General features: G+C 42.1%; 3 protein-coding genes across 9 annotated transcripts; 1 reads left to right on the forward strand and 2 right to left on the reverse strand.

Moving 5' to 3' along the window:
• Window positions 1-9,944: 9,944 nt before the first annotated feature.
• si:dkey-183c6.8 (protein O-GlcNAcase) lies at window positions 9,945-58,327 on the reverse strand. Its single transcript, XM_038995310.1, has 18 exons — window positions 58,288-58,327; window positions 49,288-49,339; window positions 47,050-47,147; window positions 46,690-46,820; window positions 46,427-46,598; window positions 41,809-41,907; window positions 16,439-16,553; window positions 16,114-16,268; window positions 14,598-14,684; window positions 13,828-14,285; window positions 13,041-13,215; window positions 12,806-12,862; window positions 12,543-12,628; window positions 11,204-11,308; window positions 10,982-11,073; window positions 10,518-10,701; window positions 10,153-10,312; window positions 9,945-9,964 (listed from the first exon to the last, which is right to left on the reverse strand). The coding sequence occupies exons 1-18, from the start codon at window positions 58,325-58,327 to the stop codon at window positions 9,945-9,947; spliced, it is 2,286 nt and encodes a 761-aa protein (XP_038851238.1).
• Window positions 58,328-59,486: 1,159 nt separating this feature from the next.
• On the forward strand, window positions 59,487-62,239 carry ccdc166 (coiled-coil domain containing 166). The gene is made up of 9 exons (XM_038995311.1): window positions 59,487-59,596; window positions 59,719-59,772; window positions 60,471-60,525; window positions 60,882-61,026; window positions 61,103-61,182; window positions 61,443-61,564; window positions 61,638-61,692; window positions 61,805-61,891; window positions 62,042-62,239. The coding sequence occupies exons 1-9, from the start codon at window positions 59,487-59,489 to the stop codon at window positions 62,237-62,239; spliced, it is 906 nt and encodes a 301-aa protein (XP_038851239.1).
• Window positions 62,240-95,140: 32,901 nt separating this feature from the next.
• Window positions 95,141-116,893, reverse strand: LOC120049825 (polyadenylate-binding protein-interacting protein 2B-like). Of its 7 annotated transcripts, none has more exons than XM_038996277.1 (5): window positions 116,141-116,268; window positions 108,909-109,066; window positions 105,080-105,256; window positions 103,177-103,319; window positions 95,141-96,531 (listed from the first exon to the last, which is right to left on the reverse strand). In XM_038996277.1, the coding sequence occupies exons 1-5, from the start codon at window positions 116,145-116,147 to the stop codon at window positions 96,516-96,518; spliced, it is 501 nt and encodes a 166-aa protein (XP_038852205.1). In that variant the 5' UTR covers window positions 116,148-116,268; the 3' UTR covers window positions 95,141-96,515. The 7 variants fall into 7 exon arrangements, with proteins under 7 accessions (XP_038852205.1, XP_038852204.1, XP_038852207.1 ...); XM_038996276.1 differs by having other exon boundaries at window positions 103,177-103,324; window positions 116,141-116,267; XM_038996275.1 differs by lacking the exons at window positions 95,141-96,531; window positions 116,141-116,268 and adding exons at window positions 100,352-102,012; window positions 116,682-116,893 and having other exon boundaries at window positions 103,177-103,324.
• Window positions 116,894-144,179: the final 27,286 nt, after the last annotated feature.

The following is a 144,179-nucleotide window of genomic DNA, read 5'->3' on the forward strand; positions in this document are numbered from 1 at the left end:
CGGCCAGGTATTTCATTTATAAACAGTAGTTTTTATGATTACTGGGCGCTCTTCTGAGTATGGTCTAGTGCTTTCCTATAGCAATTCTATTAGATTCCAGGTATTCCCAAACTGGGGGTACGCGCAATGCCGTCGGGGGTTTTCTTCACATTTTCAAACAGTCCATTTATATTTTCCAACGAGGCTATACATTTGGGTGAGGTTTTTTTCTTGCCTGAGTAGCCTCGTTTCACTGTCAAAAATAAAATGAAACCATCTAGAGTTCAGCAACATAACAACAACGTAAAATACAGGTAGCCTAGTCAAATAATTAATATCCAATCGCATTAACCGTTACTCTCTCGCGGGAATTCCACTAACGGTCCATATGTACCAAATGTAGCTGTACTGATGGCGCAAAAGCCATGATAGGGAGACATAGTGGAGTGGTAACGCGCGTGCAAGCAGCTGCTCCCAACGCGCCACTTGGGTACACTGCAGCATCCACCGAGAGGCTCTTGCTGCCAAGGGAATGCCTGACAGCTTGAAATATGTTTTGGACACTACAGTGAAGATGGTTAACTTTGTTAAAGCAAGGTCCCTGAACTCTCGTGTATTTTCTGCACTATGCAATGATATGGGCAGCGACTAGGTTTTACAACATACAAAAGTGCGCTGGTTATCAAGGGGCAAAGTAATGACACATTTTTTGAATTGAGAGACAAGCTTGAAGTTTTCTTTACTGACCATAATTTTCACTTATCTGACCGCATGCATGATGACGAGTTTCTCACACAACTGGCCTATCTGGGTGATGTTTTTTCTCGCCTGAATGATCTGAATCTAGGATTACAGGGACTCTCCGCATCTATATTAAATGTGCGGGACAAAACTGAGGCTATGATTAAGAAGTTGGAGCTCTTCTCTGTCTGCATTAACTTCTTGACGCTAGGGGTCAGATTTTAATTTTAAATAATGTTCCCAAGGTAAACGGACTATTTCTCAGGTCCAGATCGTAGAATATGCATATAATTTACAGATTAGGATAGAAAACACTCCAACGCTTCCAAAACGGTCTGTGAGTATAACAAAACTGATTCTGCAGGCGAAAACCTGAGGAAATCTAACCCGGACGTGATTTTTATTTTTTATCTGCGTTTCCTTGCCCGTCTTTCTTCCATTTAAAGGGGTATCAACCAGATTCCTTTTCCAATGGCTTCCTCAGGCTGTAACCAGGCTTTAGACATAGTTTCAGGCTTTTATTTTGAAAAATGAGCGAGATTTTTCAAAACTAGTCAGGTGTGCTTTGATTAGTTCCTGCGCGTGAGAGGGCTAGTTCTCCATTTTCTTTCTCTCTTTTATTGAATAGGTTACGGTCCGGTTTAAATATTATCGATTATGTTTGTTAAAAACAACCTGAGGATTGATTATAAAAAACATTTGACATGTTTCTACGAACATTACGGATAATTTTTGGAATTTTTGTCGAACGGAACGAGGCTTTGGTTTTCTGAACATAACGCGCAACCCAAATGGCTTTTTTTTTGTTATAAAAGTAATATTTATCGAACAAAAATAACATTTATTGTGTAACTGGGAGTCTCGTGAGTGCAAACATCCGAAGATTCTCAAAGGTAAGCGATTCATTTTATTGCTTTTCTGACTTTCGTGACCATGCTAATTTGGGGCTAGCTGTTCTAGCATTGATTGATACACTCACAAAAGCTTGGATTGCTTTTGCTGCAAAGCACATTTTCAAAATCTGGCACGATAGGTGGATTAACTTCTTCAGGCTGCAAGCCCGACACCGGGCTTAATATGACAACAGCCACTGCAAGTGCAGGGCGCGAAATTCAAAATCTATTTTTGTAAAATATTTAACTTTCACACATTAACAAGTCCAATACAGCATTTGAAAGATAAACATCTTGTCAATCCAGCCAACATGTCCGATTTTTTTAATGTTTTACAGAGAAAACACCACATATATTTATGTTAGCTCACCACCAAATAAAAAAGAGGACAGACATTTTTCACAGCACAAGTAGGATGAAGTAGCATGCACAAGCCAACCTAACTAACCTAAAACCAACCTAAATAACCTAGAAAAAACTACCTCAGATGACAGTCCTATAACATGTTACACAATAAATCTATGTTTTGTTCAAAAAAAATGCATATTTTAGCTATAAATCAGTTTTACATTACTGCTACCATCATAGCTACAGTAAGAAATCGCACGGGAGTAGCCAGAGAAAATACAGACACCAACGTCAACTACCTTATTACACATCAGAAAACATTTCAGAGAAATATATGGTGGATAGCTAATGAAAGAGAAAGATCTTGTGAATACAGACAATATTTCAGATTCTTTAAATGTTTTACAGCGAAAACACCACATATATTCATGTTAGCTCACCACCAAATACAAAAAGAGAGACAGATATTTTTCACAGCACCGGTAGCATGCAGCTAGCATGCAGCTAGCATGCAAAGCCAACCTAACTAACCTAGAACTAACCTAAATAACCTAGAAAAAACTCCCTCAGATGACAGTCCTATAACATGTTACACAATAAATCTATGTTTTGTTCGAAAAAGTTGAATATTTTAGCTATAAATCAGTTTTACATTACTGCTACCATCTTAGCCACCATCATAGCTACAGTCAGAAATCGCACGGCAGTAGCCAGAGAAAACAGACACCAACGTCAACTACTAATTTCACATCAGAAAAGATTTCAGAAAAATATATGGTGGATAGCTAATGAAAGAGAAAGATCTTGTGAATACAGACAATATTTCCGATTTCTGAAGTGTTTTACAGCGAAAACACAATATATCGTTATATTAGCTTACTACAATAGCTAACACACAGCAGCATTGATTCTAGTCAAACGCTAGCGATAGCACAGTTCGACAGATATATGAAAAAGCATCCCAAATTGGGTCCTTATCTTTGTTGATTTTCCATCAGAATGTTCTCCAAAGGGTCCTTTGTTCAGAACCGTGTTCATTTGGACCTAGAACGAACGATGTCCCTGTTGAATTAGCATGACACACTGGCCATGCCGTGCTAACCTCTCCGTCTTGACAAAATTCTTGCGTCGCATCACGTCTAAAGTCCAGAATAAATTTCAATAATATAATTAAAGTATATTGAAAAAACATACTTTAGGATGATTTTGTGACATGTATCAAAGAAAATCGAAGCTGGAGGTCATATTCACCTATAACGAGTGTTTTCCAGGAGCGCAGTCCAGTTCCTACTTCGCGCCCAGAAAAAAAAATTAAGTGCGCACTTATCACTCAAAGATGTTCTTTTCAGTCCCTGACAGAGATAATCAAGTCATTTTTTCTCTCACTTCCGCATGACAACCAGGGGAAGATGTGTGACGTGTTTGTACAGTCCTAAGTGCCAAGGCCTTTTATAGAGAGTATCTTGAAGAGAGACATAGCTTCTTGGAAATGTCACTTTTTACAGAAAATGGGCTGTAAAAAGAGTTATGTTTCACTTAGAGAAATAATTAAACCTGTTTTAGAAACTAGAAGGTGTTTTCTATCCAAAGGTAATAAATAATATGCATATTGTACGAGCAAGAATTGAGTACGAGGCCGTTTGAAATGGCCACCTCTTTCCACTGCTTATACTTACTGCTGATTTTTGAGCCATAAGAGGTTAACAACAAGCTAAGCTGTGTTTTGGTATATTTCTCTTGTGATTGCATGAGTATAAATATTTTTAGTAATATTTTGCGCCCTGCAATTCAGCGGTTGTTTAGGAAAATGATCCCGCTAAAGGGATCCGTAGCGCAGAGAGGTTAACTTCTACTTCATCACAATCCCGGATCCGGGAGCACCCCCATCAGTAAAAAAGCTGACTAGCATAGCGTCACAAGTAAATACTAGCATCTAAATATCATTAAATCACAAGTCCAAGACACCAGATGAAAGATACACATCTTGTGAATCCAGCCATCATTTCTGATTTTTAAAATGTTTTACAGGGAAGACACAATATGTAAATCTATTAGCTAACCACGATAGCAAAAGACACAACTTTTTTTTCCCACCATTTTTTTCCTGCATAGGTAGCTATCACAATTTCGACCAAATAAAGATATAAATAGCCACTAACCAAGAAACAACTTAATCAGATGACAGTCTGATAACATATTTATTGTATAGGATATGTTTTGTTAGAAAAATTTGCATATTTCAGGTATAAATCATAGTTTACCATTGCAGCCACCATCACAACTCTCACCAAAGCAACTAGAATAACTACAGAGACCATCGTGTATTACCTAAATACTCATCATAAAACATTTCTGAAAAATACACAGCGTACAGCAAATGAAAGACAAAGATCTTGTGAATCCAGCCAATATTTCAGATTTTTTAAGTGTTTTACAGCGAAAACACAATATAGCATTATATTAGCTTACTACAATAGCCAACCACACAACAGCATTGATTCAGGCCAACAATAGCGATAACGAATAAACCAGCAAAAGATATTAATTTTTTCACTAACCTTCTCAAAACTTCTTCAGATGACAGTCCTATAACATCATATTACACAATACATATAGAGTTTGTTCGAAAATGTGCATATTTAGCGGCACAAATCGTGGTTATACAATGAGAAAAGTAGCCAAACTGCCAACAATATGTCGGGAGAAATCTTGGGAGAGGCACCTAGTCTAATCAGTAACTAATCCTAAACTTGACTAAAAAATACAGGTTGGACAGCAAATGAAAGATACATTAGTTCTTAATGCAATCGCTGTGTTAGATTTTTAAAATTAACGTTACTACGACATACGTTAACTTCTAGTTCCTCCCAAACCCGGATCCGGGAGCACCCCCGTCAGTAAAAAAGCTGACCAGCATAGCCTAGCATAGCGTCAAGTAAATACTAGCATCTAAATATCATTAAATCACAAGTCCAAGACACCAGATGAAAGATACACATCTTGTGAATCCAGCCATCATTTCTGATTTTTAAAATGTTTTACAGGGAAGACACAATATGTAAATCTATTAGCTAACCACGTTGGCAAAAGACACCACCTTTTTACTCCACCATTTTTTTACTCCATCAGTAGCTATCACAAATTCGACCAAATAAAGATATAAATAGCCACTAACCAAGAAACAACTTCATCAGATGACAGTCTGATAACATATTTATTGTATAGCATATGTTTTGTTAGAAAAATGTGCATATTTCAGGTATAAATCATAGTTTACCATTGCAGCCACCATCACAACTCTCACCAAAGCAACTAGAATAACTACAGAGACCATCGTGTATTACCTAATTACTCATCATAAAACATTTCTTAAAAATACACAGCGTACAGCAAATGAAAGACACAGATCTTGTGAATCCAGCCAATATTTCAGATTTTCTAAGTGTTTTACAGCGAAAACAGAATATAGCATTATATTAGCTTACCACAATAGCCAGAAACACAACACCATTTACCAGCAGCAAAGGTTAGCGATCGTAACAAACAGGCAAAAGATATAATTTTTGACTAACCTTGATATTCTTCATCAGATGACAGTCCTGTAACATCATATTACACAATGCATATAGGGTTTGTTCGAAAATGTGCATATTTAGCGGCACAAATCGTGGTTATACAATGTGATTAGTGGCCAAAACTTCAAGCAATCTGTCCGGCGCCATCTTGGAGAGGCACCTATTCTAATCGATAAGTAATCATAAACTTGACAAAAAAAATACAGGTTGGACAGCAAATGAAAGATACATTAGTTCTTAATGCAACCGCTGTGTTAGATTTTTAAAATTAACGTTACTGCGCAATACAGCGTGCGCTAAAGCGAGACCGCACCATAATTCATGGCGGAATTATTATTTGACATTTGTCAACATAAGTACGAATTAACAGCATAAAGACTGCTTACTATTTGCTGAGCTTCCATCAGAATCTTGGGCAAGGTGTCCTTTCTCCAGAACAATCGTCTTTTGGTTGAAAGATGTCCTCTTCTCCTGTAGAAATAGCAGCTAACGATAGCCACCCACTGGAGAGGTGTCCAACTCGTGAAAGCGCGTCACAAAGAAATCCCAGAAAATCGCAATAAACTGATATAAACTGCTATAAGTCGGTTTAAATTAACTACCTTATGATGTCTTTAACACCTATAACGAATAAAAACATGACCGGAGATATAGAACTGCTAAAACGAAAGCTTTTGCAGGACGCCATTGTGATGTCCCTCTTGCGCCAGGCGCCCCGTTGAAAAGAACGGTACTTCCGTTCCATGAGCTTTTATAGTCCCCCAGATGGTGCAATCCACTCCATTCAAATTCTCACCGCTTACTGACATCTAGAGGAAGGCGTATGCAGTGCATGTAGCCCCATAGCTTACATGGGGACTTATAAACTGACCTCAGAACAGGGACCTCGATTTCAGAAATCTCACTGCCTGACAGGAAATGTGCTGCAGAATGAGTTCTGTTTCACTCAGAGAAATAATTCAAACGGTTTTAGAAACTAGAGAGTGTTTTCTATCCAATAGTAATAATAATATGCATATTGTACGAGCAAGAATTGAGTACGAGGCAGTTTAATTTGGGAACGAAATTATTACAAAGTGCAAATAGCACCCCCTATTGACAAAAGGTTAACCTTTTCTCAATAGGGGGTGCTGTTGGCACTAAATCTGAAATCGATGCTCTGTTCTAGGGCCTGCCTATAAATGTCCTTGATATTTATTAGTATAGATGCACTTCATACGTCTTCCACTAGATGTCGACAGGCAGTGAGAGAAGAAATGGAGTGTATAACTTGATCTGGGGTCGAATAAAAGCTCTCGGCATGACGTGTCACCAGTTTCCTGTTTTCTGGAGAGCGCGTGAAGGGACCTGGTTTTGCCTTCTGAAAAGCTGCCGTTATAGACGACTAATATCTCCGGCTTTGATTTTATTTGATACATGTGACAATATCATCGTAAAGTATGTTTTTTCAATATAGTTTTATTAGATTATTGAAATTTATTCGGGACGTTAGGCGTGTTGCGTTGTGTGCCTTTGTTCAGGAAGGAGAGCTTCGCGCCACTTTGCTAGCTTTCCGTGCTAATTGACTGGAGAAGAGGACATTCTAAATCCAAACAACGATTGTTCCCGACAAAGGACCCCTTGTACAACATTCTGATGAAAGATCATCAAAAGTAGGACCCATTTTATGATGCTATTTCATATATCTGTCGAACATGTGAAATAGTCGTTTGCGCCCAGATTTTGGGTACTCTCTCGCTATAACTAAGCTGGATGTCGTAATGAAGTTATTTTTAGAATTCTAACACGGAGATTGCATTAAGAACTAGTGTATATATCATTTCCTATACAACATGTATTTTCTAGTAACGTTTATGAATAGTTATTTGGTCAGAATAGTTGAGTGTCATAAAAATATCCGCACATTCTGGGAAAAAGATGCTACGTTAGCACAATGTATAACCACTGATTTCAGCTCTAAATATGCACATTTTCGAACAAAACATAAGTGTATGTATAACCTGATGTTATAGGACTGTCATCTGATGAAGGTTTATGAAGGTTAGTGAAAATTAATATCTTTTGCTGGTTTATTCCCTATCGCTAACGTGCCTATTGCTATCGCTAACGTGCCTTGATGAATGAATGCGGTAGTGTGGTAGGCTATTGTAGTAAGCTAATATAATGCTATATTGTGTTTTCGCTGTAAAACACTTAAAAAATCGGAAATATTGGCTGGATTCACAAGATGTTTGTCTTTCATTTGCTGTACACCATCGATTTTTCAGAAATGTTTTATGATGAGTATTTAGGTATTTGACGTTGGTGTCTGTAATTACTCTGGCTGCTTCGGTTCTATTTCTGACGGTAGCTGTGATGGTAGCTGCAATGTAAAACTGATTTATACCTCAAATATGCACATTTTTCGAACAAAACATAGATTTATTGTATAACATGTTATAAGACTGTCTGATGAAGTTGTTTCTTGGTTAGTTAGGTTGGCTTTGTGCATGCTACCTGTGCTGTGAAAAATGTCTGTCCTTTTTTCTATTTGGTGGTGAGCTAACATAAATATATGTGGTGTTTTCGCTGTAAAACATTTTAAAAATCGGACATGTTGACTGGATTCACAAGATGTGTATCTTTCATTTGCTGTATTGGACTTGTTAATGTGTGAAAGTTAAATATTTCTAAAAAATATATTTTGAATTTCGCGCTCTGCCTTTTCAGTGGAATGTGGGAGGAGTTCCGCTAGCGGAACGCTGGTGCCAGACAGGTTAAACAATTTATTGGCAATGCTACCAAATACTAATTGAGTATTTGTAAACTTCTGACCCACTAGGAATGAGATGAAAGAAATAAAAGCTGAAATAAATCATTCTCTCCACTATTATTCTGACATTTCACATTCTTAAAATAAAGTGGTGATCCTAACTGACCTAAGACAGGGAATTTTTACTAGGATTAAATGCCAGGAATTGTGAAAAACTGTGTTTAAATGTATTTGGCTAAGGTGTATGTAAACTTCTGACTTCAACTGTGTATACTGTATCCTTCACTATCTATTCTTTACTATTATTGCATCTTAGCCACTCTGTCACTGCTCATCCACATATTTTATACTTATATATTCCTTTACTAGATTGTGTGTATTAGGTTTTGTTGTGTTATTTGTTAGATATTAGGTTTTGTTGTGAAATGGTTAGATATTACCTGTTAGATACTGCTGCACTGTCAGATCTAGAAGCATAAGCATTTCGCTACACTCTCAATAACATCTGCTAACCATGTGTATGTGACCAATAAAATTTGATTTGATTTGAAAAACGTAGCTAGCCAGCATTTATTTGTTTTTGAGCATCTGATGATCTAAGATGGTGAGTGATGAACATGAATTTCTCTGGTCCCTACTGTTGCAGTCATGATGCAAGTGGCACTTTGCTGTCAAATATTCCCAAATGTTTCTAGTTTGACCAGCTGTTTTCAGCAACTAGTATTTTTTTTTACATTTGGCAGTCATATTGGCAGTTTTGCTAGCAACAAACTATTTAGCTAGCTTCTAGCATAGTGTTTGATATGCAATGTGATCTCCTCATCATGAACAGTGTTGAGTGTCCTGACGAGAATTTAAAAAAATTATAGCTATGCCAGGCAAAATCAAGCATCATCAGCTCATTGTTATGGATGTATCCAAATTAATGTCAATAGAAAACAGCTTAAACAAACTCAAATGCAGCTACTTCGCTTTAATTCTGGCTGTAGAGGTGACTGTGTTAGCCGTAGCTAGTTGGCTAGCTAGGAGGCAAGGGACAAGAACGTTTCCACCAAGCATGGCAACAGAACATATAGAACGAACAACTGGGTTGCGACCATAAATATCAAAAGACTGGGTCGCTTCTCTAGCAACCAAAATATGAAGTAGTATGAATTATCTTTTAAAAATGTAAATATCAACACAAAATGTTTATTTCTACCCCTAAATGTGTGCTTCAGTATTATTTTCTTTGCCAACTGTGGTATAAGCGGGACAAACGCCTCCGTTATGCACATTACCTTGGAAAAATTTACTCCGCAAAGGGACTCGCTGACCTTGTGCCGCTACGTCGTCCATTATTTCGTCCATTATTTCCAAGGTAATGTACAGAATATGTCTGCATTTATCCCTTACATAAGTGAATTTGAACTGATAACACCTTCAAATAGGGGGACTAGATACATAAAGTGCTTTCATTTCTAAATAGTCAAACAGATTTGTATGAAAATATCCTAAAATAAAAAGGTGCTAATATGAAACATTTGATCTCAAATCCAAAATGCTGGAGTATAGAGCCAAATTATAAGTTTTAGCTTCACTGTGCAAATATATACGTGGGGGAGTTTATAACCAATAAATAATTTCATAAATCCTTGTAACTTTTTATACCTGGGCCTAAACCATCGAGGCAATGTCTGCATGCACCACACACATCACACTCACCCACACACGTGCACCTGCACACCACACACACACACACATACACACACCCCCCGTGGGCTTTCAGTGCAGTAAATAAAGCTGTCAGCAGGCAGCGGTTCACACTGACGTCCACTTACACACACCACACTCACTCAACCCATCGCCACACACACACTCTCACCATTGGCTTTAAGTGCAGTGAGGAGTGCGGTTAGCAGGCAGCGGGTCACACTGACGTCCACCAGGTCAGGCAAAGCGTCCAGGCGGAGCTGGGAGGGAAAGTGGTAGAGAAGAGAGTCTGGGTATTCCCCTTGGTCCTCCTCTATCTGCTGCAACACCTCCTACAGGACAGGAGGGGAACTGGATTTAGATAATACATAAGAAAGAGGGATGGGGATGGGGTGGAGAGCGGGATGGAGTGAGAGATGGATTGAGTGAAGGGGAGAGGGATAGAGAGCGGGATGGGGGAGAGTGAGTGTGTGTGTGTGTGTGTTATGTGTGTGTTCTTACCTGCATGTGTGTGTGTGTGTGTTTGTTTGTTCTAACCTGTGAGTTGGCATGTCCGGTGCGAGGTGGGTATTTATCTCTCATGGCGGGCATCCAGCAGGACTGGCAGCGCTTGGCGAAGGAACGAACATCTACGACACCCAACACACACCCACACACACCCAGCTCATCCTCCAGCACCATGCTGTACTCAGGACACAAAGCCAAGCAGGGCCCCAGACACCTGCAGGGACACACACACATAGGCACAACATGCATATAAATACACAGGCACACAAACTGTTGATCATTTGTCCTCAAGCTCGCACACTCAGAGACACATACCCCTTTCACACTATTCTGCCGACCTGAACCATGCATAACAAAGCCAGCTCAGTACAGCTTTGTTCAACTCATAACATAGGAACACACACACACACACACACACACACACACACACACACACACACACACACACACACACACACACACACACACACACACACACACACACACACACACACCTGTCTCCAATGAGGTCAGGATGTGCTGGGCTGGAATCAGGGCTCCCCTGGGCTCTCTGTTGAAGCTGGCGCACCATACAATACAGCTCCACCTAGGGGACAGGAGGTATAATACAATAATATATAACAAAAATAATGTATACACACAGAAAGTAACCATACAATACAGAGTCAGTCAGCTGACAGAACGACGTGTGTGTGTGTGTGAAAATGTCCTCTCACCTTGTCCTTGTTGTGGTAGGGTCGTATGTTGTAGAGTCGTGAGGTGGGGAAGAGAGGAGGAGGGTGGCTGAACAGTTCACTGTTACTGCCTATAGGGAGAAGCATCTGTAGGACAGACAGAAAATGTCAAACAAGCTGGTGAAAGTAAGCAAGACACAATATATGAAAAAAAAAAAGTATTTTAAATTAATATATTTTCTTATACATGCGCTTACATTAAACAACATAACACACACAGACTGGACTTTTTGCAAACTGGAAACCAGTTGTGCCAGGAAAATAACCTCTCACCCAACAGCAACAAAACTAAGGAGTGAATCGTGGACTTCGGGAAACAGCAGAAGGAGCACCCCCCATCCACATCAACGGGACCACAGCATAGAAGGTGGAAAGCGTCAAGTTCCTCGGCATACACATCACTGACAAACTGAAATAGTCCACCCACACAGATAGTGTGGTGAAAAAGGCTGAATCACAACCGGCTGTGATTGAGAGTCCCATAGGGCGGCGCATAATTGTCCCAGCGTCACCCGGTTTTGCCGGTGTAGGCCTCATTGTAAATATGAATTTGTTCTTAATGATTTGCCTACTTAAATAAAGGTTAAAAAAATGTATAAAATAAAACAGGAGGCTGAAGAATTTTGGCTTGGAACCTAAAACCCTCAAACTTTTACAGATGCACAATTGAGAGCATCCTGTCGGGCTGTATCACCGCCTGGTACGGCAACTGCAACACACGCAACCGCAGGGCTCTCCAGAGGGTGGTGCGGTCTGCCTAACACATCACCGGGGGCAAGCTACCTGCCCTCCGGGACACCTACAGCACCCGATGTCACAGGAAGGCCAAAAAGATCATCAAGGACAACAACCACCCGAGCCACTGCCTGTTCAACCTGCTATCATCCAGAAGGCGAGGTCAGTACAGGCGCATCAAAGCTGGGACCGAGAGACTGAAAAACAGCTTCTATCTCAAGGCCATCAGAATGTTAAATAGCCATCACTAGCACATTAGAGGCTGCTGCCCTATATACATAGTCTTGAAATCAATGGCCACTTTAATAATGTTTACATATTTTGCATTAGTCATCTCATATGTATATACTGTATCCTATTTCACTATATCTTAGTCTATGCCGCTCTGACATTGCTCATCCAAATATTTATATATTCTTAATTCCATTCCTTTACATTGTGTGTATTGTTAGATATTACTTGTTAGATATTACTGCACTGTTGGAGCTAGAAACACAAGCATTTTGCTACACCCACAATAACATCTGCTAAACACGTTCATGTGACATAAGATTTGTTTGACACATACACACACACACTGTCCTACCTGCAACTCTCCGGACACTCCCCCTTTGAACACCCAGGGTTCTGACTCCACCCCCAGTAACTCTGCCCCCGTGGTCGTCCCGCACCCTATCAGAGATGAGAACCCGCCTGTCAATCACACAACATTTAAGGAAGACCATGCCCAATTTCATAACGACCCAATGAGGGATCAGGGTTGAAGGATCAGGGGTCAGAGACAGTGGAGGGGTCAGGGGTTGGGGTTGAGGGATCAGGGTTGAGGGGTCAGGGGTCACCTCTACTCACAGTGGAAGCAGTTCCTCCAGGAACCCAACGGAGAGCTGTCACTCAACACACGCCCATCTTAGACAGAAAGAGAAAGAGGGGGGAGGACAGATAAAGGGAGAGGTGGAGAGAAAGAAGAGTATAGTAAATCTTACAGTGTATGCTTTATCCAAGTTGAAATGTTTTTTCTGTCCTTAGCCCCTCTCTCTCTCTCTCTCTCTCGATCTCCTTCTCCCTCCCTCCCCCCTCTACTCACCGAGCCAGCAGATGAAGGCCTTGGCCACCAGTGCAGTGTTTCTGAGGTCCCATACGTAAGGGTAAAGGTCATACAGCACGGCCTTGCTCACTCCACTCACTACACTACTGTGCAGCGCTGCAATCTCCTCACACACACCTAGGAACCCGGCCGCTCGGCCACGCCACTCCTCCGCCTGCAACACACGCACTGACACATGAATGCACACACAAGCATGAAGGCGCACACACACACACACAAGCATGCAGACACACACACGCATGCGCACACACATTACCTCGTACCCTTGCACATCGACTCGGTACTGGTATACCGTGTATATAGCCATGTTATCGTTACTCATAGTGTATTTATTCCCAGTTATTATCTTTCTATTATTTTCTATTTTTCTCTCTGCATTGTTGGGAACGCCCCTTCAGTAAGCATCACTGTTAGTCTACACCTGTTGTTTGCGATGCATGTGACGCATAATTATGCGATGCATAATTATTATTATTTTTTAAATAATTTTTTTAACTAGGCAAGTCAGTTAAGAAGTAAGTTCTTATTTACAACGACGCTGGGCCAATTGTGCGCCGCCCTATGGGACTCCCAATCACGGCCAGTTGTTATACAGCCTGGATTCGAACCAGGGTGTCTGTAGTGACGCCTCTAGCACTGAGATGCAGTACCTTAGACCGCTGTGCCACAAATGCAATATATATTTTTTTACATATTGTACATACACACACATACATACAGTTGAGATGCCATCACAGATACAGTAAATGGGCACACACAAACAGACCTTCTGCGGCGGCCCCTTCTTGTCGTTAGCGCTGACCAGGTGGCAGTGTTCTTTGAGCCAGGTGAGGTCCTGTAACAGTCTCTGGGCTGACGGGCCGTGCTCATGGGGAAGGTAGTGGAGACCTACCAGCAGCCGGATTTGGGACTCGCTTAGAGGAGCCTTCCCAACACACAGCACCCCCCCTGGACCCATTGGCTGGCCTGGCCCTTGTTGGAACTGGTTGTTGTGGAGTTTCTTCTCTCTCTCCTCTCCGTCTCCTGCCTCACTCCTTCCTTCTTTCTCCCCCCTCCACACCCCTTCCTCTCCCTCAGGGCTGGAGGGGGGAGGGCTGTCCCCCTGCGGAGGTTCTCTAGGGGGTTTGGGGCGACCTTCTTTGGTGGTGGGGTGACAGTTTTCACTCTCTAGGGTCCTCGACTTTTGACCCGATGACCTCTGGTCTGCCTGTCTGCTCTGGCGACCTGTGGAGAAGTCACACATATAGAACTAGAATGAGTAGAACTTTAGAATTTGAATGATTCAAATTATAAAACTAGAATGAGTAGAATTATAGAATTACAATAAGAATAATTAAAATGAGAATTATAGAATTAGAATGAGTAGATTGATAGAATTAGAATTGACACAGATCTGAATCCACATCAACATCAGGATGAACAGTTGAGATCAAGCTTCTGTGTCTTTTCAGTACCTGACACACACACACACACACACACACACACACACACACACACACACACACACACACACACACACACACACACACACACTACCTGGCTGCAGTGGTTGGCTGAGCTCTCCCATCCAGTCGTGCAGTGCAGTAGACAGCGCCATCTCTGGACAGTACTGGTACTCCTCATCTACACACATACATGTACACACACCATGGTTAGGAACACAGAAAACCATGGTGAAGAATACACCACTCACACCATTGTTAGAAACACATACACACACACACACACTATGGTGAGAAATACACATTCACTCACACAAAACAACAAACACTAATGGATCACTAGTCACTTTCATAATGCCACTTAAATAATGTTTACATATCTTGCATTACTCATCTCATATGTATATACTGTATCTTATACCATATATTGCATCTTTCCTATGCTGCTCGGTCATTGCTCATCCATATATGATGATACACAAATCCTTTACTTAGATTTGTGTGTATTAGGTAGTTGTTGTGGAATTGTTAGATTACTTGTTAGATATTGCTGCACTGTCGGAACTAGAATCACAAGGATTTCGCTACACTGCTAACCATTTTGATTTGATATGACACACATGGTTTGTCAAAATGTATGTGAAAAGTAGTTCAGTCAGAACTTGAGTAAAATGTATATATGATGATGTCATACTATTCTTTGCAAAGCAAATATAATGAGCCAGTCAGATCATTTATCACACTGGCCTCACCCCCAACCTTCTATCGTAACCCTGGTGATAGCAGTTAACCTCCATGTAACCATGGTGATAGTGGTTACCCCTAGGGGTGTGGAGGCACTGAGTGTTCTGATTCTCAGCCCACTCACACGCTCCAGTCCTCTCTTTATCTCTCACTCCTTCTTTCCCTCTCCCTCTCTCTCCCTCTCTCCCTCCCACTCCCTCCATTGTCTCATTATCCGTTCTCTTTCTCCGTTACTGTCCATAACTCTTCTATGCTTCCTTTCTGACCTCACTCGCTTCATGTCTTCTTTTCTACACCCCTTACTTGTCTTTTTGATCTCATGCTTTTGAGCTTAATTTCTCTTTCCTCTCTTGAATGCCTCCGTCTTTCCTTCCCTCTCCCTTCCCTCTCTCTCCCTAATCCCTCTATGATGTTGTCACTGTGGATAACGTCAGTCTAAGGGTCTACTGCTCTGATAGTGTCAGTGGACCCTGTGTGTGTGTGTGTTTATCTATAACACCCTGTCGCTTATCTGTCCAAAAATATTTAGTTGACATCAACCCTCCTCCTCTCTCGCATCTATCCTTCCTCCCTGCCTCCTACCTCACTCATCCACTATCCATCCCTCTCCCTCCTCTCGCCCCCCTCCCTTCCTCCCCCCAATCCCTCTATGATGTTGTCACTGTGGATAACGCTAGTCTAAGGGTCTGCTGCTCTGACAGTGTCAGTGTACCCAGTGTGTGTGTGTGTGTGTTTTTTTTTCTTTAACACCCTGTCTGTCCAAAATTATCCTTCCTCCCTGCCTCCTCCCTCCCTCACCCACTATCATCCCTCTCCCTCCTTCCCCCTCCTCTCTTCCCTCTCCCTTCCCTCACCCCTTTTCTTACCCTTCTTCTCCTCCCTCCCAGTGCGGTACCAAGTCCCCAGCGTGTGCAGGGGTATGTAGTTGGCCTCGAACTCGCAGTTGGGGTTAAGCAGCAAGCCCCGGAGTTGGGTGGCAAGCTGGGGGTAGCGACCCTTGAAGGGACCCAGGAAGAGACGTCTGGAATCAGAATCATAATAAGAGTCAACCTTATTCACCAAGTACATTTGCATGCACCAATAATTTGATCTGGTGAAATGGTGCTGACAATGTCTTACAATAAACAAAATATACCGACAAAATATCGAAGACCTTATATTATCTTCTCATCTCAATTTATCTTATCCTACCTGGAGTCGTAGTCATTTGCGTGCAGGTTGTCCCACACCAGAGGAGGGCGCTGTAGGACAGACTGTACTTCAGACAGACCCTCTACACTCAGCTCTCTAGAGATTACCTTACTACCTGAGGGGAGAGAAGCAAAATGACATATATTATATATTATAATATATATTACATATACAGCCAGGTCCATAATTAGTGGCACCCTTGATAAAGATTAGCAAAAAAGATGATACAATAAATAATACAAATAGTGAGCTATATTCTATGCCCCCCAAAATTGGTAAACAATAAAAAGTTATATTTTTTATAAAAAAGATGGTCAAAAGTATTGACACCTCAGTTTCAATACATTTCAGTACCTTTCAATACCCCACCTTGCGAGGATAATGGCACTTTTTCTAAAATGTTTTTTGAGATTGGAGAACACACTGTGAGCGATCTAAGAGGTCAGACACACCGAAAAATCTCACTGCTGATAGGTACTTAGCACAGTAGGAGGCCGTTCCTTCTCTTGTTAGAACAAAAGACGTACTGTGCTGCGTACCAACCTGGTACCGACGAACCTGTCGTTTCTACTTGCAGAATCGCAATGCTCGTCAGTGGCGGATAAATTGACTTTGAGCCAATCAAAGAGCAAAAACCTCCACGTGAGAGAGTCGACAGGAGTGACAACAAAAAGGGGAAAAAAGGACACTTTTCTCAGTGTAATCCCACCAATTTCATCAGAAGGATAGGTAGTTAATGAACACCCCCAAAGTATAGATATACTGTAGAACAGCTAATGTAATGAAGCAGAGCCAGACGGAATACCTGCCTAGCACAGGGATGCGAGTGCATCATTGCACCTAATTGAGTGGTTTTGCACACCCGTGACCCATTATTTGCTCTTATGATTCAGAGGCATATTAAAACACTGAAACTGGAAATGCATTTCTCTCAGTAACATATTCAAACAACAAAGAAAATCTTTCTATTTCAAGCCCAGATTGAAGTAGAATTCATTTAACTGTGATCAATCCATGATAAGGACATGCGCATTAATAAATTGAGGGAACACATTTTTATATTGAGGGCCTGGTTTTTATATTGGGGGAATACATTTTTATATTGAGGGAAAAAAGGGAACAGAAGAAAAATAACGAAGGAATGGATTAGCCTGGCCTGTTTTTTTTCTCTCACCGACGGGGCTCCGTACAATTGCTAAAACTAAAACAATAAATCTGCATAATACATATATTTTTTCTAGAGCAAGTCTTTACATCTAGCTAAGGATTTTAGTGCTTGAAGAAGGATTTTTTTGTCAGGTGTGATAAATGTGCACTAGTTCATTAGTTAGCTAGCAAGCCACACTTCAAATGAAACGAATGGGGTGGCAAATCCAGCACAATGCACACAACCAGTTTGCTTGCTAGCTAATGTTAGCATCGCCATTTGCCAGTTAGCACAACATAGCTAGCTAGGACCGACAACTGCTTCATTCAAAAACAAATGATCGTTCCTGTATATTTCCCCTCAAGCAGACACAGTGATGGCTCTCAAGGAACTACACTGTAAATGCTAACTGAAAACTGTATATCCTGAGGCTGCATTTATTGTAGCTGGAGACTTTAATAAAGAAAATCGGAGGGAAAAAAATGCTACCAAAATTGTATCAATATCTCCTGTGCTAATCGCTCATCAAGCACTCTTGACCATTGCTACACCCGCTTCCGGGATGGCTACAAGGCAAATCAGATCATGCCTCCCTTTTCCTCCTCCCCTCCTATAAGCAGAAGCTTAACCTTTTCACGTGAATTCCAAATATCTCTAACCGTCGCCCCTGCGTGAGTTTTTTCATGCGCGTGATGTCAGAATGCTCTCACTGTTCCAAAATGTGATTGTTACGCAACAGGACAGTTACCCGCGCTGCCTTCAAACCAAGGTACACTGCCTGCTAACTATCAATAGGCTATGTTTCAACTTGTCAATTTCAAATGATTTTCGAACAAGTTTTATTTTCTAACGACAGTTTGAATTGAGGTGTGTTCCACCTCCTCGTTAATTCGCATAAGTAGCCCATTTCACTCTTGCGACAATTTATGTTTGAGGCTTTACTGAGCGGACAAACTTCTCTCTTCAACGTGAGCCCAAGCACTTCGCCAGTGTTTCCCCAGATCAAGTATGAAGACATTACGCATCTCTAGTCAGAACAGGCCTTGCACAAACATTTTCCCCCAGCATATTTTCTGGCTGGTGCCCGCAATGCCTTCTCAGTTTTTTGTCTTACAAATTGGACTTTGGACATGTGTGCGTTCCTATCAAAGTAAGTGGCTTATTTTCTGTATATCGTGTTGTCGTTTCTGCTGTAGCACACCATATGTATATATGGATCATAATGTATTTACTGTTTTATTAACATGTTTTCTAGTTTTGGTGACAAATCATGCATTCCGATTCTTGCATAGATTGTAATGGAGACATATGACGTGTGCAAAATACTTGAATGTTGTACTGATTAGAATGAGCTAATGCTAAGCTATTTGCCGGATATGTGTGGCACCATGTTTGTTGACATACAATGCATTGTGTTTGTCACGTTAGCGTCTGTCAGACCAAAGATGTTATAACAAGGGATAGTTCACTCGTCTGACTTATGGTGCTTTCAAGACAACTGTGAACTCGGGAAAAAATACTAGGTAAAATCATGACGTCAATGATCTTCAGGTCGGAAAGTCGGAGCTCTAGAAAGAGGCCAGAGTTCCCGAGTTGGAATTCCGAATTGGATAACCGTTTCTCCCCCTACGGTTAGGCTAGGCAGTAGGCTTGTATTTGATGTGATGATCTGTAAGGTGAAAACATTTGATTTGCTTTGTGATTTGTCAAAAACGGTAACAACAATGGTGTTTAGACGTGTTTGTTGTGTTATACGTTCTGTTGCTACTGTTCCAAATCCCGTATTTGAGATCGTACGCTGCAGGGACCACTCAACAATGATCACAAATATGTGATTGTACGCATCAAAGGGTTAAACAGCAGGTACCCATGGTAAGGACTGTTCGAAGTTGGTCTGACCAATTGGAATCTATGCTTCAAGATTGTTTTGATCACGCGGACTGGGATATGTTCCGGTTTGCCTCTGGGAATAGTAAACTGAAAGCGCGAACCACCACATTTAACCACAGCTAGGTGACTGGGAGCATGGACGTCGTGTACAGTACAAACAGCCCAGCTATGCCCTCCGTAATGCAATCAAACAGGCAAAATGACAGTACAGGGACAAAGTGTAGTCGCAATTCAACAACTTAGACATGAAAAGTATGTGGCAGGGACTCCAGACAATCACAGATTATAAAGGGAAAGCCAGTCACATTGAAGACATCATCCCCTTGGTCCCGGACAAGCTAAACGCCTTCTACGCCTACTTCAAAGAAAACAGTGGCCCCAACGCAGGCCACTGCCGCTCATGAGGACTGTGAGCTCTCGTTCTCCATGACCAATGTGAGTAAGATATTTAAACATGTTAGTCCTCGCAATGCTGCTGGCCCAGACGGCATCCCAAGCCATGTCCTCAAAGCTTGTGCAGACCAGCTGGCTGGCTGGAGTGTTCAAACATATTCAATCTTTTTTGATTATGGACATATTCAATCTCTCCCTATACCAGTCCGTTGTCCCCACTTGCTTAGTATTTATATTTAGGCAGCGATTACTCTTCCCGGGGTCCAAACAGGAAACAAAACACAACAAATAAAATACATAATACAATATATAATACAGTGCAAAACAAAATGTATAAAAATGTCTCTCCACAGACCCCGTCGTGCCATAAGGTGTTCTTTTATCTGTTTTTTGAATCTGGTTTATTGCTAGCTTGAGTTACCTGGGGTGGCAGAGAGTTCCATGTAGTCATGGCTCTATTTAATACTGTGCGTTTCCCAGCCTCTGTTCTGGACCTGGGGACTGTGAAGAGACCTCTGGCTGCATGTCTTGTGTGGTACTGATGAGTGTCCGGACTGTGTGCCAACTGCTTGAACAGACAGTTTGGTACCTTTAACCTATCAACACCTCGCACACAAGACCAATAGTGATGCAGTCAATCTCTCCTCAACTTTGAGCCAGGAGAGATTGACATGCATACCACTGACATTCACCCTCCGTGTACATCTAAGTGCAATACGTGATGCTCTGTTCTGGACCAACGGCAATTTTACTATGTCCTTCTTTGCCGCACATGACCACACAACTGGACAGTAGTCCATGTGTGACAAAACTAGGTCCTGTAGGACATGCCTGGTTGATTTAGATGTTAAGAAAGCAGAGCAAAGCCTTATCATGGACAGACCTCTTCCCATTTTAGCAACCATTGAGTCTATATGTTTTGACCATGGTAGCTTGCTATCTAGGGTTACACTCAGGAGTTTAGTCTCCTCAACTTGCTCAATAGCCACGGGTCAGTGGAAGGTCATTAGTAAAAACAGAAAACAATAATGGGCCAAGCCGGCTGCCCTGCGGTACACCCCACTCAACCGAATTTGCAATAGAGAAGCTTTTTTCAAAAAGTTTTCCAAGCACCGGCAAGAGGCTGTTTGGTTGGCTGTTTGAACTATTAAAGGGTGCTTTGCTATTCTTGGGTAGCGCAATGACCTTTGCCTTCCCCCAGGCCTGAGGTCACACACTGTATTCTAGGCTTAAATTGAAGATGTGGCAAAAAGGAGTCGCAATGTATTCCACTACCAACTTCAGAAATGTACCATCCAGATTGTCGGTACTAGGTGGCTTGTAAGTATTTATAGATAACAATTTCTTCACGTCTTCCACACCAACTTCGCAGAACTCAAAACTACAGTGCTTGTATATCATTATTTTGTTCGTTTTGCATGAATATGAAGGCTCAGCTTTTTTTGCTTGCATGTCATGCTTAAGTCCGCAAATCTTGTCAACAAATAAAGTTATTAAAGTGGTTGGCAATATCAAAGGGTTTTGTTATGAACAAGTCTGCCTCAATGGAAGACGGAGCCAAGTTCGCTTATTTGCTTAGAATTTAATTTAAGGTACTCCAAAGCTTTTTACTATCATTCTTTATATAATTTCTTTGTTCCATAGAATACTTTCTTCTTCTTTTTGTTTAGTTACAATGCCATCAGAAATTATTCATACCCTTTGACTTACAGCGCAAAAGTATTCAGATCCCTTCCCCTTTTCCACATTTTGTTGTGTTACAGCCATTTTTCAACATGAAAGTTGAAAAGAGTCCCATAGGCATAGTGAGGGTTTGGCCGGGGGGGGGCTTAACTTGGCTCAACGTACTCTAGCGACTCCTTGTGGTAGGCCGGGCGCCTGCAGGCTGACTTGGTCGTCAGTTGAATGATGTTTCGTCCGACACATTGGTGCAGCTGGCTTCCGGGTTAAGTGGGCGTGTGTTAAGAAGCGCAGTTTGGCGGGGGATGTTTTGGAGGACGCATGACTCAACCTTCGCCTCTCCCAAGCCTGTTGGGGAGTTGCAGCGATGAGACAGGATTGCAATTGGACATCACAAAATTGGGTAAAAAAATTAATAAAAACTAGTTTTATAATTTTTTTTAAAAAGGTTGCCACGTTTATGAGAAATTAAATACAGAAATCGAATTTACATAAGTATTCACACCTGAGTCAATACTTTGCAGAAGCACCTTTGGCATCGATTACAGCTGTGACTCTTTCTGGTTAAATCTCAAAGAGCTTTCCACACTTGGTTTGTGCAACATTTGCCAATTATTATTTTCAAATTCTTCAAGCTATGTCAAATGAGTTTTTAACCATTGCTAGACAACCATTTTCAGGTCTTGCCATAGATTTTTAAGTAGATTTAAGTCAAAACTAACTCGGCCACACAGGAACATTCACCGTCTTCTTGGTATGCAACTCCAGTGTATATTTGGCCTTGTGTTTTAGGTTATTGTCCTAGTGTCTAGTGCAAAGCAGACTGAACCAGTTCTTCCTCTAGGATTTTGCCTGTACTTAGTTCCATTTCTTTTTTATCCTGAAAAACTCCCCAGTCCTTAACGATTACAAGCATACCCATAACATGATGCAGCCACTACTATGCTTGAAAATATGGAGAGTGCTAGTCAGTAACATGTTGTATTGGATTAGCCCCAAACATAACACTTTATATTCACAACAAAAAGTGAATTGCTTTGTCACATTGTTTTGCAGTTTTACTTTAGTGCCTTGTTACAAATAGGATGCATATTTTGGAATAATTGTATTTTCTACAGGCTTCCTTCTTTTCACTCAATTAGGTTAGTATTGTGGAGTAACTACAATGTTGTTGATCCATCCTCAGTTTTCTCCTATCACAGCCATTAAACCCGATGGTGAAATCCCTGAGCGGTTTCCTTCCTCTCCGGCAACTGAGTTAGGAAGGACACCTGTATCGTTGTAGTGACTGGTGTATTGATACACCATCCAATGTGTAATTAATAACCACCATGCTCAAAGGGATATTCAATATCTGCTTTTTTATTTTTACCCATCTACCAATAGGTGCCCTTCTTTGCGAGACATTGGAAAACCTCCCTGGTCTTTGTGGTTTAATCAGTGTTTCAAATTCACTGCTCGACTTAAGGACCTTACAGATAATTGTATGTGTTGGGTACAGAGATAAGGTAGTCATTCAAAATCATGTGAAACACTATTATTGCACAGTTTGAGTCCATGCATCTTATTTTTTTTACTTAATCAAATGTTTACTCCTGAACTTAAGGCTTGCCATAACACAGGAGTTGAATACTTATTGACTCAAGATATTTCAGCTTTTCATTTTTTATTTAATTACATTTGTAAAAACCTTCTGAAGACACTGTATATTTTTTCAATTTACTGTATGTTTGCCAGTCTGCTGTGTTGTCAGACTTATTTGCTATTCCCTTTGCCTCATTCCTCTCAGCCATACAGTTTTAAAATTCTTCATCTATGCATGGGGATTTGGCAGTTCTAACAGTCCGTTTCTTGATGGGCACATGCCTATAAGTAACCAGAAGAACCAATTTCCTAAATACTTCAATTGTGGCGTCAGGTTGTTCCTCATTACACACATCAGACCAACAAATATTTTTCACAACTTTGACATCGCAAAACCTCTTGTATGATCGCTTATACACCACTTCAGGTCCAGACTTTGGAACTTAGTTTTTTCTAGATATGGCTATTATATTATGAATCACTATCCGATGGGTCTGGATAGTGCTTTAGGGAAGATTTTGGTCGCATTAGTAAAGATGTGGTCAATACACGTGGATGATTTAGTTCCAGTTCTGTTTGTAAATACCCTGGTATGTTGACTGATAACCTGAACCAGATTGCAAGTATTATTTACAGCTTGAAGCTTATTTTTGAGTGGACAACTTGGTGACAACCGGTCACCCAGACAATATACCTCTCTGTTGATATCACATACATTATCGAGTATTTCACACATAGTCCAAATACTGACGTTTAGCATTCAGTGGTCTATAGCAACTTCCTATGAGAATAGGCTTTAGGGGAGGCAGATTAACCTGTAGACATCTGACATGAGATCCTCTCTCAGCCTAACACGGAACCTAAACCGGCTGCGCACGTGCGCCATCGTGCATACATTTATTTTGTCCCCCTACACCAAACACGATCACGACACACAAATTAAAATATCAAAAACTCTGAACCAATTATATTCATTTTTGGGACAGGTCGAAAAGCATTAAACATGTATGGCAATTTAGCTATCTAGCTTGCACTTGCTAGCTAATTTGTCCTATTTAGCTAGCTTGCTGTTGATAGCTAATTTGTCCTGGGATATAAACATCGAGTTGTTATTTTACCTGAAATGCACAAAATAGTTTAATCTTGGCTTCATCAGACCAGACAATCTTGTTTCTCATGGTCTGAGAGTCCTTTAGAGTCCATAACTCCAAGCGGGCTGTCATGTGCCTTTTACTGTGGAGTGGCGCCATCTGGCCACTCTACCATAAAGGCCTGATTGGTGGAGTGCTGCAGAGATGGTTGTCCTTCTGGAAGGTTCTCCCATCTCCACAGAGGAACACTGGAGCCCTGTCAGAGTGACCATCGGGTTCTTGGTCACCTCCCTGACCAAGGCCCTTCTCCCCCGATTGTTCAATTTCTTTAACCTCATGGCTTGGTGCTGACATGCACTGTCAACTGTGGGACCTTATATAGACAGGTGTGTGCCTTTCCAAATCATGTCCAATCAATTGAATTTACCACAGGTGGACTCCAATCAAGTTGTAGAAACATCTAAAGGATAATCAATTGAAACAGGATGCACCTGAGCTCAATTTTTCGAGTATCATAGCAAAGGGTCTGAATACCTCTGTAAATAAGGTTCTGCTTTAATTTTTTCTAAACTGACAAAATATATATATTTTTAACTGTATTTACTTTGTCATTATGGGGTATTGTGTGTAGATTGATGATGATTTTTTTTATTGAATCCATTTTAGAATAGGGCTGAAAAAGCTGTGGGGTCTGAATACTTTCTGAATGCACTGTATTAATATGGGATTTTTTTGGTATATTTCTGGTTTCCTTGTTTGTTTTTAGTACCCTTCGGAGAGGCTGATCCAAGGTAAACATGTGTGATAGAAAAATTACCCGATTTGTTTGATATTAATAATTAGCTATTAATACAAATAGGAGGATATTTCTGTCCTGTTACACCGTACCTAAACCGGCCGCGCGCCATCGTGAGCAAATTGATTTTGTCCCCCTACACCAAACGCGATCAAGACACGCAGGTTAAAATACCAAAACAAACTCCGAAACAATTATATTAATTTGGGGACAGGTAGCATTAAACATCTATGGCAATTTAGCTAGCTAGCTTGCAGTTGCTAGCTAATTTGTCCTATTTAGGTAGCTTGCTGTTGCTAGCTAATTTGTCCTGGGATATAAATGTTGAGTTGTTATTTTAACTGAAATGCACAAGGTCCTCTACTCCGACAATTAATCCACACATAAAACGGTCAACCGAATCGTTTCTAGTCATCTCTCCTCCTTCCAGGCTTTTTCTTCTTTGGACTTATATGGCGATTGGCAACTAACTTTCATAAAAGGTCTATTACCACCACCAACCTCCGTTCGTCTTTCAGTCACCCACGTGGGTATAACCAATGAGGAGATGGCACGTGGGTATCTGCTTCAATAAACCAATGAGGAGATGGGAGAGGCAGGACTTGCAGCGCGATCAGCGTCAGAAATAGAACTGACTTCTATTTTAGCCCTCAGGCAACGCAGACGCTCGTGGGTGCAATAATTGAATAACATGTAAGTCTAAATGTATTTTGCAGCGCACGCGACGCGAGCGGTGTAGTCAGCATGCTAGTGTCTGTGTTTTTATGGTCTCCACTCTAGTTCCCTGCAGCTAATCTGGGCGTATGGTCATAAGAGATGGCTTGAGCTGACAAATGAGTTAAAGACTGCATTACATAGACAAGATGTGGAGGGTGTAACCGAGATAGAGATAGCCAGGAGGAGTTTAGAACAATTCCTCATTGTCTCTAAATTATCCTTGCATCTGGGAAACTAAACCAGGGTGGGGTTAAGACAACCCACGTGCAGATAACAACATGATGAACCCAGAGTGGCTTATGATGCTCCTTGGTCTGCATGAGGGGGGTTGAACCAACCATGACTGAGCATTGTTAGTGTCAGCTATATATAGTACTCTACATTTGTGTAAAGGTTTGGTTACTCGGTCCAACACTCAAGGGTGGGAGGTGGGGTGGGTCGACCAGCCTCATTATTGCAATAATTAAATCGATATTAAATAAAGATGATTGTTTGAAGAAATGACCAAATCTTTTTCGGTCCTGAATTTCCACGACACGTCAGTGACATTTACATTTGAGCCAATGGTACTGAGTGGGCTGCTCACATTGGACCTCTTCCTAAGGCAGATAGTTTCAGTGCAAACAGTGGAATTAAATTATATGGGCATATGATTATTGCTGACAATACCATTTGAGCTCACAGTTAAAATAACATAGATTAGGTTACTTACATTTACTGCAGTTCCAATTCTCCAGGATATAATATGATTTCCATGTCCTCTGCTGCTTATTATGACAGGGAGGACTGGAGCGCTACCAAACCCAGACAGTTAGTCTCTTGAGCAGTTCGCTATGTTGATGTTAAAATCTGGGAACCCCTTCGTTTAGGATGAATCCTGACTCTTTTAAAATAGTGTTGGTTGCCCCCACAGCAAGTCAATGGAGTGTTTATGGACATATTCAGTATTTTTGGTTAATGGACATATTCAATCTCTCCCTATCCTAGTCTGTTTTCCTCACTTGCTTCGTTGTACACCACTATTCCTGTACCCAAGAAAGCAAAGACAACGGAAGTGCTTTGAGAGACTAGTTAAGGATCAAATCATTGCCACCCTAGCCCAGACCCACTACAATTTGAGGTGGGTCTGATCCTCAACATAGGGGCCCCACAATGATGCATAGTCAGCCCCCCTGTACTCCCTGTTCACCCATGAATGTATGGCAACGCACATCTCCAACTCAATCATCAAGTTTGCAGACAACACAAAAGTGGTAGGCCTGATTACGAAAAACGATGAGACAGCCTACAGGGAGGAGGTGAGGGCCCTGGCAGAACGGTGCCAGGAAAATATCCTCCCCTTCAACGTCAACAAAACGAAATAACTGATTGTGGACCTCAGGAGAGAGCAGAGAGAGCACGCTCCACCCACATTGATGAGGCCGCAGTGGAGAGGTGAAACGCTTCAAGTTCCTTGGTGTGCACATCACAGACAACCTGAAATGGTCCATCCACACATTGTGGTGAAGAAGGTGCAACAGTGCCTCTTCAACCTCAAGAGGCTTAAGAAATTTGGCTTGACCCCTAAGACCCTCAAAAAGTTCTACTTATCCACCATTGAGAGCATTCTGTCAGGCTGTATCACCGCCTGGTACACAGGGTGGTGCGGTCAGCCCAAAGAATCACCAGGGGTACACTGCCTGCCCTCCAGGACATCTACAGCACCCGGTGTCACAGGAAGGCCAAGAAGATGATCAAGGACCTCAGTCACCCGAGCCACGGCCTGTTCACCCTGCTACCATCTAGAAAGCGGAGACAGTACAGATGCATCAAAGCTGGGTAGAAAAGACTGAAAAACATGTACAGTACATAATCATTGAACACTGGTATCTTCAGTAATGTTTATATACTGTTTAACCCACTTTATATGTATATTCTGTATTCTAGTCAAGGCTCATCCTAGACAACTACCACTGTACACACCTTTTCTATTCATATGCTGTCCATACTGTTGTCATGACGTTGGCCTGGGGGTAGGTTTATGACAGTCATAAATACCTCTTTCCCCCCTCCCCCGTTCCTCTTCCCTACTGATGTGACATAAGAAAACCCCTTGGTTAACATAGAGATTCTGGGAACATCAGAAGTTGGGGGAAATGAACTATATTCTGGTAATCCGATCAACTGAACATATGCGGTGGTACAGAAGGTATATTATGTCAGTTCGGTTGCCCTCTGACACATTCTCATCAATGATAGAATGACAAACTCTACTGTGGAAAGTCTAAACGTCAGAGGTATCGGATTCACATGGAATTGTTGTTTAATTCAAATGTTTGAATATGAAATTATTTGTGAAGAGATGAAATGTAATATTAGCTTCCAAATGAGAGATTTGGGTTTTCATAAGTTTGGCCTCTGCTCAACCAGTGGCCCGCCCCTGTGAAGAGACATGGGTTACAAACTTTTCAGACACACCCCTCTCCCTCCACTATAAAAGCCATTGACAAAAATATAACTTCCTGTTCCGGGGACACTAGGATGACGATCCGATGTCAGAATGGTTCAGATAATAACTACAGAACTAAGCCAACATCAGCATGGACTTTGGTTGTAAATGGTAGGAACTTTGAACTCGTATTCACTACAGAAGTGATACCTCCTAGCCGTTGAGTTAGCAACAGCTGCTACAAACGCAGGTTAGGAAGGACAGTCAGAGTATCCCGTCTACTCCACAACGACGTTACCACATATCCAGTGACCACCAGAGACATTCTTCAAAGGACAGAGGACTCGGGTTGGCGATATGGTCTTCATCTACCACCAACCTACTGAAGCGCAGCTCAGAGTAAATATTTATTGCATTTTCCTTTTTCAAATGGGCGGTAATTTAGAATGCATAAGATACTGTATTTACGATAGCACAGCTCGCCTATGTTCCAGTCTCCCGCTCTTTCACTAAAATCCCGCCCCTTTTCTTTGTGTAACAAGCTGTCATATATATTCCACCCGCTAGGGACGTTTGCCTTTATGACGGCAATTTGTGATCAAGTTATGATTTAATTGTGTATGTGTGATTCTGTGTGATTAGTTAGGTATTTAGTAAATAAATAATTAAACCCAATTTTGTATTGCTGATTCAACTTGTTAGCCAGGATTCTTGCAGATAACCAAGGATTTACAACTTTCAGATGAGACTGAATAAAATAACGATTAATGTGACTGCTATGGATGTAAAATATTACTAAATCTTTAATAGTTTATTCGGAAGATAACAGCTCTATAAATATTATTTCGTGGTGTCTCTAGTTAATTACATTTACATGATTAGTTCAATCAGGTAATATTAATTACGGAGAAATTATTTTATAGAATAGCATGTCATAGCAATTAATCTGGCATAGCCAAAGACACGACCCTGTCTATACACACAATCATATACAGTTGAAGTCGGAAGTTTATATACACTCTGGCCAAATACATTTAAACTCAGTTTTTCACAATTCCTGACATTTAGTCCTAGTAACAATTCCCTGTCTTAGGTCAGTTAGCATCACCACTTTATTTTAAGAATGTGAAATGTCAGAATAATAGTAGAGAGAATGATTTATTTCAGCTTTTATTTCTATCATCACATTCCCAGTTGGTCAGAAGTTTACATACACTCAATTAGTATTTGGTAGCATTGCCTTTAAATTGTTGAACTTGGGTCAAACAAGTTGGGTAGCCTTCCACAAGCTTCCCACAATAAGTTGGGTGAATTTTGTCCCATTCCTCCTGACAGAGCTGGGGTAACTGAGTCAGGTTTGTAGGCCTCCCTGCTAGCAAACACTTTTTCAGTTCTGCCCACAAATTTTCTATAGGATTGAGGTCAGGGCTTTGTGATGGCCACTCCAATACCTTGACTTTGTTGTCCTTAAGCCATTTGCCACAACTTTGGAAGTATGCTTGGGGTCATTGTCCATTTGGAAGACCCATTTGCGACCAAGCTTTAACTTCCTGACTGATGTCTTGAGATGTTGCTTCAATATATCCACATAATTTTCCTCCCTCATGATGCCATCTATTTTGGGAAGTGCACCAGTCCCTCCTGCAGCATAGCACCCCCACAACATGATGCTGCCACCCCCGTGCTTCACGGTTGGGATGGTGTTCCTCGGCTTGCAAGCCTCCCCTTTATCCTCTAAACATAACGACGGGCATTATGGCCAAACAGTTCTATTTTTGTTTCATCAGACCGGAGGACATTTCTCCAAAAAGTACAATTTTTGTCCTCATGTGCAGTTGCAAACCGTAGTCTGGCTTTTTTATGGCAGTTTTGGAGCAGTGGCTTCTTCCTTGCTGAGCGGCCTTTCAGGTTATGTTGATAACGGACTTGTTTTACTGTGGACATAGATACTTTGTACCTGTTTCCTCCAGCATCTTCACAAAGTCCTTTGCTGTTGTTCTGGGATTGATTTACTTTTTGAACCAAAGTACGTTCATCTCTAGGAGACAGAACGCGTCTCCTTCCTGAGCAGTATGACGGCTGCGTGGTCCCATGGTGTTTATACTTGCGTACTATTGTTTGTAAAGATGAACGTGGTACCTTCAGGCGTTTGGAAATAGCTCCCAATGATGAACCAGACTTGTGGAGGTCTACAATTTTTTTCTGAGGTCTTGGCTGATTTCTTTTGATTTTCCCATGATGTCAAGCAAAAAGGCACTGAGTTTGAAGGTAGGCCTTGACATACATCAACAGGTACACCTCCAATTGACTCAAATGATGTGAATTAGCCTATCAGAAGCTTCTAAAGCCATGACATCATGTTCTGGAATTTTACAAGCTGTTTAAAGGCACAGTCAGCTTAGTGCATGTAAACTTCTGACCCACTGGAATTGTGATACAGTGAATTATAAGTGAAATAATCTGTCTGTAAACAATTGTTGGAAAAATTACTTGTGTCATGCACAAAGTAGATGTCCTAACCGACTTGCCAAAACTATAGTTTGTTAACAAGAAATTTGTGGAGTGGTTGAAAAACAAGTTAATGACTCCAATTTAAGTGTATGTAAACTTCCGACTTCAACTGTTTGTGATGAGTCAAAAAAGTTTTTAAAAAGGGTTAATGCAGACAGTTAAATAGTTAACCAAATAGCTACCGACCAACTATTTAGCAGGCTTATGACTTGGGGGTAGAAGCTTTTCAGGGTCCTGATGTTTCCAGACTTTGTGCATCAGTACCACTTGCTGTGTGGTAGCAAAGAGAACAGTCTATGACTTGGGTGGCTGGAGTCTGACAATTTTTATGGCCTTCCTCTGACACAGCCTTTGTATAGAGGTCCTGAAGGGCAGGGAGCTCGGCCCAGTACGCACTACCCTCTGTAGCGCCTTGAAGTCGGACGTCAAGCGGTTGCCATACCAAGCGGTGAAGCATCCAGTCAAGATGCTTTCAATTGTGCAGTTGTAGAACTTTGAGGATATGAGTGCCCATGACAAATATTTTTAGCCTCATTAGGGGGAAGAGGAATTGTCATGCCCTCTTCACAACTGTGTTGGTGTGTATGGAACATGATAGATCCTTAGTTATGTGGACACCGAAGATCTTGAAGCTCTCGACCCGCTCAACTTCAGCTCCGTCAATGTAGATTGGGGTGTGCTCGGGCCTCCGTTACCTGTAGTCCATGATCAGCTCCTTTGTCTTGCTGACGTTGAGGGTGAGGTTGTTTTTTTGGCACCACACTGCCAGGCCTCCTCCCTATAGGCTGTCCATCGTAGTCGGTGATCAGGCCTAGCATCGTCATGTATTCGGCAAACTTAATGATGGTGTTGGAGTCATGCTCGGCCACGCAGTGATGGGTGAACAGGAAGTACAGGAGTGGACTAAGTATCGAGGGTCAGCGTGGTGAATGTGTTGTTACCTACACTCACAACATGGGGGCGTTGCAATAGGAATTACAGGATCCTGTTGCCGAGGGAGGTGTTCAGTCCCAGGGTCCTTAGCTTAGTGATGAGCTGGGAGGGCACTATGGTGTTGAAAGCTGAGCTGTAGTCAATGAACAGCATTCTCACATAGGTGTTCCTTTTGTCCAAGGAAAGGACAGTGTGGAATGCAATAGAGATTGTGTTATCTGTGGTTCTGTAGGGGCAGTATGCGAATTGGAGTGGGTCTAGGGTATCCGGGAGGTTACTGCTGATGTGAGCCATGACCAGCCTTTCAAAGCCCTTCATGGCTACCGATGTGAGTGCTACGGGGCTGTAATCATTTAGGCAGGTTACCTTCGCTTCCTTAGGCACAGGGACTATGGTGGTCTGCTTGAAACATGTCGGTATTACAGACTCGGTCAGGGAGAGGTTGAAAATGACAGTGAAGACACTTGCCAGTTGGTCCGCGCATGCTTTGAGTACACGTCTTGGTAATCCGTCTGGCTTTGTGAATGTTGACCTGTTTAAAGGTCTTGCTCACATCGGCTACAGAAAGCGTTATCACACAGTCGTCCAGAACAGCTGGTGCTCTCGTGCATGCTTCAGTGGTGCTTGCCTCGAAGCGAGCATAAAAAGGCATTTAGCTCGTCTGGTAGGCTTGCGTCCCTGGGCAGCTTGTGGCTGGGTTTCCCTTTGTAATCCGTAATAGCCCTGCTACATCCGACGAGCGTCAGAGCCGGTGTAGTAGGATTCAATTTTAATCCTGTATTGACGCTTTGTTTGTTTGATGGTTCGTCTGAGGGCACAGCAATATTTCTTATAAGCGTCTGGATTAGTGTCCCGCTCCTTGAAAGAGGCAGCTCCTGCCTTTAGCTCGATGCGGATGTTGCCTGTAATCCATGGTTTCTGGTTGGGATATGTATGTACGGTCATTGTGGGGATGATGACGTCGATGCACTTATTGATGAAGCCGGTGACTGAGATGGTATACTCCTCAATGCCATTGGATGAATCCCAGAACATATTCCAGTCTGTGCTAGCAAAACAGTCCTGTAGCATAGCATCCGCGTCATCTGACCACTTCCGTATTGAGCAAGTCACTGGTACCTCCTGCTTTAGTTTTTGCTTGTAAGCAGGAATCAGGAGGATAGCATTTCGGTCAGATTTGCCATGGAGGGCGGGGGAGAGCTTTGTATGCATCTCTGTGTGTGGAGTAAGGGTGGTCTCAAGTTTGTTTTTCTCCTCTGGTTGCACATGTGACATGCTGGTAGAAATGAGGCAAAACGGATTTAAGTTTGCCTACATTAAAGTCCCCGGCCACTAGGAGTGACGCTTCTGGATGAGCATTTTCTTGTTTGCTTATGGCCTTATAGAGTTGGTCGAGTGGGGTCTTAGTGCTAGTATCGGTTTGTGGTGGTAAATAGGTGGCTACAAATAATATAGATGGACTCGGACTCATGGACTCGTTAAAGAAAAAAGCTTCTTCCAGTTCAAGGTGAGTAGTCGCTGTTCTGATGTCCAGAAGTTATTTTCGGTCATAAGAGACAGTAGCAGCAACATGATGTACAAAATAAGTAAAAAAATAAGTTACAAACAACGCAAAAAAACCCGAACAAAATAGCACAGTTGGTTAGGAGCATGTAAAACGTCATCCTTCCTCGCCGGTGTGATTTTGCTGCTAGCTTACAGCTGAAGCCATCATCAACTCACTACCCTGGGCTACAATTCACTACCCAGTAATGACGTCATTCCTCGTTAAAGAGACAGCGCACACGTTTATAAAATAAGCTACTTCTATGCAGCCAAAACAAGCTCAATAATGCAATGCATGCACACACTCATGTGTGCAGTCATGTGAATAGTCCGAGGCTACATCTTGATTTACCCACTTTATCAGTAGAGATTTATCATTACATTTTAGTCATGTAGCAAACACTTATGTAGAGCGACTTCCAGTTAGTGCATTCATCTGAAGACAGCTAGGTGAGACAACCACCTACCACAGTCATAGTAAGTAAATTGTTCCTCAATAAGGTAGCTATCAGCAAAGTCAGAGCTAGCAAGAAGGAAAAGACGTATGACGTAAAGGTAACGTAAGGGTAATGGCGGACTGAAGGGATTTATGTAGAGCACCTCAAGATAAAACATAATATTCGAAATATCTGCTAAATTAGACTAAAATATTAGCACTACTTAATCTGGTGAGTGATAACCTTCAATCTGGACAATAACACAAAACAAATCCTAAAACTAGAGACATTTATCGACAAATATTACGAAAACAGGCAACAACCAAACATGACGGAGAGTAAGACAGGGGAACCGATTACAAAACGAAAACGTGACTCTTCTACAGACACTGATGATTTAATATTCTCACCACCCGGAATGGTAAAGGTCGAAACCGATCTGTTAAAATCAATAAATGACAAACTGGGTATACTTGAATTAGTTAGTAAGGATATAAAAGAGTTGAAGGCAAGCCTAGAGATGAGTGATGAAAAAGCTGCGACATTGGAGAAGCAAACACACGCGCTAAAAGGGACAGTCAATAAGATTGAAACCGAAATGAATGGAATTAAAAAGGAGAACACCGTTCTGAAGGAAACCTTACTAGACATACAAACTAGATCCATGAGAGAGAATTTGGTACTTACAGGTATCCAAGAAAAAGAAGGAGAAGTTCCTGAATCTATAGTTAGAGAGTTCCTCCTTACAGCGCTTCAGATTCCACGCGAAGTTATCGACAAAATCCAACTTGAACGCGTTCACCGCTTCGGACAGAGAGGGCAGAGGTACGAACGCCCAATCGTTGCCAAATTTGCTTCATTTAAAGATAAAATAATGGTTAAAAGCCTGGGTAAAAGACTTGCTGGGACCAAAATTGGCATGAATGATCAGTTTCCGAAGGAAATTGCAGAACGGCGCAAAGTTCTGTATCCAATTTTCAAAGAAAATAGATTAAAAGCGAAACGAGTAGCTCTCGTCGTTGATAAACTATATATTGATAACCAGTTGTTCAGAGACACAAAGACTACTCCATGGTTATTTTAAAAATTACAAAGTTCTCATAGACGAGGGAAATAAACACAATTCAAGCCCGGTTACTGATTGTAACAATACAATAAAAAATATAGCTTTTCTATAAATCTTCACATATAACTAATTGAACACACAAGCACTAATTCAACATAGTGAAGATAAAAACTAAGTAAACAGAAGGCACAGTATGTGTGGATGGTATGGTTTGTGTTTATTTTTTATTTTATTTGTTATGTTTGGAAAGTTGAGTGAGTGAGTAATGAAATGGTTGCATATCCCAGAGCCAATGTATTGCTGTGAGCCGGGTATGAGAGGGCTTTCAATGTTGTTCAGATGATGGATATACTTTTATAATGAATTATACGTCTTATTTATTTATTGTCCTATCATGGAGAACTACATTTTTTATTTATTTTTTTATAAATTATATCTAATTATTTATTATCCTATTTTAATGGTACGGTCCATGGCACTATACCCTAGACACCCACCTGAATGACCCAGATACTAAGGAGAAGTCCCTAACTGTTTTATGTGCCCGCTGTAAGCGGTCTGTATGCAGCTAAAATGAGGTCAGAGACCAAGAGCAGCACTGCCCCCTCAAGATTCTGAGCCTGCTTGGCAGGGTTGGTCCTGCAAAGCCAAAGCCCCAATAAGGGAGAGCATAATATACAAGGAAATTCTCAAAGCTGCTAATGAGAACCTTGACGACCTTGTACCTAGCCGGTGGGGATTCCGGTGGGGTGCCCCCACCCAGGCAGTGGCAGTGCTGGCAACACTAGCTGCAGTAACCCATGGGGAGGGGGTCACACTCGGACATTCAGAGAGGGGGTATATTATTGTGGCCCTGGCGGCACAAAATCAAAGTCGGACTGCATGGAGATGCGTGGGGACATGGTCATGACGGGTGGCCGTATTGTGGGTGTTTCAGGAATAAGGTGTACATTTGACCTCCATTATCTAGGATATGACAATGGTAAATAAATCTCTCAATTTTTGCTAATTTTTTGTGCGGTCTTGCAGGCCTTCTCATGCAGCTGCAACTGCAAGTGCATTTGTAAATCATGACCCATCTTGAGTTGGGCTCTGGGATGGTGCAATTGTTGAGAAAGTGAGCTTATGGTTGTGTGGGGGTAAGGGCTGAGTGTGTGTGGGTGTATGTGTGTATCCCACAACTGTTGCGAAGGAAGAAGTAAAAGATGTTAGGGACAATAGAGGATGATCCACAGATATATATAATACAAATCGAGGTGAGGGCAATGGAAATGCATATGGTAATTGATCTTCTTCAATTCGGTAAATGGCACTGTATGCTCTTTTCAAAGAATGGATCCCAGTCGGTTCAGGGCTATGGGATACAGGGGGTCGAGGGTGGTCTACCGGGCATTGGGATGACAAGCCATCTCGAGATGAGGCCTTTTAGCGGGTGGAATAGTAGGGACCAATTGGAGGTTTACTTAGTAGAAATGCAAATATCATGGTACAACTATATAGACACTCAATCATTATGTTACTTTTTAATAGTACGTTTACAAAAATATATTCTGATTAAAAGAATGAAAGGTGTGTCTCATTATGGTAAGTGGTGAAATAAGTATAGCCAGTTACAATTGTAATGGCTTAGCAGATAATAAGAAAAGACGATCAGTATTTACCTGGCTAAAAGAGAAGGATTATAATATCTATTGTTTACAGGAAACCCATTCAACAGTTTTAGATGAAGTTTTGTGGAAAAAGAACTGGGGGGGAAAAATATATTTCTCCCATGGGCAAAGAAATTCAAAAGGGGTGATGGTTTTAATTAACAATAATTTTGATCCAAATGTGCAAATTGTCCAAACAGATCCTCAAGGTAGATGGATTATTTTAAATATGTTATTGGACAATAAACAAATATGGCTTGTTAACCTATACGGTCCGAATAATGATGATCCAAGCTTCTTTGAAAATATATATAAGAATTTATCAACTCTACAAGCAACACTAGACTCTATTATTATAGTGGGAGATTTTAATACGGTCTTAAATACCTCTATAGACCGGAAAGGAAATCACACTACAAACTATCACCCTCAGGCACTTAAGGAAATCATGAATGTCATGGATATATTGGAATTAGTGGATATATGGAGACTTAAATACCCTGATTTAGTGAGATATACATGGCGGAGGCTGAATCAAGCTAGTCGTCTTGACTACTTTCTTATACCATTCTCTCTGGCACCAAAAGTTAAAAAAGTGTTGATAGGGGACAGAATGCGGTCGGATCATCACATAATTGGCATATATATTTCTCTTACAGAATTTCCACGTGGGCGAGGATATTGGAAATTTAATCAAAGTCTACTAGATGATAAATTGTTTAGAACTAGGACAGAAGATTTTATAACTGACTTTTTCAGACATAACATAGGTACAGCAGATCCCCTTATTGTATGGGACACTTTTAAGTGTGCCTTGAGGCCATGCAATTCAGTACTCATCTATAAAACAAAAGCAATTTAGATCAAAAGAGTCCATATTAACAAAGGAAATTGAAGGACTAACAGTACAGTTAGATAGCAATAAAAACAGTACCATAGAGGCACAGAATAAGTTAGAGGAAAAACAAAAAGAAATGGAGGAACTTATTCAAGAAAGATCCAGTGTAATACATTATAAAAATAAAGCGAACTGGATGGAATATGGGGAAAAATGCACCAAATTCTTTTTCAATCTTCAATATAGAAATGCTACCAAAAAAAATGTATTAAAACTTGTTACAAATGATGGAGTCACGCATGATTCACCAAATGATATTTTGAAAGAGGAAGTAAAGTACTTTAAGAATATGTTTTCGTTTCAGGCTCCTCCATCTCCACTAACTGAAACTAATTGTATGGATTTTTTTCCTATTAATAATGTAAAATTAACATCTGTACAGAAAGACTCATGTGAAGGCCAAATTACAGAGGAGGAACTGCTTGATGCAATTGGGGCCTTTAAGGATGGGAAACTCCAGGGCTGGATGGCATACCAGTGGAAGTATACAAAACTTTTTTTGATATACTCAAAGGACCATTATTAGCTTGTTTTAACCACTCCTATATAAATGGTAGATTATCAGACACGCAACAAGAAGGTCTGATATCGTTATTACTGAAACAGGACCCAAGTGGTATATATAAAGATCCAGTCCAATTAAAAAATTGGAGACCTCTTACACTTCAGTGTTGTGATGCAAAAATCCTAGCAAAATGCTTGGCGCATAGAATAAAAAAAGTTTTGTCAGATATTATTCATCCTAATCAGACAGGTTTTTTACATGGACGATACATTGGAGATAATATAAGGCAAGTACTGGAAACAATAGAACACTATGAAATATCGGGGACACCAGGTCTGGTTTTCATAGCTGATTTTGAAAAGGCTTTTGATAAAGTACGACTGGAGTTTATATATAAATGCCTAGAATATTTCAATTTTGGGGAATCTCTTATAAAATGGGTTAAAATTATGTATAGTAACCCTAGGTGTAAAATAGTAAATAATGGCTACATCTCAGAAAGTTTTAAACTATCTAGAGGAGTAAAACAAGGTTGTCCACTATCGGCATATCTATTTATTATTGCCATCGAAATGTTAGCTGTTAAAATTAGATCAAACATTAATATTAATGGATTAGAAATCCGTGGCTTAAAAACTAAGGTGTCATTGTACGCTGATGATTCATGTTTTCTTTTAAAACCACAACTAGAGTCTCTCCACGGCCTCATAGAGGATCTAGATACCTTTGCTATCCTCTCTGGATTAAAACCAAATTATGATAAATGTACCATATTACGTATTGGATCACTAAAAAATACACATTTTATATTGCCATGTAGTTTACCAATTAAATGGTCTGACGGAGATGTGGATATACTCGGTATAAAAATCCCAAAAGAAAGAAATGATCTCACTCCAATAAATTTTTATAGAAAGTTAGCAAAAATAGATAAGATCTTGCTACCATGGAAAGGAAAATACTTGTCTATTTGTGGAAAAATCACCCTGATTAACTCTTTAGTCATATCACAGTTTACCTATTTGCTTATGGTTTTGCCTACACCTAGTGACCTGCTTTTTAAATTATATGAACAAAAAATATTCCATTTTATTTGGAACGGCAAGCCAGATAAAATTAAAAGGGCCTATTTATATAACGAATATGAATTCGGAGGGCAGAAATTATTAAATATTAAAGCATTAGACCTCTCACTAAAGGCATCAGTCATACAAAAGTTATACTTAAATCCAAACTGGTTCTCTAGTAAATTGGTACGAATGTCTCATCCTATGTTCAAGAAGGGCCTTTTTCCCTTTATTCAGATTACACCTGCTCACTTTCGGTTGTTTGAAAAGGAAATAATCTCCAAAATATCCTTATTTTTTAAACAAGCCTTAGAAAGTTGGTTGCAATTTCAGTTTAATCCACCTGAAAGGACGGAACAAATAGTACAACAAATATTGTGGTTAAATTCAAATATAGTAATTGATAAAAAAACTGTATTTATCGAAGAAATGTTTAAAAAAGGTATAATTTTTGTGAATGATATCATAAATAGGACTGGTGGAGTTATGTCACACATGCAGCTCACACAGACATATGGAAATGTCTGCTCTACCCAAAATTACAACCAATTAATTGCAGCATTACCACAAAAATGGAAGAGGCAAGTAGAAGGGGAAAAAAGTAAGGAACTTGTATGTCGGCCCTGTATTAAAGAACATAAATGGTTAAAGAAAAGTGTGATAAATAAAAACATATACCAATTTCATTTAAGGACCAAAAAACTGACAGCTGTGCCATATAAATTGCAAAATAGTTGGGAAGAGATGTTCGATGTACCCATTCCATGGCACATGGTTTATGAATTGATACGCAAAACAACGCCGGATTCAAAACTTCGAATTTTTCAATTTAAATTATTGTACAAAATTCTTGCAACTAATAGAATGTTATATATATGGGGTATACAATCTTCCCAGCTCTGTAGATTCTGCTGTGAGGAGGCAGAGTCATTAGACCATTTATTTTGGTATTGTCCATATGTAGCTCGTTTTTGGTCACAGGTCCAGGAATGGCTGAAGAATTGCAACATTTGCCTAGAACTAACGCTACAGATAGCAATACTGGGGGATTTGAAAAGCCATAGTCAATCAATCAATAATATAATAATTATTTTAGCAAAAATGTTTATTTTTAATTTACAATCTGTAGAAGCTATGAGAATAGGAAGGTTCAAATCTTTTGTGAAGCATCACAGCACAGTTGAAAAATATATGGCAAATAAAAATCCGAAATGGATGATGTTGGAAGATAGATGGGAAGGGTTGAGTAGAACTGAAGGGTGGGACTAATAACAAGATAAACAATGTAGGGCATACGGGATCTGTGAAATGTGTATAGGTGCGGAGCTTTTGTGAAATAGCACAGTTACAAGTGGAAATAAAATTGGATGGACAACAGAAATAGAGGAAGGACTAAGAACAAACAAGAGAGAACTATTATAAAGTAGTCTGTGTCTGTAAAATAGGTATAAGATGTATAAATTGAAGGTAAAAGCAGAAGTGTTTATTAGTTTACTCCAATTGGGGGAGCGGTGGTAGGGTTGCGGGGAATAATAATAAAGGTATATTCTTTAAAAAAGTATGTATGTCTATATAGGTATGTGTATGTATATATGTATATATGTATGCATGCGTGTATGGATATATATATTTACCCCAAAAAATATGGGGGATTGGAAATGATGCAGACAATTACATTGGAAGCAACATTCTTTCCGCAATATTAAGCTGATCCACCCCAAAAAAAAAAAAAAAAGGAAAAAAAAAAAAAAAAAAGAAGGAAAAGATTCAAGTGCGAGTGTTAGTTCACGAAAGGCTTTTATTTAAAAAAAATCATAAATGATTACCATTATGTTGTTATATAGTTAGAGTTGTACAAATCAGACTTTTTTTTTACCATTGTATAATTGATTCATTAATGCATACATGGCTGTCTCTGAAAAATGTTGACGTAAAAAATGTCAAATGTAATGATAATGAACTCATTAGCTGCCCAACGATTGAACAGAGCCGTAGCTGAGTTTCTGTTAGGATCAAGTGCCATTCTGTGACTTTGGTTAATGTGCCTTCTTGCAGTGGTACCGTTTCGGTATCATTTTGGTATCGAGTATCGTTATGGTAACAAGAATCACGATACTAATCCTGGTATCGGTATCCAAGTCTAAATTCTGGTATCGTGACAAGACTACATCTAAGTTCCTCTCGGCATTCAGTATCCTTGGTATGTCTGATCCTTTAGATCATTCCTCCATAAAGATTATTTCCTGCCCACGACTGGAGTTTGCTAAATGGCATTGGCACTTGGATTTTAACCGGTGCTATGGTCAGATCACATGAATATAGAGCTCTTTGGCCACGCACACCAGTGGTGGGTTTAGCGTTGAAATAAGGATGCATAAGTAAAGAGGAAGCCCATTTTTACTGTAAAATATGGTGGAGGATCTTTTATGTTATGCAGCCTTTTTGCTTCCACTGATCCTGTGGCTTTTTGTAAAATGTGTAGAGCACGTTGTGAGGGATCTTAGACTATTCCTCCATACAGATTCTTTCCAGATCCTTGATATCCTTTGTCTGCTCTTATGCAATTCAAAACACAGGGTTTCAATGGGGTTCATGTCTGGAGACTGAGTGGTCAATTAACAATTTCTTTGCGGATTTTGATTAATGCTTGGGGTTATTGTCTTGCTGGAAGATACAACTGCAGCCAAGTGCCAGCCACATGCCAGAGGAAACCAGGTTTTTGGGCTAAAATGTCCTGCTACTTGGTAAAGTTAATGACACCGTTGACCTTAACAAGCGCCCCAGGACCAGTGGAAGCAAAATAGCCCCATAACATCAAAGATCCACCACCATATTTTACCATAGGTATGAGGTACTTTTCTGCATATGCTTCTGTTTTTCAACACCAAACCCACCACTGGTGTGCATGGCCAAAGCCCTTTTTCATGTCATCTGACCATAGAGGGAGGGATAGCGAGAGAGGGAAGGTATTGTAATTTACAGAATATAATATTTTTTTTTAAATCTAAAGAATAGAAAGCCTGTCTGTCTCACCGGTCCATATGATAGAGATGTTAGGCAGCAGGTCCTCTCCAACAGTCATCAAATATGGAGACTTAGATACACTGGGAGAACATAGAGATCCACAGTACTCTAGAGAGAGGAGTGGAGAGAGAAAGGGAGGAGGGAGGGTGAGCGAGGGAAAGAGGAGAGTAACATAATATCAGTATGCAATTACTTAATTAGAAGAGAAGCAGTGGAGACTCCTCAGAGGATGTCAGCAAATAATTGATTAAAACACTATGTTTTGCAATGAAAGTCTACAGTAGCCTCAACAGCACTCTGTAGGGTAGCACCATGGTGTATCCTCCTCTGGGTACATTGACTTCAATACAAAACCTAGGAGGCTCATGGTTCTCACCCACTTCCATAGACTTCCATAGTAATTATGATAACTTCCCGAGGACATCCTCCAACCTATCAGAGCTCTTGCAACATGAACTGAGATGTTGTCCATCCAATCAAAGGTTCAGAGAATGAATCTAGTACTGAAAGAATAATTTCTTTCAAAATGAAGGAAAAGCAAGAGATTGTCATTTTTTTCACATTCAGTTTCACTTACTTAGCTAGCAAATGCAGCAAGCTAGTTTAGCCTACTCAAACACCCTGATCAAACAGAGGGATACTATGTTAGCTAGCTGGCTATGACTATCCAACACAACACTGGAACCCTTCCAAGTCAAGGTAACCTTTTGGTTTTAATAACTTATTGCCACAGGGCCCGCCGGTGTAAGTGCTAAACTGCTTACTGACTGTACACTAACGTTACTGCATGATTATAGCGGTTTTACTAACGTGTTAGTTCTATTAGCTATGTTGACTATGATGTTACTTCAGCTAATGTGGTGACAATGATGTAGGCTGTGTGTAGCGGTTATGATACGGTTTGGCTTGGAAAGGTTTTTTCGCCTGGTCACATACAGCTAATGAGTTGTGCATTGAAGTCTAAAAGTGAAGGGAAAAGGTAAGAGGAGAAAAGTGCATAGATGCGAGAAGGAATACAAAGAGATTTGGAGTTAGATAAACTTGGATTCTTAGGCAGGGACATATTTAGGATGCTACCCTCCACAACATGGCCTTCGCTCCAGATCAAAACACCAAACCTACAACCTAATTTTGGCCAAAATTACCCAGAGGGATTACTGCTACCAAGGTTTCCTTTATCCAAGCTTGTTCTAGCAAACAAACAGCAGAGACCCGAGGACACCATCCAACCTGGAACTGAGTGAGTAATGTTTGGTCTGATGCTATTTTGAAAGCCAAGAAAAATTAAAAATAAATGAAAAATAAAAGTACATTACAATTATATATTTTACTTTATGGGGATGGGATGCTGAGTTAAGGCTGCCAGGCTTGCTAGGACAGACCAGATACAACTTCAATTAGCACTGAGGTTTGAAGTGAGAGGTGTTAAGGCCTTTGGGCCCAACAAGTGGCAGGAGTCTTTGAAGCCCCCTCCCGCTGTTCAAAGACCATCCACTGGCATTTTCTATAAGAAATCTGCCTCCAGAAATGACTTTCAGCCTCCCATCCTATTCTAACCACCTCTCGCTGGCTTTGTATTCATGTTACCTGATGAAATTGCTGTACAATATGATCTTGTTGCCATCTAGTGCACATTCAGATGTCATAAATCAGCAATGCAGAGCTCTCCCTGTCCTATGCCATGCCTTGATTGTATTACTGTTGATAATATCTGGAAATGTGCAAGTACATCATCTACTGTTGCTAGCCCCAATTCTGACTTGTGCTCTGATATCTGCTTCACTGATTTCTTCTCTCGTAAAATACTGGGTTTTCTGCACGTTAACACTAGAAGCGTATTACCTAAAATGGATCATTTGAAAAGTGTGGGGTCACAGCTCCAATTCAGATGTGTTGGTCATTACTGAGACGTGGTTAAGAAAGAGTGTTTGGAATACTGATGTTAACCTTTCTGCTGATAACATTTTTGTTCAGCAAGACAGATCTTCCAAAGGTGGGGGATTGGCAATCTTTACCAAGGATCACCTTCAGTGCTCAGTTGTCTCCACCAAGTCTGTCACAAACAATTTTATTTGCTGGTTTTAAGCATTAAACTTTCAAATAGCTCTTTGTTGACTGTTGCTGGGTGCTATTGTCCTCCATCAGCACCGGCTTGTACCCTACCTGCCCTAAGCTCTCTCCTGGCCCCTTACACTAAGTCTGAACTTGTCCTGCTAGGTGACCTAAACTGGGACATGCTTAAACCACCTGACCAAGTCCTAAAGCAATGGGACTCCCTAAATCTTTCTCAGAGTATTACCAATCCCACAAGGTATGACTCAAAACTTCCAGAAAAGGCTACTCTCCTCGATGTTATCCTCACAAATAATCCTGATAAGTATTAGTCTGTTTTTTTCTGTAATGACCTTAGTGATCACTGTTTTACAGCCTGTGTTCATAATGGCTGCTCAGTGAAATGCCCTGTCCTGATATGTCATAGACTCTTGCTAAAAAACTTTAATGAGCAAGTCTTCCTTCATGAACTGGCCTCTAAAATGGTAGCGAATCAGCATGATCCCCTCTGTCGTAGACGCTTGGACCTTCTTTTTTTATATTTTCAGTGGTATTGTTAACAAACACACTGTGTTGTTGTATGTGTCGAACTGCTTTGCTTTATCTTGGCCAGGTCGCAGTTGCAAATGAGAACTTGTTCTCAACTAGCCTACCTGGTTAAATAAAGGTCAAATATATATATTTTTTTTTAATCTCTGTATACCCGTCGCAAGACGCACCGGTTGATGCTTATTTATAAAACCCTCTTAGGCCTCACTCCCCCCTATCTGAGATATCTACTACAGCCCTTATCATCCGCATACAACACCAGTTCTGCCAGTCACGTTCTGCTAAAGGTCCCTAAAGCACACACATCCCTGGGTCGCTCCTCTTCTCAGTTCGCTGCAGCTAGCGACTGGAACGAGCTGCAACAAACACTCAAAATTGAGAGTTTTATCTCAATCTCTTCATTCAAAGACTCAAATCATGGACACTCTTACTGACAGTTGTGGCTGATGTATTGTTGTCTCTACCTTCTTGCCCTTTGTGCTGTTGTCTGTGCCCAATAATGTTTGTACCTTGTTTTGTGCTGCTACCATGTTGTCATGTGTTGCTGCCTTGCTATGTTGTGGTCTTAGGTCTCTATGTAGTGTTGTTTCTTGTCGTGATGTGTGTTTTGTCATAAACAAACACACACACACGTTCAAAAGTTTGGTGTCACTTAGAAATGCCCTTGTTTTTGAAAGAAAAGCAAAAAAAATTGTCCATTAATGTAACATCAAATTGGTCAGAAATACAGCGTAGACATTGTTAATGTTGTAAATTACTATTGTAGCTGGAAATGTCCGATTTTTTTATGGAATATCTACATAGTCGTACAGAGGCCCATTATCAGCAACCATCACTCCTGTGTTCCAATGGCACGTTGTGTTGGCTAATCCAAGTTTATAATTTTTAAAGGCTAATTGATCATTAGAAAACCATTTTGCAATTATGTTAGCACAGCTGAAAACAGTTGTGCTTTTAAAGAAGCAATAAATCTGGCCTTCATTAGACTAGTTGAGAATCTGGAGCATCAGCATTCGATTACAGGTTCAAAATGGGCAGAAACAAAGTACTTTCTTCTGAAACTCGTCAGTCTATTCTTGTTCTGAGAAATGACAGCTATTCCATGTGAGAAATTGCCAAGAAACTGAACATCTTGTACAACGCTGTGTACTACTCCCTTCACAGAACTGCGCAAACTGGCTCTAACCAGAATAGAAAGAGGAGTGGGAGGCCCCGGTGCACAACTGAGCAAGAGGACAAGTACATTAGAGTGTCTAGTTTGAGAAACAGATGCCTCACAAGTCCTCAACTGGCAGCTTCATTAAATAGTACCCGCAAAACACCAGTCTCAACGTCAACAGTAAAGAGGCGACTCTGAGATGCGGGCCAGTTTCTTGGCAATTTCTTGCATGGAATAGCCTTCATTTCTCAGAACAAGAATAGACTGACGAGTTTCATAAGAAAGTTATTTGTTTCTGCCCATTTTGAGCCTGTAATGGAACCCACAAATGCTAATACTCCAGATACTCAACTAGTCTAAAGGCCAGTTCTATTGCTTCTTTAAATCAGGACAACAGTTTTCAGCTGTGCTAACATAATTGCAAAAGGGTTTTCTAATGATCAATTAGCCTTTTAAAATTATAAACTTGGATTAGCTAACACAACGTGCCATTGGAACACAGGAGTGATGGTTGCTGATAAATGGGCCTCTGTACGCCTATGTAGATATTCAATAAAAATGAAAAAATTTAAAAAAATCAGCCGTGTCCAGCTACAATAGTCATTTACAACATGAACAATGTCTACACTGTATTTCTGATCAATTTGATGTTATTTTAATGGACAATTTTATTTATTTTTTCTTTCAAAAACAAGGACATTTCTAAGTGACCCCACACTTTTGAACGGTAGGCTGTCATTTACAATTTACCAAAAGGCCTCCTGCGGGAATCCCCGCAGTTCCTTTGGAACTTTTGTTTGTTTGTTTGTTTGTTTATGTGAGAAAGTGAAAGTGAGAGAGGATACTACACACATCTCAACTACACACCTGTTGGACAAAACAGGAAGACGGGCGGCTCTCCCAGGAATCGGTAGATCTCATTGGCAACTGAAACCTGGGCGTGAGCGAATGAGGAGAAGGCTTGACTGTCAGCCTGACACAGGGAGTGGTCGATGTCATCAAAAAGGATCGCAAATGCCTGGCAACCCAACTTTGACACCTACAGAGAGGAGAGATAGTAAGGCAGGGGTGTAGGTATGCGTGCGCATGCCTGTGTGCGCATGCAATTGTGTGTAGGTGCGTGTATGTACCTGTCGTAGCTTGCGTTTAAGCAGGGAGAGGTCGCAGGAAGAAGAGAAGACAATGTCTTGACCAGGAGAGAGAGAGTACACAAACCTCAGACCTCTCTTCTCTGACTCTACTATCAAAGTACGCAACTGACCTGCAAGAGAGGAGCGAGGAGGAGTGGAGAGAACAAGGACAGCACCAGGAGAGATACATTTAGTTTAAAGCAAAAGTGAGAGATGGAGGGAAAAGGACAGAGTGAGGAGAGAAGGTGAGATGAGGGTATGGGGAGATGGAGGGGTGGGAAGGTGGACTAAAAGAGAGATGTAAACAAATAAATGAAGGGATGAAGAGATGGATGAGTGAGGGATGGGGAATTCCCTTACCCTCCTCTTCAGGGGAGTAGACCTCTCTCCAGAGTAGTCTGTGTTTCAGATCATCTTTAGGACCGTACAGATAGGTGTTCAACTCCCACCTCTGCATCCTAACAGAGAGAAAGGGAGAGAGTCCTTTACAGTGATAATGATCCAGTATCCGTTTCTGGAAATCTTTTGATATCATGGACGGTCAAGTCCTTGCACCAATAGCTCCGTCTATACATTTGAGAGTTGATACATTTCTCCAGGCCCATCCCTCAGCTTTTTACCAAAATAAAGTCAACCACCGCTTTGTTTTTGTTTCAACTGCGGATCATACTCACTCCCTCCTTATCCCTTTCCATGTCCTCCTATGTCAACTATACAGATTTAGGATCTTACTTTGAGCCAGTTTGCTACAGAAGGAAAATAATCCTGCAGCAACCGAAAATGTTAATTACAGTGGGGCAAAAAAGTATTTAGTCAGCCACCAATTGTGCAAGTTCTCCCACTTAAAAAGATGAGAGAGGCCTGTAATTTTCATCATAGGTACACTTCAACTATGACAGACAAAATGAGAAGGGAAAAAAAATCCAGAAAATCACATTGTAGGATTTTTTATGAATTTATTTGCAAATTATGGTGGAAAATAAGTATTTGGTCAATAACAAAAGTTTATCTCAATACTTTGTTATATACCCTTTGTTGGCAATGACAGAGGTCAAACGTTTTCTGTAAGTCTTCACAAGGTTTTCACACACTGTTGCTGGTATTTTGGCCCATTCCTCCATGCAGATCTCCTCTAGAGCAGTGATGTTTTGGGGCTGTTGCTGGGCAACACGGACTTTCAACTCCCTCCAAAGATTTCCTATGGGGTTGAGATCTGGAAACTGGCTAGGCCACTCCAGGACCTTGAAATACTTCTTACGAAGCCACTCCTTCGTTGCCCGGGCGGTGTGTTTGGGATCATTGTCATGCTGAAAGACCCAGCCACGTTTCATCTTCAATGCCCTTGCTGATGGAAGGAGGTTATCACTCAAAATCTCACGATACGTGGCCCCATTCATTCTTTCCTTTACACGGATCAGTCGTCCTGGTCCCTTTGCAGAAAAACAACCCCAAAGCATGATGTTTCCACCCCCATGCTTCACAGTAGGTATGGTGTTCTTTGGATGCAACTCAGCATTCTTTGTCCTCCAAACACGACGAGTTGAGTTTTTACCAAAAAGTTCTATTTTGGTTTCATCTGACCATATGACATTCTCCCAATCTTCTTCTGGATCATCCAAATGCTCTCTAGCAAACTTCAGACGGGCCTGGACATGTACTGGCTTAAGCAGGGGGACACGTCTGGCACTGCAGGATTTGAGTCCCTGGCGGCGTAGTGTGTTACTGATGGTAGGCTTTGTTACTTTGGTCCCAGCTCTCTGCAGGTCATTCACTAGGTCCCCCCGTGTGGTTCTGAGATTTTTGCTCACCGTTCTTGTGATCATTTTGACCCCACGGGGTGAGATCTTGCGTGGAGCCCCAGATCGAGGGAGATTATCAGTGGTCTTGTATGTCTTCCATTTCCTAATAATTGCTCCCACAGTTGATTTCTTCAAACCAAGCTGCTTACCTATTGCAGATTCAGTCTTCCCAGCCTGGTGCAGGTCTACAATTGTGTTTCTGGTGTCCTTTGACAGCTCTTTGGTCTTGGCCATAGTGGAGTTTGGAGTGTGACTGTTTGAGGTTGTGGACAGGTGTCTTTTATACTGATAACAAGTTCAAACAGGTGCCATTGATACAGGTAATGAGTGGAGGACAGAGGAGCCTCTTAAAGAAGAAGTTACAGGTCTGTGAGAGCCAGAAATCTTGCTTGTTTGTAGGTGACCAAATACTTATTTTCCACCATAATTTGCAAATAAATTCATAAAAAATCCTACAATGTGATTTTCTGGAATTTTTTTTCTCATTTTGTCTGTCATAGTTGAAGTGTACCTATGATGAAAATTACAGGCCTCTCTCATCTTTTTAAGTGGTAGAACTTGCACAATTGGTGGCTGACAAAATACTTTTTTGCCCCACTATGTGGATAAAATTTAAATTGACATTTTTGTATAGGTTGATAAAAGTCTGACATTACAATCTTCAGAAACCTTTTTAAACCTCTAGTACACAGCACGTTTAAAAATGTCATGCATTGCAGGAAAGTTCTCCTGCAATAGGGTGATCAAATTAAGATCCTACATCTGTTTGTTACCTTTCTGTTTGTCACCAAGTACTCACCACTGGAAAAGGACCTTCCTCTGCTCCATAGACCAGGGCCTCCCATAGAACCCTGAGACACAGACAAGCACACGAAAGAGAGAGAAATGAATGCTAGTGTACAATTAAGCAGTTTTGCCATTCAGACCTATATTCATATTAGTACATGCACAGTATTTGTTCACGGACACGCATTGGTGAAGTGGCCATATAGATTCTTACCCTGGTGGAACCACCCTGATCGCTGCATTCACCATTCTATTTCACTTAACGTATCTGGCTGGCCTTTCTCCAATAGATGGGGGTTTGGAATAAGTTAGAAAATGACCGGTCCAATCAGCATCCTCAGAAACAATGGGTTTAGGACAAAATCCCACATGGCCAATCACTGTGCTTTGAATTAGGTTATTCATCCTGTGATTGGTTAAAGGTGATCCGATCGCAGATAAGTTAGTTTTGAATAGTGTCCCTCATTACAGACCGTTTCAATGAGGAGGAATGCCAGACTGGTGAAGTGAAATGGAATGGTGAACACAGCGTTCTGGCCAGTTCCACCACACTAACAAATTCCTGCCTATGAGGCAACCCCTCATCTGCAAATACAGCACAGAGCATGCCATACAATTGTTCATATAGAAATGGGAGCATCACCATTGTCCATAGCAAGCTAGCACATAACATTCTGAGAACCTCCGGTGTCAACTAATACAGTTGCTTTTTCTGGCGAGTGGGAGTAACTTATCGTCGTCACATAAACCACCAAAGGCACACCCATTTCTGTTTCAAAATTGAGAAAGAGGCGGAGTTTGACAGTTTTTCATGCCTAAAGTTGCCCTTAAAGTTATTTGTTAATTTTCTTGGTATCTCATTACTTTAACAGAACGTTTCCTAAAAGTTCAAGTATGGATACATTTCATTTCTATGTTGGTAATGTTCTAAGAACGTTCTCCAACTGGTTTGACATTGGGAATGTTCACAAATAGTTCAGAGAATGTTAAGAAACAACGTTCTTCTCTGGGAATTTCAGTACTTCATGATAAAAGGTTCCTACTGGTACGTCATGGTTCTTATTAAGGTCATGTTCTCAAATTGTTCAGAGAACATTAAGAAACAACATTCTTCGTGGGAATTTCAGTACTTCCACAAGTTCCCATGTGGTTCTTATTTAATGTCACATTTATATTAGATTCTGGGAACGTTCAAAAAAAAAAAGTGTGACTTGATCGATGTTCTCAGAATGTATGGTTCTCTTTAATATTCTGTGAATATTTTTTTTTTTTAATTGTACACATTACATCAACAAGCTCTAAATTACCTTCTAATAACATGAAGAAAACATTCCATGAACATTCTAAGACTGTGACGTATACATTCCGTTCTCAGCGTCAACAAAACTCTCTCTATCCTCTGTCTTGTTCAAATGAAAAACTCACAAGAAGCGGGCGAGCGGAGCAAGCAGAGTGAGGCAGGTGGAAAGGACCAGCCAGGCATAGCAGTAACTTTTTGCTAGCAGGATAGTCCATATCTCCAATCATTTTTGCTGATAGCGATGTTGTGTTTCAATAAGTGGATGAATTGGTTCATTTTAGCATGTATGTAAAGCCTCAACCCATAGCTACCTCTTCCAATTCAAATGAGCTAGAAATAAAAATAAATATGACAACATTTAGATTATTTTGTGTGACTACAGCGCCAGCAGTAAAATGCAAAAATAGAAACATGTTCTAATTGAACGATAGGTAAAAGCGGACAACCCTCCGCCCAGCTTCGGTTGGGTCATTATAATTAAAAACAATGTATTCTAAAATAAAATCACTTGCACGCTCGCCTATGGCGAGTTTAGGCCATAAGTGTGTTCATCTGTGTTGGTCACGCCCACTATTTAGCCATACCTGATCTTAAGGAGTGCTTGTTTCTTTGAAATGGGGTCTGTGAATAGACTAAAATTAACAGCTTTGTATGCATGAAAACCTGGTGGCGCAGTGGACTAATTCCATGGATAGTGAACAGAAGATCAGGGGCTCGAATCTCACTGATGCCGTGTCAAAATAAAAAAGACATGTGTTCGAATGAATAATGTTTCCCATCTGTGCTTGGAGTTTAAAAAAGTTAATCCATATTAAGATAGTAACATGCTAAAAGTCTTACTGAAACATTCAGTTAATGTTAAGAAAGCATTAAAAGTAACCTATATTTTCCGTAGTCAGAGCGTTAATAAAACCTCCCAGGAAAACGTAAGGAACCGGAGTAAAACGGTCTCAGAACCTCCCTGCAACCTAAAAATAAACGTTTCCAGAACAGACAAAATTTTCACTTCTGTTCTCGTAACATTTTTAAAAAGTTACGTTTTACCGGTCAGGAAATGTATGACTTCGTTCTCACAACCAATGTGAAACCAAAAACATACCTTCACATATCTTCAAAATAACCAAATGTGCTAGCTGGGTAGTGTGATTATAAGAGCCAATTTATGCTTGATCCAAAATTGTGGTCGGAGGCGCCATATGGATGGTGTGACGCAATTGCGGAGCCTCCGGAGGCATGCAGAGGCCAAATTAAGCTCAGTAACGCATTGTTGTGCGCCTCTCAAATATTGTAACAATGCTGAGGGCGCCGTATAGCTCAGCATGAACATGATTGGTTGATGGTAGGTGAGGGCGGGAAGTCCTGTATAAACACAAACTCACTTCCTTGACAAGTTTCTTCACAACAGCCATGCGCTGCTCTGCGAAGCGAAAGAAGTAGGAATGCCCTGACTTCTGCAGAGGCCATATCACAGTAAATGCTGCAAGGACAATGCAGATGGCGGATTGACCATGCAGCACCTTTAAGAGTGCATGCTTGTGTGTAAGAAGGTAAGTGGGTCAGTAGCAGTGGCGTGTATGCATGAATGCCAAGGGAAGCCAGTCTTCCCAAAAACATTTACCAAGAAGATTTTAAAAAAAACATATCTTTCATCACTCTGTGTTTCAGAATTTTCATTAAATTCGCAAGAGGCTGAATGTATCTCACAGGAGAAAGCATCCAAGCGAGCGAAATAGCGGCCCTCTGTCTCTCTACGTGTAGGCCATCTATCTGAAGCTGTCTGGTCCAAACGAGTATGTTACCACCTGTTGTATTGAAGGGAAGCTAGCGAGCATCTGGACTCCCTTGACAATGTATTATTTTTATTTTTTTGCCAATCAGCGTTGAGTTCGACTGTGAATAGTCCTGGTGCACCAAAAAATAGTGTCAAGGGAAGCCAGCTTGGATTTGGCGTCACTCCTATCAAATCTCAAAACTTGCAACAATTCAAGTTTTTCTGTCAATGATGTATGCTCTCAAACAAATCTCATTGTATTGTTGTCTTCGGGTGGCTAGCTAGCCAGCTAGCTAAAAGTAGCCCTTTCCTAAATTAGCCATGGACGGATATAGGGATTTGGACTTGGACTTATCCGTACTGGCCAATGATTATAACGGCGATTCTGATCCAACCATTAATTCATACATTGTTCTGCTGCTGGCCTGAGAGGATGGACGTACAATATGTAGCTATATGTAGAATGCCAGTGTTAACTAGCTAATGTTGCCCATGAATGGAAGTTGGCTTAGCAAGCATTTTAGCCAGGTAGCCTAGGACAACAAAATGCAAGCTTGTACTGTATGACAGTCTGCCGTTTGGTCAAAATGAAAGAGCGGAGGATGGCATTGGTGTTTCCATACAAGTAGGGTGAGTCAACATGTTTTCTACTTGTACGCACACAGAAATCAGAACCATGGACAGCCACATCATATTTAGCTTACATTGATTGGACTAAATTGTTTTTGGTATATTTTAGTTATCACTGTATTAGAGTAAGCAAAATCCAAGATGGCGTAGCAGTGAGGCGTCTTTGTCTTGTCGTGTCGTGTCCCGTGTATATATCTTTTTATATATTTTTTCTTCGCATATATTTTTTTATATTTTTCTTAACCTCAACTTCAACATACTCTCCTGCAACCCGCCTCACCCAATGTGGTATGGATCTGCTATTTTCTTTACTTTACAACCGGAACCCCCAAAAGAAGATAGCCAGCTAACAAGCTACTAGCTAGTAGTCAGCTAGCCACTGCTAGCGGTCATCAGCTAACCTTTAGCCCGGACAACTTCTGCCAGTCTGCACAGTGCGATTCAACCCATAGGACTTCTTCTCCATATCTCCGGATTCCTACCGCAAGCTCTGAACCTTTCCTCCTGGATCATTGCAGCTAGCTAGCTGCTATCCGATTGACTACCCTTGGCTAACGTCTCTGTTCCGAAGCAAGCACCAATTAGCCTGGAGCTAGCCTATGCTAGGCCCATCTCCCGGCTAGCTGAAGAGGTCCATCAGCCACTCCTTGGTCCACAATACCTATTTTGCCAATTGGCCTGGACCCCTTTTACTGCTGAAATGGAGCCCCGCCGATTCATCACGACTGTACTACCGACGTAATCCGCCCGAGGGGGTTTTCAATAGGCTCCTCCGTCGCGACATCCCCTGAATACCCATCTGCTAGCCGCGACCCGCTAGCTGTCTAGAGCATATTGAACTGTTAGCTGAAGAGGTCCATCAGCCAATTTCTTGGGCTACTATACCTATTTTGCCAATTGGTCTGGACCCTTTAACTACACGGAGCCCTGCTGATCCATCACGACTGGTCTGCCGACGTAACCACACGAGGGGGCTACAACAGACTTCTTCCGTTGCAACATCCCTCTAAGGCCCTTCTGCTAGCCTGCTAGCCCCGGCCCGCTAGCTGTCCGAATCGCCGTGCCTCCAGGTCACCGAGCTACTCATTGGACCCTATGATCACTTGGCTACGCATGCCTCTCCCTAATGTCAATATGCCTTGTACATTGCTGATTTGGTAAGTGATTATTGTCTTATTTCACTGTAGAGCCTCCAGCCCTGCTCAATATGCCTTAGCTAACCCTTTTGTTCCACCTCCCACACATGCGGTGACCTCACCTGGTTCAAATGGTGTCTCTAGAGACAATACCTCTCTCATCGTCACTCAATGCCTAGGTTTACCTCCGCTGTATTCACATCCTACCATGCCTTTGTCTGTACATTATGCCTTGAATCTATTCTACTGCGCACAGAAACCTTCTCCTTTTACTCTCTGCTCCGAATGTACTAGAAGACTAGTTCTTATAGCCTTTAGCCATACCCTTATCCTCCTCCTCCTCTGGTAATGTAGAGGTTTATCCAGGCCCTGCAGTGCCTAGCTCCACTCCCATTCCCCAGGCTCTCTCATTTGTTGACTTCTGTAACCGTAAAAGCCTTGGTTTCATGCATGGTAACATTAGAAGCCTCCTCCCTAAGTTTGCTTTATTCACTGCTTTAGCACACTCTGCCAACACGGATGTCCTAGCCGTGTCTGAATCCTGGCTTAGGAAGGCCACCAAAAACCCTGAAATTTCCATCCTTAACTATAACATTTTCCGACAAGATAGAACTGCCAAAGGCGGCGGAGTTGCAATCTAATGCAGAGATAGCCTGCAGAGTTCTGTCTTATCATCCAGGTCTGTTCCCAAACAATTTGAGCTTCTACTTTTAAAAATCCACCTTTCCAGAAACAAGTCTCTCACCGTTGCAGCTTGCTATAGACCACCTTCTGCCCCCAGCTGTGCCCTGGACACCATATGTGAATTGATTACCCCCCCCCCCCCCCCACCCAATCTATCTTCAGAGCTTGTGCTGTTTGGTTGCCTAAACTGGGACATGCTTAACACCCCGACCATCCTACAATCTAAGCTTGATGCCCTCAATCTCGCACAAATGATCAATGAACCTACCAGGTACAACCCCAAATCCGTAAACACGGGCACCCTCATAGATACCATCCTAACCAACCTGCGCTCAAAATACACCTCTGCTGCCTTCAACCAGGATCTCAGTGATCACTGCCTCATTGCCTGCGTCCGTAATGGGTCTGCGGTCAAACAACCACCCCTCATCACTGTCAAACGCTCCCTAAATCACTTCAGCGAGCAGGCCTTTCTAATCGACCTGGCCCGGGTATCCATTCCGTCAGTAGAGGATGCCTGATTGTTCTTTAAAAAGTGCTTTCCTCACCATCTTAAATAAGCTTGCCCCATTAAAAAAAAAATTGAACCAGCAACAGATATTACCCTTGGTTCACTCCAGACCGGACTGCCCTTGACCAGCACAAAAACATCCTGTGGCGTACTGCATTAACATCGAATAGCCCCCGCGATATGCAACTTTTGAGGGACGTTAGGAACCAATATACACAGGCAGTTAGGAAAGCAAAGGCTAGCTTTTTCAAATAGAAATTTGCATCCTGCAGCACAAACTCAAAGGTTCTGGGACATTGTAAAGTCCATGGAGAATAAGAGCACCTCCTCCCAGCTGCCCACTGCAATGAGGCTAGGAAACACTGTCACCACCGATAAATCCACAATAATTGAGAATTTCAATAAACATTTTTCTACGGCTGGCCATGCTTTCCACCTGGCTACCCCTACCCTGATCAACAGCCCTGTACCCCCCACAGCAAGTTACCCAAGCCTCCCCCATTTCTCCTTCACTCAAATCCAGAAAGCTGATGTTCTGAAAGAGCTGCAAAATCTGAACCCCTACAAATCAGCCGGGCTAGACAATCTGGTCCCTCTCTTACTAAAATGATCCGCCAAAATTGTTGCAACCCCTATTACTAGCCTGTTCAACCTCACTTTCGTATCGTCTGAGATCCCCAAAGATTGGAAATCTGCCGCGGTCATCCCCCTCTTCAAAAGGGGGTGACACTCTAGACCCAAACTGCTACAGACCTATATCTATCCTACCCTGCCTTTCTAAGGTCTTCGAAAGCCAGGTTAACAAACAGATCACCGACCATTTCGAATCCCACTGTACCTTCTCCACTATACAATCTGGTTTCAGAGCTGGTCATGGGTGCACTTCAGCCACACTCAAGGTCCTAAACGATATCATAACCGCCATCGATAAGAGACAATACTGTGCAGCTGTATTCATTGACCCAGCCAAGGCTTTCGACTCTGTCAATCACCACATTCTTATCGGCAGACTAAACAACCGTGGTTTCTCAAATGACTGCCTCACCTGGTTCACCAACTACTTCTCTGATAGAGTTCAGTGTGTCAAATCGGAGGGCCTGTTGTCCGGACCTCTGGCAGTCTCTATGGGGGTGCCACAGGGTTCAATTCTCGGGCCGACTCTCTTCTCTGTATACATCAATGATGTCGCTCTCGCTGCTGGTGATTCTTTGATCCACCTCTATGTAGACGACACCATTCTGTATATCTCAGGCCCTTCTTTGGACACTGTGTTAACTAACCTCCAAATGAGCTTCAATGCCATACAACTCTCCTTCCGTGGCCTCCAACTGCTCTTAAATGCTACTAAAACTAAAATGCATGCTCTTCAACCGATTGCTGCCCGCACCCGCCCGCCCGTCCAGCATCATCTACTCTGGACGGTTCTGACTTAGGTATTTGTAGTTGTCCACATATTCTATGTGTTTCCGGCCAATGACTGGAACGAACTGCAAAAATCACTGAAGCTGGAGACTTATCTCCCTCACAAGCTTTAAGCACCAGCTGTCAGAGCAGCTCACAGATCACTGCACCTGTACATTGCCCATCTGTAAATAGCCCATCCAAATACCTCATCCCCATACTGTTATTTAGTTATTTTATTTTTTGCTCCTTTGCACCCCAGTATCTCTACTTGTACATTTATCTTCTGCACATCTATCACTCCAGTGTTTAATTGCTACATTGTAATTATTTCGCCACTATGGCCCATTTATTGCCTTACCTCCCTTATCTTACCTCATTTGCACCGCACCCACTGTATATAGACTTTTTCTATTGCGTTATTGACTGTATGTTTGCTTATTCCATGTGTAACTCTGTTGTTGTTTGTCGCACTGCTTTGCTTAATCTTGACCAGGTCGCAGTTGTAAATGAGAACTTGTTTTAAAACTAGCCTACCTGGTTAAATAAAGGTGAAATAAATTAAAAGCAGAGGTTATATTAATGAAATGTTGTGAAATGTTGAAATGTTGAAATTGAAATGGTGCTGGAATAGTGGAAGCAGGTCCTGTTTTTCTTTGCGACTTGAAGTAACTGTGGTTCTAAATCTCTGTGGTTCCACAGTGATTTTACCCACGCACCTCTAATGGTCAGTAGTGAGGAGGGGGTATTCTGGATCCAGCTGTGTGTGCAGTCACATCATTATCTTTTCTATCAATGTTTTTCTCCATGCTCCTTTCAGATTGTCTCGTTATCTCTCGCCTTCGAACCAAAGAGAGAGACTGACTGACTAGCTCAGTGGTTCCCAACTCCAGTCCTCAAGTACCCCCAACAGTACATCTTTTTAACCCTGGACAAGCACACCCGATTCAACTTGTCAAAAAATCATTAGGCCCACAATGAATTGAATCAGGGCTGCGTTCAGTACGTTTTTAGGTTATGGAACATTCAATTGAATGGAAAAGGTGCTGTACTGACTGATCAATTGACAATTGGGGAGGAGTTGGTTTGTGGGTTGAGGTAGGCTGTCAGCATGGCCACTGCCTTTTAAATACGTCACTCATTGCTTTAAGACACACCCACCAAACGGGAGCAAACGTACCTCAAAGTCTGTTCAAGAACGTTTTGGATAAACGTGTGTCAGTACAAACCGTTCTGCAAGGTAGCAAACGTTCAAGTGAACTGAACACACCTCGGGTGTTTTTTTTGTCAGAGGCTACAACAAAAATGTGTGCTTTTGGTGATACTCGAGGACTGGAGTTGTAAACCACTGGACTAGCAGGCTTGATAGATGGCAAACTAACTGGGACACCAATGATGAGAAAATGATGAGAATAAAGATGAATGTGAGGTTATGCCTGATTGATCATAGGGCTACAATAGCTACCACATCTCAAAGCTTTACAAACAATGAATATATTGTGTTTTTTATGCATGGTATTTCATATGAACTTCTCCATGAAAATTACAAGATCAGATAACCAGACGACCGTTGTCCTTACCTTCCACAACCCCGCAAAGGAACTCGCTTCTCCCGTCCATCTTCTCTGTCGCCAGCTGCTTTCACCGTGCGCCTCGCCTCTCTCCAGCAATCCAACCGACCGGAGCAGTAGCCTAGCCTAGAACGTTTCCTAGTACAGTCTCAGGTCAGACGCCGGAGTGGTTCTCCATTTCCATCCTTTCCATCGGTGCCACCACGGCTGGCTCTCCCTGCTCAGCTAGCTCAACCCTCGCACAGGCGCACTCACCTCCTGCACGCAAATGCAAGGTGTGAGGAATGGAGGATACTATTTCCTCGTCTGTGTCGATATGAAACGTGTAATTTTCAAAATGTCGCGCTATTTGTTATTTATATGAGATATGTTTAATTTATACAAACGAGCTATATGTAATACAAATTGCGACGTTTATTGCCTAAGTAAACGGCTGTCAGGCAAGGCAAAGCCGCCCGCTGGAGACTTGATAGTAGGGCGATTGTCTGTCCTTTGCCCTTTTGAGCGGATCTTTACGGTAATGCAATGTGAAATCAGATCACCGAACGGTGGTAATGATGGGTCAAGTTCGGCAGCAGGGCAAATGCGGTCAGTGGAACATTTGTAACATTGTAACTCCAGGCTCGGACTGATCCGTGTTTTTATATTGTATAATGCGGTCTTTACGACCTTGATTATTTTCATTTTTAGGGAACGTGATTACCCTGTAGAAATGTGTTGTCTGTGTAGTTGTCTTGGCAACAAGGGAGCGTTTTAAACAAACGTGGAAGTGAGACATAACTAGATGTTTGCTACTTTTGGAGCTATCAAATTACACTTTATAACTAGAGATGTATTCAAAACTATATTTACACCCAATGGAAAGTTGATAGAGAGCTTAGCCAACAAATTCGAACAGCACAGCCAGCGTTGAGTGTAGTCTGATCAGTGATCATTACTGATGCGGTTAACTAGCTAACTAACTTGCAGCGCTTTCGGTGCCCCAGTGCTCTCTTGTAACGGGTTTGTTAACGGGCGTGGGCGGCGGTATGGTGGGCTCATGCTTGGCTAAGGTTACATAGGCTACTGGTGAGATGTGGTGGGCGGTAAAGCAGCGATATGGAACATGATGATTCCATTCAATCAAATGTCACTGTTTCTGTAAAGAATGGTCCCTATAGATGACGCGTGTGTGTGTGTGTGTGTGTGTGTGTGTGTAGGCTACTAGAATGCCCCCTAAGAAGAAAGGAGAGTCTGCCCTTAAGCAGGATACATCTGGACAAGGAGTAGAGGACTCAGAACACCCTGGGTCTGACAGAGAGGATCTGCTACAGAGAGAGTGAGACCTGTCTGTCTGTCTGCTAGCCTATCTGCCTGTCTCTGTCTCTCTCTCTATGCCTACCTGTCTGTCTGCTTGCCTGTCATCATGTGACTCTGTACTTCACTTCCTGTAACCTACAGGTACGACAAGCTAACCGACACCTTGAACAACCTCAAGAGGAAAGTGGAAAAGTTGTATCCTTTAAATCCCAGACTTCACAACAGTGACAGAGTGGAACCAGAAATCGGCCCAGGCATTACTAACACATCTGACAATTCAATTTAGACAGGCCCACTGGGCAAATGATAACCAGAACATGTGGCATTTGCTTGAACTGCATTTGCCTTTATGGCCAGTCTGTTTCTGCCTAACTAGAACAGGCACTGATAAAGCCACATAATGAACACTATTCCTGGAAGTTGTCCGCACAAGACCACCTGTTCAGAAAGTCTGGCAGATGGCGTCCCAGTCCAGGACGATTCCCAAAGCTTTCACTTTGCACACTGCAGGTAGACAGCCAGGATTTAGTTGTCACAGTCACACACAGGACCGCTAAATTGTAAACTGTTGTGGATTAATCTGCATCCATTTTTGTTTAAGTGAAGGGCCCTTTAAAATAGTTACCCTCCGTTCCAGGATTTGGGTCAATTTGAATTGAAATCATTTAAAAATCAGGAAGTAGTCTGAATTAAAAACGTTTTAAATAAATAGCTTCTACATTTCAGTTATCATTGAAAATAATTATAAAAATGCCCTTCTTTAATAATGGAATTGGAATTTAATTTTACTTCCTGAATTAACTGCCTTCAATTAGAGTTGACCCACCCCTGTTTATGTGATAGCTTCTCAAGAATACTTTCCTCACTTCCCTTAACTGCGGCTGCTGTACCAGACGGCGTGAGAATGAGTTCCTACAGAATGAGGCCAACCAGACTCGCATGGAGAGCGTGAGTGACAGTAAAGGCTGACACTCTTTCTCCCCATCTCTCTCTTTCCCATCTCCCTCCCTATAAAATCTAATCAAATTGTATTTGTCACATGTGCCGAATACCACAGGTGTAGACCTTACTGTGAAATTCTTACTTACAAGCCCTTAACCAACAATGCAGTTCAAGAAATAGAGTTAAGAAAATATTTACTAAATAAACTAAACTAAAAAGTAACACAATAAAATGAAAATAACGAGGCTATATACAGGGGGTACCGGTTAGTTGAGGTAATTTGTACATGTAGGTAGGGGTAAAGTGACAATGCATATAATTCCTTATCCCTCTCCTCCTGACCCCATCTCTCGCCTTCTCAGCAAGAGTACATGTCGTACATGTCCAAGCGGACCCAGAAGCGTCAGAGTGCCATCGTCACCCTTAGCGACCAAAACCACCAGGCGCTGGAGGCCCTGAAGAGGCAGAGGGAGGAGACTCTGGACAAATACCAGGAACAGGCCAATGGTGAGTCAGCAGGAAGTGCCAGGGGCCAATGGGGGAGAGAGCAGGAAGCTAACTCTAATCTAACCTATCCTAACAGAGCTGAAAAAGGAGATTCTGGAGAAGGAGAATGAACTGGCGCTGTTAAATATTGAGATTGCCGAGCTCCGAGAATTTAAAGTATGACACTTCCTTTCCTCATACCCCCCACCCCTCTTCTCATTCTCTCCTCTGCCTTCTCATCTCCTCTTACTTCTCCTTTCCTCTCCTCACACACCACCACTTAGTGTGCCGAATATATGATCTACTAATATTACACATCTTATTATAATCTTATTTTAGATTAGTACCCTTTGCATGGCTGTATGCATATGTGAGTGTGTGTATACTGTATAGACATGGCTGTTCATGTGTGTGCTTTAATATTGTGTGTGTAACAGAGCCTGCAGCAGCAGCAGCTGGGGCGTATAGCAGAGCTAGAGAGGGAGGTGACCAGTATGCACTGTCGTCACTCTGAATCCCTGCAGGCCCTGAAGGCTGGCTTCCTCAGTGAGAAGGAGAGGTAAATGGGAAAAGTGTGTGTGCATGACTGTAAATTCCTTTGTTTAAATGTATTATTATTATTATTATTATAGGTACGAAGCACAGGCCAAACAAAAAATACAGGCCCTGGCCCTCGCCGCTAATAGGGTGAGTAACACAAACATGCACGCATGCATACGCACATCCACAAGAACACGTGTATACAAACACACACCTCCATACCCACCTCTACCCACCCCCTCTCCTCTCCTCCCCCTAGGAGGCATCTCGCTGCCTACTGTCCCACACTAGAGCTGTGTCCCTGGAAAACCAGCATCTGAGGGAAGAGCTGCAGCAGCTGATCCAGGTATAGCCAAACGATGGATGCATTGATTCATTGATGAATTGATTGATTGGTTTGATTCATTGATGGATTGATTGATTGGTTTGATTCATTGATGGATTGATTGATTGGTTTGATTCATTGGTTGGTTGGTTGGTTGATTGATTGATCCAGAGAGCCCACTCCCTGAGGGGCCTCCAGGACCAGCTCCAGGCCCAGAGGCAGCAGCTCCTACTGGAGAGGGAGTACGTCAGGGAGCTGAGGCGCCTCCGAGCCACCCCGGGGCCGACCCCACCAGGGTCCCACACTCGGCCACTGGGGGTGGACAGAGGGAGAGAAGACACAAGACACCACCGCACGGCAGATACCTGAGAGATAATACATATGGAATCATGTAGTAACCAAAAAAGTGTTACATCAAAATATATTTGAGATTCTTCAAAGTAGCTACCCTTTGCCTTGATGACAGCTTTGCACACTCTTGGCATTCTCTTAACCAGCCCCTGGAATGCATTTCAATTAACAGGTGTGCCTTGTTAAAAGTTAATTTGTGGAATTTCTTTCCTTATTGCTTTTGAAGGTGCCTTCAAACCTGTTAATTGAAAGGCATTCCTCATGATGCTGGCTGAAGGAATGCCAATAGTGCAAAGCTGTCATCAAGGCAAAGTGTGGCTACTTTGAATATATTTTGATTTGTTTAACACATTTTTGGTTACTACGTGATTCCACATGTGTTATTTCATAGTTTTGATGTCTTCACTATTATTCTACAATGTAGAAAATAGTAAAAATTAAGAAAAACCCTTGAATGAGTAGGTGTGTCCAAACTTTTGACTGGTACTGTATATAGATAGATAGATAGATAGATAGATCTGTGTGTATGTATGGATGTATGAAGGCAACATGTAAATTGTTGGTTCCATGTTTCATGAGCTGAAATAAAAGATCCCAGAAATGTTCCATAAGCACAAAAGCTTATTTCTCTCAAATGTTGTGCACATTTGTTTACATCCCTGTTAGTAAATATTTCTCCTTTGCCAAGAAAATGCATCCACATGACAGGAGTGGCATATCAACAAGCTTATTTAAACAGTATGATCAGTGCACATTGTGCTGGGGACAATAAAAGGCCTTTCTAAAATGTGCAGTTTTGTCAGACAACACATTGCCACAGTGAGAGTGCAATTGGCATGCTGACTGCAGGAATATCCCCCACCATAAGCCGCTACCAATGTAATTTTAGAGAATTTGGCAGTAAGTCCAACAGGCTTCACAACCGCAGATGACTTACGTGTATGGTGTTGTGTGAGCGAGCAGTTTGCTGATGCCAACGTTGTGAACAAAGTGCACCATGGTGGTGGTATGGGCAGGCATAAGCTACAGACAACGAACATAATTGCATTTTATTGATGGCAATTTGAATGTACAGAGATACCTTGAGATCCCCCATTGTCGTGCCATTCATCCGCCGCCATTACCTCATGTTTCAGCATGATAATGCATGATGATAATATCCAGCAACTTCGAACATCCATTAAAGAGGATGGGGCAATGTTCCACAGCCCACAATCAACAGCCTGATCAACTCTATGCGAAGGAGATGTGTCGTGCTGCATGAGGCAAATTGTGGTCACACCAGATACTGACTGGTTTTCTGATCCACGCCCCTACAGTAGAATTGGCAGTAGAATGGCCTTATTGAAGACCTCAGTGACTATCAACGTGGCACCGTCAAAGGATGCCACCTTTCCAACAAGTCAGTTCGTCAAGCTTCTGTCCTGTTAGAGCTGCCCCGTTCAACTCTAAGTGTTGTTAATGTGAAGTGGAAATGTCCAGGAGCAAAAACGGCTCAGCCACGAAGTGGTAGGCCACACAAGCTCACAGAATGGGACCACAGTGCTGAAGCGCATAGCGTGTAAAAATCGCCTGTCCTCAGTTGCAACACTCACTACTGAGTTCCAATCTGCTTCTGGAAGCAACGTCAGCACAATAACTGTTCGTCTGGAGCTTCATGAAATGGGTTTCCATGGCCAAGCAGCTGCACACAAGCCTAAGATTAACATGCGCAATGCCAAGCGTCGACCTGAGGGGTGTAAAGCTCGCCGCCATTGGACTCTGGATCAGTGGAAACGCATTTTCTGGAGTGATGATTCATGCTTCACCATCTGGTAGTCCGACGAACAAATCTGGGTTTGGCAGATGCCAGGAGAACGCTACCTGCCCGAATGCATAGTGTTGTAACTTTAATGTGTTACAGAGTTAATGTTTAAGTTAATTCATTGAGCTGTATCTAAAGATATTTCTTTACAGTTATTTACATATGTAATTGTATTGGTTAGTATTGAATTACGCTTTTGACTGCAAGTTCCAGAATGCCTTGCGACAGGAAGTAGAGAGTGAACGCGCTAGTTAAGTGCAATTAACAGGTGATTGATGGCTCCTTTGCGCTAGCATCTTACTTGCATTGCTCTGTAGAATCTAAAGTTGTTAAATGTAACGTGATCAAGAATTATTATTAAAAGAAGCTTTCATATCAAACCCGACGTCCCGAGTCATTACTTTGAAGATAGTTATTCTATACATAGTGCCAACTGTAAAGTTTGGTGGAGGAGGAATAGTGGTCTGGGTCTGTTTTTCATGGTTTGGTCTAGACCCCTTAGTTCCGGGGAAGGGAAATCTTTACGCTACAGCCTACAATGACATTCTAGATGATTCTGTGATCCCAACTTTGTGGCAACAGTTTGGGGAAGGCCATTTCCTGTTTCAGCATGACAATGCCCCCGTGCACAAAGCGAGGTCCATATAGAAATGGTTTGTCGAGATCGGTGTGGAAGAACTTGACTGGCCTGCACAGAGCCCTGACCTCAACACCATCAAATACCTTTGGGATGAATTGGAACGCCGACAGCGAGCCAGGCCTAATCGTCCAACATCAGTGCCCGACCTCACTAACGCTTTTGTGGCTGAATGAAAGCAAGTCCCCTCAGCAATGTTCCAACATCTTGTGGAAAGCCTTCCCAGAAGAGTGGAAGCTGTTATAGCAGCAAAGGGGGACCAACTCCATATTAATGCCCATAATTTTGGAATGAGATGCTCAACGAGCAGGTGTCCACATACTTTCGATCATGTAGTGTATAAACAGTTAATTCGGGAAAGTATTCAGACCCATTCACTTTTTACACATTTTGCTACGTTACAGCCTTATTATAAAATTTATAAAATTGTTGTTTTTCCTCATTAATCTACAAACAATACCCCATAATGACCAACCGGTTTTTGAAAATGTAGCAAACGAATTAAATATAAAAACAGAAATATCAAATTTACATAAGTATTCAGATCCTTTGCTAAGTACTTTGTTGAAGCAACTTTGACAGCGATTACAGCCTTGATTATTTAAAATAATCCATCTTCATTGCGGATCTGTTTGCACAGTTTGCACAATCGGATGAAAAATTGTATTAATTAGTATAATCACCCCTTTTGAGTTTCTTTGCCCATGACAAAAAATATTTCTCCCTCCCAGTCCTTTTTACACCCAACCTCATCTATATTTGTGGAATGAGTTTCCTGTAAACAATAGATATTATATGCTTTCTCTTTTTGCTATGTAAACATTTCCTCTTTTTTATGATCTGCTAAGCCATTACAATTAAAACTTGCTATACTTATTTCCCAACTTACCATAATGGTACCTACGTTTCAATTATACCTACCACAACCAATGTTTGTTAACTTACCATTAAAAAGCACCATGATGATTAAGTGTCCATATAGCTAATAATTTGCACTGTTAAGCACGCTGCAACTTTGTAAACCTCCAAATGTCCTAATATTCCACCCACTAAAACCCCCCCATATCTAGGTCTGTTGTCACTAAGACCATCAGATCATCTCCCTGACTCATGACGCACCTTTGCGTCCTAAGGCAAACCCTTGGCCGCCAATTGCCGTTGGCCAGAGGGAAATATGGGCAGTCCCATGATAAGATAAATTCACATCGGCGAACAAGGGACGCACTATATAACAGCTTTTAAGTCATAATATACCGACCTCTACAATTAGGCCATATCATATTAAAACCTCTTCAGAATCTGCCCTTTTTTTTAAATTTTGCCTAAAATGACACCCAAATCTAACTGCCTGTAGCTCAGGACCTGAAGCAAGAATATGCATATTATTGATACTATTTGAAAGGAAACACTTTGAAGTTAGTGTAAATGTTACATTAATGTTGGAGAATATAACACATTAAATCTGTTAAAAGATAAAACAAATAAAAAATGCATGCATTTTTTTGTATTTATTTTGTACCATCATCTTTGAAATGCAAGAGAAAGGCCATAATGTATTATTCCAGCCCAGGCGCAATTTAGATTTTGGCCACTACATAGCAGCCGTGTATGTCCAACGTTTTAGACTGATCCAATGAACCATTGCATTTCTGTTCAAAATCTTGTATCAAGACTGCTCAAATGTGCTTAATTGGTTTATTAATACATTGTCAAGTTCATAACTGTGCAATCTCATCAAACAATAGCATGGTATTATTTTACTGTAATAGCTACTGTAAATAGGACAGTGCCGTTATATTAACAAGAATTTAAGCTTTCTGCCAATATCAGATATGTCTATGTCCTGGGAAATTTTCTTAAACTCATATTAGCCTACGTTAGCTCTAACCGTCCCGAGGGGGAACCACTGATCCAGTAACTAAAACAACTACCTTGGTATTTCTGATTTACAATCTTCAAATTAAATAAATACAAAATCATAAAGAAAAAAGGTCAGCCTTACCCATCTTCGCCTTACCCTAAATCAAAACCTGATATTATGTCCATATAGTCCAAAGTTCCTTATTGCCTAAATAGAAAAAGGGTAAGTTCATCATTCCCATTCTGCATTATCATAAGTCCAACCTTATTTTAAGTCCACGGTTCCATACTGCATGAATAAAAATACATTTAAAAATTGTTAATGCAAAAAAAATGTTTTGTAAAAAACGAATTAAACCATATTTGTACTGTGTAATACAATGCAAATATGTATCGGGGACTACTTCAAGAGGAGGTAGCTATCACTCACAGCCACATTGTAATCTTCGAGTCCTTGAACATTTGGTTGTTTACATATAATTTATTGACCACAAGACGAACATTCTGCTTCTCTGCTCAGAGCCTTTTGAAAGTGGGGTACAGGGCACGTCATATCTCCACTATTTCATGAGGAAATTGTTCCTTAATAGAGAATGGAGTGTTCTTATATTCCCTATCCTGATTTAACAAGGCAATTTTAATTTTGTAGTGGGTTAGCATAGCTACGATCGGACGGGGCCGTCCCTCTGCTCTGACACCAAAACGGTGAGCTCTTTGAAAATCAATTGTTTCCACCTGTTCATACGTCATCTTGAGATTACGTTTTGTGAACACCTTGACTTTTTCCTCCGTTGACTGATAGTTTTCATTTTCATCCTCCTTTATTCCTATTATAACAATATTATTTTTCATACTTCTGCGCTTTAGATCAAGTAATTTGAGTTTTATTGTTTTATTATCATACCGTAGCCTCTCTGTAGTGTCTTTTAGGGAGTCCACGGTAGTTTTCAATATCTTATTTTCCGCTTGTATTTCTTCCATCATTTTATTATTGTGATCTATTCCTGTTTTTAAGGCCTCAACCTCCCCCAGTAGCCCAGGCTATAGATGCAATTTTTTTAACTGCTCGCTCATGCTTGTAAGCCATGCTCTATCTTCTGGAGACATAGTTATAAAAACGTCCCCCTTCAATGTTACATTTGGAATTTTAGTCGGCGGCTTCCCTCCCGTTTCGCTTGCAGAACTCGAGGAAAGGTCTTCTCTTGTTCACTTCGATGTATCCGTTTCTTTTTCGAGCGTATCAAAATGCTGATCAATAAATAGTTCCAGATTCTCTATATTATCCAGAATGTTTGTTTCGTAGTTATCAGCTAATCTTCAATTTTTGTGATTAATTCATGGGACAAGCTGTGCCTACCTCTCAGGTGTTTGTGTGAGTGTGTGTTTATTCTGTACAAGCTTCCTTCTTTTCACTCTGTCAATTAGGTTAGTAATGTGGATTACAATGTTGTTGTTGATCCATCCTCAGTTTTCTCCAATCACAGCCATTAAACTCTGTGACTGTTTAAAGTCACCATTGGCCTCATGGTGAAATCCCTGAGCGGTTTCCTTCCTCTCCAGCAACTGAGTTAGGAAGGTTGCACTGATAATACAGTTTTGTATAGAATTGCCATGAAAAAAAAAATACAGTTTTGTATTGAATTGACATTAATTATTTTTTTTACCAAAGTGTAACTAATAAGTTCACCATGCTCAAAGGGATATTCAATGTCTGCTTTCTTTTATTTTTCCCCATCTACCAAGAGGTGCCCTTCTTTGCGAGGCATTGGAAAACCTTCCTGTTCTGTGGTTGAATCTGTGTTTGAAATTCATTGCTCGACTGAGGGGCCTTACAGAAAATTGTATATATGGGGTACAGAGATGAGGTAGTCATTCAAAAATGATATTAAACACTATTATTGTACGCAACTTATGTGACCTGTTTAGCACATTTTTAATCCTGAACTTATTTAGGCTTGCCATAACAAAACGGTTGAATACGTACTGACTCCAGACATTTCAGCTTATAATTTTGTATTATTTAACTTTGAAGTTATGGGGTATTGTGTGCAGGCCAGTGACAAAAAAACTACATTTAATCAATTTTAAATTTGGCTGTAACAAAACAAAATATGGAAAAAGTCCAGGGATGTGAATACTTTCTGAAGGCATAGGCATTCCTTTTGTCCAGGTGGGTGAGGACAGTGTGGAGTGCAATAGAGTTTGGGTGATCTGTGGATCTGTTGGGTCGGTATGCAAATTAAGTGGGTCTAGGGTGTTTGGGATAATGGTGTTGATATGAACCCTGACTAGCCTTTCAAAGCATTTCATGGCTATAGATGTGAGTGCTATGAGGAAATAGTCATTTAGGCATGTTACCTTGGCATTATTGGGCACGGGAACTATGGTGGTGGTCTGCATGAAACAAGTTGGTATTACAGACAGGTTGAAAATGTCAGTGAAAACACTTGTAGATTTTGAGTCTGATAAAGCCTCATACTGACCCCTGGTGGTAAAAATGAAGGATTTACATAATCTTATACTCCTTTTTCTAGTTTATATTTTATTTTATGCACTTTTAGATTATTTTCGTAGGAAAAGTGCTAGTACTACTACTACTCTCTGCTTCCGGACGGCAAGCGGTAATGGTGCATCAAGTTTGACACCAACAGAATCCTGAACAGCTTCTATTCCTATGGCATAAGACTGCTAAATAGCTAACTAAATAGCTAACAAAATGGCTACATGGACTATCAGAGTTGACCTTCATATTTTATTCTTAATTTTGCATTGGCTTTATGCACACTCACAGAGCCCTACACACTACACACACTGATACTCTAACACACATATAAACACTCACTCCATAATTTGCTCACATACACACGTAATATGCACATACATTTATACTGACTCCATATCTACCTCTATCGATCCAGTATCCCTGCACATTGTATGGTACTGGAACTGACCCTGTATATAGTATCCTTACCTACTTTATTGTGGTGTTCATGTTTTTATATATTGTGTGTTTTTTTTCTACCTTGTTATTTTAGTATTACATTGTTATTGATTACTGCATTGTTGGGGTTAGAGCTTGCAAGAAAGGCATTTATTTCACTGTACTTGTGCATGTGACATTAAAACATGAAACTTGAGTAGTAACTATTTATTACCAAGAGAAGAACAAAAACAAAGGATGAAAATAAAAAGCTATTTGTTGTCTATGATTTGATCGAACATGGCGTCAATCAGTGACAAATCTTTTTTTTTTTTGGTAAAAATACAGAGAACATTTATGACGATTCTTCTGTACTTTGACTTCGGTGGGGTAAGTACATCACTGAAGTAAAAGTTAAGTGGAGAAAGCATCCTTCAGTTTGTTGAACCTGCTCCTCGATCCACACCATTCCACTGACTCTCCTATTCTTGTGAGCCGGATTAATCCTAAAAACAATCAGGTGAGCACACACACACACACAACTCCTATGGACATATTTTGCCATTGGAAATGTGCTTTTTAAAGAAAATATTCCTGACGTTTGCTGAGATCACATTCATGGTATTTAATGCCAGCTCAAACTTAAATTACCTTTGAAAGTCAAGTGCAGTGCACTTTTCAACGATGCACCTTTGATTGAATACCAGCCTAGGGATCCTTTGAAATCTAGGGGTGGATTGCAGACATCACAACAACAATACATTTTGTCTTTGTTCCCAGATACGGCTGCCACCAGAAGCCTCCTGTCTGAAGATTAGTTTCAGTGCTCCATCTGTCTGGATGTGTTCACTGAGCCAGTCACCATCCCATGTGGACACACCTTTCGCAAGAACTGTATCAGTGAAAACTGTGACAGCAATGACCAGTACAAATGTTCACTGTGTCGGGACTCAAATTGCATGTCAACATAGCATTCAGAGATGTTGTTGATCAATTGAAAGCAAGACACATTGCTCAATACCCAGACCTGGCCCCTGTCCCCACCCTGCCCCCAGGGGGTGTGATGTGTACTGAACAAAAATATAAACCCAACAGGAAACAATTTCAAAGATTTTACAGAGTTACAGTTCATCGAAGGAAATCAGTCAATTGAAATAAATTCATTATGCCCTAATCTATGGATTTCACATGACTGGGCAGGCGCACAGCCATGGGTGAGCCTGGGAGGGCATAGGCCCACCCACTGGGGACCCAGGCCCAACCAATCAGAATTCGTTTTTCCACATAAAAGGGCTTCATTACAAACAGAAATACTCCTCAGGAAAATTTCTGTGATCTTTTATTTCAGCTCATGAAACATGGGACCAACACTTGTCATGTTGTGTTAATATTTTTGTTCAGTGTACTCTGCCTTGCCTTATATTCTCACAATACACTGTGGAGTGATTCGATTGAACACCTTTAGATGGCATTGTTTGTCACTCAAAAGTAGCCGACCAATGGCTGTTTCTAACTGAGTGCTGCTGCAGCCGGTACTGTACTACTGCACCGCCATAGCTCTGCGTGTGTAACGAGCATTACCGAAGGTGGCTCCCCTTCCTGTTCGGGTGGCGCTCGGCGGTCGTCGTCGCCGGTCTACTAGCTGCCACCGATCCCTTTTTCCCTTTTCGTTTGGTTTTGTCTAATTGTTTTCACCTGTTCATTGTTTGGTTGTTAGGGTGGTGTTATTTAAGTTCGTTTAGCCCGCTTCTGTTTGTGCGGGCTTGTCCTTCTGTTTTTGTATGAGGTGTTTCGTGTTTGATGGGGTTTTTTCACTGTCCGGATTATTTTCCAGTGTGTACTGTAGTGGAGTGGATTTTACGCCAATGTTTTGACGTTACCAGTTGTACTTCTGGTTGGACATTAAAGTGTGGTTTTTCCCCGTATCTTTGCTCTCTGCGCCTGACTCCTCACCCATTTTCCTCATCGATCGTAACAGAAGCCCGCACCACCAAATGGAGTCAGCAGGAGCAGCGACCACCCCTCTCCCCACGATGGAGGAGAGAGTCCTTCATCACACGTCCATCCTCCATCGCATCGGATCAGCTATGGATCAAATGATGGAGAGGATGGATCGTTGGGAGAGGAGTGGTGTCCCTACTACCCCACCTACCCTCCCTCCAGCAACTATACCATCTCCTCCAGCGGGATCCGGTGCCAGCGCCTTGCGTATTATGCCTCCGAGGGAGTACGATGGAGCGGCGGCGGGGTGCCAGGGATTCCTGCTACAACTAGATCTGTACCTGGCCACCGTTCGACCAGCTCCCTCGGACGAGGAGAGCGTGAGTGTCCTCGTCTCTTGCCTGACGGGTAGAGCCCTAGAGTGGGCCAATGCGGTCTGGAACGGGCCCGACTCAGCGAGGGGCCACTACCCGGAGTTCACCCGCCGTTTTCGGGCCGTGTTCGATCACCCTCCAGATGGCCGAGCGGCGGGTGAGAGATTGTTCTATCTCCGGCAGGGGACGAGGAGCGCGCAGGACTTCCGGACCTTGGCCGCTGGAGCAGGGTGGAACGACAGGGCCCTGATAGACCATTACAGGTGTAGCCTGAGAGAGGACGTCCGCAGGGAGCTGGCTTGTCGGGACACTACGCTCAGCTTGGATGAACTAATAGACATGTCGATCCGGTTAGACCATCTGCTAGCTGCTCGCGGACGTTCTGAAAGGGTCCTGTCAGTTCCACCTCCTGACCCTCCTGCTCCCATCCCGATGGATCTAGGAGGGGCAGCATCTAGGGAGATCGGAGGAGGAGGCTCCTCCTGTACCAGTTGTGGCCGGAGAGGGCACACTTCCGGTCGGTGCTGGAGGAGTCCATCTGGGAATCGAGAGGGCAGGCAGAACACTCCTCGGTCACCTCAGGTGAGTCAGCACCACACTCTCCCAGAGCTTCCTGTTGGTCACATGTTTTTGTTAATTTGTTTCCTTAAATTTTTTCCCTCTCTCCAGCATAAGGCGCTAGTCGATTCAGGCGCAGCTGGGAACTTTATAGATCGCGGACTCGCTCAGAAGTTGAGGATTCCGTTAGTTAAGGTAGAACCCCCCTTCCCTGTGCACTCCTTAGATAGTCGACCATTAGGGTCAGGGCTGGTCAGGGAAGCCACGATTCCTTTGGAGATGATTACGCAGGGGAATCATAAGGAGCGGATTAGTCTGTTCCTTATCGATTCACCTGCGTTTCCGGTGGTGCTGGGGATTCCCTGGCTGGCTATTCACAATCCGAAGATTTCGTGGAAACAGGGAGCTCTCCAGGGGTGGTCTGATGAGTGTTCAGGCAGGTGTGTAGGAGTTTCCATCGGTGCGACAACGGTGGAGAGTCCAGACCAGGTTTCCACCGTGCGCATTCCCGCTGAGTATGCCGATTTGGCTATCGCTTTCAGTAAAAAGAAGGCGACCCAATTACCACCCCATCGACAGGGGGATTGCGTGATAAACCTCCAGGTAAACGCTGCACTACCCAGGAGTCATGTGTATCCTTTGTCCCAGGAGGAGACGTTGGCTATGGAGACATATGTCACGGAAGCTCTGGGACAGGGATTCATTCGGCCCTCCATGTCAAGAAAAAGGATGGTGGTTTGCGTCCGTGTATTGATTATCGAGGTCTCAATTCCATCACGGTGGGTTTTAGTTACCCACTACCTCTCATCGCTACGGCGATGGAATCATTCCACGGAGCACGGTTCTTCACGAAACTGGACCTCAGGAGCGCGTATAATCTGGTGCGTATTCGGGGGGGAGATGAGTGGAAAACCGTGTTTAGTACCACATCGGGCCATTATGAGTACCTCGTCATGCCGTACGGGTTAAAGAATGCTCCAGCTGTCTTTCAATCCTTTGTTGACGAGATTCTCAGAGACCTGCACGGACAGGGTGTGGTGGTGTATATTGACGATATTTTGATCTACTCCGCTACACGCGCCGCGCATGTGTCTCTGGTGCGCAAGGTTCTTGGGCGACTGCTGGAGCATGACCTGTACGTGAAGGCGGAGAAATGTGAGTTTTCCAAACAAGCCGTTTCCTTCCTGGGTTATCGCATTTCCAGCTCGGGGGTGGTAATGGAGGGTGACCGCGTAAAAGCCTTGCGTAATAGGCCGACTCCGACCACGGTAAAAGAGGTGCAGCGGTTCTTAGGGTTTGCCAATTACTACCGGAGGTTTATCTGGGGTTTTGGTCAGGTAGCAGCTCCTATTACCTCACTGCTGAAGGGGGGGCCGGTGCGTTTGCAGTGGTCAGCAGAGGCGGACGGAGCCTTCCGTAGGTTGAAGGTGCTGTTTACCGAGGCGCCAGTGTTGGCGCATCCGGACCCTTCTTTGGCGTTCATAGTAGAGGTGGACGCATCCGAGGCTGGGGTTGGAGCAGTGCTCTCACAACGCTCGGGTACGCCACCAAAGCTCCGCCCCTGTGCTTTTTTTTTCGAAGAAGCTCGGGCCAGCGGAGCGGAATTATGATGTGGGGGATAGGGAGTTGTTGGCTATGGTTAAGGCCCTGAAGGTGTGGAGACACTGGCTTGAGGGGGCAAAGCACCCTTTCCTCATCTGGACTGACCACCGTAACCTGGAGTATATCCGATTAGCTAAGAGACTGAATCCGCGTCAGGCAAGGTGGGCCATGTATTTCACCAGATTTCGTTTTACGATCTCGTATCGACCAGGTTCCCTCAACACTAAGGCCGACGCGCTGTCTCGCCTCTATGACTCGGAGGACCGGTCCATCGATCCTACTCCCATCATTCCGGCGGCTAAGCTGGTGGCACCAGTAGTATGGGAGGTGGACGCGGACATCGAGCGGGCGTGCCCGGAGGGTCGTAGGTACGTACCGCTCGCTGTTCGTGATCAATTGATTCGATGGGCTCATAGTTTACTCTCGTCAGGTCACCCGGGTATTTCGAGGACAGTGCGAGGTCTTAGGGGGAAGTACTGGTGGCCCACCTTGGTGAGGGATGTGCGATTCTATGTCTCCTCCTGTTCGGTATGAGCCCAGAGTAAGGCTCCTAGGCACCTGCCTCGAGGGAAGTTACAACCCCTCCCCGTTCCACAACGGCCGTGGTCCCATCTTTCGGTGGATTTTCTGACTGACCTTCCCCCATCTCAGGGAAACACTACGATCCTGGTCATTGTGGATCGGTTCTCTAAGTCCTGCCGTCTTATCCCGTTGCCCGGTCTCCCTACGGCCCTACAGACTGCGGAGGCTCTTTTCACCCATGTCTTCCGGCACTACGGGGTACCCGAGGATATCGTTTCTGATCGGGGTCCCCAGTTTACCTCCCGAGTGTGGAAGGCTTTTATGGAACGTCTGGGGGTCTCGGTCAGCCTTACCTCGGGGTATCACCCGGAGAGTAATGGGCAGGCGGAGAGAGTAAACCAAGAGGTGGGTAGGTTTCTGTGGTCGTATTGCCAGGACCGACCAGGGGAGTGGGCAAGATACATTCCCTGGGCTGAAATGGCCCAGAATTCACTAAGCCACTCCTCTACCAACATGTCACCGTTTCAGTGCGTGTTGGGGTATCAGCCGGTCCTGGCACCATGGCATCAGAGTCAGACCGAGGCTCCTGCGGTGGAGGAGTGGGTTCATGCAGGAAGGTGAGGTTCCGGAGGTCCCTCCGCCCCCTCTGGACATCGAGGGGTCCCCGGCGTACACGATACGGGCTATTCTGGACTCGAGGCGCCGGGTGAGGGGCCTGCAGTACCTCGTGGACTGGGAGGGGTACGGTCCGGAGGAGAGGTGCTGGGTCCCGGTGGGGGATATATTGGATCCATCTATGCTGAGAGAGTTCCATCGCCTCCATCCGGATCGCCCTGCGCCTCGGCCCCCGGGTCGTCCCCGAGGCCGGCGTCGGCGCGCTGCGGGAGCTGCGCGTCAGGGGGGGGGGGGGGGGGGGTACTGTAACGAGCATTACCGAAGGTGGCTCCCCTTCCTGTTCGGGTGGCGCTCGGCGGTCGTCGTCGCCGGTCTACTAGCTGCCACCGATCCCTTTTTCCCTTTTCGTTTGGTTTTGTCTAATTGTTTTCACCTGTTCATTGTTTGGTTGTTAGGGTGGTGTTATTTAAGTTCGTTTAGCCCGCTTCTGTTTGTGCGGGCTTGTCCTTCTGTTTTTGTATGAGGTGTTTCGTGTTTGATGGGGTTTTTTCACTGTCCGAATTATTTTCCAGTGTGTACTGTAGTGGACTGGATTTTATGCCAATGTTTTGACGTTACCAGTTGTACTTCTGGTTGGACATTAAAGTGTGTTTTTTTCCCCGTATCTTTGCTCTCTGCGCCTGACTCCTCACCCATTTTCCTCATCGATCGTAACAGCGTGTGATTGATTGAGACTGATGACGTGGACTTCGGAGATCAGTCTGTTTTAATGTATCAGAGTCCTCTGATGAACAAAACACTGTGTCATGACTTTTGTTTATTACATCTAACTTGTCTGAAGACAACCGAAAAAGCATGCCTACCTCTCACAGTGCAACAAAATGATTTGAGCATGAGCACGCAGGGTGAAAACGTAAGTATGCGCTCCCCTATTGGGGCTGCATACTATCAAATCAACATTCTATATGAATATATGAACCTGGTGAAATTCAAAGTATTTTAACAACTGTTACATTAACCGCTCTTGAATTTCACCAACCTTCTAAAACAAAACATAAAGAGTCTACCAGGCTGAAGGCATAATTCTGAATTCAGCTCAAAGCTACCCATAGGGTTCAGGGCAAGTGAAGGATGGTCCTCAATTGCCCCTATATGTATAGTGCCTCTTACACTATATCTACATGTAAAAGGTCAAAAGGTATTTCTGTACTATGTTAAACTTGCACCTTCTGTGGGGATTAACTCAATTAGTCTTTTGACTGGTTTAACTACCTCCCCGCCCTTGTGTGATCCCCTGCCACTGGACTGCTTTATCAGGTGCATTACAGTGGACTGGACTAGGAGCCATGGTGACTAATGGTGGTGCTGGGCATAGATTAGTACTCAATAGAGGGTTTGAAGGAGTCAGCCCCAGGATCTCGGAGGTGCTTTCCAAGTTATTTTCCTCAGGCATGGGAGATTCTTCTGGTCCTGTATTTCCATCTGATGTCCAGAGCTCGGAGAAGTCACTCTACTGCATCTACGTTGACCAAAGGTACTGCAGAATCACTGTCATCGAAGTGCGCTCTAATCATTGATTTCAAATGGCAGGAAGTTCACCTGCAGCAGTAGATTTCTTTGAACACCTTCTCTCTGCCATCGTGGTCTTGGATTCTATACGTGTGAGTTTGTGGATTGACTCAAGTCACTGTGAATATCTCAGGATTCCACTTGTCAGCCAACTTGCGGCGGCCCCTTTCACCCTTGTTGTCGATGAGGACACGATCCCCAATGGACAAGCTGATGCCTCTAACACTCTTATCGTACTCTCCAGCTTGTCGTCTCTGTTGCTCGTTAGTGTGTCTTTAGGCAACACTCATAGCTTCATCCCATTGATCAGAGTCTCTGTATACTGTTGCAATCCACAACAATGGAGTCGTCCAAAACATTGCGAAACATCACATCCACTGGTAACCGAGGGGCCCCACCAAACATGAGAAAGAATGGAGTAAAACTGTAGTCTCGTGAACAGCGGCATTTTAGGCAAATGTCAATGACTGCATTCTTTGGCTTTCAGGGATAGACTGCTGAGCATGCTGCCTAGTCCTGTTGAAGCATTCGTGGGGTGATACGCCATGGTTCTTGACTTTTGGACATCGGAGAGCTTAAGCAGTTCTGATTTTAGCTCGCTCTCGGCATAATCTAGGCATAAATAACAGCATATCGAATGCGTGACCCGGGCTGGCAAATCCTGGATCATTGTTACACTAACTTCCACGACGCATACAAAGCCCTCCCCCGCTTTCCTTTCGGCAAATCTGACCACGACTCCATTTTGTTGCTCCCAGCCTATAGACAGAAACTAAAACGTGCTCAGGTCTGTTCAACGCTGGTCCGACCAATCTGATTCCATGCTTCAAGATTGATTCGATCACGTGGACTGGGATATGTTCCGGATAGCATCGAACAACAACATGGATGTATGCGCTGATTCGGTGAGCGAATTTATTAGCAAGTGCATCGGTGGTGTTGTACCTACTGCGACTATTAAAACCTTCCCCAACCAAAAACCGTGGATTGATGGCAGCATTCGCGCAAAACTGAAAGCACGAACCACTGCTTTTAATCAGGGCAAGGCGACCGGAAACATGACCGAATACAAACAGTGTAGCTATTCCCTCCGCAAGGCAATCAAACAAGCTAAGCGTCAGTATAGAGACAAAGTAGAGCCGCAATTCAATGGCTCAGACACGAGCGGTATGTGGCAGGGTCTACAGTCAATCACGGACTACAAAAAGAAAACCAGCCTAGTCGCGGACCCCAATGTCTTGCTCCCAGACAAACTAAACAGCTTCTTTGCTCGCTTTGAGGACAATACAGTGCCACCGACACGGCCCGCTACCAAAACCTGTGGGCTCTCCTTCACCGCAGCAAACGTGAGTAAAACATTTAAACGTGTTAACCCTCGCAAGGCTGCCGGCCCAGACGGCATTCCTAGCCGCATCCTCAGAGCATGTGCAGACCAGCTGGCTAGTGTGTTTACAGACATATTCAATCAATCCCTATCCCAGTCTGCTGTTCCCACATGCTTCAAGAGGGCCACCATTGTTCCTGTTCCCAAGAAAGCTTAGGTAACTGAGCTAAACGACTATTGCCCCACCTCCTCACCTCCTCGCCTCACCTCATCATGAAGTGCTTTAAGGGTGCATTCACAAGGGTGCATTCTCAGCCCTCTCCTGTACTCCCTGTTCACCCATGACTGCATGGCCATGCACGCCTCCAACTCAATCATCATGTTTGCAGACAACACTACAGTGGTAGGCTTGATTACCAACAACGACGAGACGACCTACGGGGAGGAGGTGAGGGCCCTCAGAGTGTGGCGTCAGGAAAATAACCTCACACTCAATATCAACAAAGCAAAGGAGATGATCGTGGACTTCAGGAAACAGCAGAGGGAACACCCCCCTATCCACATCGACGGGACAGTAGTGGAGAAGGTGGAAAGTTTTATGTTCCTCAGGGTACACATTACGGACAAACTGAAATGTTCCACACACACAGACAGCGTGGGGAAGAAGGCGCAACAGCGCCTCTTCAACCTCAGGAGGCTGAAGAAATTTGGCTTGTCACCTAAAACACTCACAAACTTTTACAGATGCACAATCGAGAGCATCCTGTCGGGCTGTATCACCGCCTGGTATGGCAACTGCTCTGCCCACAACTGTAAGGCTCTCCAGAGGGTAGTGAGGTCTGAAAAACGCATCACCGGGGGCAAACTACCTGCCCTCCATGACACCTACACCACCCGATGTCACAGGAAGGCCAAAATGATCATCAAGGACAACAACCACCCGAGCCACTGCCTGTTCACCCCGCTATCATCCAGAAGGCGAGGTCAGTACAGGTGCATCAAAGCTGGGACCGAGAGACTGAAGAACAGCTTCTATCTCAAGGCCATCAGACTGTTGAACAGCAATCACTAACATTGAGTGGCTGCTGCTGAAGTGATAGCTATACTGTATGTCAGCACCGACTGGGAATGCTCAACTGAGATGCAAACAATCCAGCTTTGTTCCATCATCCAACAGCTGCTTCCTCCTGGTATTGATACTTTGCCTGAACATGAGGAACTTTGAGATCTCCAGCTGCACGACCCTGTGATATAAGATAACCTCTTTCATCTTCAACAAGAAACGGCCCACTAGACGAGACCGATATGCTGTTTCTTCCAAAGTATTGTTACTGATGAAGCAGTGGGACCGCTTGATCCTAAGAGAGGGAGCTCTGCACCGTGTCATTAGGGAGAGCCACACAACCAGATACATTTCCAGTACATCTTAACAGAGGCATTGAGACTCAAAGCAACCTTGCAGAACATCAAGGCCAAGCTAGAACTCTAGCCCAAGCCAGACAGACGTTTTTCTGGCCTGCAATGGAGAGAGACATCAAGGAGTATGTACGATGCTGCCAGAGATGCGTTCTAACAAAGACTCCAGAGCCAGCGGCCAGACCCCGTCAGAGATCATCAATACCTGCTCTCCCATGGAGTTGGTGTGTTTGGATTTTTGGACAGTGGAAGACAGTAAGAAGAACTCAGTTTATGTTCTGGTGGTGACTGAACGCTTCACTAAACTTGCCCAGCAGTGGTCAAGGAGGTTATCTCCTGGGGATATGAAACTCACCAGAAGGCATCTTGGACATCATCATTCACCATTCCAACAGCCTCACGCAGAAGTGCTTGGTACGACTCCCTCATCAGTCTCTGGGCGACCGTTATTGCGACGAGGTCGGGGCTCAGAGCATCTGCTACTGTATTCTTGCTGCCTGGGATGCGCTTCAGATCAAAGTTTGCTCAAAAGCATCCAGTTTGGGTTTTTTCATCATGATGTATGTTAACAAGTTACTATCTGTCCAGACAGTGAACTCGTGCCCCTTAAGCCAGTGACTGAATATCTCACACACACTCCATTTCAGTGCTAGAAATTCAAGTCTGTGTACTGGATAACTTCTCTGCTACTTGCTCAGGGTCTTGTTAACGAATGGTACTGTATGGGACTTGCTTTATCTTCAGCTCCAGGCACTTGACAAAGCACAGCTTCGAGACCATCCAAAGAGGTGTCCCTGAAGAGAATGAACAGCCTCTCAAAATCAGGGTGAAGCAGCATGACAGTTCAGAAGAGCATCCTTGTAACGGGTGTCTAATGCCTCCTCCTCGGATGAGGAGGAGGAGTAAGGGTCGGACCAAAATGCAGCGTTGAATGTAGACATAATGAATTTATTAAAGAAAGACGAAACACGAAAACTCCTACACAAACTACAAAACAACAAACGACGTAGACAGACCTGAACTTGAGAACTTACATACAGACACGAAGAACGCACGAACAGGAAAGACTAGCCAAACGAACGAACAAACAAAACAGTCCCGTGTGGTGCAACAGACACAGACACAGGAACAATCACCCACAAACAAACAGTGAGAACAGCCTACCTTAATATGGTTCTCAATCAGAGGAAACGTCAAACACCTGCCTCTAATTGAGAACCATATCAGGCAACACATTTAACCCAACATAGAAACACATAACATAGACTACCCACCCAGCTCACGTCCTGACCAACTAAACAAAGTTAAACAAAGGAAAATAAGGTCAGGAACGTGACAATCCTTCAGCTTCTGGAATGCAACAACACACTCCTGTCCAATCCGATTGTTAACCTCTAATTCCTCCCAAACCCGGATCCGGGAGCACCCCCATCAGTAGAAAAGCTGACTAGCATAGCCTAGCATAGCGTCACAAGTAAATACTAGCATCTAAATATCATTAAATCACAAGTCCAAGACACCAGATGAAAGATACACATCTTGTGAATCCAGCCATCATTTCTGATTTTTAAAATGTTTTACAGGGAAGACATAATATGTAAATCTATTAGCTAACCACGTTAGCAAAAGACACCACTTTTTTTACTCCACCAGTTTTTTACTCCATCAGTAGCTATCACAAATTCGACCAAATAAAGATATAAATAGCCACTAACCAAGAAACAACTTCATCAGATGACAGTCTGATAACATATTTATTGTATAGCATATGTTTTGTTAGAAAAATTTGCATATTTCAGGTATAAATCATAGTTTACCATTGCAGCCACCATCACAACTCTCACCAAAGCGACTAGAATAACTACAGAGAGCAACGTGTATTACCTAATTACTCATCATAAAACATTTCTTAAAAATACACAGCGTACAGCAATTGAAAGACACAGATCTTGTGAATCCAGACAATATTTCAGATTTTCTAAGTGTTTTACAGCGAAAACACAATGTAGCATTATATTAGCTTACCACAATAGCAAACATCACAACAGCATTGATTCAAGCCAAACATAGCGATAACGTATAAACCACCAAAATATATTAATTTTTTCACTAACCTTCTCAGAATTCTTCAGATGACAGTCCTATAACATCATATTACACAATGCATATAGAGTTTGTTCGAAAATGTGCATATTTAGCGGCACAAACCGTGGTTATACAATGTGATTAATGGCCAAAACGTCAAGCAATCTGTCCGGCGCCATCTTGGAGAGGCACCTATTCTAATCGAAAACTATTCATAAACTTGACTAAAAAAATACAGGTTGGACAGCAATTGAAAGACAAATTAGTTCTTAATGCAATCGCTGGGTTACATTTTTTTAATTAACGTTACTTCAAGCATACAGCGTGCGCTAAAGCGAGACGCACCGAAATTCATGGCGGAATTATTATTTGACATTTGTCAACATAAGTACGAATTAACAGCATAAAGACTGCTTACTATTAGCTGAGCTTCCATCAGAATCTTGGGCAATGTGTCCTTTCTCCAGAACAATCGTCTTTGGGTTGAAAGATGTCCTCTTCTCCTGTCGAAATAGCAGCTAACGATAGCCACCCACTGGAGAGGTGTCCAACTCGTGAAAGCGCATGACAAAGAAATCCCAGAAAATCGCAATAAACTGCTATAAACTGCTATAAGTCGGTTTAAATTAACTACCTTATGATGTCTTTAACACCTATAACGAATAAAAACATGACCGGAGATATAGAACTACTAAAACGAAAGCGTTTGCAGGACGCCATTGTGATGTCTTCTTGCGCCAGGCGCACCGTTGAAAAGGACGGTACATCCGTTCCACGGTCCTATATAGGGTCCCAGATTGCGCAATCTACTCCATTCAAATTCTCCCCGCTTACTGACATCTAGAGGAAGACGTATGCAGTGCATGTAGCCCGATGGCTTACATGGGGACTTATAAACTGACCTCAGAACAGGGACCTCGATTTCTGAAATCTCACTCCCTGACAGGAAATGTGCTCCAGAATGAGTTCTGTTTCACTCAGAGAAATAATTCAAACGGTTTTAGAAACTAGAGAGTGTTTTCTATCCAATAGTAATAATAATATGCATATTGTACGAGCAAGAATTGAGTACGAGGCAGTTTAATTTGGGAACTCATTTTTACAAAGTCGAAATGGCGCCCCCATAGGCTCAAGAGGTTAACTTGCGGAAAATCCCACTGTTGCCCTTCTTCCCATCTCTTCTGCTTCTCTTTTGACCCCCATTGAGTGCAAACAAGGGCATGGCTATGGCAGAACAGTTAGGAATAAAATGCTGGTAATATAATACTATACTCAAGAAGGATTTCAGGCTCCGCGCAGAGTGAGTGCATCAGTCCACTTTCATCAGCTGAGCTTGGCTCATCTTGGTAATGGCCTCCACCTTTTCAGGGTCCACCGGCACACTGTTCTCGTTAATGATATGTCCAAGTAATTTCACTGTGGAATTTCTTGGGTGTTAGTTTGAGAAACACAACTTCAAGATGCTGCAGAGCCATTTCCTCAGTGGGTGCAAAGACCAAGTTGTCCAGGTAGCAAAGAAGACTTGAGAAATGTAGACACTGAACAAAAACAAAAACAGTCAACAATTTCAAAGATTTAGCTGAGTTACAGTTCATATAAGAATACATTGCAAGTTGAGGGATTTTCACAACAGTAGCCTGGTTATAAAAAGTCTATTGTCCTGCTAATAGGAAATGTAGACAATAGTAAAAAATATCCTTGAATGAGTAGATGTCCAAACTTTTGACTGGTACTTGCTTAATTAATTTGATTAATATTATCATGTTTCTATTCCATGAATAACCAAAAACCCTCTGAGTTTCTGCTAGGATGGAACGGAAAATGTGGAGCTGTACAATGTGATGTCCGGCAGTACAGTACTGGGCTATTTAGCTAAAGAATCAGAGTGTCGTGCTTGTCTCAGAGCAGCACGAAACAGTGCTAAAATAGTTGTAGGCTTTTGCTTCTAACTTCAATATTCTCCTTAAATAAATAAGACCTACACCATTTTTAACAGTATATCTAAAAATAGTTGATGTGACTCTCCGCCAATAATTACATTTAGAGGATTGGAGGACTATATGAATATCTAAGGGGCATTTTCCATTAGATATTCTCAGATATTTTCACAGATCCTAAGGGGCTTTTATATCATTCTAAATTAATTAATAATAAATCGCTTTGTTCAAAAAGTAACAACATTTTGGAGATTTCGTTTTCATTTAACCTAGTGTGAGAGAAAAAGGCAATTCTTGAACATGGGGTGAGACATTCTCACTAATTTGTAAATAAAGCCTAGCTCGGCTATTATACAATTCTTTAGTAAAGGTTGAATAGTCTATTGTTCAGCTAATAGCCCATCCTGCTATGCTTGTGAAAAACTAATAATAATACTTTTTCCTCTTTCCACGTTAAAGATTCCAATAGACAAAGTGTTTTTAGCCATAATCGGCCCCAACCCCAATTAATAAATTTGGGCACAGTCGATAGCGTGCTGAACTTTGGGCTAGAATGTTGAGGATTCGAAACCTGCTCCCTGTCTGCTATAATGAATGAGTTTGATACACCTGGTATTGGATGTGGCTGAAAAAAACTAGCTAAATAGCGATTTTCGTAAATAAAACTTTGACAAAAAAAAAATGCACAATCGTTTGGCTCTACATTAACTAACATATTCCTCTTAATGGTATTTTTTTTGCATGACTCGTTATGCCGTTATAACTACATACATTTGCTTCCCCGTAATGTTTTGTTAGCCATCTTTGCTGAAGTCACCAGGGACGGGTGGCCCGCGTCAAATTTGTCATTGGAACCACTTGATATGATTGGTCATATAAACACCTTGAGACACAAATGCATAATGAGTGCTCTAACTCCCCCTTGTGGTGGTCTGGAGCAATGAAGCTGGGTACCTCTATGTCGCGGGGTGTAAAATTCGCAACTTTTACAGGATGAACCACTGTAGAACGCTTCTGTCTATTTGAGCTGGTCAATATATGTAGGTAATCCTGTCTAACGTGGCTTTAAAAGAAAATATGTATTGGATAGTAAAACATAAGACTCTATGCAAGTATCCATTTCAATAGAATGTTACCACAACAACTGTTTCAGAGCACCCGTCTGAATGTGCCAGAGCGCAGAATAACTGATGAATTTACGAAAGCTCAACACCCGTTGAATATGGCCGGTGTCAGTAAATGTCAGCAAAAAAGCACAATTCAATTGTTGCCAGGAGCACAGTTACAGTCACCAACGCTCTAGATAACATGAAAACAGCCTAACCAGCTCTGCTAGGGTGTGTAAAATGGTCAGAGTTTGTGTGGGGGCTAAAGCTTAAGATTAATCTCTATGGCATTACACATAGTCAGTGTGAACCAGAGTGACTTGACACAACGGGCCAAGCAAGCTGTACAAACAAAACGGTTACGACACAGAACTTCTTATCTCATGAAAGGGGTTGCAGTCTGTCGTGAAGCATTCATCCATGTATATGGGAAAGAGTATAGCTACAGTTTCAGATATTATATGTTTCTAATTTTGCCAAAGTTGTTTTCATTTCAAGTTGAAGCTTACTGTTAGCTAGCTAGCTAACCAGAGAAATGTGAATTCCTTCGCTCCACCATCCCCTTCCTTAGTTACATCATCGCTGCAGGGAATGTACAGATGGATCCCGGAAAGGTGAGAGCGGTGGGTGGATTGGCCCCAGCCTATGTCCAGAGTGCAGCTGCAACTTTTCCTGGGATTTGCCAACTTCTATCGCCACTTTATCCAGGGTTACAGCACCCTGGCTTCCCCCGTCTGTACTGACCTCTCCCAAGATTCAGTTCACAATGTCCCCAGCTGCTGACCGGGTGTTCCAGGACCTCAAGCACCGCTTCACCATTGCTCCCATATTGGTTCATTCTGACCCGTCCCGTCAGTTCGTGGTAGAGGCCGATGCTTTGGATGTCGGAGTGGGGGCTGTCCTGTCCCAGCGTTCTGCCCTGGAACTCAATTTACATCCCTGCGCCTTCTTCTCCCATCACCTCAACGCCCCGGAGAGGAACTACGATGTGGGGAATCGTGAGCTTCTCGCGGTGACGATAGCGTTGGAGGAGTGGAGACACTGGTTGGAGGGGGCGGAACATAAGTTCATTGTGTGGATGGACCACAAGAACCTGGAATATCTCCGCACCGCCAAGCATCTCAATTCCAGGCAAGCTAGATGGGCCCTGCTTTCCACCTGGTTTAACTTCTCCCTCTCCTACCGACCAGGATCCAAGTACATCAAGCTGGATGCGCTGTCAGGCCGCTATATCCCTGCAACTTCACCCTCGGATCCGAGACCATCCGTCCCAACTCATTTCTGGCGACGGCACTCATCTGGGGAATAGGGAAGCAGGACCGTGAGGCACAGCGTTCCCAGCCGAATCCCGAGTGGGGGCCCAGATAACCGGATGTTTGTGCCTGACGCTGTCCACTTCTCGGCCCTGGAGTGGGCCTGTCTCCGCATTCGTCACCGCCTGCACGGTCTGTGTGCAGAACAAGACTCCTTGGCAAGCTCCAGCTGGTCTTCTTCAACCACTGCCTGTCCCTCACTGTCCCTGGTCTCACATATCCCTGGACTTCATCACTGGTCTTGCCCAGTCTGAGGGCAACACTGCCATCCTGACAATAGTGGACTGGTTTTCCAAAGCCGCCCACCTCATTCCTCTCACCAAGCTACCCTCCACCAAAGAGACTTCCAGCTCATGGTGCAGCATGTCTTCCGGATCTATGGACACCCGGTGCACATGGTCTCAGACCGAGGCCCTCAGTTTTCGTAATGGTTCTGGAAGGCGTTATGCACGCTCATTTGGTCATCGGCCAGCCTGTCCTCCGGGTCCCACCCTCAGTCGGAGCGAGCCAATCAAGACCTGGACACGACTCTTCGATGCCTTGTCTCCTCCAACCCCACCACCTGCAGCCAGCAACTCATGTGGGTTGAATACGCCCGCAACACCTCCCCTGCTCTGCCACTGAGCTCTCGGCTTTTGAGTGTTCCCTGAGTTATCAGCCCCTGTTCTACCCGGAGCAAGAGGAAGAGGTCAGAATACCCTTGGCCCAGATGTTTGTCCACCGCTGTTGCGGGACCTGGAAGAGAGCCCGGTCGGCTCTTCTCAAGACCACCTCCAGGTATCGATGACAAATGGACCACCACCGGATCCCGGCTCCCCTGTATCGTCTCGGGCAAAGGGTATGGCTGTCCAGTCATGACCTGCCCCTTCCGGTGTAGTCCCGCAAACTTTCCCCCCGCTTTATCGGCCCTGTGTTATACCTGTGTTCTCTGTTTGTCTTGTCAGGTATTATCAGTGTGTTTTCCAGTCTCCCTGCTTTCTCAATTTCTGTTTCCCCGGCTCAGACCATTCTGCCTGCCCTGACCCAGAGGCTGCCTGCCGTTCTGAACCTGCCTGACTCTGACCGTTTACGGACTTCTGCCTGTTCTGAGCCCGAGCCTGCCTGCTGTTCTGTACCTTATTGACTCTGCTATTGATTACGGACCTCTGTCTGCCTTTGACCTGTCTTTTGCCTGCACCGTTTGGGTCAATAAACATCTATGACTCTAGCTGTCTGCATCTGGGTCTTATCCTGAGTTCTGATATGACCCACCAATTTAGACAAATGTCTGGGTGAACATAATCTAATAAACAAATATTTTTAATTTGGACACTTTCTGTTTATCTGGAATTTTTCCTTATTGTAGGCTACTACTTTTAGTCTTAATCTTTACTACACTACTCACTGTTTAGCACATGACCTCAGATATGAATTCTTAAAGAGATGGGTTGGGCTGGCTGAAGAGGGTGTGAACAATGCTGAATGGGTGTAGATAAAGGAGAGCTCTCCAGTAGGTACCAAAACATTAAAAGGCCATTTTCTCAAAAATGAGGTTACAAGTTTATCAATTTTCACAGCAGAATTACTTTCCCATTGTTCCCCAAATGCAGTGTATGCTTCTGTCTCTGCTTCTAGCCAATGTAAAAAACTATTTCAAATTTTGCTACTTAAGACCGAATCAAGGCCGTCAGTCACAAATGTTGCACAATCCAGGTGTGGAAAGCTCTTTTAAGAGACTTACCCAGAAAGGACTCACAGCTTTAATTGCTGACAAAGGTATTTCTACAAAGTATTGACTTGGGTGGAAATACTTATTTAAATTAGATAGTGCTGTATTTCATTATTATTATTTTTTCACTTTTACATTATGAGGTATTCTGTGTAGCTGAGTGAGACAAAAAAATAATACATTTTTAATCCAGGCTGTAACGCAACAAAATGTGGAATAAGTCAAAGTAAATTAATACTTTCTGAAGGCACTATAGAATCGTGAGAATTGCAATACATATCGTATCGGCACCTAAATATCACAATAATATCATATCGGGGAAAATAAGCGACGCCTGGAGGGGGTGGAGACAATCACAAGGACAGGTGAAACAGGGCGTGACAGAAAGTGCACAAGATAAATGATCAATATGCCTATGCATCATAATTACCTGGAGAAATCTGACTTTCAATTTGTAAACAAAGCTGCTGTACTTATAATTAGTAAAACCTTAATTTGTCACTTTGAAGGGACACAAATGATAAATTACTCTTTCATCTATACATTTTGAGATATATTAAACCAGATAAAATATTACATTTTATTTGGGACTTACTGAGTCTGGCTTTAAAGATGCATCGTAAAAATAACAGCTGAAGATGTCACACCCATTTCTCAAAACACCACGCAGCGCACTCGTTACAAAGTTAAACTTAACTGTGTCGTTACAGGAGCTGTCCTGTGCTGAAAATTATTCCAGAATATAGGCTAAAGAGCTCGCTGTAGGTCTTAAATTATTGATGGCTATTGTCATCTTTTTAAAAATCCCTTTTTTTACACAATACAGTTTTTCCATCAACAGAAGAAATGTTTTGTAGCTTATTATGTACAGTGCCTTCAGAAAGTTTTCATACCCCTTGACTTATTACACATTTTATTGTGTTAGTCTGAATTCAAAATGGATTAACTACATATATTTTTTTCTCACTCATCAACACCCCATAATGACAAAGTGAAAACATGTTTTTGGAAATGTTTGCAAATTTATTGAAAATGAAATACAGATATGAGTCAATACTTTGTAGAAGCACCTTTGGTGGCGATTACAGCTTTGAGTCTTTTTGGGAAAGTCTCTAAGAGCTTTGCACAACTGGATTGTACAATTATTATTTTTTTAATTCTTCAAGCTCTGTCAAGTTGATTGTTAATCATTGCTAGACAGCCATTATCAAGTCTTGTCATAGATTTTCAGTCAAAACCGTAACTACGCAACTCAGGAACATTCAATATCGTCTTGGTAAGTACTCCAGTGTAGATTTGGCCTTGTGTTTTAGGTTATTGTCCTACTGAAAGGTAAATGTGTCTCCCAGTGTCTGTTGGAAAGCAGACTGCATCAGGTTTTCCTCTAGGATTTTGCCTGTGCTTATAGCTGTATTCCGTTTCTTTTTACCCTAAAAAACTCCCCAGTCCTTGCCGATGACAAGCATAACCATAACATGATGCAGCCACCACCATGCTTGAAAATATGAAGAGTGGTACTCAGTGATGTGTTGGATTTGCCCCAACATAATGCTTTGTATTCAGGAAAAAAAGTGTATTTCTTTGCCACATCTTTTGCAGTATTACTTGTGTTATTTTACCTGAAATGCACAAGGTCCTCTACTCCAACAATTAATCCACAGATAAAAGGGTAAACCGAGTTTGTTTCTAGTAATCTCTCCTCCAGGCTTCTTCTTCTTCTTTGGACTTTATATGGCAGTTGGCAACCAACTTTAAGGTGCATTACCACTAACAACTGGACTGGAGTATGGATCTCAGTTCATCTTTCAATCACCCACGTGGGTATATGCTCCTAAAAAACAATTAGGAGATGGGAGAGGCAGGACTTGCAGCGCCTCAATCATCACAAATAGAACCACGCGAGCGGTGTGGTCAGCATGTGAGTATTGTGGAGCAAATACAATGTTGTTAATCCATCCTCAATTCTCCTATAACAACCATTAAACTGCCGTCAGAGCTTCAGGGAGAGGAGATGGACACACAGGGATCAGTCATGTTATACAACACAAGTATTTTTTTTATTTTTTTTACACTTGATCATTCTAAGACGGACATTCTAAGTTATTGTGTGTGAGTCATGTGTTAGTATCCAAGATGGCGTAGCAGTGCAGATGTGGTTTGTTGTCCTCTCGTTTACTTTTTGTATTTTGCGTCTTTTTTGTATATATTCCAATTTATTTTTCAATCTGTTTTTCCATTTTTTTATTAAATATACCTTCCGGTAACCCGCCTCACTCAATGTGACACGGATCCGCTATTTCTTTAAGACCCTATAGCCAAAACTTTCATCAGAAGGTAGCCAGCTAATTAGCTAAGTTACTAGCCATTTAGTCATTGTTAGCCACTGCTAGCGACCTTTACCCTCTGCTCAGGCACCAGCCATTTTTTTAGCCTGGATAATACCTGCCAGCCTCGGACTGTTTTTCTCCACTACAACGCCAGATTCCTGCCGTAAACCCCTGGACCATTGATCATCACAGCTAGCTATCTTCAACTGAGTGACCCAGCCCCGAAGCTAGCCCTGAGCCAGGCGCATCTCCTGGCTAGTAAACGAAATTCCCACAACTACAATAGCTCTTTCGCCATCTGGCCCGGTACCTTCGTCGACACGGCGCCCCGCCGTACCACCACGACCGGTCCGCATTCCATCAGCTGTGCCTTCAACCAGTCTTTGCCGGACGACGGAGCAGACGCTTCTACTTACCCCGGACTGCTAACTTTAAACGCTGTGTCTCCCGCATGCTAGCGTAGTAACGACTACCTAGCGGTTTCCCTGTTTCATCTATTGCTGTACACTGGACCCTATGATCACTTGGCTACATAGCTGATGCCTGCTGGACTGTTCATTTATCACGGCACTCCACTTTGTTTACCTTTGTTTATCTGTCGCCCTAGCCCTGAACTCAGGCCCTGTGTGTAGTTAACCGACCCTCCCTGCCCATTCATCGCCATTTTACTTGTTGTTGTTGACTTAGCTGATTAGCTGTTGTTGTCTTACCCGTTGTTGACTTAGCTAGCTCTCCCAATCAACACCTGTGATTGCGTTATGCCTCACTTTATGTGTCTCTCAAATGTCAATATGCCTTGTATACTGTTTAGGATAGTTATCATTGTTTTAGTTTACTGCGGAGCCCCTAGTACCACTGTACATGCCTTAGATACCTCCTTTGTCCCACCTCCCACACATGCGGTGACCTCACCCAGTATAACCAGCATGTCCAGAGATGCAACCTCTCTTATCATCACTCAGTGCCTGGGCTTACCTCCACTGTACCCGCACCCCACCATACCCCTGTCTGCACATTATGCCCTGAATCTATTCTACCACGCCCAGAAATCTGATCCTTTTATTCTCTGTCCCCAACGCACTAGACGACCAGTTTTGCTAGCCTTTAGCCATACCCTCATCCTACTCCTCCTCTGTTCCTCGGGTGATGTGGAGGCTAACCCAGGCCCTCCGTGTCCCCAGGCACGCTCATTTTTTGACTTCTGTAATCGAAAAAGCCTTGGTTTTATGCATTTTAACATCAGAAGCCTCCTCCCTAAGTTTGTTTTACTCACTGCTTTAGCACACTCCGCCAACCCCGATGTCCTTGCCGTGTCTGAATCCTGGTTTAGGAAGGCCACCAAAAATTCTGAGATTTCCATACCCAACTACAACATTTTCCATCAAGATATAACTGCCAAAGGGGGAGGAGTTGCAATCTACTGCAGAGATAGCTTGCAAAGTTCTGTCATACTTTCCAGGTCTATGCCCAAAAAGTTCGAGCTTCTAATTAAAAAAATTAATCTCTCCAGAAATAAGTCTCTCACTGTTGCCACCTGTTATAGACCCCCCTCAGTTCCCAGCTGTGCCCTGGACACCATATGTGAATTGATTGCCCCCCATCTATCTTCAGAGTTCATTATGTTAGGTGACCTAAACTGGGATATGCTTAACACCCCAGCAGTCCTACAATCTAAACTAGATGCCCTCAATCTCACACAAATTATCAAGGGAACCACCAGGTACAACCCTAAATCCGTAAACATGGGCACCCTCATAGATATTATAATGATCAACTTGTCCTACAAATACACCTCTGCTGTTTTCAATCAGGATCTCAGTGATCACTGCCTCATTGCCTGCATCCGCTATGGGTCTGCAGTCAAACGACCACCCCTCATCACTGTCAAACGCTCCCTTAAACACTTCTGCGAGCAGGCCTTTCTAATCAATCTGGCCCAGGTATCCTGGAAGGATATTGACCTCATCCCGTCTGTCGAGGATGCCTGGTCGTTCTTTAAAAGTAATTTCCTCACCACCTTAAATAAGCATGGAGAGTGATGGAGTGCTGCATCAGATGACCTGGCCTCCACAATCACCCAACCTCTACCCAACTGAGATGGTTTGGAATGAGTTGAATTGCAGAGTGAAGGAAAAGCAGCCAGAAAGTGCTCAGCAGATGTGGGAACTCCTTCAACACTGTTGGAAAAGCATTCCAGGTGAAGCTAGTTGAGAGAATGCCAAGAGTGTGCAAAGCTGTCAGAGGCAAAGGGTGGCTTCTTTGAAGAATCTAAAATCACTAAAACACTTTTTTGGTTACTACATGATTCCATGTGTGTTATTTTATAGTTTATGTCTTCACTATTATTCTACAATGTAGAAAATAGTAAAAATAAAGAAAAACCCTTGAATGAGTAGGTGTGTCCAAACTTTTGACTGGTACTGTATGTGGAGTCCCAAAAACCAAGGCATTAACGTTATAGGGAATGGGGAGAGCGGAATGGAATGTGACTGGAGCGGAGATCTGTGTGGTTCATAAATTAAGGAAGGGGGTAGTAGAATCTGGGGAACAATACCACTCCGCTGTGTATAGTGATATCAGGAAATAGCTAGTTGGAGAGGAAGGACAGCTAACTGTGTACAATATAGAGACTACTATGAAGTTAAATTAAACGTCACACACCCAGATCATGGTGGGAGTAGCAGAGATAGTGTGGTCATTTCAGACACTATTGTCAACTTTCAGTGAGGGGTTCATCAAAGAAGGTACGATTGAAGGATGCTATAGTAACAGCATGGAACTGGACTAGAGCGCAAATGAGGGGATTTTGAGGTATGCATCATGGGCAGTGTTAGTAGTAGCAGGGGTTACCTTAGTAGCATTGTTGGGATATCATCTTCTGAGGGCATTGATGTGAAACGTATATACAGTGCTGAGTTACCTCAAGATGTAAATAAGAATTTGTTCTTAAGTGACTTGCCTAGTTACATTGCAATGTCTGAATACCAAATAATGAGAAGTGCATAGGAAAGATGTGCGTAGGAAATGGGTACATTTCCTTAGTCTGAGTCGGCCCCATGTTGAACAGGGCTGTAGTAAATAGCTACATAGGTAGTATTATACCCTGTTCCCAGTAACACACCATGGCTGCGTTTGAAATGGCACCCTATTCCCTACATAGTGCACAAACATATGTGGTCCAAAGTAGTGCACAAAAATATGTGGTCCAAAGTAGTGCACTATCTAGTGAATAAGGTGCCTTTTCAGATGCAGCCCATCAGTTTCTTATTCATCCTCTTCCTCACCAGCCACTCATGTCCCGCCCAGTGTACTACCAGTATAACAGTCGCTGACTAGCCACCATCATCATAATTAACTTTATTATCATCATCTTTCAAGTTAAATCTATATTGTATATTTATTTTTTATCTTCTATCGCAAATTAAAAACATCTAGATACACCCTTCATCTGTCATTTCAAATTCCACAATTTTGCTGAAGTTATACATGCATTATTTCAATAAACACTGCACTTTCTGAATTAAAAAATATATAACTATGCTAATGAGGGCTGTTCTACAATACATTTCTCCATAAACCTTAGGAATAGTAACTTCTTAACCTTCTCTCAAGTAGGGTGTAGAAGGTCCATGTATCCAATGATGTGATAATAGCAGTGATGATGTAGAACAGAGCAGCCTCATATAAACCAATCTCACTGAAAGACGTTCAAGGAAACCTTCCCACTGTGTGCGCGTGGGTCTCAGATGAATGGGAAGGTCAAAGCAACTTTAGACTATTTTTGACCTTGGTCCTGGTTGAGATCTGCATACCTTTTTTTCCCAATACCTCTTTTCCCCACTCCCTTCTTTACCTCCATCCTTTCATTGAGATTAACAACCTTATTCTATCAAATCACTGATTTTAACAAGTTCACATTTTATTTTATTAAGACCACCAGACATAACTGCAGTTTCACATTTTTATTCATCTTTTTGTATTGAAATTCGTACTTTGGGTCGTTAGGACTTTTTCCAACGCAAAATCCATTATTTTCATGTAAATCCAACTGGCAGACAATTCCTATTGGTTGACCCAGGGTGCACGTGGCCTGTGGTTGGTCAACCCTAGCTCAAGTCCCACCCATTCATTTTAAACCTCCGAGACACTAATCTAGCGTTCCCCCCCCCCACCATAACAGTTAAGATTAGTGTGATTCATAAATGGTACCCAACTGCCTATGTAGTGCACCACTTTTAACCAGGACCCTTTGAGAGCTCATAGGGAATGCTATGGGCCCTAGTTAAAAGTAGGGCACTATGACAGAAGAGCAAGAGGCTGCACTGCAGTACCTGGTTCGAATCCAGGCTGCATCACATCCGGCCGTGATTGGGAGTCCCATAGGGCGGCGCACAATTGGCTCAGCGTCGTCCGGGTTTGGCCATGGTAGGACGCCATTGTAAATAAGAATTTGTTCTTAACTGACTTGCCTATTTAAATAAAGGTTCAATTAAAAAAAAATAAGGGCATAGGGTGCTATTTGGGGGACACATCCATTCCCGTTTTGACCACAGGCTACGGAAACCCAAGAGACAAACACCTTGCTCCTCTAAAAACGAGATTGATTAACAGATAAACCTGATAATGTATTGATCAACATTATTGATCCAACAAAGTTAAACATGATGCTTCCATTCCTTCAGTACTGCGAGAGGCAATGGCACCCTATTCCCCATTGAGTGAACTACTTTTGACCAGAGCACAAGTCAAAAGTAGTGCACTATAAAGGGAATAGGGTGCCATTTGAAACGCATACCAGGGAACGGCCTAGTTACAAACCAAACACCAATACCCTAACCCATGCACTCTGGTTCCCCATCACGTGACACCTCAAATTATGCACTTCTTTAGATCAGGACGCCAGGTTCTGATTAAAAGTAGGACTATATTGCGGCGTTTACACAGGCAGCCCAATTCTGATAATTTTCACTAATTGGTCTTCTGACCAATCAGAACAGCTCAAAAATATTTGATTGGAAAAGATCTGATGTAATTGGTCAAAAGACCAATTAGTGGGAAAAAAATATCCAAACTTGGGTGACTGTGTAAACGCAGCCTATGGGGAATAAAACTTCAACCTTTTCACCCACAAGGAGGTAGTGAACAATGGTGTAGGGCAGGGGTATTCAACTCTTACCATACAAGGGTCAGAGCCTGCTGGTTTTCTGTTCTACCTGATAATTAATTGCACTCACCTGGTGTCCCAGTTCTAAAATCAGTTCCTGATTAGAGGGAAAGATAAAAAAATGCAGCGGAACTGGCTTCGAGGTCAGGAGTTGAGTTTAAAGGGTGTAGGGGATAGGAAAGATGAGTAATTGGTTTGGAACCGGGCTCATGAGAAATAAAAACAGCTCTACACAGAGTGAGTCTGTATGATGATGATGTCATAACAGGAAATGAGACAGAAGAGTAATGTCATATTGTGACCAGAGGTACGTCGTAACAGAAATCTAGAACGGCCAACTGTGTCGTCCACGTTGGCTCCAGTCGTCGTTCATTAACAATAATTACATTCGTAGTTGGATTCCAATTAGAATGGTAACGTTGTGGAACATTCTGGCGCCAACAAGGCTGCCATGAAACGTATAAATGCAGATCTCAAAATGGCACCCTATTTTTACTGTATGGTGGAACAGGGTATCATTTGCAATTCGCTTGTTGTATTAGCATGGAACTTTTAGGTGCCAACATGGCAACCATGAAAAGTAAAAAATAAAGTCGGAAAATCTCAAGAGTTTGCAATTTCTCTGTATATGTATGCCTTTATATGCGTCCTAAAAAGCACCCGTTTTCTTATGGAGTGCACTACTTTAGATCAGGGCCCACAATGGTAGGGCCCTGGGCCCAGATTCACAAAACCTTAAATCTATATTTAAGAAGAAATGTCTTAAGGAAAAAAATAGTTAAGAAGAAAGTTAAGCAAAGTTGCTATTCCTCAAAAAGGTTATTGGAAATGTTATTGCACATTTTCTCCCTAAGTAAAAATTAAGACTTTATTTTCAAGTATCGAATTTCATTAATTTCATCATAAATAATATTTAAAGCAATTGAACATGTTTATTTCACAAACTTCATCTAAAAGTTTCAGTATTGATAATTTTAAACCCAAGTTTTAGAACAGTAATAAATATGCTAACATGATTGCCATTGCTTGCTAAAACGGTTGCCTAGCAACAAACATCTTAAGAAGATTGAGAAGTTCATAAGAAAATCATTAAATCTTAAGATAATGCACTTAAGAATAAAAACAAGCTAGTTTGTAAGTTTTTGCGTTTAGAAGTGTTTTGTGAATCTGGGCCCTGGTCAAAAGTAGTGCACTACATAGGGAATAGGGTACTATTTGGGATATATACCTTGAATGCAGCAGCAGCGCCCTCTATAGGGCTCTGTTGATACTGATACCCCGCCCCTGTACTTTAATAAACAAGTTGAAACAAATAAAATAAAAATCTTAAAGAAAATAAGTTCCCCCACCCCCTTACAGGTTTCTACCTACACACCCTGGACCTGTGTGTGTTTTGCGGTCAAGGCCGCCAGAGTCTCTGCAAGGTTATGTGAACGTGAGTGTTTGTGCTCCCTGGGGTTGAGGGGGACTGCTAGTATTTCACTCCCGGAACGAACTCCTTCGCATCAGGGTTCAAGTTGCTTTTCCTCTGCAGAGATAGATAGATGGAGTGGGACGGAGGAGTGGAGTGATTAAGGAGAGAGAGAGGGAAAGTGTGAGAACCCTCAAATTGTACAAACTAATTTACATTTTACAACGACAAGACCATTGTTGTACAGAATATGGTGTGTGTAAGTGAATGGGTTTTCCTTAAAGTGTGTGTGTTCCATGCAGAAGCATCACCACAACGCATAATATTGTGGAGAATTTGGTAGTATGTCCAACAGGCCTCACAACCGCAGAGCGGTTTGCTGATGTCAACGTTGTGAACAGAGTGCCCCATGGTGGAGGTGGGGTTATGGTATGGGCGGGCATAAGCTACAGACAACAAACACAATTGCATTTTATTAATGGCAATTTGAATGCAGAGATACCATGACGAGTTCTTGAGGCCCATTGTCGTGCCATTTATCCGCCGCGATCACCTCTGGTTTCTGCATTATAATGCATTGCTCCATGTCGCAAGGAACTGTACACAATTCCTGGAAGCTGAAAATGTCCCAGTTTTTCCATGGCCTGCATACTCAGACATGTCACCTATTGAACATGTTTGGGATGCTCTGGATCAACATGTACGACAGCGTGTTCCTGAGAGAGGAGTGGGACAACATTCCACAATCAACAGCCTGATCAACTATGCGAAGATGTCGTGCTGCATGAGGCAAATGGTGGTCAAATCAGATAATTTTTCTGATCCACGCACCTACCTTTAAAAAAATGAAAATTCGCCCAACTTATTGTGGGAAGCTTGTGGAAGGCTACCTGAAACGTTTGACCCAAGTTAAACAATTTAAAGGCAATGCTACCAAATACTAATTGTGTGTATGTAGACTTCTGACCCACTGGGAATGTGATGAAAGAAATAAAAGCTGAAATAAAGCATTCTCTACTATTATTCTGACAATTCACATTCTTAAAAAAAAATGCTGATCCTAACTGCCCTAAAACAGGGAATTTTTACTAGGATTAAATGTCAGGAATTGTAAAAATGTATTTGGCTAAGGTGTATGTAAACTTCCAACTTCAACTGTCCATACACATACAAAATATCAATATGCATGTATATCTTACAGAAATTGGTTCAAATATCGGCAAAAATAAATTCGCAGAATACTGTAGCCTAGGCCTATATAAATATTTGCTCATATGGGCAGAATATTTTATATAAATTCATTCATATGGTTATATAAAAGGCTGAAGGCTAAAAACAGACTATACTATATCTATACAAAAGGAGGGGGTTGTCTTGAATATTCCATCTGTAAACCAGTACTTAAGAGTTGCACAGGGGCTCCAAGTTGCATGTGGTTGTAAAGATCTGAATTTTGGCTTGCTGGAGGAACAGCTCTCCATTGTAGCCCTTATAGCTGTCAGGGATGACGAGTTCAGAGAGGGATGTAGGTACAGGGGCCATGCCGGTTAGTTCTTTTGTAGGTGCGTCAACTTCATGTTTTTCCAGAGAGAGCATTTCTCCCCAAATAGACACAGACCATCCATGTGTACCACAGTCCACAACTTGGTTGGTTTCTTCCTGGGTCTCCATGCTTCTCTCCTTCAGGACATTCACCTTTCGGATCTGAAGCCGAGCATTCTCTAGATAACCATCAGTGAGGATTAGGCAACTTCGGCATAGGAAAGCATCATACTCGGTGCACTTCCAAAAGGACATGTATGTATATACACAAAAGTATGTGGATACCCCTTCAAATTAGTGGATTCTGCAATTTCAGCAATACCGGTTGCTGACAAATGTATAAAATCGAGCACATAGCCATGCAATCTCCATAGATAAACATTGGCAGTACAATGACCTTACTGAAGCGCTCAGGGACTTTAAAACGTGGCAGTCATAGGATGCCACCTTTCCAAAAAGTCAGTTCATGTCAAATTTCTGCTAGAGCTGCGCCGGTCAACTGTAAGTGCTGTTATTGTGTAGTGGAAACGTCGAGGAGCAACAACAGCTCAGACGCAAAGTGGTAGACCACACAAGCTCACAGAACGGGACCGCCGAGGGCTGTAGTGCGTAAAAATAGCCTGTCCTCAGTCACAACACTCACTACAGAGTTCCAAACTGCCTCTGGAAGCAACAACTGTTCGTCTGTAGATTCATGAAAAACGGGTTTCCATGACCAATTAGCCGCACAAAAGCCAAAGACTACCATGCACAATGTCAAGCGTCGGCTGGAGTGGTGTAAAGCTCATCCCAATTGGAACATAGAGCAGTGGAGACTCGTTCTATGGAGTGATGAATCACGCTTCACCATCTGGCAGTCCGATGGACTAATCTGGGTTTGGCGGATGACAGGAGAACGCTACCTTCCCCAATGTAGAGTGCCGAAAATAAAGTTTGGTGGAGGAGGAATGATGTGTGGGGCTGTTTTTCATGGTTCGGACTAGGCCCCTTAGTTCCCAGTGAAGGGAAATCTTTACACTACAGCATACAATGACATTCTAGACCTTTTTCAGGTCTGTGCTTCCAACTTTGTGGCAACAGTCTGGGAAAGGCTCTTTCCTATTTCAGCATGACCATTCCCCCGTGCACAAAGCAAGGTCTATACAGAAATGGTTTGTCGAGATCGGTGTGGAAGAACTTGACTGGCCTGCAAAGAGCCCTGACCTCAACACCATCAAACACCTTTGGAATGTATTGTAACGCCGACTGCGAGCCAGGCCTACAGCCCACAATCAGTTCCCGACCTCCTTAAAGCTCTAGTAGCTGAATGGAAGGAAGTCCCACAGCAATGTTCTACTGGAAAGCCTTCCCAGAAGAGTTATAGCAGCAAAAGGGGGACTAATGCCATATTTAATGCCCAGGATTTTGAAATGAGATTTGACGAGCAGGTGTCCACATACTTTTGGTCATGTCTGTCGGTGTTCCCCTTCATGCAACATGATATTTTTTTCCATGCACAGAGGAAGAATTCAGGTTCCATTGCTTGTTCTGACCTCCTCTAAAAATAATGAATGCTGAGGGTAGTAGTGCAAGATCTTTTTAAGCACACTATATGGATTATTAACATGAACAACTTGCAATTCAATTGCTGGACTATTCAAAGCCATCTATCCAACCCTTCTACTCAGATCCGGCAGTTCAGAGGATAGTTTCAAAGGTAATCAACTAGGCCTAATTATTGTTCATTAGCAGCATACTTTAGTTTGTGTGCCTATTATTTTACATTTAAGTATGACCTAAAGAGAAACGTATTCTGTTGTCATGGGAATGTAACACATTCCCCCCCAAAATGTACTTGTCCAAAATCGTGCATAAAAAAAAATGTGTACCTTGTATTAATGGCAGTTTTGTCTATCAATATAAAGCATTTATCCGTGAAATTAGACAATGAACTTGAACCCTGTTTCAACAAATAAAAAAAGCTTTATTTCCTTGTAATTTTATTACAATGTTATAGTCTTGTGAATCTCATGCATATTTTTTGATTGAAAACGGGAGAAATTGACAAATACTGATTTCAAAACAAATGGACTACATTCTCATTCATATTATCAAGACGAGGTGAGTATCAAAACGTTTTTAAAAGATGCCCTTGCCTTCAAAGTTGAACCTCAGATAGATCTTTAGTATAATAGCCGTTAAGGTCAACTCATTAAGGGATTGTGTTCTTTTGAAATAGCCTACATTTTCCGTATCATAATGAAACGACATAGGCCATTACAAAATCCATTTGACCTATGGGTCATTCTTGGGCTGCGGTAATATATTTTAGAAGTATACTATTTTTTTAAAGATAAAATGCATTTTCTGAACACCGCACAACATTAAGTACATATTAAACCTTCAAGAAAACATATTCCCCAACTCCGGCATTAAAGCCCTTTTATTGTCAATTTGTCTGATATGGACACATTTATCTTCAACCCTGTCACAGACAATATGGACGTCGTCTGAATATAATTATAAAAAGATACTTGTTATAAAAGCAACATTTACCTAATGCTCATGTGTTCCCCAAACCAACTATTATAATATACAATTCATGTAAAACCTCAAATTTACTATATTAAACCCTGAAATACACATCGTCAGCGAGCTCATTTAAATAAAAAAATGCTTTCAATTCAGAATGAACTAATCTTCTTCAGATTGTGCTTAACATTTCAGACTGAGCTCAGAAAGCATTAAATTCATATTCTTCTTTGCCATTTTATTTACCAAATGTTGTCATTTGACAGGGTTGAGACTAGGGTTGAAAACTGTGAAAGGGTTGAGACATCAGTTTCCATATAAATTAGTTTACTATCAAAATCCCTCTAAGATTTACCGCAAAACATTGCATGCAACCACGTAATAAGGACATTAGATACATTTAGAATACTCTGGGTTTTATTAACCAAACTGCAGTAAATATCTAAACAAATAAAAACCATCACGCATTAGAGTAATTAACATTCAACAGGTTATCAAAAAAGTTCAACGTGTCAAACTGTAGGAACATTTTCCAAGGGCGTTTAGAAATGCTAGAACAGCTAACTACAGCACTACTGTCAGCATGACTATCCTTCTCTGGAGCACCATATTCATTAATTCATGGTTTTCTTCCTGAGAGTCTGGCCCACACATCTCTCTCAACGAGGCGGGATGTCACACGCTGCGGGGTGGAATCGTCGACACCGGTGCCGCCGCCCATTGACTCTACCGGCAACCCCTGTATATATATCCCCGTTATTGTTATTTACTGCTGCTCTTCAAATTATTTTTCCTCACCTTTTTTTTTTTTAGGGGGGGTATTTTCTTAACTGCATTGTTGGTTAAGGGCTTGTAAGTAAGTAAGCAATTCACTGTAAGGTCTACACTTGTTGTATTCGGCAAAATTTGATCAAGGACTTCATCCAATTGACACCAGTGGATGTCGTCTTGAGAAGGCCAGAAAAATTAGTTTGGTCCTACATGACGCAAACATTTCACTTATATACACTCATTCCATCCGTGCCGAGGATGATGCGTGCCTTGAATACAGGTTATCATATTCCACTACACACACCACTACCCAAAAAGACTTGGATTTGTCTACAGCTTGTGGATTTTCCTCATTGGCTGGCTGTTCTGGAGCAGCCAGGACCTTCTGCCTGAAATTGAAGTGATGTGTGTTAAAGCATGTACAGCTTAGGTCCTTCTTTGTTGAACAAAGGCAGCTGACATCACGAGACATCAGCTCACCAGGAGCAAGGATGATGACCTGGTGTATTCTCATGGTGGAGGGCAACGCTTTCAATCGGGCTTGGCATCATCTCCATCGCACATGCTCATTTCCTCTCCTTGCTTCTTTTGTATGCTGTTCCACTGGTCTCGTTCACTTAAAACACTGATACTTATCTTTTTCCCTGCCTCAACATTTCTTTCCCATCTCTGACGCGCTCTCTCAAGGTATTGTTCCCTTTTTTCTGGGTCAGCATTTTGACGTGCTCGACACTGCCTTTGTCTTTCTGCTGCTGATGTGGGCGCCATCATTCCCTAGACGTTTCAATGGATAATGTTAAAGCAAAGATTCTTAGAATATATACACTATAATCCTTGAGTAATTTAGGATCTAGAGTGACTTAAAAAGGAACAACCGAAGTTAAGTCTTGCCCAACTCTCCTACCACCAGGCTACATGCAATATATTTTGTTCACATGGAACACATTACAGCATGTTTATAAGTGAATATAAACAATATGTATAATTCATTTGTTTAGATGCAATATCCATAAATAACTCAACCCTGTCACAGGTTTACAACCCTGTTACAATGAAACGTGGCGGTTGAGTTTTTTGGCTCAAATGGCCTCTGCTCCTCACGTGGAGAAAAACAGGATACCCCATGCGTGCATGATATTGATAGATTTATACTTCAACCCATGAAATGAATATACTTTATACTTCAACCCATGAATACACATTGATAAGTACTAGTTTTCCATCTTTATTTCATCTAACGGGGTTGAGTTGGTCAGCTCGACGATCCCCACCGGACTTAAAAAAAAACAGATGTGATTACTTGCCCGTTTCTGTACCATTCAGTTGAAAAAATTTCACTTCCTGTTAATGATTGCACATAAGGGTGGATTGACCATTTTTATTGGTGGAGTTTGGTTGGCGTGACGGGGTTGAGTGTAGACTGAGGGACAGAGCTAAAATTGTGTGATTTTAAATCAATAATCATGAAAGTATTTTTTTATCAAATAAATGCAACAAAACAAATGTTTGCATTAATGGCAAAAGTTAATTATGTGCACATTTTAATATTCATTTCCCAAGTAAAAATGAAGTGAACCGCTTAGGGTACATGACAATTGTCAATTATTAAATCCACTTCAAAGCAGTGTAGATCAGTGATTCCCAAACAGTCCTCAGGACCCCAATGTGATAATTAGTTGATTATTTGAGTCAGCTGTGTAGTGATAGTTTTTTGCCCTAAAAGCTGCACCCCTTGTGGTCCCGAGGATCGAGTTTGGGAAACACTGATGTAGATGAACGGGAGGAAAATTATTTTTAAAATCACGGATTGTGTGCCAGAGGGTGAATGGGCAAGACAAAATATTTAAGTGCCTTTGAATAGGGTATAGTACAAGGTGCCATGCGCACCAGTTTGAGTGTTTCAAAAACTGCAACGCTGCTGGGTTTATTCACAGTTACCTGTGTGTATCAAGAATGGTACACCATCCAAAGTACATCGAGCCAACTTGAGAACTGTGGGAAGCATTGGAGTCAAAATGGGCCAGTATCCCTGTGGAACGCTTTTGACACCTTGTAGAGTCCATGCCCCTACGAAATTGAGGCTGTGCTGGGGGCAGAAGGGGGTGCATTAGGTGGTCGAATGTTTAGAGTAGATATTCTGCCCATATGAACACATTTATTTTAAGCAATATAAACAGCTATGCATGATTTAACGGAAAGCAGCAAAGAGAAACATTGTTTAACATGCTTTAACTTCTTTGGGACAGGGGCAGTATTGAGTAGCTTGGATTAAAAAGGTGCCCATAGTAAACTGCCTGCTACTATGTCCTAAAAGCTAGAATATGCATATAATTAGTAGATTTAGATCGTTTTAGAAACTTCAGAGTGTTTTCTGTTTGAATGTTGTATGTGAGTATAACAGAACTCATATGGCAGGCTTTTTTAGTGTTTCAACTCTTTGCCTATCCAAGATACCGTGGAAATGGGGTCATGTTGCACTTCCTAGGGCTTCTACTAGATGTCAACAGTCTATAGAACCTTGTTTGATGCTTCTACTATAAAGGAGATTGAATCAGAGGTCTGGCAGAGGGCCACAAGCTAGTCACACGCATTCACATGAGGTCGCTTGCGTTTCATAGCATTTCTGAAGACAAAGGAATTCTCCGGTTGGAAACTTATTGAAGATTTATGATAAAAACATCCTAAAGATTGATTCTATACTTAGTTTGACATGTTTCTACGGACTGTAATATGACTGTCTGAACTTTCACCTGGACCTGCCAGCGCGTCGTCAGTTTGGATTGTGTACTAAACGAGCGAACAAAAAGGAGGTGTTTGGACATAAATGATGGACTTTATGGAACAAATCAAACATGTATTGTGGAACTGGGATTCCTGGGAGTGCATTATGATGAAGATCAAAGGTAAGTAAATATTTATAATGCTATTTCTGACTTCTGTTGACTCCAACATGGAGGATATCTCTTTGGGTTGATTGGGCTCTGAGCGCTGTACTCATATTATTGCATGGTGTGCTTTTTCGAAATCTGACAGCGGTTGCATTAAGGAGAAGTGCATCTAAAGTTCCATGCATAACACCTGTATTTATCAACATTTATAATGAGTATTTCTGTAAATTGATGTGGCTCTCTGCAAAATCACCGGATGTTTTGGAAGCAAAACATTACTGAACCTAACGCGCCAATGTCAACTGAGATTTTTGGATATAAATATGAACTTTATAGTCCTATGAGTGTCATCTGATGAAGATCAAAGGTTAGTGATTAATTTTATCTCTATTTATGCTTTTTGTGACTCCTCTCTTTGGCTGGAAAAATGGCTGTGTTTTTCTGTGGCTATGTACTGACCTAACATAATCGTTTGGTGTGCTTTCGTCGTAAAGCCTTTTTGAAATCAGACACGTTGGCTGGACTCACAAGTGTAGCTTTAATTTGGTGCATGTGTGATTTCATGAAAGTTAAATTTTTATTGCTAGCGTCCCACATATCCCAGAGAGGTTAATAAAAGACTCAGACAGGATATAAAGCTGGCTTCACATTTTATAACGCTACAAGGAAACAACACATCTTGGCGAAGTTGATTGCGTGAGGAGGGTCTGTAAGCTGTGTAGTACCTTCCACAGAAAATTTTGCTCGACAAAAAAGACACGTAAAATGCTGTGCGTGTGTTCAGCACTTCCCTCTACCGCCATATTGTCTGCGTTTCCCCCATTACCAACTGACAGGCCTTTAAGCTGTTGCTGGATCTGGCTGACACGTGTGTGTGCGTGTGTGTGTGCGTGCATGTTCCACGCTGTGTGTGTGTGTGTGTGTGTGTGTGTGTGTGTGTGTTCCATGCTCACCGCCATCTCCTCTGCGTTTCCTCTGTCACTGACTGACAAGCCATTGAGCTGTTGCTGGATCTGCCCCACCCCTGAGGGGAGGTCTCTGGCCGGGATGAACCAATCCTGGTCCTCCTCATCTAACATCTCCTGGAAACAACGCTCCAAGAACTCCTGCTCCAACAGTTCCTCTTCAACCTAACAGTGACAAAGGAGAGAGGGTTTAGTATCTACACTGGACAAATATAAAAACATGCAACAATAAGATTTTACTGTGTTACAGTTCATAGAAAGGAAATCTGTCAATTAAAATAAAATGTATTAAACCCTAATCTTTGGATTTCAAATGACTGAGAATACAGATATGCATCTGTTGGAGACAACCCTGATGAAAACAGCTTGTCTGTCGAAATGTTGGTTATTAGGTTAAATTATTGCATCTGAGCTCCTAGTGTGCGGCTCGCCTTTTCTTTTTCAATTGGTCACAGATCCCGTACCTTTAAAAAAAAATGTTTAAAAAAGGTAGGGGCGTAGATCAGAAAACCAGTCAGTATCTTGTGTGACCACAATTTGCCTCATGCAGAGTGACACATCTCCTTCACAGAGTTGATCAGGCTGTTGATTGTGGCCTGTGGAATGTTGTCCCACTCCTCTTCAATGTCTGTGCAAAGTTGCTGGATATTGGCGGGAACTGGAACACACTGTTGTACACGTCGAACCAGGGCATCAAAACATTCTTCATGGGTGACATGTCTGGTGAGTATGCAGGCCATGGAAGGACTAGGACATTTTCAGCTTCCAAGAATTGTGTACAGATCATTATGCTGAAACATAAGGCGATGGCAGCGAATTAATGGCATGTCAATGGGCATCAGGAACTCGTCACAGTATCTCTGCCCATTCAAATTTCCATCGATATGCAATAGTGTTCGTTGTCCGTAGCTTATGCATGCCCATACCATAACCCCACCACCACAAGGAACTCTGATTTGCTGATGTCAACGGTGTGAACACTCGCCCACACGACACCATGCACATCTACAATCTGCCCAGTACAGTTGAAACTGGGATTTGTCTGTGAAGAGCACTTCTGGGTTCTTTTATTTCAGCTCATTAAACCAACACTTTATATGTTGCATTTCTCTTCAATATATATGGAGGGAGACAGAAGCAACGCTCCAGGAACCCCTGCTCTGAAAATTCCTCAGAGAGAGCGGAGGAGGATATAGTTAATATGCACTCAGTGACCAGTTTATTAGGTAACCCACCCTGTTCACGAAAATGGTTCGCTCCTACAGACAGTGAGTCACGTGGCCATGGATTGCTATATAAAGCAGGCATTCAGTTGCTGTTCGATTGAACATTAGAAGAATGGGCAAAATGAGTGACCTAAGAGACCGAGTGTGGTAGGATCGTCGATGCCAGGCACGCCATTTCCAGTATCTCAGAAACAGCGGGCCTCCTGGGCTTTTCACACACGTCTAGGGTTTACAGAGAATGTCACGAAAAAATTATATTTTTTAAGTATGGTTTATTTCGACTTTATTTAACCAGGTAGGCCAGTTGAGAACAAGTTCTCATTTACAACTGCGACCGGGCCAAGATAAAGCAAAGCAGTGCGACAAAAACAGAGTTAAACAAACGTACAGTCAATAGAAAAATCTGTATACAGTGTGTGCAAATGAAGTAAGGAGGCAAGGCAATAAACAGGCCATAGTGGCAAAGTAATTACAACTTAGCAATTAACACTGGAGTGATAGAGGTGCAATTAGAAATACTGGTGTGCAAAAGAGCAGAAAAGACCCAGAGTCACCTCTGCTGCAGAGGATACGTTCATTAGAGTTAAAAGCCTCAGAAATTGCAGCCCAAATAAATGCTTCACAGAATTCAAGTAACAGACACATCAACAGTTCAGAGGAGACGGTGTGAATCAGGCCTTTGTGGTCAAATTGCTGCAAAGAAACCACTACTAAAGGACACCAATAAGAAGAGACTTGCTTGGGCCAAGAAACACGAGCAATGGACACTACACCGGTGGAAATCTGTCCTTTGGTCTGATGAGTCCAAATGAGATGTTTGGTTCCAATCGGCATGTCTTTGTGAGACACAGTAGGTGAACGGATGATCTCCGCATGTATGGTTCCCACCGTGAAGCCTGGAGGTGTGATGTGTCGCGGTGCTTTGCTGATTTATTTAAAATTCAAGGCACACTTAACCAGCAAGGCTACCACAGCACTCTGCAGCAATAGACCATCCCTTCTAGTTTAGTGGGACTATCATTTGTTTTTCAACAGGACAATTGCCCAACACACCTCCAGGCTGTGTAAGGGCTATTTGACCAAGCAGGAGATTGGAGTGCTGCATCAGATGACCTGGCCTCCAATCACTCGACCTCTACCCAACTGAGATGGTTTGGGCCGCAGAGTGAAGGAAAAGCAGCCAACAACTGCTCAGCATATGTGGGAACTCCTTCAAGACTGTTGGAAAATAATTCCAGGTGAAGCTGGTTGAGAAAATGCCAAGCATGTGCAAAGCTGTCAAGGCAAAGGGTGGCTTCTTTGAAGAAGCTCAAATATATTTTGATTTGTTTTACACTGTGTTACTACATGATTGTGTTATTTCATAGTTTGACTTCACTATTATTCTACAATGTAGGAAATAGTAAACCTTAACCTTTCTGGTGCAGGGGTCCCGCTAGCGACCCACCGACAACATCCTGTGAAATTGTAGAGCACCAAATTCAAAATACAGAAAATGTAATATTAAACCTTCATGATAATACAAGTGTCATACATGATTCTTTAGCTTAGAATCTTGGCAATCTAACCGCATCGTCGGATTTCAAAAAGGCTTTACGGCGAAAGCACAGCATTCGATTATCTGAGGTCAGCGCCCCACAACAGCATATTATCCAAACAAGCACAGGCGTCACAAAATCCCAAATAGCGATAAAATAAGTCACTTACCTTTGAAGATCTTCCTCTGATCGCAATCACAAGAGTCCCAGGAACACAATGAAGTCCTTCTTTTAAATTCCTTCTTTATATCCCAAATAGTCCGTTTAGTAGGTGTCATTGAGTTCAGTAATCCACCCGTTCAGAATGCAGACATAGGAGTTCCAAAAGTTACCAGTAAAGTTTACGCAAACAAATCAAACAACGTTTCTAATTCATTATTAGGTACTCTAATATCTAAATAAACAATAATATTTCATACGGAGCAAACTATTTTCAATAGGAAAGGAAAAGAACGCAGCGCACGCCCTCGGTCACGCGCTCAATGAGACTAGTTTTGCCATAGGACTTCCTGAGGATAAAACAACTATTCCTCGTTGGTTTTTCAGAATACAAGCCTGAAACCATGTATAAAGACTTGACATCTAGTGGAAGCCATAAGAACTGCAATTTGGGAGGCGGAAGTCTTTGGTTTCAATAGCTTAAACTTGGAATTGCCTGGCAGGTCAACAGAAAAAAATTGGTCCTCGGGTTTGCGCCTGCCAAATCAGTTCTGTTATACTCAGACATAATTATAACAGTTTTAGAAACTTTAGTGTCTTCTATCCAATACTACCATGCATATCCTAGCTTCTGGGCCTGAGTAACAGGCAGTTTACTTTGGACCTCAGTCATCCAAAATTCCAAATACTGCCCCCTCTCCCTAACAAGTTTCACATTCAATACTTGACTGAGGGAGCTTACAGATGTCTATGGGGGACAGAGGAAGGGGAAGTCATTCATTTCAAACAGAGCAAGTCCATGTAACCTTTGATTTGTCGCCACATTTTAATTTAAGATTGCCTAAAGGGGTGAACACTTATGCAACAATTATATTTTACTTTGTGTGTACCAACCTGTCTGTTGTACGCATCCTCGTTCTCCATCCACATGTACTCAGCGAAGGGATCGTCTCCTCCCTGTTCACCCTCTCCTGCATGGCCATTGGCTACAGCCTCCATGCCTTCCTTCCCCGGCGTCTTCGCTACCTCGGGACCACTCATCTCCGACGGCTCTGATTGGGCGGGATAGATAGATGAATGTTTTTTTGCTGGCTACTCACTAGCATGTGGGCTTGTGCTTGAGAGATTGTTTATGAGACCTGTGTTAATTTTCTATAATGCCTGCTACAATAAGTTACTCATTATTAGTGAATGTGCATGATTGAGAGAAATGCCACAAAATATTTAACCATTCATTAAGCAATGAATAATGCAAGTCTTGGCACTATAGGCTCTGCTCCTTCAGGGTAGCCCACTGCCAAGCACAGACCCATTGACTTTCCACACTTTCACATTACAGCCTTATTCTGAAAATGATAAAGTAAAAATATTTCAGCAATCTACACACAATACCCCATGATGACAAAGTGAAAACAGGTTTAAGTCTGGTCTCTGGCTGGGCCACTCAAGGACATTCAGACTTGTCCCGAAGCCACTCCTGCGTTGTCTTGTTGCTGTGTGCTTAGGGTCATTGTCCTGTTGGAAGGTGTACCTTCTCCCCATTCTGAGGTCCTGAGTGCTCTGGAGCAGGTTTTCATCAAGAATCTCTCTGTACTTTGCTCTGTTCATCTTTGCCCAGTCCCTGCCGCTGATAAACATCCCCACACCATGATGCTGCTGCCACCACGCTTCACAGTAGGGATGGTGCCTGGTTTCATCCAGATGTGACGCTTGGCATTCAGGCCAAAGAGTTCAATCTTGGTTTCATCAGACCAGAGAATCTTTCTCATGGCCCGAGTCTTTAGGTGCCTCCAAGTGGGCTGTCATGTGCCTTTTACTGAGGAGTGGCTTCCATCTGGCCACTATCATAAAGGCCTAATTAGTGTGGTTCTGCAGAGATAGTGGTCCTTCTGGAAGATTCTCCCATCTCCATAGAGGAACTCTGGAGCTCTGTCAGAATGACCATCGGGTGACCAAGGGGTCTGAACACTTACCGAATGCACTGTATAAGCCTCGGATCTCCCGAGTGGCGCAGCAGTCTAAGGCACTGCGTCACTGTTGACCCAGGTTCGATCCCAGGCTGTCACAACCAGCCGTTACAGGGAGTCCCATAGGGCGGCGCAGAATTGGCCCAGCGTCATCTGGGTTAGGGGACGGTTTGGCTGGGGGGGGGGTGCTTAACTTGCGCTCTAGCGACTCCTTGTGGCGGGCCGTACGCCTGCAGGCTGACTTCGGTCGTCAAGTATGAACGGTGTTTCCTCTGACACATTGGTGCAGCTGGCTTCCTGGTTAAGCGGGCAGGTGTTAAGGAGTGCAACTCTCCCATTGGAGAGTTGCAGCGATGAGACAAGATCGTAATTTGGAGAAAGAGGTAATATACAAAAAAATACATTTAAAAAATTACATATGCCTATGGGCTAGGCTACATGAGATGTTTGACTATGATTTGAAATAGTCACAAAAACAAGGCATGCGCTGTTGCTTGCACACACTGGGCATCATTCACAAGTGCTAAGTTAATATTGTCACCCATCAGACTACTCTAATTAAATATGGTCTTTATATACTCAATAATATGTGTGAACTTAGTTTTGATTTAGAATGTACCGTTATCATGCACCTGTCTCGGAACAGGGGCGTGGGGGAAAACAATATGTAATCTATGCACTTAAATAGCGAATGGATGACTCTTTCCCGTGGTTAATTTTCATGCCAGCCTGGTAGGCTATATTGCTGTTGCAAAGCACTTAATATTAGGAAAGTTAATAAATAAATAAGTAGGCTAAGCCTATAGAAAGCTGATGGGATCTGCTTTTTAATAGGCCATCAAAACACTGTTCTCACGCAAATCCATAGCCTATAGAAATGTTGCAGAACATGAGCTCATTAAGCGTTTGATTTGATTTTCAAAACATTGATGTCAGAGTGATTAGAGGGACAATGGTGCTGAGTACAAGGCAGTTAGTCATTAGTGGACTACCACACTTGCTATCGGCAGCACCAGAGCTCAGAGAAGCCTAGTTACAGTGATTAAATGGTCACAGAATTTGACTGCGGCCATGACTCATTACCGCCACATAGGCGGTCACACGGTCACCGTAACAGCCCTGGGCATGACCTTTGCTTAGCTGCAGTTCATAACCACTGGAGTGGAGTCTTGTCAGTTTTTTCTTGTAGGCCTAGATGTTGGTGTGTGTGTGATAAAAGAGCCAGGCCATCGGTGAAGCCAAGGTCTCTTGCCTGATCTTCTGTTGTTCACTGGATGACCTAGTCTATTGCCAGGTTGAAGAGTAAGGCAGATAACACACAACCTTGACGAACTCCGGACTTCACAGCAAAGCTTGTGTTGTTTGTTCCCAGTGTGCATGAAAAGTTGCTGTAGAACTGTTTTATGAAGTTAACATGTCTGGATTCCATCTGCAACACATTTCATCAGCCTTTTGAAAAGACTTGATTCAAAGAAAGTTCACTCAACTCTCACACAATATCCTCCGACAGCAGCCGACCAATCATGATAAAATGTGTTGCGGAAAAAATCCAGACATTAAAAGAGAATTCAACCATAAAAAAAAGGTATTAAACTTATTAGAAAAATCATAAGACATGAACAAAACGCATCAGTGATTTGTATTTTCCTGCAAATTTCTGAAACGACACAGGAATGCCCCGGCGTGCATGTGCGCAAATATGTCTACACTTTGTGTAGCCATTACCGATGATGCTAATGATAACCTTCTAGTAGATTGAGAAGGTTTTTGGGAAAGCCTTTCCATTACATGTTAACTACAAAGTAGTGTATGCCTACCTGTCAGAATATCATGATTATTTGCATCACTACAATGGCGCTGGAGGAGATGGCTGACGTTTTACGGTCCCCTAACCAATTGTGCTATTGTGTTTTTTTATTGTTGCGTTATTTGTAACTTATTTTGTAGATAATGTCTCTGCCATTGTCGCTTATGCACTGTAATGTTTTTCTTAACTGCATTGTTGGTTAAGGGCTTGTAAGTAAGCATTTCACTGTAAGGTCTAACTACACCTGTTGTAGTTGGCGCAAGTGACAAATAAAATTTGATATTGTAGTTTATTTACATTCAAACCGTCAACAACCACTCCAAGAGGGAAGAAACAATACTAACACCATATGTCTGCACTTTAAACACTGTGATGAAACTAGATAAACAAGGTGTGTGTAGCTTTGTCAATGTTGTTGTAAGAGTTCCATTAACCCCGATAATGACAAATTGAATACATTTCGATAAATGTATTTTGTTTAATATCATTCCAATCATAAAGGGCTACACACAGGTCAAAAGTAGTGCACTAGCCTATAAAGGGAATAGGTTGTCATTTCAGACAAACACATATAGGCCTAATTTTAGCAGCTTGTTAGTTTAGAGGGAGGTAACACCTGTGCAGGGCCGGATAAACACCCTAGAGCCGATGTCCGCGCCCCGTGGAAATCTTACTACCATAATAAAACATCTCCATCAAACTGTCAGTTTAAAATACAGATCTGTTTTTTCCACCACATCCGCGAATGTCGCACTTCTACATCAAATTTTATTTGTCACACACGTGATCAGCAGATATTATTTATTGTGGGTGTAGCAAAATGCTTGTGCTTCTAGCTCCAACAGTGCAGTAATAGCTAACAAATTGCACATATAGCCAACACACACAAATCTAAGTAGGAATGAATTACGACTATATACATATGGACGAGCAATGTCAGAGCGGAACGGACTAAGATACAGTAGAATAGTATAGAATACAGTATATATATGAGTAATGCAAAATAAATATTAAGTGAATGAGACATCGTTGAATAGTATAGAAAACAGTATATACATACGAGATTAAATGCGGCGAAAGGTGACAGAGCTAGACGGAGATAGAGTGGTGTTTGTCAGACCATGAGTGTTCTGATAGGACAATATAATACTTTGTACAGCTGTGTTGTCATCTAGTGGCGAAGGTGGGTACTGTAGCTTAAAATTTTCTAACTCTCGGTGCAGAGCTATTTCCTGTCAGAACAATCCGAGCAACAACAGAGATAGTCTATCTTACTAGGCCTTGGTTAAAGATACGTCTAAGTACTTTGAGGTAATAGGACATGCGTTTGCTAATTCAAATTGTGTTTCTAGAATTTATGTTATTTACATGTTTATTCTAGTTTTCTAATTTCCGATTATGCTAAGCTAATTGCGCTAACTATTGTCCATCCACTTAACATTATGTGTTAGCATGCTAGCTAAAGTTTTGTGACGGAATTTAGCTTCTTTGGGTTTTGGACGTATATAACTATTTTAAGTGTTCAAATATCTCGTGACAGAGCTAAAGTATAGTTATTAAGCTATATGGACACTTAGATTGTGTGTATATGTTGTGTGTGTATATGTTTTGTGGCACCTTTCCTGTGATGTAAATTGTCATAATTTCTGCAGTCATGTTGGCTAGCTAGGCTTATTTTCTTGACCCCTCTGTGGAAAGGTGAGACTCTCACGAACACATCGGTTGTTTTGCTCTAGGAAGGTCCCAGGTACCAGCTGAACATTTTTATGGAAGTATATATGGAGACAGTTTAGTGCCAAAAATAAGGAGTTAAATACATTATATCTCAGATATAAGACAGACACTTCAGAACAAGCCTAATTGAGTATTTGTTTTTGGGGGGGGGGGGGGGGGGGGGGGGGAAATGGCAAGGCCAAATGAAATTAACAAAATATATATATACACACTAAGGGGTCTTAATTTTGAAAATAGCATAAGGATCCTTGTTATTACCTTCTTAAAACAATTCCATATAGCTTAGATGAAGGGGTGTTAAGAATTCATAGGCCAAAGGAAACTATTGATCCTCTGTGGCTATATTATGCTCTCTGGTGTATTTTGAACATTGAGAGCAGGCTCCTGTGGTTGGAATGTTTGGCCTCCTGGGCCCAGGGGATTCAGCCCCTGTATTATTTTGGTCCTGCACCTGTGGCACAAGTAGTTTTTAATTAGCCATCTACCCACAGTGAGAGAGTGTGTCTCAAGACTCAGGTGAGAAAACTGGCAGGTGCTTTTTCCCTTGCTACATGCTGCTACTAAATAAAGAATGTCACATAATAGCAAGCAACATATACCTACTACTGCAACTGTAGCAGGCTAGCTACATTTTTCATCCGAGTAGTCTTATATCCAAGTCTAAATCTGTATCCCATGCAGGTGTGATAAAATACATACGCTGCAATTTAATCCCACTAAATTATGCAAATAAACCCATAGACTGATTAGCATTACCTGTCCAATGTATTTCCATCAATGAATAGGCAAAAAAGCATTTTGCAAATGAGATTTGTTTTTCTCTCCCAGACAACTGGACGGGGAAAATTGTATTAATTGGCTTTTCTAAAAATAAAAAATGGCAAAAAGTGACATGGTCAAAGGAAAAAAAATCTGGCCTATGATGTCAACACAACGGGCCATGTAATGGTGCTTATGTAATTTTACCTTTATTTAACTAGGTAAGTCAGTTAAGAACACATTCTTATTTTCAATGACGGCCTAGGAACAGTGGGTTAACTGCCTTGTTCAGGGGCAGAACAACAGATGTTTACCATGTCAGCTCGAGGGATTCGGTCTTGCAACCTTTCAGTTACTAGTCCAATGTAGCTAGCTGGGACACACTTTTCACACCACCTCAAAACAAAGTGATTTTCGTAGCAGGTTAGGAGAGAATTTTTCAAAGCCTAACCGTAGTCTCCTAACCTACTACGTTAATTCTCCTAACCTGCTATGAAAAATTAACTTCGGAATCGAAGTGGCATGAAAAGTGTGTTCCCCATAGCTAGCCAGCTAGAGACTTGCATGAGTGTAGCAATTGCATTCAAATCTAAATCAAATGAATTGGTCACATACAGATGTTATTGCAGGTGTAGCAAAATGCCTGTTTCTAGCGCCGACAGTGCAGTAATATCTATCAATTTCACAACATATACACAATACACACAAATCTAAGTAAATGAAGCTGATATATATATATATATATATATAAAATAGGCAGTTATATAGAGATCTAGCGTGCTACAGTAGCTAGGCTACTCAGCTACAACACGGGCAAGCCTATATGCTAGTCATGACACCCACCCAACGTTTGCTTGGTGCTGTTGAATACATCAACATCAGTCCTAACAGACGGTTACATTTCCAGTTCTCGTGCCTTAGTAATATCATGCTAATGAAGTGCAGGACAATGAGCTAGAGCTAGCTAACGTCACAAATGAAACCACGTGTTGTATTTATTTTACAATCAACAATGCCAGGATTACACCTGTAGGTTGCCACTGGCTTTCCATCTGATTATCCACATTTGTTTTACTAGTCTGGTGTATTCATTAGGGAAACAGTTTACGATTTAAGAACCAAAACGTCAGGTTTCTATTGGACAAATGTATTTAGACCACTGCTCAATCGGCGGTATTAATACACCACTGGGTTTTTCTCTGCCTTGTGAAATGCTTAATTCTCGACTAAGACTTTGGCTAAATCTTCTAAATTCGTGGTGGTGGATTAAATGCTAGCTAGTTATATTACCCTGCCTCCCATTGCTAGTTTATAATAAACCAGTGTCACAGCTTGTCAAAAAGGCTAGTTAGCTACATTTGTCTCAAAGGGCTAACATCAAGGTTGGTTACAACACACAGGTAGTACATTAAGTTATAACATAATAGTTACATGAAATTAGCGAACTGTTAGTTAAAAAGAGAGGGTTTAGCTAGGTAATACTAGCGGGCTACACCATGACCATGCGACCACCACCACGGATGGGCCTACAAGGAAAACATAACGGAACGCTAGCTAGGAGTTAACTAGCTAGCTAAATTTCACAAAACATTGACAGTGAACATGTTTTGGAAAATGGAACAGCAATATTAAATTATAGAACTCCACAAAGCAATGTAACAACGCGTCGGATTCCATTCACATGGCACAATGGATTGATGCGTCAGAGACGCAACTAGTTAGGAAAACTAGCAATGCTAGCTGGCTAGTTAAGTGAATGGGATTTAGAAAGGAAACCGCTCAAAACGCAAGATTCAGCGTTCAACTGCGTGGCTGTGAAATCCACGTACAAACTGACAGTGGGTGTTCGGAAGTAGTACCTGGCATCTCGTGCTTTCGCGTTACTTCAAGCAGACAAATTAACGTATTTCCAACACACTTTCCAGGCGAGGCTAGCTAACGACATTAGGAACACCGTGGTCGGTATGCTTGAACAAACATCAAACACGCGCCCCCTCCCGTCTCTTTCACCAAAAACACACGCGCGTGTAGCGGAGTGGTAAGAAAAGGTAAGTATAAGGGCTTTATTTGTTGAATATTGGAATAGAAACAAAAATATACCAGACTGTTACTAAACAGTTGTTGCTTGTGACAGTGGATAGCTCCAGTTCAAAGTAATGCTAGTTAAAAAAAGAGCACTTTGTTGGCTAGCAGAGTAAACAACGTTATGTTAGCTAGCTAACGGACAATGCAAAGTGTGTTTTCAGAAAACCACTAACGTTATATCCTTTATAGTTACATACTTAGCTTTGTTTTGATATTCAACTGTCAAGCAAAACGAACAATGCGGGCATTCTGAATAAAAATAAACAGGCACAGCTATTAACTTAGCAACATAGCGACTTACCAATAACTACTCACCAACCAAGTTGAGATGTGATAAACAAAACCCGTCTTAAAAACTAAACAAAGGCGGCGTCTCCTGTCTTCCCGGAAATGCAAAAGAACCACACCACAAAACAATTGAATACATCAGATTTAAGCCTCGTAAATATGCGTCTTTGTCAGTTTTCTCTCATTATTGGCCATAGAGAGACTCGAAAATCACGATTTGTCCCACAAAGGCGAGCCAGGAAAACGGTCACGTGGTACCGATTGTCCAACTGTACACACAGAACCTTCGTTAAGCCCCGCCTCCTTTGTTACTGTTGCAACCTCAGACAACATTTTCCTGGGAAGCTCAATTTCCATAGCCGTGGGAAGTAGGGGTGCTGACAGGGTTGGGTAGGTTACTTTCTAAGTGTAATCCGTTACTGTTACATGTCCAAAAATTGTAATCAGTAACGTACCTTTTGGATTACCCCAAACTCAGTAAAGTAAGATGATTACATTCCGTTACTTTTAGATTACTTTCCCCCTTAAGAGGCATTAGAAGAAGACAACAATGTATGTTACCAATTGAACAACATCTATTGCAGGATAAATCAATGTTAAAGTTTACATAGCTGGCCATATATCGATGTTACATTTTACTTTATGGGTTGGTTATGTAGGCTTCTTCTAACCCATTGCTTTCTACTACATATAATAATACGATTAAATTATATATTTACATTAGAAACCAAAGTCTATCAGAATTCCAGTCATTCCAATTCATGTTATACCCCTTGATCTTCAAGAATAGGACTTGGAAATATGGAAGTATAGATTAACCAAATTGTTTTACCCGAGCATGACCCCAAAACTAAGGATTTATTCGCCAGCCCTACTCTACTCAAATTGACTCTTTGATTCAAGTTGAAAAATAAATGCTGCGCTCATGGACTGGCATGCTTTAAGCACTACTGAAAAGTGCTATTTACATGTGAAAAATGAATGCCATATGCTGCATTTGCTATAGGCCTATTGTTTACCTTTTTGTTGGTGACACAGTTGGTGACACTAATATGCAGCTGTTTAAAGGGCAAATCCATGAAACAATAACAAAACGGTTGCCCCACCTCTGTTTTGGTAAAAAGCTGAGGGGTGGGCCTGGAGAAATGTAACCACTCAGATTAATAGACAGAGCTATGTATGCAAGGACTGACTATCCATGATGTAAAAATTGCTGTGTTAACCATGTTATGAGGCTATACAGTGTTTGTTTACATTTACAATGTTTGCAAACATTGGAGTAAAACACGCTTATATTTTGGGTTCTCATGGAGTGTGACAGTTGAACTAAGCTCATGAGGCATTTATAAGTTATATTCTTCAAGAATCAATCGATACATATATGCGCTACCGTTCAAAAGTTTGCGGTCACATAGAAATGTCCTTGTTTTCCATGAAAACATACATGAAATGAGTTGCAAATTGAATAGGAAATATAGTCAAGACGTTGACAAGGTTATAAATAATGATTTTTAATTGAAATAATAATTGTTTCCTTCAAACTTTGCTTTCGTCAAGGAATCCTCCATTTGCAGCAATTACAGCCTTGCAGACCTTTGGCATTCTAGTTGTCAATTTGTTGAAGTAATCTGAAGAGATATCACCCATGCTTCCTGAAGCACCTCCCACAAAGTGGATTGGCTTGATGGGCACTTCTTACGTACCATACGTTCAAGCTGCTCCCACAACAGCTCAATAGGCTTGAGATCCGGTGACTACTGGCCACTCCATTATAGACAGAATACCAGATGACTGCTTCTTCCCTAAATAGTTCTTGCATAGTTTGGTGCTGTGCTTTGGGTCATTGTCCTGTTGTAGGAGGAAATTGGCTCCAATTAAGCGCTGTCCACAGGGTATAGTATGGCATTGCAAAATGGAGTGATAGCCTTCCTTCTTCAAGATCTCTTTTACCCTGTACAAATGTCCCACTTCACCACCACCAAAGCACGCCCAGACCATCACATTGCCTCCACCATGCTTGACAGATAGCATCAAGCATTCCTCCAGCATCTTTTCATTTTTTCTGCATCTCACGAATGTTCTTTGTGATCCGAACACCTCAAACTTAGATTCGTCTGTCCATAACACTTTTTTCTAATCTTCCTCTGTCCCATGTCAGTGTTCTTTTAGCCATCTTAATCTTTTATTTTTATTGGCCAGTCTGAGATATGGCTTTTTCTTTGCAACTCTGCCTAGAAGGCCAGCATCCCGGAGCCGCCTCTTCACTGTTGACATTGAGACCTCTGTTTTGTGGGTACTATTTAATGAAGCTGCCAATTGAGGACTGTTAAGTGTCTGTTTCTCAAACTAAACACTCTAATGTACTTGTCCTCTTGCTCAGTTGTGCCACGGGGCCTCCCACTCCTCTTTCTATTCTGGTTAGAGCCAGTTTGCACTGTTCTGTGAAGGGAGTAGTACACAGCGTTGTACGAGATCTTCCGTTTCTTGGCAATTTCTCGCACGGTTTAGCCTTCATTTCTTAGAACAAGAATAGACTGACGGGAGGCCGAGCAGTTGCCATACCAGGCAGTGATGCAACCTGTCAGGATGCTCTCAATGGTGCAGCTGTAAACCCTTTTCAGGATCTGAGGACCCATGCCAAATCTTTTCAGTCTCCTGAGGGGTAATAGTTTTTGTCGTGCCCTCTTCACGACTGTCTTGGTGTGCTTGGACCATGTTAGTTTGTTGGTGATGTGTATGCCAAGGAACTTGAAGCTCTCAACCAGCTTCACTACAGCCCCGTCGATGAGAATGGGGGCGTGCTCGGTTCTCCTTTTACTGTAGTTCACAATCATCTCCTTTGTCTTGATCACGTTGAGGGAGAGGTTGTTGTCCTTGCACCACACGGTCAGGTCTCTGACCTCCTCCCTATAGGCTGTCTCATTGTTGTTGGTGATCAGGCCTACCACTGTTGTGTCATCGGCAGACTTAATGATAGTGTTGGAATCGTGCCTGGCCGTGCAGTCATGAGTGAACAAGGAGTATAGGAGGGGACTGACCACACACCCCTGAGGGCCCACAGTGTTGAGGATCAGCGTGGTGGATTGTTACCTACCCTTACCACCTGGGGGGGCCCGTCAGGAAGACCAGGATCCAGTTGCAGAGGGAGGTGTTTAGTCCCAGGGTCCTTAGCTTAGTGATGAGCTTTGAGGGCACTATGGTGTTGAACGCAGAGCTGTAGTCAATGAATAGCATTCTCACATAGGTGTTCCTTTTGTCCAGGTGTGAAAGGTTAGTGTGGAGTGCAATAGAGATTGCATCATCTGTGGATCTGTCGGGGCGGTATGGAAATTGGAGTGGGTCTAGGGTTTCTGGGATAATGGTGTTGATGTGAGCTATGACCAGCCTTTCAAAGCATTTCATGGCTACAGACGTGAGTGCTACGGGTCGGTAGTCACTTAGGCAGGTTACCTTGGTGTTATTGGGCACAGGGACTATGGTGGTCTGTTTGAAACATGTTGGTATTACAGACTCAGACAGGGAGAGGTTGAAAATGTCAGTGAAGACACTTGACAGTTGGTCAGCGCATGCTCGGAGTACAGGTCCTGGTAATCCGTCTTGCCTTGCGGCCCTGTGAATGTTGACCTGTTTAAAGGTCTTACTCGCATTGGCTGCGGAGAACATCATCACAACAGTCGTCCGGAACAGTTGATGCTCTCATGCATGTTTCAGTGTTACTTGAATCGACGTGAGCATAGACGTTTTTTAGCTTGTCTGGTAGGCTCGTGTCACTGGGCAGCTCTCAGCTGTGCTTCCCTTTGTAGTCTTTGCCTGTTTTATGGTTCGTCGGATGGCATAGCGAGATTTCTTTTAATCTTCCGCTCCTTGAAAGCGGCAGCTCTACCCTTTAGCTCAGTGTGAATGTTGCCTGTCATCCATGGCTTCTGGTTGGGGTATGTACGTACAGTCACTGTGGGGCCGACGTCATCGATGCACTTATTGATGAAGCCAGTGACTAATGTGGTGTACTCCTCAATGCCATCGGAAGAATCCCGGAACAAACAGTCCTGTAGTTTAGCATCTGCTTCATCTAACCACTTTTTTATAGGCCGAGTCACTGGTGCTTCCTGCTTTAATTTTTGCTTGTAAGCAGGAATCAGGAGGATAGAATTATGGTCAGATTTGCCAAATGGAGGGCGAGGGAGAGCTTTGTACACGTCTCTGTGTGTGGAGTAAATTAAGAGTTTTTTCCCTCTGGTTGCACATTTAACATGCTGATAGAAATTCGGTAAAACTGATTTAAGTTTCCCTGCATTAATGTCCCAGGCCACTTGGAGTGCCGCCTCTGGATGAGGATTTTCCTGTTTGCTTATGGTGGTATACAGCTCATTGAGTGCGGTTTTAGTGCCAGCATCGGTCTGTGGTGGCATGTAGACAACTATGAAAAATACAGATGAAAACTCTCTAGATAGATAGTGTGGTCTACAGCTTATCATGAGATACTCTACCTCAGGCAAGCAAAACCTTGAGACTTCCTTAGATATCGTTTACCAGCTGTTGTTTACAAATATACATAGGCCCACGCCCCGTGTCTTACCAGAGGCTGCTGTTCTATCCTGCCGATAGAGTGTATAACCCGCTAGCTGTATGTTATTAATGTCGTTGTTCAGCCAAGACTCTGTGAAACATAAGATATTACAGTTTTTAATGTCCCGTTGGTAGTATATACATGCTTTCAGTTCGTCCCATTTATTTTCCAGCGATTGAACGTTGGCTAACAGTACAGATGGCAAAGGCAGATTAGCCACTCGTCGCCTGAACCTCACGAAATCTCTGTTTCTTTCTCCAACGAATGACGGGGAAGAGGGCCTGTTCGGGTGTTTGGAGTATATCCTTCCCGTCCAACTCATGAAAGAAAAATTATTCATCCAATTCGAGGTGAGTAATCGCTGTTCTGATGTCCAGAAGCTCTTTTCGGTCATAAGAGGTGGTAGCAGCAACATTATGTACAAAATAAGTTACAAACAATGCGAAAAAACAAACGAAATAGCACGGTTGGTTATGAGCTAATAAAACGGCAGCCACCCTCTCCGGCGCCATCTTTCACATACTGTAGTTAAGAAAGTAATACTAAGTGTATGGTGTGTAGAAAGCTTTTAGTAGCCCATGTGCCTCACCCTAATAATTTGGTCCTTTTCGCCCTCATAACTTAGTCTACTGTTCTAACTTGGTGGTGCACATGTAGCCTATAACTGATTTTAGATAAATGTCATCATCGAATATTGTAAGAGCTTTTATTGTCTGCTTATATGCTCCCTTTATGTATCCTAGTGTTCTGACTTGGTGTACAGGGAGAATACTGTAAGAACAGCCTATGTTCTGAATTCTGTTGCTGTACATTTCAAAAGTGCTGAACAAATAGTTATATTAACTATGTCCGTCTTAGCTCGTTCATTAATGTCTTAATCAAAATTACTGGATTGCCTCTTATCTCTTATCCACTCATCGTTCCCTTATGCCATAGTTTGTACATCTCAATTATCAGTAGAAACCATACTTGTTTAAGCAAGTCAGCCATATCAGGCTGAATGCTATTCAGGAAACTCTTGGGTAGGTTGTGGCGGACTGTCATTACAATTGCTTCACTGGGAACCTGGTAAAATTATATTTTTAGTGTCGCTTGCCACTGAATAGCTGAGGAACACACAACTCTGTTCTCTTATATTGAGGCAGAGTTGAGGATTGATAACTGGTTGCGCGATTTGCTAACAACAACATTGAGAGACCATATTTGTATTCGGAAAATGCTTATCTGTCCCTATATTTGTCCTGTACAATTGCGGTCCTTCTGCAGGGTTCTGAAAATCATACTTTTAATATAAAGCGAATGTGCTTGTGTCAATTGAATCTCAGATTACGTAGTACCTTAAAGGCCACTAAGTCTCCAGTTGAGCAACACAAATGAGAAAAAAGTTGGTTGTATTCGATAAGTTTTTATTAAAAGTATGAATTTCAGCACCCCACGGAAGGACCGCAGTTGTACAGGACAAACATCGTTGTAAGCGTTTTCAGACAAAAGTGGGCCTATCTTTTTGGGGTATTTTATTAGTATCCCCATTACATGCTGACCAGACCGCACGCCTGCGTGCACCATCTCGCGCATGTTGATTTTGTCCCCCCCCCACCAGATGTGATCAGGACACCCAGGTTGAAATATCAAAACGAACTCTGAACCAATTATATTAATTTGGGGACAGGTCGAAAAGCATTAAACATGTATGGCAATTTAGCTAGTTAGCTTGCACTTGCTAGCTAATTTGTCCTATTTAGCTAGCTTACTGTTGCTAGCTAATTTATCCTGGGATATAAACATTGAGCTGTTATTTTACCTGAAATGCACAAGGTTCTCTACTCCGACAATTAATCCACACATAAAACGGCCAACCGAATCGTTTCTAGTCATCTCTCCCCCTTCCAGGCTTTCGGTTGGCCGTTTTATGTGTGGATTAATTGTCGGAGTAGAGGTCCTTGTGCATTTCAGGTAAAATAATAACTCAATGTTTATATCCCAGGACAAATTAGCTAGCAACAGCAAGCTAGCTAAATAGGACAAATTAACATTAGCTAGCAAGTGCAAGCCAACTAGCTAAATTGCCATACATGTTTAATGCTTTTCGACCTGTCCCCAAATTAATGTCATTGGTTCAGAGTTTGTTTTGATATTTTAACCTGCGTGTCGTGATCGCGTTTGGTGTGGGGGGGCAAAATACATTTATGCACGATAGCGCACGCGCGCAGCCGGTTTGGGTTCTGTGTCAGAAATAGAAAGGAGTTCTATTTTAGCCCTTGGCATCGCAGATGCTCGTTGGCGCGCGCGAGAAGTGAGGGTGCAATAATTGAATAACACGGATTTCAAAATTTATTTTGCGATGCTTGCGCACGCGACGTGTCCGGTCTGGTCAGCATGTTATGTAATCATAGAAAGCGTGCAGGTTCAGCGTTGCAGGTCTGTGGAAATCTTCACAATTGCTATGATAATCTGCACAGGCATTGATGGCATTGATCACTTGCACCATGTACTTTAACCAGTTTGTGCCCAGTGGGCTGCTTCCCAAAAAATGCCTTGATTACCCCCCTTAGATTTTTGTTCAGGGGGCTATATGTATCTCTTCAACCAGTGAATCAAGCACAAGGATATACACCCTTAACATAGAGCTCCAGTCAGCTTTAGAATGGGTAACTAGGGTAAATAGCAATAGGCATCCTTTTTGGGACAAATCACTCCGAAACCTCATCTAGATCTATTATCGAATAATGCGGCGATTGAGCGAGTTGAAGAGACTAAACTCCTGGTTGTAACCCTAGATAGCAAGCTGTCATGGTCAAAACATATATACTCAATGGTTGCTAAAATGGGAAGAGGTCTCTCCATGATAAGCGTTGCTCTGCTTTCTTGACATCGCAATCAACAGGTCCTAGTTTTGTCGCACCTGGACTACTGCCCGGTAGTGTGGTCAGGTGCAGCAAAGAAGGACATAGGCAAATTGCAGTTGGTCCAGAACAGAACAGCACGTATTGCACTTAGATGTACACAGAGGGCGACTGTCAACATGCCTGTCAATCTCTCCTGGCTCAAAGTTGAAGAGAGAGTGACTGCATCACTATTGGTCTTTGTGCCAGATGTTGACGTGTTGAAGGTACTAAACTGTCTGTTCAAGCAGTTGGCATACTGTTCGGACACTCATCGGTACCACACAAGACATGAGGTTTCTTCACAGTCCCCAGGTCCAGAACAGAGGCTGAGAAATGCACAGTATTAAATATTAAAGACTACATGGAACTCTCTGCCACCCCAGGTAACTAAAGCTAGCAATTAAACCAGATTTTAAAAAACAGATAAAAGAAGACCTTACCAGGGAAGACCACAGGGACTGTGAAGAGACACACAGACATTTATATGTATTTGGTATTGTATTATGCATTGTATTAAGTATTGTATTATGTAGTGCTATGTGATACATGGTTGTGAAACGGCTGTGATATATGGTTGTCTCGCCTGGCTATCTTGAGATGAATGCACTAGCTGAGAGTCACACTGGATGGGAGTGTCTGCTAAATGACTAAATTGGAATGTACCAATCAAAAGTTTGGACACATCTACTCACTCAAGGGTTTTTCTTTATTTTTACAATTTTCTACATTGTAGAATAATAGTGAAGACATCAAAACTATGAAATAACACAAATGGAATCATGTAGTAACCAAAAAAAGTGTTAAGAAAATATTTGCCAAATAAACTAGTTTTAAAAATATATAAAAAGTAACAGTTTTACACACTCTTAGCATTCTCTCAACCAGCTTCATGAGGTAGTCACCTGGAATTCATTTAAATGAACAGGTGTGCCTTGTTAAAAGTTAATTTGTGGAATGTCTTTTTTTCCTTTCCAATCAGTTGTTGTGACAACGTAGGGGTTGTATACAGAAGATAGCCCTATTTGTTAAAAGACCAAGTCCATATTATGGCAAGAAAAGCTCAAATAAGCAAAGGGAAACAACAGTGCATCATTACTTTAAAACATGAAGGTCAATCAATCCTAAAAATGTCAAGAACTTTGAAAGTTTCTTCAAGTGCAGTCGCAAAAACCATCAAGCACTATGATGAAACTGGCTCTCATGAGTACCGCCACAGGAAAGGAAGACCCAGAGTTACCTCTGCTGCAAAGGATAAGTTAATTAGAGTTAACTGCTCCTCAGATTGCAGCCCAAATAAATGCTTCACAGAGTTCAAGTAACAGACACATCTCAACATCAACTGTTCAGAGGAGACTGCATGAATCAGGCCTTCATGGTTGAATTCCTACAAAGAAACCACTACTAAAGGACACAAATAATAAGAAGAGACTTGCTTGGGCCAAGAAACATGAGCAATGGACATTAGACTGGTGGAAATCTGTCCTTTGGTCTCATGAGTCCAAATGTGAGATTTTTGGTTCCAACCGCTGTGTCTTTGAAAGACGCAGAGTAGGCGAACGGATGATCTCTGCATGTGTGGTTCCCACCGTGAAGCATGGAGGAGGACGTGTGATGGTGTGGGGGTGCTTTGCTGGTGACACTGTCTATGATTTATTTAGAATTCAAGGCACACTTAACCTGCATGGCTACCACAGCATTCTGCAGCGATACGCCATCCCATCAGGTTTGCGCTTAGTGGGACTATCATTTGTTTTTCAACAGGACAATGACCCAACACACCTCCAGGCTGTGTAAGAGATATTTTACCAAGAATGGGAGTGATGGAGTGCTGCATCAGATGACCTGGCTTCCACAATCACCCGACCTTAACCCAATTGAGATGGTTTGGGATGAATTGGACCGCAGAGTGAAGGAAAAGCATTCCAGGTTAAGCTGGTTGAGAGAGTGCCAACAGTGTGCAAAGCTGTCATCAAGGCAAAAGGTGGCTACTTTGAAGAATCTTAAATATGAAATATATTTTGATTTGTTAACACTTTTTTGATTACTACATGATTCCATATGTGTTATTTCATAGTTTTGATGTCTTCCCTATTATTCTACAATGTAGAAAATAGTGAAAATAAAGAAAACCCCTGGAACGAGTCGGTGTGTCCAAACTTTTGACTGGTACTGTATATATATTTGCGCATTCAGTAAGCTTAAAATAAATGAGTCACTCAGAAAAACATCATGACTTTTGAGTCAGTAAAAAGAGTAATTCAAAAAGAACGAATCGTTCGCGAACTGCACATCACTACTGCCTATTGAATGTTGAGATTCCCTAAAGGCTAATCTTTTTGGCAAATGGAGTGGCAAGGAGTGGAATGTTATCTAAAACAACCAACCTGTACCCAGACTTTAGCAAAGGGTCACATTTTGCTGAAGACGCTTTCAGACTGTCGATATAATACAGTGGTTGATGCAGTGTGATAAGATAACTCCCGACCGGAGAGACGGCTTCCAAGCGCACATTGCAAAGAGCGCTTTGTAAACCATTCCCCAGTGGGCAGAGGCTTGTTGCTTGTTCACTGGGGCAGTTCTGTGCAGTTATGCTAATATATTTGAGACAAGTGTATTGCAGTGAATTTTATCCATGACTTAAAACCCCCTAGAGTCGATTGACGCACCCATGCATCACATGGTGATGTCATTTTGTATATTGAATATCTCCCTATGTGTTTTATGCTAGAGACTTACCGTTGTGGCTGCAGCGTAATCTGGCAATATAAAGTTTGTGCCTTTTCCATAACATGGGGCTTGTGAAAGTGACCTTTTTGTACACATGAGAGGATCCGGACAAGAAAATCATCACGTAATCATCTGTAAAACCGGAACTGTGTGAGCTACAAACTAATATCTCATCAATTTTGAAAGGGGAGACTCACAATCCACACATGCTTCAGGGGAGTAGTCTGAAGGTAACCCAGTACCAGCTGTAAAAATTGAAAAAATTGCATATTGAGGTAAAATGTGCCAAAAATAACGTGACCAAACATGGGTCTAAAAAATACATATACTTTTTTGACTACCATTTATGAATGTGTTGTTCAATAAATGTCTATGGGCTATAGCAGTAAAGGCCAAATTCAGTGTTTCTTTCAAATGTTTTATTTATATTTTTATACCTACAGGGGTCCAAAAATTCTAAATCAAATGGCTAAATGATACATTTTAGGACCATGTTTAAACAATTCCATATGTTAGTTTAGTAGATATTGCGATCTAAGGGATTCAACCTAAGTGGCAGCCAGGGAAACAACGTGTCCCAGGCAGTTCTCAATATATCATTTTCTGCCTGAGGGGGGCATTGTTAACCTGGATTATTTGAATTATCTAGTGACCAGTGCTTGGAATAAATTGTTCTCGTTGATAAGACAGACCTGGTTGACATTAAATTCACATTACACACTGGAAGTATGAACTGGAAGTGTAACTTATTTTCAAATTGTTTAGTAATGGTTGAGCTGTGTTAATATCAGAGATAGGCCTATACCCTGCCCAGTCTGTTGGGGAGAGCTAAGGGGACTGTAATTCCTTAGGTGCTAGTTCACTCTGGGGTGCTGGTTTGCACAGATGATAGACAACGGAATCACTGTTGATTTGTACTTTAATGATGATTAATTTCAGTTTAGTACTACAGAGCACAGCTTAAATTTCACTAGACACTTGATACGTTTTTATTTTATTGACAGGTTGTATTTAACCAAGTTGTGTGGACCACAGGGTGTACATGTGTGTGTCCAATGTCCAGGGTCTTTCTCACTCACTGCCTCATCATTACCTGGGAGCTAACACATCTTTAGTAACCAGCACCTAAAGAATTACAGTCCCATTGGCTGACCCCAGCAAAGGCTAAATACTAGGCCTACATGGAAACAAAACCACATTCTACTGAAATGCAACTAATCCTTCCAATTGTTACATAACTGGGCGGAATTAAGAAAGGTGTCATTAAATTATTTGCAATATATCAAGCTCCCTTTGTCACACAATCACACACCAACAGAATAAAGGATATTTATTCAAACAGTCATTCATTAACAGAAAAAGCAAAAACAACGACATAATTTGAGCCATAGTCTGCCATTGCAACAGTCTGGCTCTGACACATTTTTGTAAACTGGAGTATAGGCTTGAAGAATCCCATACGAGAAATAAAAAATGTTCTTCAATATACAATGCCTTCAGAAATTATTCACAACTCTTGACTTTTTCAACATTCTGTTGTTAAACAGCCTGAATTTTAAATTGATTAAATTTAGGTTTTGTGCCCATTGATTCTTGAAGAATGTAACTTATAAATGCCTCATGAGCTTAATTAAAAATATAAGCTTGTTTTACTCCAACGTTTGTAAACAACGTAAATGTAAACAAATAGCCTCGTAATTTCAAAGTGGAATTATGTTTTTCAAAATGTTTACAAATGAATACAAAATGAAAAGCTGAAATGTCTTGAGTCAATAAGTATTCAAGTAAAAAGTATTCAAGTAAAAATTTGCTTAACAAGCTACATAATAAGTTGCATGGACTTACTCTGTGCAATAATAGTGTTTAACATGATTTTTGAATGACTACCTCATCTCTGTACCCCACACATACACTTATCTGTAAGGTCCCTCAGTTGAGCAGAGAATTTCAAACACAGATTCAACCACAAAGACCAGGGAGGTTTTCCAATGCCTCGCAAAGAAAGCCATCTATTGGTAGATGGGTAAAAAGGAAAAAAAGCAGACATTGAATATCCCTTTGTTGGTAAGCGTTTCATGGTAAGGTAAGGTCTGTTGTATACACCTGTTGTATTCGGCGCATGTGACAAATACAATTTGGTTTGAAGTTATTAATTACACTTTAGATGCTGTATGAATACACCCAGTCACTAAAAAGATACAGGCGTCCTTCCTAACTCAGTTGCCGGAGAGGAAGGAAAACGCTCAGGGATTTCACCATGAGGTCAATGGTGACTTTAAAACAGTTACAGAGTTTAATTGCTGTGATAGGAGAAAACAGAGGATGGATCAACAACATTGTAGTTACTCCACAATACTACAGACTGTACCTCCACATGCCCCTGCCATCTGTGCGGGAAAGGGGGCCACTTCTTCAGAACCTGCCCCAGTTTCTATGCCGGGCCAACAACACCAACCCCAAATAATCCAAATCCCAACGCCCCAACCCCCTCCACCAGACAACAGCAACGAAGACCCAGACCTTTCCTTAGGCATAGACCTTTTTTAGAGAGGCCATACAACCGGAAGAGCACTCACCTCACAACTCCAGTTCTTAGACGACCCAAACTGGATACAAATTACAAAATGGAAAAGACCAGACAAACAACAGACCAGAGCAGAAGACCACCCCAGAACCCAAACTCCGACACCAACAAACACGACCCGCCAACCCCACTACCCCCTTTGAGAAACCGTCTCCCCCTCCAAGACCCCTCACCATACCCCCTCCTGCCCCTTACTGTCCCTGATTCCCCACACCCACCACCAACTGCCCCTGGCCCCCCTACCATACTTCCTACTGCCTCTGACTGCTCCCCCTTGCCCCTTAGCGACCCAGATCCACACCCTTAGCACTCCCTGCCCCTGATCCCGCACAGCAGCACGCCAGCCTCAGTCCAGACCCCCAGGACCTTCTGAGCCATTTTCGCCACCCTCACCCCTCCTATCACCCTACATTCCTCCATCCGGGCAGGTTAGGGGGCCACCGGGGAGGCACGTCATGATCCAGCACCACTGATCCGCTAGAAGCCCTCATCCAAATCTGCAATGACATAGCCAACATCAGACCCGGACCATCTTCATAACCCATTATGCCCCTGACAATATCCACCCTCAACACCAGAAGCAGACACCGGTGGCTCCTCCCCTCCAACACCAACGTGGGTGAGTTCCTCAGGTACATCCTAATCCATGATTGACATGTTCTTGCTCTCGCCAGGTCTGAAAATGTAATCCCTGACAAGCAAGGCAGTGCACTTCTCAGACCACAGGAAGCTGACCGTGTCCGTAGATTGGGAAGGCCTAATGAGAGTAGGTAGGGAGGCTAGTGAGAGTGAGAGTAGGTCTTGGAGGATGAATAGATCTATCCTTCAGGACCCAGCAGTCAAGCTCACCTTCTCCAGATGCTACCTGGAGTGGAGAACTTTGAAAGAGCTATTTGACTCCCTGATAGAGTGGTGGGAAATGGTCAAGGTCAGGACCAAGGGCTAATTCGGGGGAATAGGGCAGAGGAAATCTAGGGAAAAGAGAGTTTTGACCACAACAAGGCCCTCCAACGTCTTAGACTCATCCAGCTAAAGGGGTGGGATATGGCCAGAGAGCTGGCCAAAACCAAAGAACACATTTCCACCCTCTAGCACGAAGAACAGAAGAAGATCCAGCACAAATCCAAACTCCAGGGTCTGGAGGAGGAGGAGAAATGCACCTGCTTCTTCTTTTGCAGGGCACGGTCAAAGCAAAAACCCATGCTGTCCCTATACACAACCAAGGGATCTCCGTGACCAATAGTGAGGACATGGTACTGGGGGTGGCCCATTAGTTCAACGGTAGGCTGTATGACAAAGCTCTAATGGCCACCTTCCTAGATGGGCTACACTGAGTCACTGAGAGTGGCGAGAGTGAGAACCCTGACCTAAGCGCCAAGGAGCTCACCTGGGTCGTGCACTCCCTGAACAAACACGAGGTGATGAGAGTTTGGGGTCACCTTCACAATGACGGGTAAGATCCTGGTCCTGAAGGCCATCATTCTCCCCATTCTCCTGTACCTAGGCAGAGTGTTTCCCCCAGACAGAGCGACCAGCAAGAAGATAGAATGCATGATGTTTACGTTTGTGTAGGGGAGCCAGATGGAGCGACTCAAGCTCAGCACCATGTAAAAAGCAGTTGAGAGCAGGGGGAAGGGGGTCCCAGACATCCTTAACATCATTAGGGCAAAGGGACTATCCAACTTGGTCACCAACATCCACAAGACAGACAGGAAAGCCAGCTACTTCGAACGGTACTTTGCCACCCCCATCCTCAGAACCCTCAGACTCAGCACCATCGACCACACTGTCCTAACGGCTGGGCAGGCATCCTGAAAGTACAAGGACATCATGGCCCACATCTGCTCCAAGGACACCATTGCCCACCTGAGAGCCAGATCAGCCGTACAACTAACAGGCATGGTTAAACGTCAAACACCACGGCATCACAAACAAACAGAAAGACGTCTCATGGATGGCTGTTCATGGTTGCTAATGGTCCCCATTATGGAATTAACGTATAGACGGCACATAGCACGTACAGAAAGCTGCCCCCACGGATGCACTGACACTGAAAATATCTATCACCTGTTTGTTGAGTGCACCATGGCCAGGCGGGTCTGGGCCTTGTTTGTTCCCTCGTTTCCACCAAACAGGTTGCTAACCCTACCTTGCTTGACGGCGGAGAATATCCTGAACGGTCCTCCCGGCGGTTGTAGCACCACACAGCTCCACCAGCAGTAGAGGATCATCGGCACTGTCAAGTAGGTCCTGTGGGAGACAACGAACATCAGGGTCTACCAACAACCAACCGTGGAACGAACAATGATGAGGAGGAGGATCACCCAGGGGGGACCAAACACCAGACCTGTGGGAAACAAGAAACATCAGGGTCTACCAACCATGAGGATCATGGTTGTTGGTTGTTGGTAGACCCTGATGCGTACCACAGGGGAGTACCATCACTTGTGGGCTACCTTGTGTGCCTGCTTGCTGCACAGGTTGTCCTTCTTCCCCTCTGCAGATCCAGCACCAGTACTAGCACCAATCTAGATCCCATTGGCCAGTCCCAGCACCAGACCACCAGACGTGGCGCAGAGGACGGACCAAACACCAGACCTTCACCTGGAGCGAGCGGACCACAGGGAGTGACACAATTGAACTACGGGTCTAGGGCTCCCTTGCAGGTCTGCTTACTCTTCAGGTTGTCTTTCCTCCCCTCTACATATCAGCACCAGCCACAGCAGGGCCGGTGTTATGGGCGGGCCTTAAGGGCCCTGGCCCGCTCTACCGTACCTCCTTGCCCGTCCAAATAAAATATTGAATATTATTAATTTGACCAAGACGTGCACTGACAGAAAGACGCATCAATCTCAGTTAAAGCATCCTAACGAGTGAAACAGTGCCCATCTGTCTCAGTATGTGTAGACCATGTACTGTATCTGGCATTGTTTGAATTGTTTATTGTTTTTGAAGGTTAACTAAATTTGATTTGAAATGTTTTTTTTATTTTTTAAATAACCCTCCCCCACAAATTTTTGCCCTCTGAACAGACTAAATTCATTTGGGCATGAAATCTATAAGGCGTCGAAAGCGTTCCACAGGGATGCTGGCCCATGTTGACTCCAATGCTTCCTACAGTTGTGTCAAGTTTTATATATTTTATTTTATTTAACCTTTATTTAGCTAGGCAAGTCAGTTAAGAACAAATTCTTATTTACAATGACGGCCTACCAAAAGGCAAAAGACCACCTGCGGGGACGGGGGCTGGGATGTCCTTCGGGTGGTGGACCATTCTTGATACACACGTAAAACTGTTGAGTGTGACAAACCCAGCAGTGTTGCAGTTCTTGACACAAACCGGTGCGCCTGACACCTAATACCATACCCCTTTCAAATGTACTTACATTTTTTTGTCTTTTCCATTCACCCTCTGAATGGCACACGTACACAATCCATGTATCAATTGTCTCAAGGCTTAAAAATGCTTATTTAACCTGTCTCCTCCCCTTCATATACACTGCCTGAAGTGGATTTAACAAGTGACATCAATAAGGGATCATAGCTTTCACCTGGATTCACCTGGTCAGTCTACTGTATGTCATGGAACGAGCAGATGTTTTTAATGTTTTATATTTGTATATTTGCCATACATTTTTTTTAAACAATACAGTCCATACTGTATATTACAAATATATTTTAAAATACACTGGACAAAAATATAAACGCAACATGCAACAATTTCAAGGATTTTACTGAGTTACAGTTCATATAAGGAAATCAGTCAAATAAATTCATTAGGCCCCAATCTATGGATTTCACATGACTGGGAATACAGATATGCATCTGTTGGTCACAGATACAGTACCTTTAAAAAAAAGTAGGGGCGTGGTCAGAAAACCAGTCAGTATCTGGTGTGACCACGATTTGCCTCATTCAGCGCGACACATCTCCTTTGATAAGCCCTTAAATTGAATTGAATTGAATTGAATGTTGAATTGAATGTTGTCCTACTCCTCTTCAATGGCTGTGTGATTAATTTGCATTGATGTCAGAGTGGTTAGAGGGACAACAGAGCCCTGAGTACCAGGCCATTAGTGATGGTTAGGGTACTACCAACGCATGTCCTGAGTGCATAAGAGGAGATTACCGTGACTCAACAGTCAGGTGGAATTTTACATGACTTCCGGCGTGGCATTAATACGGTCACCACAACAGCCCTATGTATGAAGTTGCTGGATATTGGCGGGAACTGGTACACGCTATCGTGCACCTCGATCCAGAGCATCCCAAACATGCTCAATGGGTGACATTTCTGTTGAGTATGCAGGCCATGGAGGAACTGGGACATTTCACATTCTGGCATCTGCCCGGTACAGTTGAAACCGTGATTTATCCATGAAGAGCACACTTTTCCAGAATGCTAGTGACCATCGAAGGTGAGCATTTGCCCACTGAAGTCGGTGACGATGCCAAACTGCAGTCAGGTTAAGACCCTGGTGAGGATGATGAGCACGCAGATAAGCTTCCCTGAGACGGTTTCTGACAGTTTGTGCAGAAATTCTTCACTTGTGCAAACCCACAGTTTCATCAGCTGTCCGGGTGGCTGGTCTTAGAGTAAGCCTGTGTTTCGTGTAGGCTCACTCTGGTGTGTGATGTTTTGATAACTATGTAAATCTCTCTTGGACAAGGTTACTTTTATCAATATATTTGGGTCTATTTACTCTCGGATTTGAAAATGCTAATTACAATCAGAGTAGACATCATGCAAAACTACAAATCCCTGAAAGCTACTGCATGTCACCTCTAATTATACCTTTGCTAACAGGTACAGTATTGTGTCGATTTAAAACTTCCACAAGACAGTTCACAGAATTGTCCATTTAAAGAAATGTATCCTATTTATTCATTACTTCATTTAGCTAACATTAGATAGTTAATCCAGAGATTCTTACCTTCGCCTTGATTCGGCAGTCTCATCCAGATCATTACATTTACATTTTAGTCATTTAGCAGACGCTCTTATCCAGAGCGACTTACAGTAGAGTGCATACATTTTATTACATTTTACATACTGAGACAAGGATATCCCTACCGGCCAAACACTCCCTAACCCGGACGACGCTATGCCAATTGTGCGTCGCCCCACGGACCTCCCCGTTGCGGCCGGCTGCGACAGAGCCTGGGCGCGAACCCAGCCCAGCCTGGGCGCGAACCCAGAGACTCTGGTGGCGCAGCTAGCACTGCGATGCAGTGCCCTAGACCACTGCGCCACCCGGGAGGAGACAGATCATCATGCCATTTGTAGTTCTTCATGGTAGCCACATTAGCAGCTAATACAGGCGAATATATTGATAAAAGTCACGTTGTCCTAGAGAGGTTTACACGGTTATCAAAACGTCACATCAGGACAAGCCTACAAGAAACGCATCCCCTATTTTAAGTGTTTCTAATGTTGCAATATTGTTATATTGTGGTATTATACATTTTGTATTGTAGATATGTAGTGGTAGAGTAGTGGTGTAATAATGTGTTAAGATGTACTGTTTTATTGGTATGTTTTTGTGATATAATTGCCTTAATCTTTTTGGACCCCAGGAATGCTAATGGGGAACTTTAATAAATACAAATACCTGTCTTAATCACTCCATTCTGCTGCTCTCTCTCTCACTCTCTCTCTACTCTTCTCATTGTCTCTCTCTCCCAACCTTCCTCTCTCTTACACAATGGCCAGACTCCATGTCAGACTCTATGTCAGGGGGCAGTGGTGTGTGTGTGTTGGGGGGAGACAGAGAGGGGGGAAAGGCTGGGACGCAAGACACACACACACACACCCAAGCAGACTCAGGACAAGAAGGCACCCATTAACACAAAAGTATTCATACCCCTTGGCTTATTCCATATGTTGTTGTTACAGCCTAAATTCAAAATGTATTAAATATATATTTTTCCCTCACCCATCTACACACAATACCTCTTAATGACAAAGTGAAAAAGTGTTTTTAGAAAGTCTTTCAAATCTATTGAAAATGAAATACAGAAATATCTCATGTACATAAGTATTCATACCCCTGAGTCAATACTTTGTAGATGCACCTTTGGCAGCAATTACAGCTGTAAGTTTTTCTAGGTAAGTCTCTACGAGCTTTCCACACCTGGATTGTGCTATATTTGCCCACAATTATTTTCAAAATTCTTCAAGCTCTATCAAATCGGTTGTTGATCATTGCTAGGCAACCATTTGCAGGTCTTGCCATAGATTTAAGTTTAAACTCGGCCACTTAGGAATATTCACTCTTCTTGGTAAGCAAATCCAGTGTAGATTTGGCCTTGTGTTTAAGGTTATTGAAAGGTGAATTTATCTCCCAGTGTCTCGTGGAAAGAAGACTTACCCAGGTTTTCCTCTAGGATTTCGCCTGTGTTTAGCTCAGTTCTGTTTCTTTTCTATCCTGAAAAACTCCCCAGTCCTTAACTATTACAAGCATATGTTACAGGGTTGGTTATGTTTCCACTTGACACTGCAGAAATATGTATTCAATGTTTATGTATTCCTATTGGTTGATTGAATTTACATATCAATAAGGTGTTATGCCGCTTGCAGATAGGGGGAGATCGCAAATGTAATTTCTTCCCAGTCTGATATTAACATCCAAGCGGTAGGGCACGCTCTGAAATACTGTATTCTATTTTCATATTTACAATGTGTACGAGTTCACTATGTACATGTCCTGATGTGTGTGTATATATACAGGTCATTCAGAAAGTATTCAGACCGCTTCACTTTTCCCACATGTTATGTTACAGCCTTATTTTTAAATGATTATTTAAATCATTATTCACTCTTTGCTATGAGACTCGAAATTGAGCTCAGGTGCATCCTGTTTCCATTGATCATCCTTAAGATATTTTTACTACTTGATTGGAGTCCACCTGGGGTCAATTCAATTGATTGGACATGATTTGGAAAGGCATACACCTGTCTATATTAAGTCCCACAGTTGACAGTGCATGTCAGAGCAAAAACCAAGCCATGAGGTCAAAGGAATTGTCCGCAGAGCTCCGAGGCAGGATTGTGTCGAGGCACAGATCTGGGGAAGGTACCAAAAAATGTCTGCAGCATTGAAGGTCCCCAAGAACACAGTGGCCTCCATCATTCTTAAATGGAAGAAGTTTTGAACCACGAAGACTCTTCCTAGAGCTGGCCACCCGACCAAACTGAGCAATCGGGGTAAAAGGGCTTTGGTCAGGGATGTGACCAAGAACCCGATGGTCAGTCTGACAGAGCTCCAGAGTTCCTCTGTGGAGATGGGAGAACTTTCCAGAAGGACAACCATCTCTGCAGCACTCCACCAATCAGGCCTTTATGGTAGAGTGGCCAGATGGAAGCCACTCCTCAGTAAAACGCCCATGACAGCCCGCTTGGAGTTTGCCAAAAGGCACCTAAAGGACTCTCAGACCATGAGAAACAAGATTATCTGGTCTGATGAAACCAAGATTGAACCATCCAACCTGACAGAGTTTGAGAGGATCTGCAAAGAAGAATGGGAGAAACTCCCCAAATACAGGTGTGCCAAGCTTGTAGCGTCATAGCCAAGAAGACACAAGGCTGTAATCACTACCAAATGTGCTTCAACAAAGTACTGAGTAAAGGGTTTGGATACTTTTTATTTTTAATCAATCAGCAAACATTTCTAAAAACCTGTTTTTGCTTTGTAATTATGGGGTATTGTGTGAGGGAGGGGAAAAAACAATTGAATCCATTTTAGGATAAGGTTGTAACGTAACAAAAATGTGGAAAAAGTGAAGGGGTCTAAATACTTTCCGAATGCAGTGTATGTGTAAGGTACCTGCTAGATATTGGGGGCATCCTGGGATGTGCTTTTGTATGTTATTTCTGTAAGGGCGATTTAGCTATCATGTTCTAATTGTAATAGTCACATTTAGCTCCCTGCTAATTCACAGTTATTTCCTTGCTAACAGACAAATCCTGAGTCTACAGCCATCAACATACTGTTGTCCTGCACATTTAATGTGCTTCATTGTGTCTATCATCAGAATAAACACCAATCAACTGAGACCGCTGGCTAGGACTTTCTTTAAAAACACAACGTAAGAGATTTATGATGTACGATCACATCTGTTACACTGGTGCCGAGACCAGTCTTCGCTGGAGAGCTGTTAAACATACCCATAACATGATGCAGCCACCACTATGCTTGAAAATATGGTGAGTGGTACTCAGTAATGTATTGAATTTTCCCTAAGCATAACACTTTGTATTCAGGACAACAAGTGAACTGCTTTGCCACATTTTTTGCAGTATTACTTCAGTGCCTTGTTGCAAACATGATGCATGTTTTGGAATATTTTTGTTCTGTACAGGCTTCCTTCTTTTCACTCTGTCAATTAGGTTAGTATTGTGGAGTAACTACAATACTGTTGTTGATCTATCCTCAGTTTTCTCCTATCACAGCCATTAACTTCTCTAGGGTAGGTGGCAGCATTTTCACTGGCTTCCACTGGATGTCAACAGTCCTGAGAAATTGGTTGAGGTTATTACTTTGTGTAATGAAGAAGTACGGCCATCTTGAAGTCGAGTCACTCGACGTGTCCTGTTTGTTAGAGGCTCGAGACCAGAAAGCATGCTACAGTTGGTTTTAATCCTGTATTGAACACAGATCATCCCGTCTTCAATTTTATCGATTATTAACGTTTAAAAATACCTAACGTTGTATTACAAAAGTAGTTTGACATTTTTTGGCAACGTTTACAGGTAACCTTTGAGATATTTTGTCGTCACGTTTGAGCAAGTTGGAACCTGTGTTTTTCTGGATCAAACGTGCCAAATAAATGGACATTTTGGATATATATCGACGGAATTAATCGAACAAAAGGACCATTTGTGATGTTTATGGGACATATTGGAGTGCCAACAACAGAAACTCGTCAAAGGTAAGGCATGAATTATATTTTTATTTCTGCGTTTTGTGTCGGCGCATGCAGGGTTGAAATATGCGTATCTCTCTTTGTTTACAATGGTGCTATCCTCAGATAATAGCATCGTATGCTTTCTCCGAAAAGCCTATTTGAATTCTGACATGTTGGCTGGATTCACAACCAGTGTAGCTTTAATTTGGTATCTTTCATGTGTGATTTAATGAAAGTTTGATTTTATAGTAATTTTCATAGTAATTAATTTTAATTTGGCGCTCTGCATTTTCTCAGGCTTTTTGCCAAGTGAGACAGTAGCGTCCCGTCCAAACTAAGATTTTTTTATATAAATATGAACTTTACCGAACAAAACATACATGTACTGTGTAACATGAAGTCCTATGATTGTCATCTGATGAAGATTATCAAAGGTTAGTGATACATTTTATCTCTATTTCCGCTTTTTGTTACTGCTCTCTTTGGCTGGAAAAATGGCTGTCTTTTTCTGTGACTTGGCTCATACCTAACATAATCGTTTGGTGTGCTTTCGTCGTAAAACCTTTTTGAAATCGGACACTTTGGCTGGATTTACAACAAGTGTATCTTTAAAATGGTGTAAAATACTTATATGTTTGAGGAATTTAAATGATGGTATTTCTGTTGTTTTGAATTTGGCGCCCTGCAGTTTCACTGGCTGTTGACGAGGTGGGACGCTACCATCCCACATACCCTAGAGAAGTTTAAACTCTAACTGTTTTAAATGGCCTCATGGTGAAATTCCTGAGCTCTTTCCTTGCTCTCCGGCAACTGAGTTAGGAAGGACGCCTGTATCTTTGTAGTGACTGAATGTATTCATACAGCATCTAAAGTGTAATTAATAACTTCATTATGCTCAAAGGGACATTCAATGTCTGCTTTTTTATTTTTACCCATCTACCAATTGGTGCTCTTGTTTCCGAGGCATGGAAACCTCCCTGGTCTTTGTGGTTGAATCTTTGTTTAAAATTCACTGTCGAATTTATCTTTAAGGGACATTACAGATAATTGTATCTGTGGGGTACAGATTTGAGGTAGTCATTCAAAAGTTATGTTAAACACTTTTATTACACACAGAGTTGATGCAACTTAAGTGACTTGTTTTACTCCTGAATTTATTTAGGCTTGCCATAACAATTGGGTTGAATACTTTTTGACTCTTATTGACATTTCAGCTTCTCATTTTTTATTAATTTGTAAACATTTCGAAAAAACATAATTTCACTTTGACATTACGGGGTATTGTGTGTAGACCAGTGGCAAAACATCTACATTTAATTCATTTTAAATTCAGGCTGTAACAACAAAATGTGGAAAAAGTCAAGAGGTGTGAATACTATGTGACGGCACTGTAGGCAGTCAGCGTCACAGCACTCGTTTTATTTGTGTGAAAAACGGTTACACACACCCACACGATTACACACACAGTAAATGGACATCTCAAACTTGTTAAAGGAGGGCTACCATACATACCTAGAATTATAGATGGTCATGTAAGAATGGGGAAAATGTTCTACTATATTACACTTAAAATGTTCTGTGCCAAGCAGAAGGTACACATTAACACAAATAGGCAGTCGGAGTCACTGCATCTCTTCAAACATTATAACAAATGCACTCAAACACAGTAAATGGAAATCTCAAGGCTGTCGTGGTCACCAGTTGATAGATGGTCATTCTAGAATGGACAAAAGTGTATATTTCTTCAAATTTGATGAGCTAGTTGTCAATGAAGAAGTTGATGAAATAGTCGATGTTCAGAACATTGAACCACAGCATGCATTAGTTGTGTGTGTGGGTGGACTGTAGGTGTGTGTGTCTCAGTCCAGATGTCCAGCATTGTATCTTTTAGCAATGTTTATTATGCGTATTCCTGTAAATTGATGTGGCTCTCTGCAAAATCAAAGGATGTTTTGTGACTTCTGAACGTAAGGCGCCAATGTAAACTCAGATTTTTGGATATAAATATGAACTTTACCGAACAAAACATACATGTATTGTGTAACATGAAGTCCTATGAGTGTCATCTGATGAAGACCATCAAAGGTTAGTGGTGAATTTTATCTATATTTCTGCTTTTTGTGAATCATCTCTTTGGCTGGAAAAATGACTGTTATTCTGTGAATAGGCACTCATCTAACATAATCGTTTGGTTTGCTTTCGTCGTAAAGCTTTTTAAAAATCGGACACTGTGGCTGGATTTACAACAAGTGTATCTTTTAAAATGGTGTAAAATACATGTATGTTTGAGGAATTTTAATTATGGGATTTCTGTTGTTTTGAATTTGGCGCCCTGCACTTTCACTGGCTGTTGAAGAGGTGGGACGCTAACGTCTCACGTAACCTAGAGAGGTTAAGCTAGAAATGCCTTTCCAATTTCAAAAATTCAGCAATGGTCTCGATCGGTTGTTTGTATAGAATTTTTGATATCTGTTATACTTTTTCTGTTATTCACTTTCTCGTCCTCTTTTTGTTCTCCATCCGCTTTCATTGGATTTCTCAAGATACTAAAGTGCCCCCTTGTGACATCATCACTTCCAACTGACATTCTCTGTAAGTGAAATCAAGCAAATTTTGACACAAATCAGCTAATAACTCCACTTTGCAACCACTTAGACGAAATATGTCAGGTTTTCCAGCTAAGTCTACTTCTCTGCTACTTAAATCTGGAGTTTTGAGAAAAAAATGATATACGCATCAAAAGTTACAGCAGTTTAAGTAACAGCACCAACATCATTTTCTGTACCATTTTGGCAAACAATGTCCTTTTTGACCAATACTGCAACAAGTTAGACAAAAAGTTAGAGTGTATGGGATATTCGTCTTCTTCTCTGCTATTCATAGCTGTGTGCAGAATCAAAATATTCCATACGGAACTTACGGTACAGCTGTTTTTGTAACTGCATTACCTGTGTTTTTCAAACTTTCCCAAACAATGTTCGTTTTGACCACTTTCGGAACGTTTTTGAGGAAAAAAGTCACACAACATAAAATCTTCCCCTGTTTCTCTGCTCTTCATAGACGAAGTCGGATTTCAAATCGGGGTACCAATCTGTAACTATAGCCGTTTTCGTAACCCATCGCCTCTCTTTCAAGTGTCTGTAAATCATGTCAGCAGCAAGGCAATTCATTACTTTCCAAACAACTATCGGTTTGACCACTAAACAAACATAGTTTGGCTTAAAGTCTTCCTCTACTTCTCTGCTTCTCAAAGGCGGAAACACTTTTTAAGTTGGGTCTACCGTTCTCGAGGGAGAGCGACTTAAGCAACCCCTCACCTGCTCTTCACTAACAGCTCTCTGTATCAATACTGATATTCCAAAACGGAACCGTTGGCTAGGATACTCGCAGACGCTGCAGGGCCAAAATCATGAGGAGACACTCCTCCTACACCGTTTAAGCTAGAAATGCCGTTCCAATTTCAAAAATTCTTCAACGGTCTCGATCGAGATGTTTGTATAGAATTTTTGATATCTGTTATACTTTTTCCATTATTCACTTTCTTGTCCTCTTTTTGTCCTCCATCCACTTTCATTGGATTTCTCAAGATACTAAAGTGCCCCATTGTGACATCATCACTTCCAACTGACATTCTCTGTAAGTGAAATCAAGCAACTTTTGAAACAAATCAGCTATTAACTCCACTTTGCAACCTCCACTGCTTGCATCAGTTACCTGATGTGGAATATAGTTCCATGTAGCCATAGCTCTATGTAGTACTGTGCACCTCCCATAGTCTGTTCTTGACTTGGGGATTGTGAAGAGACCTCTGGTGGCATGTCTTGTGGGGTATGCATAGGTTTCTGAGCTGTGTGCTAGTAGTTTAAAAACAGAGTAGTGATGAAGTCCTCCACTTTCAGCCATGAGAGATTTACATGCATATTATTAATGTTAGCTCTCCATGCACATTTAAGGGCAAGCTGTGCTGCCTTGTTCTGAGCCAATTGTAATTTTCCGAAGTCCCTCTTTGTGGCACCTGACTACACGACTGAACAGTAGTCCAGGTGTGACAAAACTAGAGCCTGTAAGACCTGCCTTGTTGATAGTGTTGTTAAGAAGGCAGAGCAGCACTTTATTATGGACAGACTTCTCCCCATGTTAGCTACTGTTTTATCAATATGTTTTGACCATGACAGTTTACAATCCAGGGTTATTCCAAGCAGTTTAGTGTCCTCAACTTCCACATTATTCATTACAAGATTTAGTTGAGGTTTACGGTGTAGTGATACAATGCTCAAATACAATGCTTTTAGTTTTAGAAATAATTATGCACTAACTTATTCCTTGTCACCCATTCTGAAACTAACTGCAGCTCTTTAAGTGTTGCTGACATGTACAGTGTTGAGTCATCTGCATACATCGACACACTGGCTTTACTCAAAGCCAGTGGAATGCCGTTAGTAAAGATTGAATAAAGTAAGGGGCCTAGACAGCTGCCCTGGGGAATTCCTGATTCTACCTGGATTATGTTGGAGAGGCTTCCATTAAAGAACACCCTCTGTGTTCTGTTAGACAGGTAACTCTTTATCCACAATATAGCAGGGGGTGTAAAGCCATAACACAAGTTTTTTCATCAGTGGACGATGATCAATAATGCCAAAAGCCACACTGAAGTCTAACAATACAGCTCCCACAATATTTTTATCAATTTCTCTCAGCCAATCATCAGTAATTTATTTGTGTAGTGCTGTGCTTGTTGAATGTCCTTCCCTAGAAGCGTGCTGAAAGTCTTTGCCTTATGCCACTTGCCATAAGGTTTGGATGAACTGCCGTCCATTTGAGTGGTATTTGCGATTGTGTATATGTTTCACCCAATGGCAATGTTGCCATTCATTTTTGTCCATTTCATGGGGGTCTTCCCTTACCTATAAGTGTGCTGAAAGTCTGTTGTCAATTTGTTTATAGTAAAATAGCATTGTATCTGGTTAACTTCTTGACGCACGGATCCCTTTAGCGGGATCATTTTCGTAAACAACCGCTGAATTGCAGAGCGCCAAATTCAAAAAAAATACTACAAATATTTATAATCATGAAATCACAAGTGAAATATACCAAAACACAGCGTAGCTTGTTGTTAATCCACCTATCGTGTCAGATTTTGAAAATATGCTTTACAGCGAAAGCAATCCAAGCGTTTGTGAGTTTATCAATCACTAGACAAAACAGTAAGAACAGCTAGCTGCAAATTAGCTTGGTCACGAAAGTCAGAAAAGCAATTAAATTAATCGCTTACCTTTGATGATCTTCGGATGTTTGCACTCACGAGACTCCCAGTTACACAATAAATGTTATTTTTGTTTGCGCGTTATGTTCAGAAAACCACAGGCTCGTTCCGGTCCTGAAGAGCAGACGAAAATTCCAAAAAGTATCTATAATGTTCGTAGAAACATGTCAAAGGTTTTTTATAATCAATCCTCAGGTTGTTTTTAACATACATAATCGATAATATTTCAACCGAACGGTAAACTATTCAATACTACAGAGAAAGAAAATGTCGAGCTACAACACTCGGGCGCATGAACTAATCAAAGGACACCTGACACGTTTTGATAAATCTCGCTCATTTTTCAAAATAAAAGCTTGAAACTATGTCTAAAGCCTGGTCACAGCCTGAGGAAGCCATTAGAAAATCTGGTTGATACCCCTTTAAATGGAGGATGGGCAATGGAACAGGGATTTTTCCAAATAAAAGGCACTTCCGGGTTGGATTTCCTCAGGTTTCCGCCTGCAAAATCAGTTCTGTTATACTCACAGACAATATTTTGACAGTTTTGGAAACTTCAGAGTGTTTTCTAACCTAATCTGTCATTTATATG

Source organism: Salvelinus namaycush, chromosome 6 (genome assembly GCF_016432855.1).
Source record: "Salvelinus namaycush isolate Seneca chromosome 6, SaNama_1.0, whole genome shotgun sequence".
NCBI classification, from domain to species: Eukaryota; Metazoa; Chordata; class Actinopteri; order Salmoniformes; family Salmonidae; genus Salvelinus; species Salvelinus namaycush.

Bases quoted from the DNA above. Each gene is read 5' to 3' on its own strand.
- si:dkey-183c6.8 (XM_038995310.1), bottom strand. From the start codon at position 58,327: ATGGACGGGAGAAGCGAGTTCCTTTGCGGGGTTGTGGAAG. The intron at 46,599-46,689 runs GTACATACACGC...TCCTCTCTGTAG, and splicing joins TTAAACGCAAGCTACGACAG to GTGTCAAAGTTGGGTTGCCA. The intron at 14,685-16,113 runs GTAAGAAAAGGG...GTATGTGTGTAG, and splicing joins TGGGAGGGAGGAGAAGAAGG to ATGAGGAGTACCAGTACTGT.
- ccdc166 (XM_038995311.1), top strand. From the start codon at position 59,487: ATGCCCCCTAAGAAGAAAGGAGAGTCTGCCCTTAAGCAGGATACATCT. The intron at 60,526-60,881 runs GTGAGTGACAGT...TCGCCTTCTCAG, and splicing joins ACCAGACTCGCATGGAGAGC to CAAGAGTACATGTCGTACAT. The intron at 61,183-61,442 runs GTATGACACTTC...TGTGTGTAACAG, and splicing joins CCGAGCTCCGAGAATTTAAA to AGCCTGCAGCAGCAGCAGCT.
- LOC120049825 (XM_038996273.1), bottom strand. The intron at 105,257-108,908 runs GTTGGTACACAC...TGTCACTGTTAG, and splicing joins AGGATGCGTACAACAGACAG to GTTGAAGAGGAACTGTTGGA. The intron at 102,013-103,176 runs GTAACTGTGAAT...TGAAACGTCTAG, and splicing joins ACCATTCTTGATACACACAG to GGAATGATGGCGCCCACATC.